Source organism: Simochromis diagramma, unplaced genomic scaffold (assembly GCF_900408965.1).
Source record: "Simochromis diagramma unplaced genomic scaffold, fSimDia1.1 OVJJ01000229.1, whole genome shotgun sequence".
NCBI lineage: Eukaryota > Metazoa > Chordata > Actinopteri > Cichliformes > Cichlidae > Simochromis > Simochromis diagramma.
The window spans coordinates 738,811-882,989 of NW_024386869.1; the positions used below are offsets into that span (position 1 = coordinate 738,811).

General features: G+C 39.0%; 1 protein-coding gene and 1 long non-coding RNA gene across 3 annotated transcripts; one reads left to right on the forward strand and one right to left on the reverse strand.

The window, feature by feature from the left end:
- Window positions 1–2,526: 2,526 nt before the first annotated feature.
- npy2rl (neuropeptide Y receptor Y2, like) lies at window positions 2,527–89,841 on the reverse strand. 2 transcript variants are annotated; one of them, XM_040031424.1, is made up of 6 exons: window positions 89,171–89,841; window positions 51,873–52,115; window positions 38,790–38,922; window positions 16,920–17,085; window positions 11,130–11,283; window positions 2,527–10,465 (listed from the first exon to the last, which is right to left on the reverse strand). In XM_040031424.1, exons 2-6 carry the CDS (start codon window positions 52,050–52,052, stop codon window positions 9,881–9,883), a joined length of 1,218 nt encoding a protein of 405 aa, XP_039887358.1. In that variant the 5' UTR covers window positions 52,053–52,115; window positions 89,171–89,841; the 3' UTR covers window positions 2,527–9,880. The 2 variants fall into 2 exon arrangements, with proteins under 2 accessions (XP_039887358.1, XP_039887359.1); XM_040031425.1 differs by lacking the exon at window positions 89,171–89,841 and adding an exon at window positions 69,643–70,589.
- Window positions 15,626–44,631, forward strand: LOC120733340. Its single transcript, XR_005695793.1, has 6 exons — window positions 15,626–15,637; window positions 22,101–22,107; window positions 27,276–27,283; window positions 30,852–30,862; window positions 32,113–32,116; window positions 44,060–44,631. It is a non-coding gene; the product is annotated as an uncharacterized LOC120733340 (long non-coding RNA).
- Window positions 89,842–144,179: the final 54,338 nt, after the last annotated feature.

Below are 144,179 nucleotides of genomic sequence, written 5' to 3' on the forward strand. Positions count from 1 at the left end.
CACTCAGATCTGAAAATTTAAGCTCAGTGTGCTGACAATGGGAGAAGTGGTTACGATGCACAGTTGGTCACAGTACAAAGCAACCTTACTGTGAGAATCGTGTTGGAGGACCCTTGTTACAATTTCCTGTAAGATCTCTAGCAGAAAAAAAAATGAGGCTGGCGGGTTTTAGAGTGCTACTACAAATGTTCAAGCCATTAATAATGTCTTCTGCTGCTATTAAATGGTGATGATGTGGTGATGGATGCTGAGCTTTTATTGTCTTTTTAAAAAAAAATGTTTGAAAGGTAGACTGCATACAGACCTGAAAAGTGGAAGTGCCTCAAAGCAGCATTATTTTCAGTATACAGCAGAGCACAGCCTATGTGGTTGCAAAAATAAGTCAAATCTTTTAGGTGTCTGTGGTAAAACAACCTCGCTGCTCACTTGATCTATGACCTCAGTAAACATTTTGCTGAAGAGTTAATTATTTTAACTGTTAGTTTTCAGTTTTTATGAATACAGAATGATGCTAATTTTGTAAATGATGGTCTCATTAATCAAAAAGTACGATAAAGGTGGCGAGAGAGTATGTTTTAGGCCAGGTTACTTGTAGATGTAGCTATACTGAATGATATCAGCATCAGAAGGAGGAACATGACAAGGTGGAGAAATACCAACTCTAGAAGATGTAGAGGGTGAAGGTAACAGTGGCCCCAGTGGTAATAGACAGCCCGCAAGAAGGGAAATTTTTTTAATATGTTTTTTTTCTTTTGAATTGCTAAAACATGTCGAATGTGACATGTGTTTTTTTTTATTCAGTCAAGGATATTTGTCTGTATTAAAATTTAAATTTCAGCTTTTTGTTGGTTTCAATAACCGCAGTTAAATATCAGTCATTTGTCAACATAATGTATATAAAAATCACTGATAACCCTGTATTTGTGCACCTAAAAGGAAATTAACAAAATATTGTTTCATATTTTATTACTGAAGCTGTAATAGTAATACACCATCAGAGAATATCTATAAAGTTGTTTTTTGGGATTTAAAAAAAAACTTCATTTGAACCACTATATTTGGATGGGATTTATTGCTTTTGATAATGCAGTTATTTTAATCCAGTTCAGAGCATTTATCATTATGGTTTCATTTAAAAATTAAAGACAAAATTTAGCTTTTGTATGTAAATGGAGGAAAACGTTTGTGCCAGTCTGATAGGCAAATGCCATTACTTGGAATTCATCATTTGGGAAGCTTGAGGGCCCAATTTCAATCTGCTGCTTCTACCCTTCCAATCTGTGATGAGTGTATTTCCATGAGGAATTACACTTGAGGTTGCTGAAGGGTCTAAAAGGCTAAAAAATAATAATAATAATAATAAAAAGAAAGAAAAAACAACCCTGAAAGCTTTGGGAAACCATCAGTGTTCTGTGACAGAAAATGGAAATTATAATCAGCATCCCTGGCATTGATACTATCAGATCTATTCATAGATGTATCAAGATCCCATCCATCATTTATTGGCAAATGGGTTTACTCCATTTCAGCTTCAGTCACCCAAAAATAGATACACACAATTTCGCCTTATTGTCAAGGAAGTCCTAAAATAGTAATGCAGAGCTTTTTGTAAGTGCTGGACTTTCCTCTATATTGGAGTTACAAAAATGGTGCTGAACCTTGAACAAGTATGATTAGTAGTAGTAACAATTTTGGATGGCTTTTATTGGGTACCCCTTGCTAGTACCAGGTTGTATTCCCTTTTCTTTGTGGCACAGATTACCGGTCATGGCAGATGGATGCTCTCCTGGTTCTCTGGAACAAAACTGAATTGAATTAAACAGATTTTTACAAAGGGCTGGAAACATTCCTCAATTTTTTTTCACAATAGCATCACACTGTACCTGCACATCAATGATGTGAATCTCCTGTTCCAACACATTCCTAAAGGTGCTACACTAAATTGAGATCTGGCGACTGTTGGGGCCATTTGAGTACCAGTAAATTCATTGTCATGCTCAAGCAACCCATTTGAGATGATCTGAGCGTTATGACATGTTGAGCTTATCCTGCTGGAAACAGCCATAAGGAAACGGGCACATTGTGGTCATAAAAGGATGGACAATACTCAGATAGACTGTGATAAATGCAAAATTACTAGTAAAGGCCCAAAGTGTGCTAAGAAAATATTCCACACACCATTACACCACCACCCACATTGATACAAATCTGGATGGATCCATGCTTTCACATTGTTAGTGCCAAATTTTGACGCTGCCATGACTGTTGCAGCTGAAATTGAAACTAATTAGTCCAGGCATGTTTCTTTTTCTTCCTCCATTGTCTTCTATTGTCTAACTTTGGTGAGCCTTTATGAAATGTAAAGAAGAAGGGGCTTGGATTATCTCAGAAAATAAATGCAGTTTATGAACAATTTTTGGTACTCGCTTGTTGGAGGTTGCAAGATAACCTTGGAGATATAAAAAATTCTACTTTTGACGTATGTAAGTTCCAGTTTTTAGTTATAAAAGGACACAGACACACAGAAGGAGTCCAGAGGCACGTTTGTGCTTGAGAATAGTACATCTGTTGTTGGACACTGTTAAAGGCCAACAGTTTGTGCTTGGTTACAGTCGTTCACACAGTCAATATTTACACAGAGTTATAGAATATACAACATTACAGCCATGTTACAAAGCAGTTTACATTCATATTTGATAAAGGTCGAGCAGCATCTGTGGCCTTCTGTCACAAACTGGCACAATATAACCTGTAAGGAGCTAAATATCTGTTCAACTCTTTTCTTATAAGACAAGCAAACAAACAAACAGAAAAGACAGCCCATTTAATCACCAGAAGCATTTAAAGCAGAGGTTTATGAAAGTATTTCATTTTTAATTTGTTTAAATTTGGCCTTTGAAACTCAGTGAAAGGGAAAAGTCATATAATTTTCTTTTTTAAAGCAGTACAAAAGAAAAATATTTTTGCCCAAGATAACAGTTAATGGAACAATAATGTTGGCAAAAAACCCAAAAACACATTGAAGAAGTAAACCATGACTCCCGTGGTGAATTTTGTTTGAAGACATTATGTTCTAACAGAAAACTCCCTATTGGCAGGTTAAATCTATTCATATCTTATTTTTGGATTAATTTCAAAGGAATTTTTAAGCTATGGTACCATGGTATTTGCCACATCTACAGTTTTTTCCACTGATGGTTTTATTGTATTTTTTCATAGAAACAGTTGTGGAGACTTTGGACCATTTGAAAAACTAATAGACAGTGTTTAGAATTCATATGAGTCAAAAGACATACATCTCATGAATTGAGAACTCTGGAGAAAATGGAAACAATTGGAAACAATTGGCCCCATCTCCTTTTGTATCTTTCTAGCAATGTTAATAACATCCAGGCTTACCTTTATTAAGATACTCTGTTTGGTCTTAGTTGGTCATTTGAGGAAGATAAATCAGGAGTCCAATGCTGTAGCAGAAGAGGCTTAGTGGACATGTAACTTTATTGGTCCAGACGCTGTTGTGGAATAACTAAGAGTTTTAAGAAATTTCATGAAGTTGTTGCAACAGTGATATCCTGCTAAATTACCACGCTCAAGTTCAGTGAACCCTTCAGAACAACTGACGAATGTTTTTAAAGGCAGACTGCATGGCCAGGTGCTTGCTTTGTATGTGAGCAATGGGACTGAATAAAAGAGCTGATTTCATTGGGTAATGAAGTAGGGGCAAGTTTTATTATTCTTCAGTTCATCTTTTAATGTTGTTTACTGGGAAATAAAGACAGATGGTATCAGAATAGGCCCAAGCTAGACCATGACACTGACCTGGAAATGTGTGTTTAGGTTCTCGATCATCCAAGTAATGCTAATCTTATGAGCTTAAATAAAGAATGCAACTTAAAGACGTCCAATTGCCTTCATTTTTCAAGATTCTAAGGTCTGAACTGAATAAGCAAAAGACAGATAGATGGCTAGATGGATGAGATATAGCTACATTTGTGGAATTTAAAAAAATGTCTAGCTATAATTGGAAGATTTATATTGGGAGGATGCATAAGTCCACGTAAAATCTTCAGGAAATGATGCTTATTTCATAATGGAATATAGTGGTTAGCCATTTGTTTAAAATTTTCAACATGCTGAGTAATATATTGAAATCAGTGGGAGTTCCTCAGACTCAGAAAGGGCAAAAGTTAGCTTTTCAATATATTTAACATTGTGAGGGTGTTGTTTAAACCCAACCTTTTAAAATGCCTCCAAAGGAGGGGTAAAGGTTGGTTGAAAATTTGAATAATGTGTTAACTTGAAAGTTACAATTACCAAACTTACAAAAATTATTACAATCAGTGAGTTGTAAAAAGTGATTTATGGCTGCTTTTCTTCTTTTTGCGTTTCCTCTGCCTTACATATCAGTGCAACCCTAAAAGTATTCTGATAATAATAAATGCTAATTCTCTGTTCATAACCCCGGCTTATCCAGTATAGTTTCCCAGTGGATTGCTCTGAGGATAATTTCTTTTGTTGGGAAAACTGTAATTGAGCATTACTTTGGATCTTATGACGAAATGTAGTTGCATTTAGCCAATTGTTAGCACTTTTTTAGGGCATGGCCAATGTTCTTACATATGTTGTTGAAAAACAAAACAAAACTAAGTGGACATAACTGAAACTTATTTCAGGCATCTAACCAAATACCTCCTTGAAAAACACCCAATGACTTTGAGATGAGGGAACAGTTCACCAAAACAAAGATGTTTCGGGGTAGCACTCTGTGGACAAGAGTGGATGTTGATGTTTACACATAGCTCATTTGGGGATCTGGGGAGTCTGAGCAAACCATGTATCTTCAACCTACCCTTCTGAACCGCTTTATATGTCCCCGTAAGTATAATAGCAATGAAAATTCATCCCAACGACTTAAAGTCAGAAGTCTGTCATTTAAATAAAGCACATTATGGTTAAAAATTGCTACTGTTTACAAATATAATTAAATAATTCAGGTCATTTTAAAAAAATTAAATCTGTCATTTCTAAACTGTTAGTTTTGACACATAAATTTGCAGGCATAATTTTTTTGTTTTTGTGTCTAAGCACTTAGACTTATCAAAAGAAAACTGACATTTTTCATATACTTTTTGTCCATTTCTAGCTGCTTAATGCATGCATTCATAGGAGGAAAAGAGACAGATGAGGAGCTGAAACGAGGACAGAGAGAAACCAGTTCAGTGGGAGGGAACAGAGGGATTGTGGGATTGCTGGTCGGGTGAAGCAGTGATGCAGCTCAGAGAGAAATGATCCTCTAATCGAAGGATTTAAAGAGGCATAGATGTCAGGAACACCAAGGCTCAGCCCCCCCCCCTCCAAAAAAAGGAGCTTATCTGCAGTTTTTGAAACAGAATGACATTGTGTCTACTTTTGATTCGTTTTCTTTCACATCTCTATCTCTGATATGTATTCATCTTGTGCAGGTCGTTTTTCAATCAGCCAGCTGCACCAAATTGGTATGTTGATGAAGCTCCTGCCAGGGGAAACCTGAGAGTTGGAATTACAATTAGGCAATTAAATTTTAGACTTAAAGAAACAACCTTTGGTAATAACAATTTGAACAAAGGAACTAATTAGTTCATAATTAACAGAAAATTAAGAGCAAAAATTATGTGTGGAAACACATACGAAATGTTGATATTACTTGTGGGAAATATTCCTACCTTCCAAAAATAGTAAGTTTAGCCTTTTATTTATGTTACTTAACCCAGACCAGAAACACATTGATTCTTTTCTACAACAAGCTGTCAAGGCACATAGTGGGATACCTAAGGGCAAGAGAAAAGGGATAGTGCAAGACTGGATCCGCATGAGGGATGTGCTCATTATGCTTATTTATGCTTATTCATTATTTAGACATGTCTTACTAACACTAAGCCCACCATATTAGGTCAGCAGAAGCAGACCACCTGATTTGAATGTTGTCAATATAACAGGTGGCCATTATAAGTTGTCATATATATTTCCAGTAGTTGATTTCCCATTGAGAATACAAAGCATGCATGGTTACGGGATGTTTTTTTAACTTAAACTTGGTAGTAATTGGTAGTTGGTTTGGATTGGGGTCACATCACGTTCACACCATAAACGAACCGCTAAGGAGTTCTTTTGAAACCGTACTAAGTTAAAGTTTTTAACTCCATAAGTTAATTGCGAAGATTGTTTATTACTAAACCTTACCAAGAAGTTTAAAGGTTTTAACTTGTTTCAAAAGGTGCAACCTTTATGGTAAAGGTGTGCGGTCTACATTCCCATAGAAACTGTGCTTCAAGTCCTGCTTTTCATAATTTCCTTACTACTTGGGAAGTGCTGAGTGTACACAGACAAGCTAGCATCTTCTGTGCAAACCACAGATAACCATCGTAATTTGCTAGGAACCAATGCCAAATGAATCTTTTTGATGGAACACCAAATAGATATTTGCAACCCGGTTCATGTAGCGATAGGCAGCATCCACTCACCAACCCATCAGGGAACACAATTTTTTTTCCTGGTGACCCCAAGGGAGGGGGGGGGGGGGGCTGATCCAAAGGACTGTCTGATTGAGGCCCAAAGATATTTTTAACTACCTGCTCTTCCCAACTGTTTCATCTTGCTGGAGGAACTTCCTTTCTATTCCTATGGGATAGGTCTTCGAAGGAAGGCACTGAAGCCGTTGACTGAATGAAGAGGAGATTTTTAACCGTTAAAGTATATTATTTTAATCATGTTTAATTATAAACACCCTGCTACTTTCTACCTGGATAGAAGACGAATATGTTAGAAATGGATGGATGGTTACCAGATTCTGTGGAACTTTTGAACAACAACAGTTGAGTTTTAGGGAACTTAGCTCTGTGACCTGAATGAATGAATACTTAAGGAGCAGAGAGAGGAAACAGGGCCGACTGCAGTAAACAATTTGATTGGCAGTTTGGTGGGTCAAAGGAAGTCGAGTGGGACAAAGCATTGCAAGCAGTTCACTGGCATTTGGATGAAAGGGCATTATCATTGCAGTACATTGATTTTCTGACTTTATTGTGTATGCTTCTGCCCTTGGTTTTAATCAGCTGCGATTCTTTTTAGCTCATTTTGACTCCACCAATGACAATTGTGTTATGATTTTCCATGTGTTTATTTGAACAGATGTTTAGAAGAAGCAATCTATTGCAGCTTTACTAGGTTCACTTAAGTAAAATTTTATTTATATTCCACCAGTGGAACCACAGTCTTCTCAAGATGCTCATTTTAAGCATGGAATATTAAAGACCACCTCCAGCAGACCAAGCAGTGGGTCGCCGTTTTCCCACAATTTCCAGGTGGCTGAGATCAGTGTTTACTTCCAGTCAGACTGAAAACCAATGCTTGAAATGTTCAATGTAAAAAGATGTGGATTAGCTGTTCCTAGGATTTGGGAATTCTTGGCTTTAACCTTATTTAGGAAGGCCTGAACAAAGGTTAATGTAGTTGGAGCCTTTAGAATTACAGTGAACTCAGTCTGCTGACAGCTCTGGATATTTTGGCTCTATGATGGATCGCAAGGACAGGTCAGGTGCTTGTTGATAGTGTAGAGGCATAATGTCTATCTAGGGAGTTGATGCAGGATTGCGTAGGCCAGCCTCTGCCTCTTGGAATGATGTAGCCCTATTCCCAGTGGTGTGGTAACACCAAACTCAAGGTGAATTGTGGCCTGACAAACAAAAGCTAGAGTGTAATGGAGTGCTAGAAAGAAGTTACTGTAACATCAGTAAGTAAGATATCAGGAGGGTCTATGACTTTGCTCACTTAAAGCCCATTTTATGTTTTGTCTTCATATAAAAGAGAAGAATCATTTAGCTCTGGCTTGTCCTTCATCAGGCTAATCCAGAGTCTATGAGGCAATCTCAGCTGTAAGGCTTTCAAATTTGTAATTTGAGTTTAATTTGAAAACTTTTTTAAATGTACAGATGTGGTACCTCTTGGTGAGGTTTCATGTGACTTTATGGTGAACACAGCATTACATTTAGCCTAAGCCACCATTTGGTTGAAGTTTGGTAGTTTTGCTTGGTTGGAATCCAAAGCTACAAAATCTAAGTAGATACAGGGTAAATTTGGTAAATGATTTCAATTTTCATTTCCAGAAGCTTCCATCTTTTTTAATGTCTGTGGACTGGAACTCATCCCAGATGGCATGAATTCATAGGCAAGGTATAGCTACAGTCTGCAAATGAGGACTTTGTGAGAACAGAAAGACAGGGAGGGTTCAGTTAGCTGATTTGTGCACAGAAATATGAATTAATAGACTACTAGTCATGACTAGTTCACAAACTGCCGTAAGACTGTGTTTGGAAGGGTTGACAAGATTTCTCACAAAACATTCAGTGGCGCTATGAACTCATGAATCAAGATCATATTTTAACAGTATAAGTGACAAGATGAGCTTCTTTTAAAAAAGAAATTCATGGTGGAGGGCAAACGTAGTGCCCTAAATCCATGTAAAAGTCTATGAATAAACTATTCACTTGTGGAAGTTATTTGGAATTCAAAGCATCCATTAAAGTTATTGAAAAATGGCATATCTACCTAATGAGTTTTGCTTTAATGTAGCCAATCATACTTTAATGATATTTCTTCCATCTGTAATTGAGTTTCAATAAAAAGACTTGGTAGACTGAGCACAGATGAATAAAATAAGATTAATATTAGAAGCATAAAAATAACGACCTGGTCTTTGTGTCTGTATAACTGGAAAAATTGCAATGTGATAAATTTATGGCTTCAGTAAGGTGCTAAAGTGATCAAAGAAAAGGAAGTAAATCACTCAAGTTTTCATTTTATTCAAACATTCGTGTGTTAGCTTGAAAGTAGGGATCCTTTCTCTGATGTTTCTTTCTAAATTGGATACAGTTCATTTGAAATACCTTGTTTTTTATGTTGCCTCATTATCCCACATTTAACTCTTGTCTTTTTCTCCTACTGATCCTTTTATCACAGTTACAGCTTCGGCCCTTGTCTCAGATTCCCTTGCTCTCTATTCTCCGCCAATTAAAAAAAAAAAAAAACTAACAACAAAGCATCTTCCTTCTAATATGAATAATTTGACCACATCTACTTCTTGCCCACCTCTGTTTTCTGTTTTGCATTCCTCCAATCTGGCTTATTTTCAGATAATCCACAGCAAATGCACATTTTCACAACAGTGTTTGAAATTTCTCAAGCTTGCATCATGCATCCAAATTGTATCCCCCCCCCAGCTTTTCTTTTAATCGATTTAACAGTGGCCTAAAAATTCATACGCTTTCTGTAAGAGAGCACATTTGTAAACCACTGTGAATTATATTTTTGAGTTACATGTTTCATCTGTGGAATGAAGATTGAGAAAAAGCCCTGTGCTGGCTAGATTTTAAACTCCATTTCTTTTGGTAATTTTTTTTTTGTCCATAAAAATGTGCCTACTTAATCTGTTCTCCATACAGGCCTGCCCGCTTTTTTTAAGTGTCACAGATCCTTCAAACACAATTTCACCCTCAAAGCATGTCTTTACAGTGTGGGAATTTTCCATCACAGCAAGGTCATGTCCTCAGAAAGATGCAGTTTTAGTTGTTTAAGAAGACTTTGAGTCATTCAGCAGCTCCTCATCGTTTCTCCTGTCATTCTTCCTCTTCTAATCCCCAATCATCCCCGCCTTCTCCTCTATATTTGGGCTCTTTAATCCCCCCCATTGGCTCCCTCTCACTCGTGCCGTTTCTATTTTCTCACACATCTTTAGGTCTTCTTTTCTTCTGTCTCCATGTGCAATCTTTTGTCCTCTGGGAGACAAAAGAATATTCTTTTCCTTCCTTTCTCTTCCATGTCTTCCTCTCCTCCATCCCTCTTCGGCATCTCACACATCAGTGGCGTTGAGGCGTGTAGACACCACATCCTGCGTTTCAAGGACTATCTTCTTTGCCCTTCTGCCTCCCCCTCCTGCCCCTCCCCCAGCGGGGTGAATGCTGTCCAGTCGGCCGCCCCTTTCCCTCTCGCCGCCACTGCGACATTTAAAGACAGCGAGAAAGGCAGCGCGGTAGTTGCGGTTCATCCAGCCGTAAAGTAGCGGGTTTGCAAAGGTGGAGCACATGGCAATCACGTGGAAGACGGTGTAGAGCAGGCGGAAGTCCCGCATGTCCAGCACCGCGCTGTCAATATCGGTGGCCAGCTGGAAGGCGTGGAAGGGAAGCCAGCTCACGGCAAACACCACCACCATGGTCACCAGCATCTTGGTGGTTTTGCGGCGTCGGCGGTGGCGTTCGGAGGCGACGCTGCTGTTGACACCACTCTCTGCTGGACTGACATGACCACGCAATTTGGACCAGATGCGGGCGTAGGCAAAGGAGATGATGGACAGGGGGAGGAAATACTGCAGGATAAGCATGGAGATGCTGTAGATGGTGCCATCTGTGTTTGTCCCGGGCCATTTCTCCATACACGCCTATGACAGAGGACAGAATGGGATGTTTGGTTGAGTTTAGTCTGTGTTACATGAAGGTACACTTTAAATACCATGGTTAGGTTAGCCTCTTAATATCCCACAGGTCACTGGATTTAATTTTAGCCACATGGTTAAAAAGGCAAATCTCCAGAAACTAGAAGATGTAACACTAAAAATGAAGTCACATTTTGCCATTACAGTTTTTCTGCGCAATGTTTTTTTTTTCTTTTCCCTTTGGGTATTCCCAATAGATGAGAAGTCCATACAAAATGGCAAGTCAATGTTTGCTCCAATCCAAAGGTAATCAAGATTATGTGATATATGATCAAAAGCTTTAGAAAAGTTACTAAAAAAAAGGATTTTTCCATTGGATTCTTTTGGCGACTAGATCAGAATTTTGACATAGTTTACATTTGATTGCAGTGACTTTGAGAGGCTGGGATTATGAACAACAGGAATAAGGTGGGAAACAAGAGTTTGGAGGGGAACGGATGTAAGGAAAGAAAAGAAGGAAAGAAGGATGAGATGAAAGAGGAGGCAACGTGAGGGATGTGAGCAGCACCAGGAAGATCAAAGGGAAAGAATGAGGAGGGAAGTGAGGGGACCGATCTGTACAAATATTTGATTCAGAAACATGGTGTTGTAGGTGTGTGACTGCATATACCTGTATGGTATGTCCAGGCTCCAGTGTGAAAGAGCCGTACTCTCTGAAGATGGCAAGAGGGCTAGCCAGGATGGCACTCAGCACCCATGTCAATGCTATCACTGTAAAACACACGTCCTTACGCATCCTGGTCTCCAGGTGGTACACGATACACCTGAAATGCAAATTGGTGCATACCAAATATTTATATAAACTTGAAATGTTCACATGAGGCGCACTTTATAGTTTCTTTCTCAACAGGTCAGGACACAGAAAACCACTGATATTATATCAGTTTCCTGATTTTTAGATTGCATTAGTTATTACCAGGAAGTTTTGTCACACTTTATTCAGAAAATCTTACTTTTCAGGGGGAACATTTGTAGCTATTTTTACAAGTTTTCAAAATCTGACAGTAACCTTCTGCATTCAAAAGTTGATCAATTCTCACAATATCCCCAACACAGCAGCCCCAAACGACAGTCTCCACTGTGTTTTACAGATGGCTGTAGACACTGACTGCTGCTCCTGACCTCCTCTGTTTTATAAAGATGATGATTTGAACCAAAAGCTTCAAATTCAGAATCATCACTCAATGAGACCTGTTGCCAGTAATTTTCAGTCATTTTTTAAATGTAATTTGGCATACCTCAGCTTTGTTCTTTCCCTTTTTCCCTTCCTTACAATAAACGAACAGTAGATGGATCCGCTGAAAGGCCAAATGGATCTCTCAGGCCTTTTGTCAGGATTTTCCCTATTTCTGAATTAATCAGTGCATTTACACAAAACGTTCATGGATTGAATGACCATGAAAAGAGGCCACAATAAATTGATTAGAAATATAAAAGATGGATTTAATCTCACCATAATGTCACCCATTAGTCAGTAAAGTCTCATTTTGAAGCTGGCCAAAGTGCAAGACCCAAGATAGAAAATTATGCAGCGACACTGCTCAGATAGAACGACGTCATCATATAGCAATAAACACTTTTTGCGTGGTTGACCCTACCTTAGAGTAGCGGTCCCCAACCCCCGGGACATGGACCGGTACAGGGTCCTTGAGTCGTTTGGTACCGGGCCACGAGAGTTGAGGCTCGGGTGTAAAATTTATAGTTTTCAGGGTTTTTATCGTTATGTTTTTGATCGTTTTTATCGTTAACTCGGTTTCCCTTGGTCTTTTCCCGTGTGTTAAAAAGATATATATATTCTTTGGTACCGGTTCTATTTTGTTGTATTTATCCGCGACACCTTAAAGACCGGTCCGTGAAAATATTGTCGGACATAAACCGGTCTGTGGCACAACAGAGGTTGGGGACCGCTGATATTAGAGGAAACTTAAAATGAAACCCCACAAAAGTGAGCATATATGTGAGTTTGGAAGTCATGCTGACTGTAATGTACAATCTGCGTAAACAAAGATGACAAAGAAAAATTCTCAGCAGGCTCATCTAGCAAGTAGCTAAAACATGCAACACCAACCCTAAACTGGGTGCACTGTTTGTGCAGTTTTTTTGTAGGCCAAGATCAAGTCCTTCTTTACAGTCCCCTCTGCAGAATCAATGCTGCAAATCTTTCTGTTTGTGGTCAAATCAGCAACACTCATGAACATAAAAAACACCCAACAAGCCAGCAGTGAAGGCCACTCACCAATTAATGTAAGCCGCATTGCAAAAAACTCATATTTCCAAATGTGTTTGTTTTGCTGGTTACAACTGAGGCTCTTTTCTAATCTACTGAATATGGAAGTCAATAAGAAACTCTTAACACTTAAGAAAAAACTTAAGGATAAAAGAATGAAACTCATTACTCTGACTCAAGTTTCTTGATCAAGCCTCCAGTGAGTACAGTGGTTTCACATACTCAGCACAAGTCTAGTGGGTCTCTGTGGTGATTTTGGCAGCCATCTGTTTATTGCTGCCCAGATTAAATTATAAAAAACTTCTGGTAAAACTTATTTTAGCTTTTACAATCCCTGCTGATAGAGAAAACAAAAACAGGGTGTAACATGAAATCATTACGGATGAATTATTCAGCTGAGGCATCCTGACACTGAGGTTTTGTTTGGGCTTTGTGCTTTGGCACATCCAGCATGAAACATAATGAAAGTTACATTAAAGTTACAGCTTTAATGTAGCGTGGGTAGAAGAAAGAACTCTGTGGGCACATCACATTTAATTAAGTTTAATTAAATACTGCTGAAGCACAGAGCATGAACTCAGAAATTTCTCTTTGAACAATACTACATTAATTTACATGGTGAGTTAGTTTTAACTAAAGAAGGACGCCAGACACATTTGTACTTTCAGCAAATTTAACACCCTTATTCATACAGCCTTTAAATAAAGTTGGTCTAGTTGGTCATCATTCACCATGTAGAGGAAACGTTTTCTTTAACCCTTTAAGACCTACCATAGAACCAAGTCCGCCAGAGTTATCTTTATATTTTTACATGCTGTAGTGACATTTTTGGGAGCATTTCAAGTTGCTCCCAAGTATACATGAATACAACCATTATAGCCCAAACTTTAATAATATGTATGCGTTAAGTCTATAATAACTACATTAATTGCAACAAACTGCAATAAACTACAAAAAATTAAAAATCGTTTTTGTTTTGTTTTTTTTTTACATATATTTGTAGGTAAAGAAATTAAAGAGGTTTGTCCCTCAAAACTGTAAATACAAAAAAGTTGCACAAAATAGTTTCTAACAACAGGAAATTTATTTTGAGTGTTTTCATAGTTTTGTTTTTGAGATACACCAATTTTTATATACTGCTGGAAAAACGAAAATAAATATTATAATGCAAATTTGAAAAAAAAAACAACAAAAACCCAGCATTTGCATCAAAATAAACTATTTCCAGCAGAGCAATTTGAGTTCTAAGCATCCTAGAAACTATTCAGACAAGCATGAAGTCAAGCAACACCAGTGCAGGCTTATAAGGTCCCGAAGGTAAAAAAACAAAAAAGCAACAACTACATTTTCCACAAAAATGACGTCACTTCCGGCTTTGGCCAGGTAATGGTGGACACGCTATAGTTCGCGCTGACGTCTATTCCAACGTAGGAAGTGTTACGAACAGCTGATCGGATCGGCAAAGCGTGTTTCTGGAATATTATGTTTTTGTTGCTGCAAATGCTTTTTATGCTGTTTTTGCAAAGCTATATGTGGAAGGAAACTGTGACTTAGGACAAGCTGATGGCATAAAATGTAAGTACAACTCCTCCGGTTTCATATGCAAAAGAATTATTGTGCTATCTTACCTGGTTCTGGATCTACAGGGATTTAAAAATAGTTACACAAAACTGAGCGTACCCGCTCCGACCGGTTTTAAAGGGTTAAGGTAGCTATTTCCTGGCATATGTATATATATTGTTACTGGGGTGGAGGCTCATAGTCAAAGTTTGAAATAATGAGGTCAGAGTATGTACAAGTACTCCCTTATATGGTCATCTTAAGCGCACAAGGGGGCAGCCAATCACAGGTAACCTGGCTTTAAGCAAACTAGTCTTGTTTCGTACAGAAGATGAACTGAGGAGCTGCTAAGAGCTGCCAGGCCAAGTGTTTGATAAATCATGGAAAGCTACTCTTGCAGCTTGAATCTTTGCTAACAGGACCATAGGGCTGTAGCAGTAGAGCAAAGTTTTAAAGCAATATCATATTCAAATCAGAAGAGTAGACACTAAAGTGCATCAACCAAGTCTGTAGACCGACTAAATGAGGTTGATTTGACTCTCTTGATGTTTTCTCAAAAAGACAAACAAAAGAAGAAAAAAAACAAAGAGCACAGATGCTTGGATCTTGAAAAGTGATCTTTTGTAAATTTGTTTGTCAGGAACCATCTGCCCAAAAAACAAATAAGCAAATGAAAATCTGCTTTACATGCAGAGGAGAGATTCGTTCGTCTGTTTGCAATCTTTGGACAGGTGGTGGAGAGAAAATAAGCATAATGGCCTGTTGCCTGTAGATACTGATGACAGCCACAGGAACATCCTAACATGTGTATACATATACACCACCACGTATAGCAAGATTGGTGCCACAGTTGCTCTTAATTAACAAGTGTTGGCCATTACCAAAAATAAATAAATCTATATTATAGTTTTTAGATGTCTGTAATGGTTTATCCACCAGTGCATGCAAGCAACATTTCAGTGCTTAACCATTTACAGCCAATGATTTCATGGTTCAGGTTTTAAAGAGTTAAAAGCCAGTCTGCAGGCTCATAGAGGTTAAAATGAATAATCTGTTGTTCATTCTAAAGTCACTGCATCACTGCACTTAACACCTACACTCCAACTGCCAAAACAGCAGGCAGCTAAAGTCTAATTGTGCCGTTAGCAGTGCAGTGGCGGCATGACAGAGTCAGAGAATCTTCACTGTAATCCTCTTTTCTCAGGGCCAGGTGTATTAAGGTGGAAATGGATTTTAGATTTGTCATTAATATGACGTCAGCTCACAGCGAGAAGGTGAAAATCTGCAGGGGAGCACAAACTGATTGCATTTTCACAAAAGATCTGAGAAACGTCATGTAGAAACCAGGATAGATGTGAAAATGTGAAGTTAATTGATTACGATGGCCATCAGAGCATGGTAATCTAGCTATATCCTTTCCCTGAGAATAAGGGACAGTCAGCGTGCAATAATAATCTCCAGCTACATACATCTGTATATATAGAGTATTGGTGGGGTTATCTCATTTCCACCTTATTCCCTTCTGAACGTTACCTCCAAATGAGGTGTATCTCGCTGTGGATGTTATATAACTTTTCATTCACTGGGATGATACTGCACTCTGTTTCAACCATTTGAAATGTAGTTCAGAGTGATTAAAAACAACAGCCCAAGATTTTCTAATTGGCAGTAAACCCAAAGTGCAAAGTGCAAAGAATGTTATTACTTAGTCATAAAGTACATTGATCTTCTTTGTTAAGTTTGACAGGTTTTATTTCTGTTTGCAGTATTTTATAAGGATTTAAATTATTTTTGTGCTTGAAAACATTTGTTTGCAAAAGTTTCCAAATTTCTCCTCTGCAAGTATTGAAAAGAACCTTTTGACAAACATAACTAAGCAACAGAAGAGCTGCTTTTGCTGAGCTGTGGATGAACTCCAACTCTTTGTTCTGTGCTGCAGCCTTGGTGAGTTCTGCGTAGGATTACATGAACCAGTTCTTATTGTTCAGGGTCTCGTTGGAGTGGCCCTCCAGTTCACAGAAGATGAACTCTGCAAGAGAACAAAGACCGCCTTCGCAGCTGCAGTCCAGGACGGTGGAGTTGGAGTTCATCTGAACATGCGAAGCAGCTGAAGAAAACTGGATCTCCAAGATAAGGAAGTAATCTGGACAATGGGGAAAACAGGAACACAGTGCCATTCTAACACATGAAAAAAAAAAAGAAATGGCTTAAATGAGCCATCAAACCTACTTGTGTGGAGGTGGATCTACTGACTAACCAGTACCAGTACTATGAATACCTATGGACTTTATGGATACCTACAGTACAGTAGGTATCCATAAAGTCAAACAAAGCATATAAGTATAGATTGAAAATCTGTTTACTGTCATGTCAGACCATACAAAGTAGAAAAAAAAATCCTCTCTTTGACTTCTTCTTTTTGTTTGATGGACTTGCCTGTTTCCAACATTATGCACTGTCATCAATTGTCCACAGATACCCAAACCACAGATAATAGTGATATAAACACAATTAGAATCCAATGTGCCCGTCTCTGGTTATGAAGCAGCTGAAACAGGTAGCTCACCAGGAAGATCGTGAATACAGATTACATTTTCTTTAAGTGTCACCCACCTGTGGCGGTCCAGTGCGATGACGTTGAGCGTCACAGTGGAGACATGCACGGTGAGCCCCTGGGCGTAGGGCAGCAGGAAGCAAAGGGTGCTACCGAATTTCCACTCACCCTGCAGGGTGTAGACGAGGGTGAAGGGGAGGCACAGAGTGTTGACCAACAGGTCGGCTGGAGATAGACAAGAAGAAACATGTTTGGCTGTAAAAGTTCTCATGAATACATAACAGAAAACTTCCACTAAACTAAGTTATACAAATGCAACTTATGTTGCTGTCTGTGTGCCAGGAGGCACTGTAGGCAAAAGTTAAGTGCGTGCATTTTGCCTGCCTTGGACTTACTCTTGATAAAGTTGGATAGTTTAGCTTTTTCCCCAACTTAAGGCACCAAATGCTATTTTCAGATCCAGCAGCATTCAGTGTCTTAAGTTGTGGAATTTCATTGGGCATTGTCTGTTGGGCATATGGAGTCTTTTTTTCATTATCGCTATCGCAGGACATTGCTATACAGGCAAAAATGTTTCTGTTCACCGATTACTCACCCTAAAAATTTAATGCAGTGTTACCATTTAACTCATAAAGGCACAAATATAGTATGATTACTTCCCTTACTATCTTTCCCATTTTATTTTTGTGTTTTTATGTATATGAAGAAGAACATTGCTTTCCTCGTTTGTCTGCTTCTCATCACAAACACATTAAACTCGTTCTATTTCTGAGGTTAATTTTCTCTGAAATTGCTGCAGAAATTCTACACCACCCACTAAACTCTCTCCCTTTGTATCTTCTCCACCATCATAGATAATTAACCGGGCATCCAGCCTTAACTGTCTCAGCTGTTTTTTTGAGTTTTTTTGTGTTGTTTAAAAAAGACACACTTCCCCTGCAACAAGAGGGCAAAGGATAGATGAAAAGAAAAGGGAAAAAATACATGAGCTAGAGCATGCACCCATGATGATATATAAAAGAAAATTCCCCTCTCGCCCCTGCGGATGGTCTATCCTTCAAGCTCGGGTCCTCTACCAGAGGCCTGGGAGCTTGAGGGTCCTGCGCAGTATCTTAGCTGTTCCTAGGACTGCACTCTTCTGGACAGAGATCTCCAATGTTGTTCCCGGGATCTGCTGGAGCCACTCACCTAGCTTGGGAGTCACCGCACCTAGTGCTCTGACTACCACTGGGACCACTGTTACCATCAACCTCTACATCTTCTCAAGCTCTTCTCTGAGCCCTCGGTATTTCTCCAGCTTCTCATGTTCCTTCTTCCTGATGTTGCTGTCATTTGGAACCGCTACATCGATCACTACAGGTGTTTTCTTCTATGAGTTGTTGTCCTGACTCGCCCTTGCCATAGCATGTGTGTTGTACCTTGTCAATCTCTAGCTGTGAGCAGTCCCTTCTTCTGAATGTTTGAACACTGAGCTAATAATTGTTTCGCCATCAATGTGGATGTTGGCTCTTGAAGATTCCATAGGTCCCTCATCCTATTCATGTAACACCTTCCGTTATTTGCGTAGTAGTATTCCAACAACGCCCTGTTTTCGTCTCTTGCCCACCGATGCCTTCTTGTTCCAGTAATCCATTTCTCATCGGGTTGACCTGGTTCCTCAACACCTGACCCGGACCTTGTTGATCAAGGCTTCATATTTATCTCTCTCGCTCATGTCTGCGGTAGGCTTGCTTAGCATGGGGGATCTAGCCTTTAGGACCCTTACTGGATACAGATGCCCCAGGCGGGAATCGAATCGAATTGCGACTCCCACTCCGAAAGTGTGCAGTCTTTGACCTACCACACTTCGAAAAAGGTTCAGGCCAAGGTTTTGCATTTCATGCCTGCTTTCTTCTCATTAGCAATTTACTAGAAAACCCTATGAATACCAATGAAAATACTTCAATTAATAAAATCTTCTTTTAAAGAATGTTTAATTGCGGGATAGAATTTAAGTTATTTTACTGCTATGGGAATATTAACTGAAGAGTCTAGACTGAATTGGCATGTCAAAGGGTCAAAGTCTGCCCATGGCTTTACAAAGTCTAAGAGGTGCAGTGAAGACATAAAATACTATTTTTTAATAAAATGGCCCTTTATTCCTTTTTGTGTTGATTCAAGTCTTATTACACACGAGTGACAATGTTTGGAAAGTTGAAACTGTCTCTAGATTTAGACAAACTGAAGTATTAAGACAAAAAATGCATATTAATTATTATTGTTTTCAAAAGATTTTTTAAATTTACTGTTTTACAAAACAACAACAACAACAACAACAACAACAACAACAACAACAACAACATCATCATAAACCCCACATGAACACCTGGGATATGTTGGCTTTCACGTTGGTTTATGGCTTCAGCTTTTTCCAAGTGTTTCATCTGTCCTGTTCTTGTCCAAGTTCTCAAAATGTAGTCATTATCCCAAATACAGAAAAAAAATTGAAGGGTTGTTGTTTAATGCAGTGGTTTTATTTGTGATCCTGACTTTACACAATACTTTTGTAACACTGAGATCAGCTTTCTTTTCTTTTTCTTTTTTCACTCAAACACAATCGGCTCATTCCATTAAAGATGCCACAATTTTTCAGTGTTACAGTTGATGTGAGCCCAACTGTTGCTTATGATGCTTTGTTTTAATTGTAAATGTATGACTCTCATAACATCCAGTTTGTTACACATAAAGCCCTCTTGATGTAACATTTAGCCAAAATATTGACTTCAGACTACAACCAACTCAGACAAATGGCTCCACAAGCTTAAAAATGACTAGCAGGTCATACATAACTGGGTCCAAAGTGTCAAGAAAGAAAGAAAGAAAGAAAAAGAAAAAAGTAAGGAACTTTGATTGTGTAGTTTACTTTACACCTCCATCACCTTGAGTTTTGACTGAAAAAAAAATCACATTGTGCTGTAGCTGTAGTCTCTTTTCAGCTCAGCAATTTTCTGACACCTGCTCCCTGCCTGTGACTCCATATCAGTGCTGGTGTGTGGATTCAAATGTCAAAATGAAAATCTTTGAAAAGAGTTTCTCCTGGTAAATTCACCTGCAAATATGGAAAATCGGTCCCTATATTTACTCTGCTTGTCCAAACCCCATGTGTAGAGGTCCTATGCTCCAAACATACCCTGACATCTCTCACGATTTTGTCAACAATAAAGTCTCCAAAAACTGGTTTGATTATTTCCTTTGGTTTCTAAACAGGTTTGTGAATATTTATTCTGCAGCTAATTAAACTGTAGAAGTATGATATATGTATGATGCCTGTGTGTTTTAATTTGATGCTAAAGGTTATTTTTAAAAACATTTTCATGTGTTTTACCTGATGTATCTTTGCCTCTTAATTCTCCCTCTGGGTCTCTCTTTACAGTTCGAATCTACCACATTTTTTCTGCACTGATGACACCAAAAGCAGGTCATATCTATTAAACAACGTTCAAGTTTTTTCAGACTAATTAAAGGAAAAATGGCAGCCGCAGTAAAAACTCTGCTGCTAATTCCTGTCCGATCTTGTGTTTTTCTTGCCTACTGTTGTTATATAACCACTTTGTAATATAATCGTCTTTTTCCTCCTTTATCCTCGATGTTCCTTTATAATTGAATTTTTACATGTCATCAATGAGAGCAGATAAGGCTGTGGGAGCACTGAGCTTCTCAGGATTCGTTGAGTCATGTGAGGATACACGCAGAGACAAAGCGACTTGTGAGCATCTGAGCCGCTGTCCCTGAAACATCAGACATGGAGAGACGCCATCTGCCCAGAGAGCTGCAGACGGACAGATTGTACACATGATCAGTACAATCAGATTCAGTTCTCTATGTGTGAGCATCAGCGGGGGCAGCAGCTGGTGCCGAGGGGCAGTCAACATCTGTAGATACATGTCTATCAGACACTGATGTTCCGCACATGCCTCAATTTTAATGGCAATACAAATGAAACCATGCAAAGAATTTGAAAAAAGCAAAAAACTGAAAGATTACTTTACTAATCCATGTGTAAAATAACCCCTTCTCACTTAATTTCCTTTCGCTGCTCAGCTCTCACACAGTGGCTCAGCTAGAGTGGAGCGTGCTTCTGTCCTCTTAGTGAGTGAGGTAGACAGTAGACAGCGGTGAGGAGGGCTGTGCAAAAGCAAAACATATAAATATGCCTGACACCTGTAAATGAAGCAGCATCTGGCTGCAGTTTAAAGACTTTTGTCTCGGTCTCGTCTCGACTTTGTCTTGGTCTCGATACCCTCTGGTCTTGGTATTGTCTTGGTCTTGGTTTAGGCGGTCTTGACTACACGTCTACATATTACTTACCACACTTTGACCAGATGGTGATGCTGGCAAATTACATCCAAAAACTATATGTGTGCAATGGAAAGACACATAGAGAAAACAACACAAATATGGTCCACAGGTCCAGTTTAGGTAAATTGTAAATGGATTGGTTCTTATATAGCGCTTTTCTACTCTGAGCACTCAAGGCACTTTTCACAACTTGCCTCATTCACCCATTAACACAAGCACTATTTTCTACACTCCTATGTAAGTACTCCATCTAACATCCACACACATTCATACTCCAATGGATACACTAGAGAGCAACTTGGAGATAGTATCTTGCCCAAGGATATTTGGCATGCAGACTCCAGCAGAACCACCAACCTTCCGATTTGTAGTTGACCTGCTCTACAACCTGAGCTACAGCCACCCAAAGGTGAAGCCTAATAGACAGCTAGCAGATACAGACACCTGCATCAGGATATTGCTCAATCAAATCAGATTTCCCCATAACTCCAGTATCCAGAAAAGATATAGAGAGTTTTTATGAAGGAGGAAATTAGCTACAGTAATTACTTTTTGTACCTAGCTGTAAATTTGCTTATTTCTGCAATAAAGCTGGACATTTAAAAATGGGAGCCTATGGGGATTAACTCATTTTTTCAGCCTGTCTCAAGTTAACATTTGAGAAAGTGCAGCTTTCAGCACATCCACATTGGCTTTTATGTTACAGCCATGGGTTGGTGCTTGTGTTTGACACTGCAGTACTGCTGCCGATGTGCATTACACTAGAGTAAATCAGACTCCAAAAGGTTTGCGATCCCCTCCAGAAATAAGGTTTCTTTGAATTCAATAAATCCTGTTGTAATCCAAACAATCAAATCCTGACTGAATGCTTCCATCTGACTAAAGGCTAAATTCTGCAAAAGTCTGTATGTTTTTTAATTCCTCACCTGAAGGACTAACAGATAATCGACTCTGCACTGTTATTCTTGTTCCGACTGGACCACCTGCTCTCCTGACTGATTCTCTACCGGTGTTAGAGATAGCATAAACAACAGCTGCAGCTGTTTCAATCGAACCCTGTATTCGACATCTAATTAGATGTGACTGTTTTTTCTGGTACATGAAGCCCCCACAGGGACTGTCCCCGGAAGGAGGCCAAGGCTATTCTGCAAATCTCTGAACCATGTCAGTTTTTGATGATTAAATTTGTGATAAGGGCATTGTGCCAGATTATGTTAGGACAAAAAAGCCATTTGGGGTTGAGCTGATTCTGATGTTTGCCCAATGCTTTCCTTCGGTTTTGTAAATTTTGGCCTGCTGCTTCCTGTGATGCTTCAGGGCAAATACAGAAAGGAATGAAGGGAGACGGAAAGAAAAAAGACAGCCAGACACACAGTGAAACATGAATCAGCTACATGAAATAAGTAAGACTTCAAATAATTTTAAGAGAATTTTGAATGAAAAGGAGCAGTCATACAAGGAAGACAGAATACCATCAATATTCATAATAACCTTGGAAAATAGAATGAAATTGTTTATTTGTGTACCTACAATCGGCACGTTACAAAGATGAAGGGTGATAAGACCTTAGTTTATGTCCTGTTTTGTGCTTTGTTTTATTTTTTATTGCAGTAACTGATTTGTTTAATTTGCATTCGCTTTTACTTTAACTTGTTCATTTGGTTTAGGCAGTAAGAACTACTCAATAAATAGTTATTTTTAGGCAATAAGAGCTACTTGGTTGGGTTCAGGTACTAAAGACAGCCCAGTTTTAGGTACTAAGAATTACTTGGTTAGTTTTCAGTATGAAGGAATACTCAGGTAGGTTTTACACGTATGGCCAATTAAATACAACCAGCATATATTTAGACTAGCATCCTTTTAGGGTGTCAAATGCCTGCCACCCAGTGACATCTTTTGATATGTGCCAAACCCTTGTGACCCTGAATTGCATAAGTGGATTAGAAAATGGACAAACTGATGGAGTTGGGATGTCAAAACTACTTTTTCAATGCCCTGGAATGAGAGCGGCCTGGTGATTAAGCATATTAAAGTATATGAATGAGGCAGCCACACTAGATCATCTCTTTGTGCCAGCCACAAAACTTGTCTGCTCCATCACAGCTAAAGAACTAAAGTAATAGTAGATGAAAACTCAAATGTCATTCATATTAGCTGCAAGGGTCAGTAAATGTTTTCCTCATTGTGTTAATGCTGGAGGCGTAGCTGCACCAAAATCAGACACAGCTTGTACTTTTCTGTTCTGATGTGTCGGGGTAACAATCACACTTCAGAAGCTAGTTAGTCCGCTCAAAGTCATCCGATGTCCAATAATGAGACAACAGCCCCTGCTCCCATCAAGACAACCAGACAAAACTCTCAGCAGAGAGCCTGAGAGAATTAATGAACGAGAGGCAGCAGATGAGCCTGTGGGCGAGGAAGTGCAGTGCTTGCTTTGTTTATCACACACTGCCTGAATGCTCCTGTTTTCATGCAGGGGAATTGAACCGACAACTTTCTAGCTGCTATCTTTCTACCTTCCTGCACATTTCACAGTACATCGGTCACATCGCTCGCTCTCTGTTTCCTTCTGCGTTTGATTTTTCTTTCACAGCAGCCCCGTCTTTTAATTCAAAGGGGGCTTTTTCAGATGTCGACAAACTGAAAGAGGCTCAAATATGAAAGGAATGTGCCCATTAAATGTTCCAGCGCACCCTACATTTGTATAAGCAAACTTCTCTGGTTCTTTTTTGAATAATATGCCTCTAGCAAAACCTTTAAATCTAATTAAATTGCAACAGGACGACATAACTATTAATTTCTCCATACATTCCTTGACAGACAGACAGCATCTTGTTACAGTCAAAGGACAAATTTAGGGGCTGCACCACTGCAGTGTATAAGTGAATAAGGACTATTTTGAACTGTGAATTGGGCAAAGGAAATGTAGAGTCCAAGTAGAAAAATATGAAGCTGAACATCATAGAATAGATCTCTAAGCGACTATAAATCATGACAAATCCTGATGTGAAAACATGCTTCTGAGTGCACTGTAACAGAGAAGCACTTAAAGACCACATCTTCCATCAGTGGTAATGTTCTGTTTTGCAGTTTAAAGAGTGGACTGAACCCTCATCCACATTTTAGTCAGTCTGTTCTTTGCAGAGGTTCCACCTCTCTGGCAAGCTAATAAAATTTGGTGGGCTAATTTTTGTGTAAATTTCTTGAAAGACAAATCTCCCACTTTGCGAAACCACTGGACTGTCTGTTGACTTCGTGTCTTGTGATGCAGCCAATATCTGGACCAAGATTTTAATAACCAGTGAATTTAAGGATATCTTCCCCCTTTTGCCTCTACATGGACCATCTATTTTCATGGAACCAAACTGGTCAAATGTGATTGATCATTTAACCTCAAGAAACAAACAGAAAACAGCAAGCGTTCAGTACCAACAAACTTGTCCCCTGCCTGCAGATTCATATGCATATATTTGTTTATTACATAACACCACCTGATCTTCAGCTTGGAGGAGGAATAACATTAATCCTCAACAGAACCAAATGTCAGGGGGTTCAGTAAGCATTAGTGAAGATTAGAAAACAATCTAACAAAAAAAGAACTGATAAAAAGTAGATTATAAGTTATCTGACTAAAACATTGACCAATACCAAAGAAGGTTTAAAATGATGCCACAAATTTAACCATTATTATAGGAAACCGGCAAGCATCATAGGTCAGAATTTAGGAACCCTTTCTGCCATTGCTCTAATACCATGGTTTTTACCCTACAATCCTCTTAAAGCCTCAGATCCTTTCAGTAAAGGTTCATGGATTCAAGAATTCAAGTCGGTGCATTGATCTAAAGTTGCTCTTAATCTAAAGCCATATTCTATAAGAGCACTGGCCATTATGGTTGTCCATGTTTTGATAAGAACTGCAGTTTCAAAATAAGTAAAATGCTAAAAAAAAAAAAAAAAAAAAAAAAAAAAAGTTTAATGGTTTATATAGTGGTGTCTCTAACAGTTGTAGTTTTACATCCAAGATTGGTTCTTTGTTCCAGTTCTAGCCCCCGTCAACAAGAGAGGACCATGAAAATGACAGGAATTTAGATTCCATTGGCTCATGGTCAAAGTAGCTCCCAGAGATAATAACCAACTATAGCCAACCAGTGAATTTGTAGATTTTACTGGGGAAGTACCATAGATTTAAGTAATGGTTGGTTATGCCACAGCAGAGATACATAATTTATCATTTAAATTACTATGATTTAATAATTTATATCATTTGCTTTTGTTCATGTTTGACAAGGTTTGTGGCCTTGCCCCATGTGTCACAAACCGTCTGTTTCTGGAGCTGAACTAAAACCACATGAGACTCCGCTTACTGTCATCAACTGAGTGAGCTGTAACGCATTTATACAGCCGTATTACGTCTATCACTATGATAGGTGGAAAAAGTACTTCCTATCCCATAATATATTTACTCTCCATTGTTATACACTATGGAAAAACATTTTTTAATGTATTTCGATGTCCTGTATAATAGTAACCTTACTTATTAAAATTCTATTTTATAATAAAGCAGTGCAACAGTTTATGTTTTATTTAAAGTCAGTACATTTTACCATCAGTCACTTTTAGTTCAGCTTCTCTTTTCTGTGCTTTGTTTCAACTTCCTTTTAAATGTTGGCCCTCTGGCAGCCTCATAATTTTTTCCTCTTCCGTTTTCTCTCTCGGTAAAATACTTCTTTCATGACTAAATGAAAGTAAATGGAACGATCTGATATCGTCGTGTTGGTGTTGTTCCCACATCATCATGAAAATGTTGTTCCAGGTTCAACATTGCAAGTGACCAATCAGAATGTGTGACGTCATACTTTTGCGACTTCGGGAAAAACCGCCGTAAAACAAAAACCTGTACTTAAGTTGCGAGAAACCACCTCTGTCCGCAGATCAACGGACCCTGACCCTAACCCTAACCCTTTAATAAACGGTAAGCAGAATTGATATTGTCCTTGCAACATTGGAATTTCATAAATGCACGAATGGCTTGGCGCGCAAAAGAATAACGTCACAAGAATGTGATTGGTCACTTGCAATGTTGAACCTGGAACAACATTTTCATGATGATGTGGGAACAACACCAACACGACGATATCAGATCATCCAAGTAAATGCTTGGTCTCAAATGCTTTTCATTTTCAGCCGCAGGTCTTTTCTAAGACACTGCAGCAGTGTTTGTAACCTTTAAACCTCTCCTCGTGAGCAGGCCCAATTCTAATTAACAGCTCAGGTTTTAAAATGTTACCCAGTGAAAAGGCTAAAATGGAAAGGCTGTTTAGGACTACTGTGACTGTTTCATTACTTTTTTTGCTTTCAAATCTCACCCTGACCTGCTGGAGACAGCAACATGCTATATTTTAACATGCTATACTATATTTTCAAAATTGTATCTACTGAGTCCAAGGTTGCTCAGTTTGGGTGCACAGTTTTAGAGCGTTTTTACAAAAAGCAGCCTCTGGCACCATGAAAGACTCTCAGCAGCACTTTCATTCAGATTATCATTTCTCATACTCACTTTCATTTGGTCACATTCTTATTCGTTATGATATAATGCGCTGAAAAAGAAAGAACCTGACATCTATCACTTCTCTTCTCCATCAGTGAAGGTGTGTTCAGCTGGAAAACACAAGCATCTAACTTCTTCAGATGTTATAAGCAAACGGTGAAGATGCCAGAAAAAGATTTCAAAGGCATGAAAGCTGTGCTTGTGTCCTGCCAGACGGATGGGGTACTGAGAGATAAACTGAGCATGACTGTTTATGCAGACTGTCATATCTGCTTGTGTCATGTCTCAGTTTTATGTAACGTCTTTATGCGCTCACTGTAGTACATGCATCCCTGAAACTCTGGACTATTTGCCTGGATCAGAGCAGAATATACTGCTCTCAGTCTCAGCATGCCACAAAAGAAAACAAAAGCTCACCATATGCATTTTACGCTATATGAGCAATTTATCTCTAAAGTTATTACATCAGCTCAAGGGAGACTGGTGAACCATCTGTAGCATGCAATACGGGTCTATTGTGGTGAGAGAGAGCTAAGAGTACAGGAAATGCTGTCATGTTACTAGTCTATCTGCAGTACCCCCTCACCTATGGCTAAGAGCTCAGATACATGTAGTAGAAATGAGCTGCCTCTGTAGTAACTACTAGGGATGGGTACCGGTATCTGGTGCCATGATGGCACCGGTTCTGACATAAACGGTAGTAACCAGACCAAAAAGCAGCGCACATTTCGGTGCTTTATTTCAGTGCTTTTTTTTTCCTGAGATGTCATACACTTTGGATTCCAGCCAATCATTTTACGTTTCCGAGGATAGTAGGCGGGCCCAGGTACGTACGTTCTTTTAGAGCAGAGCTACAGATTAAAAATGCCCAAGGCGAAGCCTGGCTGTACTTCACAGCAAAAGATGCAAACTCAGCAGCCTGCAACAAGTGCTTTAAGGTGATACTGTCAAAGGAGGTAACATCTCGAATCTGATGAAACACCTGGCGACGCATAGCGGTTCTTTTAAAAGCCGAGAAATGCGCCGTATTTGATAGCTTGCTGCGAGACCTCACACCAAGCACATCTACTGCGGGTGTGGTGCCTGTTATCGGACCCGGAGTTAGCAACATCCCCCAAAAATCCGAAGAGTAGAGTCCTGGCCCCTAGCCCTGCCAGTGTAGCAGAAATGATGACGGATGATGATGGCAGCAGCAGCCGTTCTTCTCTGAGTGAGTAGCTTAATGTTGTTCGTGTGTAATTTACGTTGAGTAGGCTAACCACGTTATTACATTAATGCATGTAAGGTGAACTTGCAAACACCGTCGTAGTTACATGCAGCTGTCTTCTTGTTTGATGGCAGATGCTCCCTTCACCCTGGCCAAAAAGGCTAAAATGACCAAAGAAAAAGAGGGAAACAGAGGTTTTTGGACAAAGTTTGTGTTTTTTCCATTGATTAAGCACTGCTTCCAGCCAAGAGTGATACCATATATGCCCCATAGCTGCAGAAAAGGCTAACATTGTTATCTTTTTACCAAAAACAAGCAGCTAAATATGAGAGGTTTTTGGACAAAGTTTGTGTTCTTGATTCTTTAAGCACCGGTTCGAGCACCGTTTAAGCACCGGCACCGTTTCAAAAGTACCGGTTTGGTACTGGTATCGGATAAAACCTAAATGATACCCATCCCTAGTGACTACAGTGACTAGCTCAGAGTAGAGCTGCTACTCCTCTACACTGAAAGGAGCAAGCGGAGGTAGTTTGGGCATTCGATTAGGATACAACCTCGGGACCCTTCCTTGGAGAGGTGTTTTATGCATCTCTTACCAGAAGGAGAGCCTGGCCAGACCCCAGGGTCTTGGAAAATGTCTCTTAGCTGGCTTGGGACAACCTCAGCTTTTATATGTGCAAACTAGAGCATGCACATATATAATATTGATAAAATATCCGCTACAACCCGCGTTTATCAAATCACTGCCAATATCCTACTCATATATCCATGTTACATCGAACCAGGTAAGCTTTGAGGTAGCCTTTCAGCTTTTACCCAGTGCTAATCATAAGGGATTATCTGACTACTGTGATGTTCAGTCTAGTACTGTATGGCATTTATCCTACAATATAAAACACCTTATTGTGAACTGGATCTAAATTAATAAAACTGAGCCAACATATATAATGCCACTGATATTATATGTAAGCCTAGCTAGATGTGCAGTGACCACAGTGCATTGTGAAGGAGTGAAGGAGAAGGAGAGCAAGGAAGTAGTAATGAAAAACATTACACTGAGATTTAACTGAGGATTTAATTTGCAAAACTTGCAAAAGGCAAAAATAAGTTAATAGTGTTTTTCCAGGACATGAACAGTAAGTATGTGTGAGCATTTATTAATGATGGCCAATGGTGGATTTTATTTTGCATCCAATTTTCTCTACTCCTCTCAGAACAAGCGAGTCTCGGGGCTATATAAAGATGCTTCTGCACACGAACACACGTAGAGTTAGGCACACACACACGAGTAAGCAAATGGCGTTTGATCTAATTATTTTTTTCTTTTTCTTCATTAGCTCATTTTGTACTTTGTGACAGATGGAGAGGGGATGCCAGGGACCTCACAAAGCTGATTGCAGCGCCTCAAAAAGCTTAAACCAGAAGGCATGTAGGTCATCGAGTCACGGTTAAAAAGATTTTAACAATACAACACGCGGTTGTTTCTGTCTTCATCTTGCTGCTTTATAAAATAGTCATATGCTTCATTTAAAAACAGTGAAGTGGTTGTGAATTTAAAGGATCTTAGCTTAAATGTACAGCAGTTCTACAATGAGCTGTGACTGCATGTAAAGTTGTTTATCATTTATTATAAATAATAAAACTGCAATCAACTATTTACCACCTTATTTTGTCAGCATTAGACGGGCGTAAGGAAATTCCACACTCATAACTGCACGATAGCGAGATGTTACTGAACTAGGCCAAGGGGTTCTCAGGTTTTTGAGACCAAGGAAAATCCAGTATAGTCCTAAAATAGATTAAACTGCTTTTGACTTAGCATCACTTGTCACAATCACATCCCTTTCTATTACATGCCTCGACACAACTGAACAGATTTGCAAATGATTGCTCCAAAGACAACATGTGAGAGAGTTATGGGCATTAAATTGTTGTGAATCATCCTGATATGAATGGATATTTTAAAGATGCATCGCAATATTAACCGTAAAATTAATCACATCACATTATCTTTTAGAAGTTAATAAGCTACTTTTCTTTCTGCTATATAATTTGTGTTTACTTCAAACATTAAAATCAAGTCAGGATGGAGTTCAGCCTCTCCATGTGTGATTGTTGGTATTGCGATGTTTGTCATTTCTAGTACTTTTTTTTTGGCTTATTTTGTTGGCTTGTGGGGCTTTTTTATTGGCTGTTATAGTGATGTTTGGGTTTCTATTCTTGATTGGTAAATTTTTTAAATACATCCTGTAGCGGTGGTAAGGTTTTTCTGTTTTGTTTGGTTTTGTTTTTGGTTTATGTTGGATGATAATTGCTATTTTTGTGGATTGTCAGTCCTTGGGACCTTTTGCTGTTGTTGATTGTGAATAGCTGCTGTTGTGGTTGGGTTTTTCGTTTTTGAATTCTGCTGGTTGTTTATTATGTGTTGTGCTCATTTTTGTTTTGGTAGATTCTGGTGTTAGTTTTGGTTGTTAATTTAAATATTATTCAATTATTGGTTTTTGTTAGGAGATAATGTGGGGGTTTTTTCTACGTTGTTGGTTGCTGGGCTCTCTGTTGTGTTTTTGGTTGGTAAAAGTTTCTGTTGTGGATTTTGTTCTTTTTTAGTTTTTGGATTGCAGCCTTTGTGTTTACTGTTGATTATTGTGGTGAGTTTCGAGGGGTTACTCTTTGTGTGCTGATTATTGATTTTGGTTGTTTTTGCAGAGAATTTCTCCATGGGTATTAATAAAGTACACATTATTATACCCTCGAAGTTAAATCTTAACATTTCCCAAACACAATGTACTACTAAAGGAGGATCGACTCACACAGCGTGGAATTTTTAGACAATAGTAGAAGTCTGTAAAACAGAGATCTATGATAGTTCAGCTTTTTAAGCAACAGCAAAAATAGGAGGAGGCATTTATGTGTCTTTATTAGATTTATTGACAACAACAAACAGTATCTTTGCAGAGATTCTTTGTCTGTGCACTCTCATCTTAACACGCCTTGTAGTACTGATACTTCTCTCTATATGAAGGAACATTTTACCTGTCCATCAATGTTTGTTGTCTTGTTTACTGCTACATCAATGCTCCCTGAAGTGTATGCTCTGAATAAAATATATTATTGTGCTTCTTCAGGCCTGACGAGCTCTGACAGCTAAGGCAATTTCCCTCCCACGTCACACTCCATTACCTCTCACAGTTTGTTAAAATTCATTAGCACGTGTGCTGATGTGGTGCTTATAAATTCACCTGTTTGGTTAGTCGTTTCATGTTAAGTCATGCATTTAGAAGACTAAATTCTCTAAGATTTATCAGGATGTTTTGTATGTTTTAATTACTTGCTATCATTTATGTCTTGTTCACACTAATTTATGGCAAAACTCTCTCAGTTGTGTTGGCATTTCTGAGAATAACCTAAAAAAACAGATTTTCAACCCATCTTTCAGTTTGAACATGAATAGTTGCGCTAAAACAAAGTACGGTGAATCATGCAGCCGAGTGAAGTTTCACAACTAAGCATCACAGCCGGGGGACATGTGAAACTGTTTGCACTTGTCTCATTAGACAGAAATAAAACTGAGGTGAAACTGCCTACCACGTATCAAAGCAGGTGATTAAGAATTGGTCTTGGCTTCTCTTGCTGTTCAGTCCTGTTTCATGCTTCATGTTGACACCAACATAGTCTCCAACTCATTAAAAAGATAAAACTGGCACAAAGGCAGTTTAGTCCTTTACAGCCAGAAAACAAAACTTCAGTCACGTGATACCAGTCTTCTGTTGCTACACTCATTACTGCTCAGTCTTTGTTTTGACTCTCACTCTATGAATACTGAAAGACTGCATTTGATTCATCGTGTGCAATCAGCACCATCAAATGTTCTAAGAAAATGCATCTTAATATTTCTAAAATTTAAATAAATATTCTAGATTTACATCTCATTAACAAATGCAGATGACTGACAACATTTCCTTTAGATGTTTGACTCTCTCACCCATTCCTTCATAGATGAAATATTCTTCCCTAATGTCTAAATTATTGTATACATTTTTCTGGGGAAGTAATTTAAATTATTTATTTTGTGCACATCAAATTATTTTACTGACAACAATGGGAAAAATCTTGAATTCTCACTTAAGAAGAACTGCGCTTAAGAAATCACTACCTGGAGGGTGGTCAATTAAAATATTTTAATTTCATTAATTTCATTGATCAAAAGCCAGAATTCCTCATGCTTTATCTGCAGAATCATTCCTGAATTAGTCATTTTTGACCTATTATTAGTGCTGAAACTGTGCAATAATTTTACTTCTGCTTTGCCTCTTTTTCAAATATTCAGGTACAGAGATGGCGTTAAAGACTTACTTAGGAATATTTATACATGTAATGTAGCATCGTAATTATGGACAGACCCTCGATATGCGCTTTCTCAGCTGAATTCTACTGACATAGTTTTACAGTTAAGTCATACAATTTGGGAAAGAAACCACATACATAAGTTACTGTCGTAATAACTAAGCCCATGTTAGTGATTTTGTTAACAGTAGTTTGGTGCTGAAGGACTATGGAGCATTTGGGTCTGTGCAAGTTAGATATTGGGGAATACATTCTTGAGCTTTTGCAGGTAATTTTAATATGGAAACATCTGCACATTTGAAATGGAACTCATAGCCGGTGACACTGAATGCCCCACTGTGTGAAGGATTCATTATTATTTCCATTAGAAAATGCATCTCCTGTTTTGTGCACAGTGTAATCTAAGATGCTTATTTTTGAAATAAATATCAATGTACTCCTTTCCTGTCTTTTTTAAAAATTAGGTGGGCCGAGAAATTTCCCCAAAGTTGGTCACCTGTCCATTTTTTATAGTTTTAAAAAAACGCAGGTGCCTTTGATGGTACCAAACTTTTTTCCGGTATTGTTGGGGAGAAAACTTACAAACATACAGTACAGCACTTCTGATTCACACTGCTAGTGAAGATTTATATAAATCTGACAAGCTGAACGCATTCTGTACTGTACAGGAGATGCGGCACGAGATTGATTGATAATGGTCTACAGCTGATCAGGAAGCAGAACACAATGTGCTGTACAAAAGAAGAAGAAGAAAGAAGAAGAGGCAAATTGCACAAAAAAAAATACGAAAGGTGAACCGTGTTATAGCGAGGGACCACTGTAATGCAAATATTTGAATATCTTTTTAATAAAAAATATCTCAGTGGTAAATGTTTATTCCCACTGTGCTTAGTGGGGTCAACTAATTATTCTTTATAATCTTTATAATCAGATTTGAGTGATCCTAGCCAAACTGCCTACATTCACCTCTGAATCACATAATACATCTAAATACAATTAACAATTAAGAAAACCAAAATGATAATGCATGATAATACAGTCATTATGACCAATAAAAAAGGGATCTTGTAATGAAACGTTGAAGTTTCGACTTTATTTTTTAGAAACGTCTGATTATTGTCATTCTAAAGCACATCACGTTTAACTTCCTTTTGAGCTTTGCCTTTTGTATACCCAAAGTCTCCTTCTCTAACATTAAAAATATATTGTGCTCATAAAAAATAGATCATTTTAAATTAGATTTTTCAAAACAAGCAGTTTAGCCTTATCTTTACACAAGAGAGCAGTGTGTGAGGGTTGACCAAAAAAAGTCATCCATGTTGGAAAATAGAATGGGTATCCCCCAAGGATCTGTCCTTGGCCCATTGCTGTTTAGGCTACGTTCACACTGCAGGTCTTAATGCTCAATTCCGATTTTTTGATCAAATCCGATTTTTTTGTCTGCTTGTTCACACTACAAATAAAATGCGACAGCAAACGCGCTCTAGTGTGAACGCTCAAAGCGGTCCCGCATGCGCAAAAGAAGACGTCACACACAACGCGCTCTGTTTAGCCCCAGAGCAAACAATATTGTTTGACTGATGGCCTTAATATAAAGACTTCGGACTTCATGTTTCCCAATTTTTGCTTTAAGTTATTTAGTTATTTACATAATAATGTAGATAACCTAATAATTATCCTCATTGCTGTTTTAGAGAGGAGCTGTGCTTCAAAGGATAGTTGCAGATTTCTGTCAGAATCTGCAGATTATACAGTACAAATAAAATGTTCACGTTTCTCCAACGTTGTCTTCCCAGCAGTTTCACTCGATGGCCAGGAAGCGTTCGCGATGTCTTCTCCGGTGCTGATAATTGGCGTCTGTCTTGTGTCAGTGACGTAAAAGACGGATTTAATGCGACATGACCATTCAAACAGCAGTCGCTTTCTAAAACATCGGATATGTATCGGATTCAGCACCACATACGAAAGTGACCCAGATCGGATTTGAAAATATCGGATTTGTGCCGTTCACACTGTCATACCACGATCGGATATGGGTCGCATAAGGTCAAAAAAATCTGATTTGATGCGCTTTCGCCTGCAGTGTGAACGTAGCCTTAGTTTGTTTATTAATAACCTGCCTGCCAGTTGTCCAAAAGCTAGCCATCAGCTTTATGCAGATGATGCAGTTATACATGTACCAGCTAAGTCACCTGGTGAGACAGCAGAAACTTTAACGTCACATTTGAATGTCCAACTACGGCTGGAACATGATCATCTTGTATTGAATTTATAAAGAAAACAATTTCTATGTGTTTTTTTTATTAGAAAATATAGTTCATCTGATGATTTTAAAATCAAGTTACTGTAATAATCATATCTAATATCTGATTACAGGTATTAGATCATTTACATTGAAGGTTAAAGGTTGGTTAAAGGGAAATCAGAGCTGTAGTCATTTTAAGTAATCTTTTTTTTCTTTTTACATTGTCTAAAATTGTAGCTGTATTCATGGTTTATTTTGGTTTCATGAAAATGTATGTTTTAACTCCGTGTATTGTGAATGTAAGCCCAACAAGGGACAATGGTTGGAAACTAGCAATACCTATAAACTTATGTGCAGTACATCAATTTTATGTTTTATACTTGGACGATGTTAATCTGTACTGTCCCTTTTAAATAAAGAATTATTATTATGAATTGGGTCATCATACATGAAATAAAAAGGAAAATGGCAAAATAGGATTTGTGCATCTCTTGAAATTCTTTTGAACTCTTTAGATGTCACTTTTCTGTCCTCTGTATAAAATCCTTATTTATGTGCTCACACAGACACTCTTCACATATTGGTAAAGAAAACTCTGATTCCTCCATTTAAAATGTCTGCGTGTCACAAAAACAACAAATGTCTGAGTTCATCTCTGCATCCGCTGGCCTCTCCCACTCGAACCAGCCAACAAATTTGAGACATCACTAAGATCTAGCACACAGCGGCAGATGTTTGAGTCATCCTTACTGACAGCTTACACATACACATATACAGACGGGTTAGAAATTAAAGGAATAAGCTGAACTTTTGACCCCTACGTTGAAGAAACGGTGACTGTGTTATGCTGCAGGCAGCATTTTGCTGCTGTTGTTTGGGTTCACTCGCCCCAGAAATCTGTTCAGGGAGAACACCTTAATCTTATGATGAAAGATTTCTATGGTAATGGGAGTGGTCTCTACCAGGATGACGTTACCACCAACAGGGCATGAGTGACTATGATGATGAGTATGATGATATGAATCACATCTAGGCCGGGGTACTTTTTATAAAAAGATATGTGCATAGAACAAGCCAGGAATTAGATTTTCGGTACCTTTCTGGTATTTGTTGTACAAGTTGTGTTGACTGTCGTGATTTTTTGGATTTTTTTTTTTTGATTTTTTTTTTTGGTTAACCCCTGTAATTGGTGATGTCTTATTATTTGGAGATTTAAAAAGTCTAGTCTCTCTGGAGCTTTCTGGGGGAAAATTATCTTATTTGTACTGATTTGCAACAGATGCTTTGGCTCTTTATGCCTTTAAAGCATGAAGCCTGAAACAATTACCAGAAAATTCAAACATTTGGAAAAGTTGGAGTGTATAGTGAACCTCACAATGAAATTAAAAAAACAAACAAACAAACAAACAAACAAGAGGGCGGTAGTCTTTACTGATCATGTAGAAGTCTCAAAAACTCACCATAACTCACATATCAAATATGATACACTTGGCTTTAAAAGGTTAAGTTGCATTTTCCATTTACATGCAAAGAAGTCTATCAAACTCATTGCAAGATTACAACTTCGACATTAGAAGACCACCTCTGTTTACCTGTTATGCTTGACATCAAGTTGACATACCATTCTCAGTGGTTGAATTTCATTTTGGGACTCATTTAACCAATTCCCATAAATCTAGCCCGCATAATGCAATTTCATTGATCTAATAATGATGAACTCAGTGTTGGCACTAGTGTAGAATGACTAGATAGTGCAACAGAAGTGAATAAACCTCTCCAGGGAAACATCTTGGGAACTTTTTACCTCTTTCTACCACACTCTCACTCTGCCATTTCTCTTGCTAGCAGGCTTCAAATATGTGAGCTTGTGGCATGTAAACATTGATCACTATCTAAAGATGAAAATCCACAAAACCACCAGGGATTAAAAGGAATATTACCAAGGGCAGTCTCCATTAAGTTAACTTTTATCATTCAGATCACCAGATGGATAACGCTAACATTATTAACATGATGAAACAATCCAAAGAGGGGTTTTCGGGCGAAGTGGCTCATAATGTCTGTGGCACAACCTTTTAACACTGGAACGATCATCTGGATGTGTAAAACTTACAATGGAGAAAGAACAGAGCAAGCAATGAAAATGGCAGAAAACATTCGGAAATAGTTTCAAAAATCAAAATCAAATAAATCCCTCCTGTGGGAAGCATTAAGATTGGAAAGCCTTGATACCACACATCTCCACTTCAGGATATGTATTGGCTTTCTATTTTTTCTACAAGGGGCCAAACCTGGTTCTATCATACTCTCTAAATTTACTTTTAAACCTCGAGCAGAACCAGGCTCAGGGAGGGGCAGCCATCTGCCTCAACTCCTTGGTACTGACTGGAAAGAGAAGAAAGCAGAGAGACACATGACAAAAGAGTCACTATGGGAGCAAGAACCAGAGTATAATAACTGCTAATGATTTAGCAAGGATAAACTTTGCCAGCTGCAACCTTCAAGAAAAAGAAAGTTTTAAACCTAGTGTCAAGAGTAGAGAGAGTGACAGTCTCTCAAATTCAAACTGGGAGGTTCTTTATTAGAGATGGCTGAATGCTTGATCTCCAGTTCTCCACTATTCAAAACCACAACATGCAGTCTGAGAGTAAAGTGCTCTGTTAGTATAATGGGCTGATATAAGGTCTTTAAGATATGGCAGAGCCTGATTATTCAATACCTTATATGCGAGGAGAAGGATTTTAAATTCAATTCTGAATTTAACACAAAGCCAATGGAGAGAAGCCAATTTTAGAGAAAAGTCTCCTTTTTCAATCTCATTTTGCTCTCTTGCTGAAATATTCTGGATCAACTGAAGGCTGTTCTGAGACTTTAGCAATATTAAGCAAATGAATGAACGCAGTCCTACATATTTGCTTAATGTGAACACTGAAGGACAAATCCTGTTAAAGATGACTCCAAGTTGATATTACCCAGTAAGTAACTATCTGCTTAGACACCATGTTTCTCAGACTTTTAGAACTGAGTGCCATAACCTCAGTTTTGTCTAAATTTAGAAGTAGGAACTTTGAGGTCATCCAGGTCTTGATGTCTTGAAGACATGCCTATATTTTAAGAACATAATTTGTATCATCTACATTCATCAATAAATCAAACTGGGTATTATCTGCATAGCAATGAAAATGAATTCAGTGCTTCCTAATAATATTGTAAATAAGCACCAAAACAGCACTAATGAAGGTTAGGAAAGGGTAATCATCTTCTTAGGGCTCTAAAAAATGGACTTATCTCTGTGCTTGTATAAATTGCAATTGCATAAATTGTATAAATGCACAATTCTTGAAGACTTGTCATCCTGAGGAATCCTTAACATGAAGCTGTCTATGTTGTATCACTAAAATATCATTCTCAGTCAGTTGTTCTTTATTATGTGTTTACAGCGCCCTCTGTGGCTGCTCCAAGTAATCCACTCAGTCAAGCAAAGCAAGTGAGCAAGAAGAAGGGAAACATAATGGCACACAGTTTATGGTGTCCTGTTGGAAGAAATACTGTGCACATCTTCTGTTTATGGTTGTATCGCCGGTATGTACTTAAAGTATAAGTTGCAACTTTGTTTTTTGTACAATATGTTGCCCGCTAATGCAGTATTTGGCTGTAAAGCTAGTCCTTTTGTTAAGCTAGTTACCTGTGATTTTGGAGGTCGTCTGGGATAGCATCAGTAGTAGTTTAAAAAGTTTACATAATTAGACATATGCTATGTAGTAGCATTGTGGTATATAAATGCATATTATGCTGCACATATGTATGTCATGACTGTATTTTTTGTCTTGTTTTTAGTTTTACCCTTTTGAATGTCAGTAAACCTGTTGACAACACTCATCGGTCTTCAGAGTGGTGATATAAGAAAGGTGTTAACGCCCCTGCATCAGACATGCACCCATAACGGCACACTGTCCTTGTTTTAACAATAGCACAAACCTAACTTTACCATAAACTCAACCAAATCCAAACTTTTAACCTTACTCTTATCTTTAAATCTTAAGTTTGAATGATTTCTGTCATGGGCTCATGTTCCCAAACAGATTAAGTTCCCTGCAATCTTAAGAAGACATGCACTCGGAGACAAAAACACACAAACACGACCACCTACACATGTCAGAAAGCGTTTTATTGCTCTGAGCACAGTGACAGTATTATATTAGAAGCAACAAAAAGCTGCTGCCGTGCGTCTGTATGTATAAACTTACCAACAGCCAAATTAGCAATGAAGAAGTTGGTGACAGTGCGGAGCGTCTTGAAGCGATAGATGACATAGATGACAAGAGAATTACCCAGAACTCCCAGCACAATAATGGTACTGTAGGCCAGAATCAACACCACCTGTAAAACAAAACAAACAAACAGCTGTAAACATCTCTCAGAGGTAAATTGTTGCAGCAGAAGAAACTAATTTAGAAAAAACAGAGGTTATGTGAAGTGGAACTTCTGTATCCCTCAACTGAAGAATGAATCGAGATTATGATACTCTTCTTTTAGATAGTTTTATGTTTTATTTCCTACTTTTACCAAATTTGTTTAATTATAATGTGTTTTGTTTACACAGAGAGCAAAACAGTGTGTTATAATATAAAAAACTAACTGAAACATAAGACACATTTGGGGCGTCTGAACCTACCGTCACTTGTCAACTGGCTGTATTGCAGACTGATGTAAGGGTAAATGGGAATAATGGGAAAAATTGCAATCACTTCAGGCTACGTCCACACGTACACGGGTATCTTTGAAAACTGAGATTTTCTGTTTTCGTTTTTTAAAAAGAATCCCGTCCACACGTAAAAGCCAAAAACAAAGGAAAACGCTGCAAAGAACATTCAGTTCAACCAGGAAGGAGCATAGCAGCAAATAGGACCATCGTTTGTACCGCGACAACCTGCCTCCACTCAAAAACTGTGCTGTCAAAGATTCCTGGAAAGACACGCGATACTTGAGGACCACTAGAAGCTCTAAAATGTCTCCTAAAAGGACAAGGAGGAAATGCAGTTGCTGCTAGGCCTTCTTTACCAGCACGTTGGTGTTGTGGGCCCAGGTGAGATTGACAGAGATCTTCCAACAGCCACTAGGCCCAGGATCCTTCTGCTCCACCAGGCCCAGGCTCTTCCAGCAGCCACCAGGCCCAGGATCCTCCTGCAGCCACTAGGCCCAGGCTCCTCCAACAACCACCAGGCCCAGGCTCCTCCAACAACCACTAGGCCCAGGCTCCTCCAGCAGCCACCAGGCCCAGGCTCCTCCAACAACCACTAGGCCCAGGCTCCTCCAGCAGCCACCAGGCCCAGGCTCCTCCAACAACCACCAGGCCCAGGCTCCTCCAGCAGCCACCAGGCCCAGGATCCTCCAGCAGCCACCAGGCCCAGGATCCTCCAGTAGCCACTAGGCCCAGGCTCCTCTAGCAAAGCACCAACAAGTAAATCAACAGTGACTTCAATGGGCCATCACAAGGTAATACCAATCTCACCATTTTCAAAATGCCGCCTAAAAAAGCAAACCCAGGGGCTGAAGAGGAGTTGGAGGAGATTAGGAAATCGCTTAATTTCATGTCTGATGAACTGAGCAAAGTGGCTAAACAACAAGGTATGCTACATACCTAATGGATGAGATAAAACAACTAAAAACATGATAAAGACAAGAAAATAGACGACTTGGAACTGCGAATCGAGGACCTTGAACAATACACAAGAATGGATGATTTAGTCATAAGTGGACTGGAGACGCAACACCGAACCTACGCCAGAGTAACAGCTGGCGGAGGTAAAGACGGTGAAGATGCCCCGGTAGTGGAGCTGCAAACACTTGAACAGCAAGTGATAAAATTCCTTCAAACGAAGAATGTAAGTATTCAGAGCCATCATATTGCAGCATGCCACACGCTCCCCAGAAAAGACAGTAAAACAAAGCCAGCAAATATTCTTCGGTTTGTGAGTCGCAAAACAAAGATTGAGTTACTGAAACAGGGAAAGAAGCTAAAAGGGACTGGTGTGTATTTAAATGAACATTTAACGAAAAAGACTGCTGAAATTGCAAGACAGGCACGCAGCCTGAAAAAACTAAATAAGATATAAGCGACATGGACGAGGAACTGCAAAGTAATGATAAGACTAAATGGCACTCCCGAAGAAGCGAAAGTTGTGATAATAGGAGAACTCAAAGACTTAGAGCAATATACATAATCAGGAATGGAAAGTGTTTCTGGCCTTACAGCTCAAAAAAACAATAGAAAAAACAACAACAAAAACAAAAACACATAAATGACAAGTTTGGACACAGATTATAGGTTTCCATTCAGAGATATTGAAGAGGAAGACTTTGATTATGAAAAGGACTGTCAAGGTGGTTATTTTGTGACACACGCTGAGAAAACAAACTTTTTGAAAACGTTTCAACTATGCAGAACACAACATTCATGACCCTGAAAGTAACCTTGACCCAGATAACCATTTCTACAATAACAACAATAGTACTTGTGAGTACTATACAGACGACCAATTCAATAGGAATATTAAAATGGCAAATGCATTGTTGGTCATACATTTCAATAGTAGAAGCCTGTATAAAATATTTTCTAAAATTACAGAATGTTTAAGTAAGTTAAAAAAAGTTTAATAAAATTGAAATATCAGAAAGATGGCTCGATAATGAGAAAGTTAGTGAAATGGGACTGGAAGGATACGAATTATTTACAATGAACAGGGTAAATAAAAAAGGAGGCGGTGTTGCTTTATATGTAGATAAAGTTTTAAAATGTAGTCTGATTGAATGCATGTCAAGCACCATAGATAACATATTGGAATGTGTCACTATTGAAATCCATGTTGAAAAAGCTAGCAATATAATTATAAGTTGCATCTATAGGACACCAGGTTCATGCCTTTGAGACATTCAATGAAAAACTTGCTGCTATGTTTAGCAACCTAAATGATAAAAAATTGCAAATAATTTGTGGTGATTTTAATATAGATTTGCTAAACCCAAATGGACATCAGAAAACAACAGATTTCATCAATACAATGTAGAGTAACTCCCTTTTTCCCTGTAATTATAAAACCAAGTAGAATAGCAATTGATACAGCTACATTGATAGATAATATATTCACAAATAAAATTGACAATGAAATAGTAGGTGGACTTCTTATAACTGATATAAGCGATCATCGTCCTGTTTTTGCAATTTTTCAAAATTATTTTGGGATTAAAACTAAACAAAACAATCAAACATTTGATATGATACGACATAGAACAACAAGAGCCATTGCTGCCCTCCAGGTGGACTTAAAGGAACACAATTGGAATGAGGTTTTTGCAAATGAAGATTAAATAGTGCATATGATGCATTCCTATCAACTGTAATTTCACTATATGAAAAACATTGTCCTTTAATGAAAATCACTAGAAAGCATCACAGATCAAATAAGCCATGGATCACAAAGGGGATAGAAGATGCATGTAAAAAGAAAAATAATCTATATAGGCGATTCATAAAACAGAGGACAAAAGATGCTGAAATAAAGTACAAGTTATACAAAAATAGATTAGTAAATATTATAAGAACAAGTAAGAAAGAATATTACCACAAATTATTGGAGCAAAGTAGAAGCAGCACACAAGAAACATGGAGGATATTAAATAGTATAATCAAGAAGGGCTCAAAAAATAAGAATTATCCAGACTATTTCAAAAAAGATAAAGATATTGTGCTTGATAAAACTAAAGACATTGCAAATGAATTTAATGATTTCTTTGTAAATGTTGGCTTTAATTTAGCAAAAGAAATTCCAGAGTCAAGAAATAATAACGACCTAAATAAACATATTACTCAGAATGTGTCCTCCATGTTTATTGGTGCTGCAACTCATAGAGTAATAATTAACATTGTGAAGGCATTTAAAAATAAAAAGTCCACTGACTGTTTTGGTATTGACATGATATTAGTTAAAAGTATTATAGAATATATAGTGCAACCTTTCGCATACATTTGTAATCTGTCCTTTCAAACTGGTGTGTTTCCCTCACAAATGAAAATAGCAAAAGTTATTCCAATCCATAAAAACGGAGAGAGATGTCAGTTTACCAATTATAGGCCAATATCACTACTCCCACAGTTCTCAAAAATTTTAGGAAAGTTATTTGTTAATAGACTTGATAAATATATTGAGAAGCATAATCTCCTAAGTGATAACCAATATGGCTTTAGAGCGAAAAGGTCCACTTCGATGGCAGTGATGGAACTTGTAGAAGGGATATCTAATGCAATAGATAATAAGGAATATACTGTTGGTGTTTTTATAGACTTAAAGAAGGCGTTTGATACAATTGATCATTCTATATTAATGAATAAACTAAGAAAAAAGAATGGTTAGGTTGTATGGAGGTGGTCAGCAGAGAGGTACAACAGTGAGTGTCTGCAGCCATCGGTAAAACATGTTGGAGGCCTGAGTAGATGGAATTATGAACACAGAAAAGTACTGTCAGAAAAAAAAAGAAAAAGAAAAATCTTTAATTTTGCACTATAGTGTGAACACAAATCCCCCAACTCGAGGATCACCACAACTTAACCTAATAGACCTACACTTTAGTTCACAGATTCACTTTGGCTAAGGTTTATTTCTGGGATTTCACACAACCCAGGGTTCAAATCATGACTATGTAATGGTGTTGGATTTACATCATTATGAATGAAATCTGCTCTATTTGGAAGCAGCATGTCCCCCTCCCCTTTCAGCGGGTTACTTGCACTGCTGTAACTGGAGCCTCGTCGTCTCGTCTCTCTATATACTGGACTGTATGTATCGGAGATGACAATAAAGTTTACTTTGACTTCAGCAGCGAGCAGGCGCACCGAGGGCTCTCGCACTCACTTTTAGCGTATAGAATTTCGAAAAAACATCGGTGCAAATTATAATCATGATGTGTGGTGTTTTCGTGTTTGTTGTTTTGTTTTTAGTTAGTTTTATTTTGCGAGTTGGTTATTAGATGCCGCCCCAGCCAGCCAGTGAATCCCCCGCCGCCCCGCCCTCTCCTCCCTGTACCACAAGCAGCAGGCGCACCTCGCAAACAGAGGGCGCCCTTACTCCCAGCAAATGGGCGACAGAAAACCGATCGGTGCCTATGCCATTCCCAATATTCGCTGGCATGATGTCGGGGCAGCATGAGTACGATTTTTTTTTTTTTTTTTTTTTTTGCCGATGCCCCTGATGCCGCCCCTCACCACGATGCCGCCCCAGGCAACCGCCCGTGTCACCCGTATCAAAAACCGCTACTGGTTGATGAAGTACTATAGTCATCTGGACGACCAACTGCTCCAAGCTGGTCAAGAAAGCTCACCAGTGCCTCTTCTTCCTGAGGACTCTGAGGAAGAACCACCTGTCCTCAGACATCCTGGTGAACTTCTATCGCTGCACCATCAAGAGCATACTGACAAACTAGTGTACTTGTGTCAAGCCAGCCTCCAATTCGAGACTTGCAGTCAAGCCAGCCTCCAGTTTGTTTTACGTTCCCTGTGTATTCTAAGTATTACGGGAATGGATGTGGAAACCGGATTTCAAAATAAAAGCCAACTTCGAGTGAATTAACAGATATGTTAAGAACATAATAACATATAATTTAGGCTTCTTTTTTTTTTTACAAACTCTAATGTTAGATCTATATGACACAGCCTTGTACCCTAATTGTGCCCTGTCACTATCAAGGCCATCTTATTTTTGATTTCAAAGTAAAAGCCCTGTGAATCTTTATTTTTGAACTACTCTTTCAATGACTTAATAATGCTCTTAAAAGCAAAAGTCGTATTTCCAAATACTATTTGAACTTTATATCAACACTTTCCAACCACAGTCTTTTTCACAGTGATACCATATCAATATCAAGTCAGTCTGATTTTGCCTTTCATAATAATGGCCCTTTGAAATTGCCGATATTTGACTTAATCTTCTAACGATTCAAAATGCTCTAAAATGAAAAATTCTTGTTTCCACAGGGTAAGTCCACTTTAGATCAACAGTATACAGACCCACAGTGATACCATATCAATATCAAGTCATTCTGATTATGCCTTCCAAAATAAAAGCCTTTTTAAATTGTCCATAATTGACCTAACTTTCAGTGATTTCAAAATGCTCTAAAATGGAAATTTCCTGTTTCCACAGGGTAATTCCACTCCAGATCAACAGTATACAGCCCCACAGTGATACCATATCAATATCAAGTCATTCTGATTATGCCTTCCAAAATAAAAGACTTTTCAAATTGCCAAGATACGACCTACTCTTTTAAAGATTTCAAAATGCTCTAAAAGTGAAAATTGCTGTTTCCACAGCATAATTTCACTTTAGGTCAACAGTATACAACCTCACGATGTTACCATATTAATATCAAGTCATTCTGATTATGCCTTCCAAAATAATGGCCTGTTGAAAATGCCCATAATTTACCTAACTTTCAGTGATTTCAGAATGCTCTAAAAAGGAAGATTTCAGTTTCCACAGGGTAATTCCACTTTAGATCAATAGTATCCAACCCCACAGTGATACCATATCAATATCAAATCAGTCTGATGTTGTCTTCCAAAATAAAAGACTTTTCAAATTGCCGATATACGACCTACTCTTTTAAAGAATTCAGAACGCTCTAAAAAATGAAAATTGGTCTTTCCACAGGATGAATCCATGTTAGATCAAAATTGTACAACCACACCATGGTACTATGTCAATTTCAAGTCATTCTGATTTTGGCTTCCAAAATAATGGCCTGTTGAAAATGCCCATAACTTACCTAACTTTCAGTGATTTCAGAATGCTCCAAAAATGAAATTTTCTGTTTCCACAGAATAATTTCACTTTAAATCAACAGTATACAACCTCACGATGTTACCATGTCAATTTCAAGTCATTCTGATTTTGCTTTCCAAAATAAAAGCCTTTTCAAATTGCCCATATACGACCTACTCTTTTAACGATTTCAAAATGCTCTTAAATGAAAAATTCATGTTTCAACAGGACAATTCCACTTTAGATCAACAGTATACAACCCCACAGAGATACGATGTTAAGATCAAGTCACTCTGATTTTGCCTTCCAAAATAAAAGTATTTTCAAATTGCCCGTAGACGACCTACTCTTTTAACGATTTCAAAATGCTCTTAAATTGAAAGATGCTGTTTCCACAGGATAATTCCCCTTTAGATCAACAGTATCCAACCCGACAGTAAAACCATGTAAATTTCATGTTGGTCTGATTTCGCCTTTCAAATTAATGGCCCGTCGAATTTGTCCATATGTGATATACTCTTTCAATTATTTCAGAATGTTTTAAAAATGGAAATTGCTGTTTCAACACATATTGGGTTTTCATTTTGAAAAGCAAAATCAGACTCAATTGATTATGACAGAATTGAATCATAAAGATGATGTAAAAGGAAGCTGAAATTGCCACTAAGTTGTAATTGATAGTACGTTCATATTTCAAGTCTGTGGAAAGATGTCTAAATAAAGAAATTACAAAACAGCTTTCCACAGACTTGAAATATGAACGTACTATCAATTACAACTTAGTGGCAATTTCAGCTTCCTTTTACATCATCTTTATGATTCAATTCTGTCATAATCAATTGAGTCTGATTTTGCTTTTCAAAATGAAAACCCAATATGTGTTGAAACAGCAATTTTCATTTTTAAAACATTCTGAAATAATTGAAAGAGTATATCACATATGGACAAATTCGACGGGCCATTAATTTGAAAGGCGAAATCAGACCAACATGAAATTTACATGGTTTTACTGTCGGGTTGGATACTGTTGATCTAAAGGGGAATTATCCTGTGGAAACAGCATCTTTCAATTTAAGAGCATTTTGAAATCGTTAAAAGAGTAGGTCGTCTACGGGCAATTTGAAAATACTTTTATTTTGGAAGGCAAAATCAGAGTGACTTGATCTTAACATCGTATCTCTGTGGGGTTGTATACTGTTGATCTAAAGTGGAATTGTCCTGTTGAAACATGAATTTTTCATTTAAGAGCATTTTGAAATCGTTAAAAGAGTAGGTCGTATATGGGCAATTTGAAAAGGCTTTTATTTTGGAAAGCAAAATCAGAATGACTTGAAATTGACATGGTAACATCGTGAGGTTGTATACTGTTGATTTAAAGTGAAATTATTCTGTGGAAACAGAAAATTTCATTTTTGGAGCATTCTGAAATCACTGAAAGTTAGGTAAGTTATGGGCATTTTCAACAGGCCATTATTTTGGAAGCCAAAATCAGAATGACTTGAAATTGACATAGTACCATGGTGTGGTTGTACAATTTTGATCTAACATGGATTCATCCTGTGGAAAGACCAATTTTCATTTTTTAGAGCGTTCTGAATTCTTTAAAAGAGTAGGTCGTATATCGGCAATTTGAAAAGTCTTTTATTTTGGAAGACAACATCAGACTGATTTGATATTGATATGGTATCACTGTGGGGTTGGATACTATTGATCTAAAGTGGAATTACCCTGTGGAAACTGAAATCTTCCTTTTTAGAGCATTCTGAAATCACTGAAAGTTAGGTAAATTATGGGCATTTTCAACAGGCCATTATTTTGGAAGGCATAATCAGAATTACTTGAAATTGATATGGTAACATCGTGAGGTTGTATACTGTTGACCTAAAGTGAAATTATCCTGTGGAAACAGCAATTTTCACTTTTAGAGCATTTTGAAATCTTTAAAAGAGTAGGTCGTATCTTGGCAATTTGAAAAGTCTTTTATTTTGGAAGGCATAATCAGAATGACTTGATATTGATATGGTATCACTGAGGGGCTGTATACTGTTGATCTGGAGTGGAATTACCCTGTGGAAACAGGAAATTTCCATTTTAGAGCATTTTGAAATCACTGAAAGGTAGGTCAATTGTGGACAATTTAAAAAGGCTTTTATTTTGGAAGGCATAATCAGAATGACTTGATATTGATATGGTATCACTGTGGGGCTGTATACTGTTGATCTAAGGTGGAATTACCCTGTGGAAACAGGAATTTTCCTTTTTAGAGCATTTTGAAATCACTGAAAGTTAGGTCAATTATGGACAATTTGAAAGGGCTTTTATTTTTGAGAGCAAAATCAGAATGACTTGATATTGATATGGTATCACTGTGGGGCTGTATACTGTTGATCTAAAGTGGAATTACCCTGTGGAAACAGGAATTTTCCATTTTAGAGCATTTTGAAATCACTGAAAGGTAGGTCAATTGTGGACAATTTGAAAAGGCTTTTACTTTGGAAGGCAAAATCAGAATGACTTGATATTAATATGGTATCACTGTGGGGCTGTATACTGTTGATCTGGAGTGGAATTACCCTGTGGAAACAGGAAATTTCCATTTTAGAGCATTTTGAAATCACTGAAAGTTAGGTCAATTATGGACAATTTAAAAAGGCTTTTATTTTGGAAGGCATAATCAGAATGACTTGATATTGATATGGTATCACTGTGGGGCTGTATACTGTTGATCTAAGGTGGAATTACCCTGTGGAAACAGGAATTTTCCATTTTAGAGCATTTTGAAATCACTGAAAGTTAGGTCAATTATGGACAATTTAAAAAGGCTTTTATTTTGGAAGGCATAATCAGAATGACTTGATATTGATATGGTATCACTGTGGGGCTGTATACTGTTGATCTGGAGTGGAATTACCCTGTGGAAACAGGAAATTTCCATTTTAGAGCATTTTGAAATCACTGAAAGTTAGGTCAATTATGGACAATTTAAAAAGGCTTTTATTTTGGAAGGCATAATCAGAATGACTTGATATTGATATGGTATCACTGTGGGGCTGTATACTGTTGATCTAAAGTGGAATTACCCTGTGGAAACAGGAATTTTCCATTTTAGAGCATTTTGAAATTGTTCCAGGAGCAAGTCAGATATGGGCAGTTTGAAAATGCTTTTATTTTTGAGAGCAAAATCAGAATGACTTGATATTGATATGGTAACATCGTGAGGTTGTATACTGTTGACCTAAAGTGAAATTATCCTGTGGAAACAGCAATTTTCATTTTTAGAGCATTTTGAAATCTTTAAAAGAATAGGTCGTATCTTGGCAATTTGAAAAGGCTTTTATTTTGGAAGGCAAAATCAGAATGACTTGATATTGATATGGTATCACTGTGGGGCTGTATACTGTTGATCTAAGGTGGAATTACCCTGTGGAAACAGGAATTTTCCATTTTAGAGCATTTTGAAATCACTGAAAGGTAGGTCAATTGTGGACAATTTGAAAAGGCTTTTACTTTGGAAGGCAAAATCAGAATGACTTGATATTAATATGGTATCACTGTGGGGCTGTATACTGTTGATCTGGAGTGGAATTACCCTGTGGAAACAGGAAATTTCCATTTTAGAGCATTTTGAAATCACTGAAAGTTAGGTCAATTATGGACAATTTAAAAAGGCTTTTATTTTGGAAGGCATAATCAGAATGACTTGATATTGATATGGTATCACTGTGGGGCTGTATACTGTTGATCTAAGGTGGAATTACCCTGTGGAAACAGGAATTTTCCTTTTTAGAGCATTTTGAAATCACTGAAAGTTAGGTCAATTATGGACAATTTGAAAAGGCTTTTATTTTTGAGAGCAAAATCAGAATGACTTCATATTGATATGGTATCACTGTGGGTCTGTATACTGTTGATCTAAAGTGGACTTACCCTGTGGAAACAAGAATTTTTCATTTTAGAGCATTTTGAATCGTTAGAAGATTAAGTCAAATATCGGCAATTTCAAAGGGCCATTATTATGAAAGGCAAAATCAGACTGACTTGATATTGATATGGTATCACTGTGAAAAAGACTGTGGTTGGAAAGTGTTGATATAAAGTTCAAATAGTATTTGGAAATACGACTTTTGCTTTTAAGAGCATTATTAAGTCATTGAAAGAGTAGTTCAAAAATAAAGATTCACAGGGCTTTTACTTTGAAATCAAAAATAAGATGGCCTTGATAGTGACAGGGCACAATTAGGGTACAAGGCTGTGTCATATAGATCTAACATTAGAGTTTGTAAAAAAAAAAAGAAGCCTAAATTATATGTTATTATGTTCTTAACATATCTGTTAATTCACTCGAAGTTGGCTTTTATTTTGAAATCCGGTTTCCACATCCATTCCCGTAATACTTAGAATACACAGGGAACGTAAAACAAACTGGAGGCTGGCTTGACTGCAAGTCTCGAATTGGAGGCTGGCTTGACACCAGTAACAGTGTTGGGGAGTAACGGAATACATGTACCGCCGTTACGTATTTAAAATACAAAATATGAGTAACTGTATTCCGTTACAGTTACCGTTTAAAAAGGTGGTATTCAGAATACAGTTACTTTGTTGAAATAAATGGATTACACTGCGGTACTTTCCTGTTTCATTTTGTCGCGGGTCAGGACTGTTTGGGTTTTGTTTGACAGCTACGTTCTGTTGTTCCAGGCGGCAGCGTTACGGTTGCCATGGTTACAGGGCGACGCTCTCTCTCTCTCTCTGCGACTGTGTGTTTCCTGGGTGAGAGAGCGCCTTTTCGTTGTTGTTGTTGTGCTAAGCTAACAGGCAGAATGCTACAAGCATAGCTCTAAAGAATGTAGCATCATGGGCAGTGTAGTCCGTGTTGCAGGGAGAATGGACTGCCATACACGTTATGGGTCTGTGAGCGCGAGGAGGGAGAAAAAGGGGAGTGGAAAGGTACAAGTTGTCATCGAGGAAAAACGGGAGCTGGAAGCATGTAAATATAATAATAACCACTGCAGCCAAGACGAGTGCCTGACAAGCCCAGTTGTAAGTAAGCTATTAAGACTCGACTGTACACAGTGTTCGTGTTTTCCTCCGAAAACAATAAGTTCCGTTGGAGCAGCCTTTCAACGCCTCTCTCTGTCTCTCACAAGAAAAGTTGACCCACACAACAAAGTAAAGCTATTTTTCGGCTACAAGCCGACAGGGACCCCGCCGTATTAGTCAGAGGTCCCTTTACTACAGTTCGGAGTCGCGGACCTTCAGTAATAGTAATAAATCACACAGCAATAGTACATTCACGTTGTTGTAAAAAGCATGATAATATATTAAGTAATCCAAAGTATTCAGAATACGTTACTGTCATTGAGTAACGTAACGGAATACGTTACAGAATACATTTTGGGGCATGTATTCTGTAATGGAATACATTTTAAAAGTAACCTTCCCAACACTGCTGACAAACATACTGTATAACAGTCTGGTACGGGAACTGCTCTGCCTCGGACCGGAAGGCGTTGCAGAGGGTTGTGAAAACTGCCTAACGCATCGCCGGAGCACCACTTCCTGCCATAAATGACATCTACAGGAAGCGGTGTCTGAAAAGGGCTGGGGAAATCATCAAAGACCCCAGTCACCCATCACATGGACTCTTCACCCTCCTGCCCTCTGGGAGGGGGTTCAGGAGCCTCCGGACTAAGACCACCAGGTACCGGAACAGCTTCTTCCCTACAGCTGTCCAACATTAAACTCATGGACTGAACATACACACATCCACAACTACCTACACACACATAATGGACAAGACCCTCATACACACAATAATAACATGGCTGAACCACCACTCACAACCACTAGCACTTTATATAGCCTCTGTAGAAATTATCCACATATTTCACTTAACTGCACTACTATATAATTCTGTAAAAACTAACATTCTGTACAATACGATAATTTTAATTCTACAACTGTTTATGACTTGCATAGTTCATATATATATATATATACTGTACATAGCTTTCACACCACTACAGCCTCTACATACTTATAGTTGTAGCATATTCATGATAAATCTTCATACCGTGTACATTGTAACATACCCATAATAGACCCATATTTTGTAACCTTATACCTATAACAGACCCATTTCTGTAATATATCTATATTATTGCTAATATATATTTTGTAATATCATGGCTTAAGCACTTTCTGGATGGATGCAAACTGCATCCATCTGCAAGTACAAACTGCCTGTACTTGTGACATGTGCAATGACAATAAAGTTGAATTCTATTCTATTCTATAGCTTTATGTATAGCAAGGTGGAAAAATAATTTAGGCAAATTCATAAAGTATATGAGAATACATGAATACATGCTATATTTTTTTATTGTGATAGCCCATCATTTCCAGTGAGTTATTACACTGTTGGCCTGCCAGGCAGATTTGAGGCACTAGAAGTGGATAAATTATTCATGTTTTTCCTCATAATGGAAAAATTAATGGAAGTGAGACCAATACCTGTACACTTGGTAGGCTGATGGGGTCCTCTAAGAAATTCACTCCTTCAAATGCCAGTGTAGGAAGAGCTGAGGGAGCGACACCAGTGTTAGGGTCGTATTCGAGGAAAGCATTGTTAAGGGGGTCATCGTCGGGTGGGAGCTCGTCCTGTGTGGAGTTGACTGCAATGATGGCCTCCATGTCAGATCATATGTGCTTAGCTGGCAGCGCCATTTTACAGTCACACAGTTATACTCACAGGACCTGTGGGAAAACAAAGAAATATACCAATGGACAAATGTTAAATTAACATGCTTAAAGAAAGAGTAGAGTATATGGAGTTTTTTTTTGGACTGAAGTACATCTTACATAAGTTACACCGACTGATTGATAAAGCTATGTCATATTATGGAGCAGCATGACCATTCTACTACCTGAATCGAATATTTAATCTTATTTTATATCTTCACTCAAATGCTCAGATAAAGATCTGACTATTTTATTCCTTTAACTAGCTAGTCACTAACTGTGACCTTTAATGATTCCCAAACAGATTTCATGGAGGAACAAAGCATAGAAGGCTAAATATGTGGCTAATTAAAAACAAGGTCAGCTAAAAACATAGTGAATATTTAACTAAAAGTCATGATTTAAAAGTTAACCCAAGTAACAGTACAAGTAGTTAACAAACAGAAATGAGAATTTAGCAAAAATTAATATTTGAATTTAATGTCTGTAAGATAAGATGGGGCCTGATTATTCAAGAATGAATGTTTAAAAAAAAGGCTATGCTATAGCTGCAGTTACATAACTGAAACCTCTGTGTCCTGAATCCAACCACCTCCAACTGTAACTTTTTTAACAATATAAGTGATGTTACAATAGTTTAAAAACGAATCAAAAGACTAAAATAAGTTCAACATTTTTCACACATGATGAAAGGATTTTTGAAGGGGGAGCTCTTCTGACAAGTGAAAGAACGTTTGATAGAGAAAATTTAGTTTATACTGTGTTTGACACTACAATGGCAAGTAATGAGATAATTAAATCTGCAAGCCATATCAATAAACTTTGTTTTAATTCACGTCATACTCAACAGATTACAGCAAGCAATCAGGTTAAAGCAGGAAAACCATGTTATTTGACGCTGATTACTCTAAAACCCCAGTTTAAGTCAACCGTTGGTGTTTGCCCGTAATAACTATCCAATCTGCTGTAAACACAGACAGATTACCTCAATGCCCCACTAAACACAGGATTAAATCAGGAACACTTCATCCTGCAACAGTATGAAATGTTATTGTAGGGTCTTTACCTTATATCATAAAGCACCTTGAGGGGAATGTTTCTTTATTTTATTAGGTGCCATATAAGTAAAATTACATTTAACTGAACCCTAAACATTGTTGTTCTGAAAATGTGAAGCTGTAGTTTGTGAAAAATACTTTTTTACTCAACAACTACAATGCCTTCATTTCTATGAAAATCACATTACCCATTTTCAAACACACCTAAAAGTAATCAGGTCACTGTCAAATCAACCTGTGTCACAATGTTATCCTTAATCCCTGTTCCTGGAAAGCATCATAGAATATAAATGAGATCAGATTACTCCCAAAAGTAGAGCCTCAGATAATCTGCAGAACAGTCAAACACACCAAATGCTTACATATATGACAATTCATGAATAATTCCACCAACAACAATGTTAATAATAACGATAAATAAACAAAATTGAAAAGTGTTAAACATTCCTGTGATACTCTGATAAAATATTTATTTTTAATTTGAGATAAATAAAACTAACAATACTGAATCAAACTAGTGAAACAGTAACTGACCTCATGCTGCTTGCATTACCAACAATAATATCCAGTTAAAACAGCAGCAGTTTTAAAAAGTGTACACTTTTAAATATCTGGTTTTGATTTTAAAAAAATATTGTTACTTTGTCTCATTTTGAGTATCAAAATTTTTGCATCAAAAATTTAATCAAAAGACTGAATCCTAAGTGTCGAGGTGCCCTGCAGCAGGCAGAAACGTCTGGCCTGGTTGGTAGAGCAGCAGATTGGTGCAATACTGGGCAGCTCTCAGTGAAGTTACACCTTCAGGCTGTTAATATTGCTGCTCATTTAGCCCATGTGGACAAAGTAAAAGTCTGAGAGCCTACAAAGTTTGGGCATTTAAAAACTAGTACTGGATTTTGTATTTCTTATCACCAGGATTTGATAAGACCAGGAAAAAAGGAACTTAGGTTAAGTAGTAGTTAAGTTTTAGATGCTGTATAAAATGCAATATCCATAATCTCTAGGAAGGTAACTGCAAAAACTTTAGCAGTTACTTTAAACACACAAATGCAAAGTAATGATTTTATTGACTGTGAGGATGCTGTTTTTGATAACTTATATTTAAGTTATCAAAAACAGTTACATCTGACATTCCACAATGTCAGATGTCTCACTTTTTATATCTTTATTATGTAGATATTCAAAAACTGGGCATGCAAGCCAAGCAGTGCTTGCCCAATGAAACCTAAACATAAAAATCAATTAAAACCTTGTAAAGTGAAAGTGATCTCATTTGTCACAAAGCTGCTGGCCTGTTTGCCATCTATAAATTACTGCCTCTTTATGGTTACAGTTGACTACTGATCCTTCGAGCCTATCTAATTCTGCATGACTCCGGAATTGATGGTAAATGGCCTGTATTTGTATAGCGCTTTACTAGTCCCTAAGGACCCCAGAGCGCTTTACATATCCAGTCATCCACCCATTCACACACTGGTGATGGCAAGCTACATTGTAGCCACAGCTGCCCTGGGGCGCACTGACAGAAGCGAGGCTGCCGGACACTGGCACTACCGGGCCCTCTGACCACCACCAGTAGGCAACGGATGAAGTGTCTTGCCCAAGGACACAACGACCAAGACTGTCCAAGCCGGGGCTCGAACCGGCAACCTTCTGATTACAAGGCGACCTCCCAACTCTTGAACCACGATCGCCCCTAGATGCTATTGATAGCATCAATAGTTTATATCAGCATGCTTATGTCCCATTAACAAAGGCTGGAGCTGAACAAGCTGAGTAGACACTATAGCCTCTTTTCCTATAGTACCTACTTGGATTGGCTCGACTCGACTCTATTCTACTCTACTCAGTTTTATTCATTTTCCATGCTCTAATCACCCCAAGCACATTGAGGTGGTATTCAATTATAATACCACCTCAATGTGCTTGGATTGATTTTTGTGAAGGAGTCGCTCTCATTAGCCATTTTGTGGGATGTAGTCTCCTTGATGTCACATTTTCAACCCCAACCGAGCAGATACTATCACGTAATGGAAAATCCTAAAATTTGACTTAAGTCAAGTCGAACGAAGTACGTAATAGTGGAAAAATTGGTACATCTTAATCTGATTGTACTGTCTAGTTTTGATGGGACCTAGTGTGTTAGACAGTGAAAGCAAAATCAGCAACAGTTTCTCTTAGTTCAGTTACAATCTTGACAATGTGTAAAAACCAGAATGGTAAATATTAAATGGCCTGTATTTGTATAGCGCTTTACAGAGCTTTGCAATTCTGCACTATACAAAATAGTCCTTTTTTTATTGTTATTTTGTTGTATTTTTAGTTCCAGATGTCCACCTACTGCAAGAACCTAAATTGAAATGGATAAGTGCCATCTTGGAAGAAAGTTTCTAGTTTGTGTATAATCGTGCACAAAGTCAGACTGTGTGGTTCACAGGTGGGAAGATGTCACACCAGCTGTGTCATAGTGTCTGAACACTACCATGCACATGCAACTGTGACCTCTCCATTTCACAGCTCTGATATGTAGGTCAGTTAAATAAGCCTCAAAGGACATTTCATCAAACAGACAGACAGACACACACACACAACAACAACAACACAAGAATGGTAACACAAACACACACCAATGTGAATCTAAATGCACTTGCACATGTACTCACACAAATCCATGTGGGAATAAGCACATACAAAGAAACACATTCACACACAAACACACGCACCCCAGCGAGCTAATTCACTGAGCAAGTTGCTAGAGGGAATTCAGCTCCCTCCTGCTCTTTCTCTCGGCTGACAAGATCAGTGACTGTGCCGAATCATACTCACCACAAGAAACACAACACTGCGAGACAGTGCTCAGCAAACTAAACTCACAAAAGGACTCAACAAAGCATCTTTTTCATGTTTATATGTATACAAAAAAGAGACAGGTGAGGGCTGTGTGTTTGTGTTAGTTTAGTCAGTCACATTCAACATTCATTGGTCATCAGAGGACTGAAAGAATTGCAAAGAACTGCCAGAGTTAGCTGAAAAGGTTAATATTCATCTGTTATGTATTAACTGGCCTCTGGGCACAGACATGTGAAAGGCCCCCTGCTCCTTGTACTAGGAGCAAAACATCCAGACTGCAGTCCAAGTCATTGTTATGCACTGAATCTGAGGGTATGCCTGTTTGATTCATAGCTTAAAAAATACTGAATGGTTACTTTTTTTGAAATAAAGGAAATAATTAATGAGTAGTTATAACCAAATCTATTTTTAAAAAGTAGATGTAGATGTCAGCCATAAACTTTGGCATTTCAAAGCCTCAAGGTTAGTGGTTTGGGGGTTTTTTTAGCCAGCAGGGACCATTCTTGGATGCGATGGAGGAGTTCAAAGTTATTATGCTAACAACAGCTAGCCAACAATCATGGCTTTCTCTTTACCTTACAATATGAAATGCATTGAGGCGACTGTTGGGATTGGCGCTATATAAATAAAACTGAAAAGAATTGAACTGAACTAAATTGACTACTGGTGGATTAACCATTACAGAAACATCAAAAATGATTCTGGTAATTGCCAATATTGTTACTTTGGGCTGCTGTGGTATAAACCTTACATTGGATGGTATATAAGGACTCTAGTATTTACAGCTTTCGCAAGTGGCGAGGATAAGATAACTAACAGATTGTGGAAGTATGTAAAGACAACACGAGAGATCCTAACATTATAATAATATAATATTTTACTCCAACTTTAATCTCCGCTTCACAGAACTGAGCATTCAAAGCTCCAAAAGCTAACCCATTCGCATCCAGTGTGACTGGAGCCTCCTGGTGGTCCCCCCTTCCTCGAACGCGCAGTAGTGTCTCCTTTTAGTCCAGGACCCTGGGCTTAAGCAAACGGGTGGAAAGGCTGAACTTGGGAGAGAGAAAACTGGTAGAGGAAGCTCTATCCTGAGAATTAGGTGGTGTGGGCAGAAAAAGTAAAGACTGAAGAAAACTGAAACTCCGTCGGTTGAGGGGTGCTCCTAGGGGGAAAACCAGAGTCAGTTAACCCCGTGGAAGACAGGCGGCCACGGTGGGGGGCCTGGGTTGAGGCTACTTGAACATCTGCAGGTTTAAGTCTATCAACACACACAGTTTCCCTACGACCTCGAAAGTCCAAAACAAAATGTTTCCGGCCCAATTCGAGGACTCTAAACGGGCTGTCATACAGCAGACGCAGTGGTGTACTATGAGCATCGCCTGACAAAATAAACTTATAAGTTTCTAAAGTCTTTGGGACAAAGGTATCAGGGCTAGGCCTGGCCAAAAAAACTTGGAGCTGACCAGTTTAACAGAGGCCTAGACCCCTGGATGTGATAGAGCATGCATGAGTCAAAAATGTGACGACACCATGAAACGGGAACCACCGGGCGTGGGCGACTGGTGGAAACATCACAGACCAGGGGAGGACCACCATCCTGCACCGGTCTGTCCTCCAGGATGAGGCCTGTCTGAGCAGACTTAAGGGCAAGGATGTCCAAGTTACCACTCTGGTCAGCAGTCATGGCGTAATAGTCTATGCCAACATAAATAGGAGAAACTAGTGCGTGGGACAAACAGTCAGCCACATGGTTGGACTTACCAACCACGTGCTGAATGTCCATCGTAAACTCAGAAATAGCCACCAAATGGCACTGCTGGCGTGCACTCCATGGGTCAGATACTTTGGACATCGCAAACGTCAAAGGTTTGTGGTCCACGTACGCGGTAAATTATGACCTTTGAGGAAAAACCCAAAATGACGCATTGCCAGGTGGAGAGCCAGCAACGTCTGGTCAAAAATGCTGTATTAATGCTCCTTGTCCCGTAGCGTATGGTTGAAAAAGGCAAGTGGTTGCTGGACACGTGCTGTTCCAGCAGACGGCAATAGGTGGGCCAGTACGGCAGCACAAGCTAATGCGGAGCTTAGCATCGGAAAATGCCCAGATGCTTTCCGGGAGCCAGTCAAAAGAGCCACCAGGATATCATCTAGATATAGTAGAAGAGTAATAATAGAATAGTAGAAAAAAATCAAGGTCCACCACTAGATAATAATATTAGACTGTTATACAAATTGTTGTTCTTGACTGAACCATTGCTTGGCTTGTAATTTTGGAATAGCTGGGATTCTTTGGCCAGCTTTTGTGTTGTGTCAAAATTTCAAGAAGAAGCACTGAAAGCCTTTAAGGAAACTATCCATGAACCCTGAACAACTGTTGGAAAGATATCCTAAAATGAAACTGAATTTAATAAACTCATATCTGACGTCAACCACCGATTAAATAATATCACGTCCACTAAGTAAAAGAAGAAGAGCAGAGGCCAAACCCGTTAGTTAGTCATTTAATAGCTTTGTTCTAATTTTGTCACATCACAGCTAATTTCGGTTGTAACACAGAACTTCAACAGCACAACATAAAGGTCAGCCTTTAAAATGTAAATTAAAGCTTTCTGGTGCCAAACCTCCTGTGTAAGGTTCAAAATTAAAAAGAGCTGATGTAGAAAAAAATGGATCAAAGCACAGGCTTAGAAGAACTAATAAGTGAAGTGTAGCTTCAAACTGATGCCAGACCTCTGGCTTCTCTCTGTAAATGTGATGCATTCACTTCCAAAAATATATTTAAAGTCTCATGCCTGGTGACCAAAGTTTAAATGACTTCTTCAATTAATCCCTCTCTCAAAGCCACATATAGTCCTAAAATACTTTGTTTGTTACTGAACACAGACAGAAGAGATGCCTTCTCTATGCACCGCATGCTTGCTGAGATTTGCCTCCAGAAGCAAGAAACTAAATTGTTTCAGTTAAGACTCTTAACCTCTGGAGCCACGTTACAGTATCTGTTTCTGTCTTTTCTCTGTGACTGCAGACATAAATCTTGCATCTGCACCAGGGGATGATTTCACAAATGATACGTTTGGATCTCAGTGTCAACTTTAAAGTTCTTTACTGTTGTGATAAACCAGCCATGTTTTCCCGATTCACAGAATCCTTAAATGTCTTTTAAGGTTGTTTGAAGGCTTTCCAAGAGTGGAATAGTAAAGTGTGGCATATTTTTGAATATTGGTGATTTTAAAGAGTATTTCTAAGAAGCAGAGGGACGTTTTGTTCTTAGAAATTACTCTTTGCATTCTTTGGGGATGCCAAAGAAAAGTAATAATGTTAGCTAGTTCTACAGGATCATGATCGACGAGCCTGATCTTGAGTCACAGGGAACTGAGGCTGACTTGAAACCTGAAGAGCAGAAATTAAGAAATAATGGCTTTCATTGTGCACTTTAAGTATATCACATCAAAAATAAAGAAACAATAAATGTCTTTGTGTGTTTTCAGATATCCGGGTTCTAATAATCACTTTTTTTGCCACATAATTTTCAATTCTTGAGGGACCCACTAATGTTGATTCACAATTAGCTTTTATATATAAAAGCTGCACTGAAAGCTTAAGAGTAAGAGAAATGTTATGAATATACCAGCTGATGTCGCACAGTGCAGACTTTCAATACAATCATCATAGGGCACGATTTCACAAAGGCTGTTTCTCAGACAGATCATAGAGTTCATAGGACCTACAGAAATACTTCTAACAGTTCTGCAGTGGTTATGGTTGGAGAACTAGTGATGGGCAAGACTACTTCTTGAGGCTTCTGTTATTGTTATTTGGCAGTCTACAAATAAAACTGAACTGAATAATAATAATAAATTATTTTTTAAAACTGCAATCTAAGCAACAACATGATAGAGATTTTTATCAGTCTGCTGCTGTCTGCTGTGGGAGCAGCATCGGAATAGGTGACACTGAGTGAACTGATCAGGTAGGTGCTTTGTGGTTGGCTACAAATGGGGTCATCCATTTCTGATGCACTGTCTCTAACAGTCTGAATCAGCTAAGCTACCCACATGCTCTGTAATACATCTGTCTGGCAGAGAAGCATCTGGCAGATATTATTACCATCATTGTTATTATTTTATAATCATTTCAGCTGCTATAACAGAATAATTTCCCAGATTTGGGAAGTATCTTTATTTTTCATTTTCTAATGGCATTGTTTGTATGCTTTGGGGACATCACAGACTTGATAGTGATGTTACAAATACTAACTTTCCTTGTACTATTTTTGTATATCACACACCTAAAAATCACATTACTTAGTTCTGAATAATCATTTTCAATCATCTAAGATCAATGATCAATGCTCTAAGGCTGGTCATTAAATAGGCTAGTAACTAACAGAGACCGTGCATGGATGAATGCATGACAGCAAAGGCGAACAATTTAGGCTGATGTTTTACTTATCCATTTCTCTTTTATCAGAATGGTGTTACAGAAATTAATGTGGAGTAGGCTGGACTCAAACTCTTTTAAACCACCCCTGCTGCACATATTAAAGTGAAGAACAAGCTCAAATTAGCGGCCTGGGATTTCCAGAACAGTTCCAGCATGCTGCAACAACAATGCTGATGTTACATTAGACAGCTAAAACATTGCAGAACCAATAATGTGCAAAGAATTTCAAACAAGACCACAGACAGATAAGCAGCTGGCATAATATGCAGAAGAAGTTGGCCCCTATTCTCGACTGATATATAAAAAAATCTTTTTGGTCATTCAAAGTTCACCACAAGCTATTTCAAAAGAGCTCCATGCTCCAGAGGCACTGCTTCATACAACCAGACCTCAACTTTCCTGTGAGGCTATAAGAATGTGAAGGGCCTCAGTGAATCAGTACAAGAGGAGGTGGTGTGGATACATTTACTCCTCATCCTCTACTCCTGTAAAAGCGGGATGTTTTAATGCTAATATGGTTTTAAATCATGAGAATTCCACACCTTTTGAAGAGTAATGGGTGCAGCAGTAAGGCACAACTTTTACCAGGCCAACTTTCTCCATTGTTGGTCTGACTCATAGTTAATGAGTTTCACTGACGTTCATCCACTATTTAAGTCAGTGCAAACTATGGGCAGTGGAGGCAATGTGCTCACAACTAAAGCAATTAAAAGCAGGGTTTTTTTTTTTTTTTTGGTGTAGCAGCCTCTTTACAACTGATTTCACTAAGTGAGCCAGCCACGTCCATATACACATTTCCCTTATGACCTGAAGCTGACTGGTCTCTAAGGCCTGTGTGAAATAGCCCTACGATAATGCTGCCATTACGATTTTCTCGTAAGCTTGATTAAAATAATTGTATTTCATAATGTATTAACTTTCATAAAAAGTATCCAACCTCTTGACACTGCCACATTTTCAAAACTAAAGTTTTTGTTCTAAATATATTTAGCAAATACATTTCCAATAAAAACAAAATGTCTAACTTTAGAAATATTAACACCCACTCTGGCTACAAATTGCAATTAAGCTTAACTCTGTTAGAACGTAGGCCAACTGGAAAAACTGGTTTGTAAAGCTAAATGAACTGTATTTCAAATCCCGAACAAAACAATGGTGTCTGAGCTTCTGTTGCCATTTGAGTTGAAAACACAGCATCTTGGAAAGAAATGTCTCAAAGAGTGTTTATGGCTTAAGAACAGGCTCCTTTTATTTTAAATGATGGGCTGAAAATGCACTCCTTCAAACACTTGATTGCCAGTGTCCATGTTTTCACTAAGCAGGTGCCTTTAATATAATCTAAATAGTGTGACGGCTGCACGCCTCTTCTCACTGTTATTTGTCCTTTGTTTTCTTGCCAGCTCTGACAGAAACAGAGCAAATCCTCTTCATGTGTTTCTCCTGCTAATCTTCTCATTACACCTTAAACAACTGTTTACATTGTAAATCTATCACTCCTGACTAAACTCTCAATTTAACACGCTGTCTGTCTCTATCATTACATATTGGCTGCACGGAGTCAAACACTTTGATTTTATTTCATTTTTGTCAAACTGCTTCATTGACATTCAACAGATGCCTCAGATCTTGGTGCATCTCTCTGCGGATGACTGCCCCTCATTTATTTGTACAAGCTGGGTCAAATCAAAGAAAAGGAAAACATCAAGAGGATGCATCTGTTCCAGAAGCCAACACAGTGCTGTAAACCAACCAGTTTAATCATACAGGGGTTCTTGGGGGAGTTTACATAAAACTCAGTGACCCAAAGAGAAACGAGGGTTAATAAAGCTCTGCTGACTTTTCTGTCTGTCTGAGCACCTACACACAGCCTGGCTTCCTAAGATCAGGCAGTACTGCTGGTTGAAGGTTTTACAGAGCAAAACAGCCGAGTGGACCTGAGCGTGAAGGTGATAAGAGTAAATCCTTTTGTACTCTGAGTAACGTTGGCATTATTTAAAAACTGCATGATTATCCATTCATCCCTGCAAGTACCTTCTAAAGTTCTTACATATCAGAGATGTCAAATTTAAAGTTCAGGAGCCAGACGCAGCTGGCCAAAGGATGCAACCTGGCCTAATACAGACCTCTGGATAGATGAAGGATATAACTATATTTTGGAGCTTGAGGCTTGGTGTTGTAAGTCTTTATCATGTCATGGGATTAGGATGCCTCTATTCTCCGGGCTTTTTTGTGCATTTTGCCCTCTCGTCTACTAGAGATGGCACGATACCACTTTTTTATGTCCGATACCGATATCATAAATTTGGATATCTGCCGATACCGATATGAATCCGATATAGTGTGTTTTTTAATCAATAAAACGTTTTTTTTAAATATCTTGCTGCATTTTGTATAAGTTCATACTCAAGTTTAAATAAATAACAACACTAAAGCTATTCTGTTATACCTGTATGTAAAAAAAAAAAAAAATACACTGCGCCCAAAACATTTCATAGTTCAGCAACACTGATCAATCTAATAAACTTAAACCTGCACCATCCTCCCTATTCTGGTATTTTAAAGAGTACTTAGCATTAATATTAAGCAACCTAACTAATAGGGTTGCAAACTCCCAGCAAAAAAAAAATATAGGGAACCACCCCCCCACCCTCCACCTCATGATGCTTAATCGATGTAATCAAATTTAATTTGATGCAGTGTGGGGAAATGCACAGAAATAAATTATTTTTCAAGAATAATTAAATAGATTCAACATCTTTCTTCAACAGAATTGCAGAATTCACAGATGGTACTTTCCCAAAGGAAAAAGTACTATAGCTTACTAGGGTATATTAGACTCAACAGTTACTATATACAGTAATGGACTTCTATATATTTTACATCAGATTAAAACTTTGGGTGTAAGAGTCAGATAATTTTTTATTAAAAGCTAGACATTTTAAATGAGAATAAGAAAGAAAAGTATGTCTTTGTGCCCCCTTCTCCCTGTTCATGCCCTATCGGCCCCCCTGGCTAAATTTTGCTAGATCCGCCCCTGCACAGTTACCAGCAGTCAGCTACGTAGAAAAAGATCCTGGTGTAGAAAGTAATATTAAATAAATTCTAACTACAGCTTATCAAGCTCAATAGTGCTGCTGTTGTTCAGCCACTGGTTTCCTCTTTCTGGTGAGAAGTGGGTGATAAACAAAGAAGATCATTAAGCAGTTTCGCGATTGAAGTAGCAGCAGGAGAGAGAGAGAGAGAGAGAGAGGCAGTCGCTCCATATATCGGTTGTTAAGCTTAACGTGGGAATGCTTTACAAACATTCAGAGATGAACTTACACACTTGCTTTACTTCTCTCTGGGAAAACTTCCTCAGAGATGAAATGCCGGATTGCTATCAAGGCTACAAATACACACAGCCGCTCTATCACGTGATGCACACTGCTGCAACATGCTACGGTTATGAGCCGAGTTATGCCGTGTAGCAAGTTTTGTGAGGTGCTTTTTTGATAGTTAATGGATCGGATTACATTTTTTATTTCTCGCCGATATCCGATCCAGTAATTTGGGTCAGTATCGGACCGATACCGATACGTAATATGGGATCAGTCCATCTCTATCGTCTACATGTAAATGGCATTTTAGGTCACAGAAAATTGAGCTTTTGAAAAAATGTGTTCCTGGATTTATATGTGGACAAGTAAGACCAAGATTTGGTCTCACAATCTCAAAGGTGTGTGGCGTTAGCTCTGTTTTTGGCATCAGACTGTGTGCTCTGTTATTATTTGCAGGCTTCAGATTGTCCGACAGTTATACATGGTTATAACTAGTATGGGAACTACCACTGCCACATATGAGGCCATGGTTGTCAGTCAGAAAAGGGTGGAATATTCGCTCCAAATTGGGGAGGGTTTTCTGCGATGTGAAATCTCCCAGAGGTAACAGTGAATATAAAATAACATTTATCTGTATTGTTACCTGTGAATAAGCTGTAAATTTGAGAACTGACGTTTTATTTTGTTTTATTTTTCTTTTTTAATGCAAAATACTTTTTTTTAACCTTGTCTTTGCTGCTGTTGTCTGAACTTCTGGCCTTTTGGTAATGGGGACAAATCAATAAGCCAAACTTTAGTAACTAACTTTCTGTCACTTTTACCTGATGCCTCTCTGTTTAACTAGCCCACAGTTCCCTCCAGGGAAATATATTTCACCATTAGTAAACCGCTGTGCCTAAATGGCAGGACAGTTCCAGATAAACTTGACAACTCTTTGGTGTAATGACAAATTAGTTGGGTGACTGAACTTCACATTCAGTCATTAATCAATCCCCTAAATGACTGGCTCATTAAGCCTACACACAGCCCTCGTGTCAGTGGTAAAAAATGAGGTATAAAGCCAAATGACTAAGCTTTAGGCCTCAACATATTCAGATCAAACAAGCACAGATCACATCAGTGATTTAAATGCTGATGACTAAATGTGGTAAAGCAAAAGAAAAAAAAAGTTTCTATTGATATCTAGAGCAAGATCGTTTTAATTTACTGCATTTGAGCTGGTTATGACTCAGTTGTTTAACCACTGTTCAACCAGGGGAGTTAATAATAAGCCAATTTATAACAGTGGGCAGGAGACTTGCCAGATACCTCATAAGGACTAATTATTAAGAAATAAAACATGCACCACTACACACCAGCAGAGCAACAAAAATATTAAAATCCTGTTCATATGAAATGGAAGCTCTTCTGATTCAGTGGCTTCATTAATTTCTCATTGCAGAGGAAAGAGATTTAACCAGATGTTTGAACTATATTTAATTTCCTTACTATTATGATAGCCTGTGTCATTTGACCATGACGCTAGGCTTGATTTGAAGAAAAATTTAAACTTTACACACTTCTGTGATAACTGATAACGTGAATAGCATATAAAATGTTTTAACACCTTTATCTATGTTTTCCATTTGGCAGGAAGTGCTGTGTTATCTATTTGTTGTGATGGGGTGCTGCGGTACTCTCAGCACCCCTACTTTCGTCTAACTTGATATTATATCCTCCTTTCCTTACCGTAAAAAACACCTTGAGGGTATTGCAAGTAGCCTCAACAGCAGACAGGGCAAAACATGTTGAAAATATGGCTAAATGTTGGACTCTCCTGAAACCAGTTCATAGCCTAGACCACTGTCTAATCAAGTCTACCTGCAAAAAAAGGACTGTAAATAAGTTAAAGGGTTAAGTGCTTATATGATGGTAAATGGCCTGTATTTGTATAGCATTTTATTTAGTCCCTAAGGACCCCAAAGTGCTTTACACTACATTCAGTCATCCACACACGCATTACTCACACTGGTGATGGCAAGCTACATTGTAGCCACAGCTGCCCTGGGGCGCACTGACAGAGATGAGGCTGCCAGACACTGGCGCCACCGGGCCCTCTGACCTTTCTGATGGAAAGTTTGTGCATCTTCCAAAATTTGAAAATTCATGGGGAGCATTACTTAGCAAACTTGTACATATTTGAAAACAATTTGTTGAAGTTGAAAAATGCTTGTGTGATTTGTCCTCAGGGGCTAGCATAGATACTCCTCCACCAAAAAAGGTTTTAAATGGAAAATAGTCCATACAGAGGCAGAAGTCGTCACCACCTTTCAAGAACTCCAACAAGTGCCAGGTTTTTTGGGACTAACATACTAAGTTGAAACACTTGTTAAAAGTCAAGAATGTTGCTTGTGGGTGTTTCTGCTTTTCATTTTTTTCTTCAACAGGATCCCTTTCTAACGTGACATAGCTTTCAAAATGCAATAAAAACTAAAGTTACAAGAGTCACAACAAGCTCACAACTCCCATCAAATGCAAAGAGAAAAGATTTAGACAAAGGAAACAACAGTCACCCGGCAGGCTGTGACACTTTAACACAGGAAGTCACACCATTTCTTTTTGCTGCCGAGCAGGAAATGACACTGTCTGAGTCACAGCTAAGGTCAGAGAAAAAGACAGCAAGGAGCGTCCTGGTTATGTGGTCAGAAAGCAGAAACAGAGCACAAGGGAGTGTTTCTAATTCCCTTTCCCCCCCCGACCCCAGTTTCAAATGAGAATCAATCACTGAGCCTTTAGAGTGCTGCTCATTAGGGAGGATTTGATGGGATCGCATCACTGTGAAATCACAATCGTGCCGCTGGACATAAGGCCAGATGTCCACTTCAATCCACATCAGTCCAGCAAAGCAGTCTGACGACAGAGATGAAAGAGATTAAAGATCTAAGACTAGAAACACAGACTCTTTTCTTTAATGTTGGACTAAAACATAAAAAAGTGTGAAGTACTTTTAAGTAAGAAATCCTATTTAAACAAAATGTTAACCACTCGGATACAAAAATCACCAAAGATATGTGGACAGGTTACCAGTACACCTTTTGTATCTCTTTTGTAATGATTTGAGGAATGCCTTCCATAAATGCGTCCACTAACATCAGTGTTTGAGTCTCACCAAAAGCAAACCCAAATTAGGACCCCAAAATAAACACTGCTTACTGCATTGGGGAATGAGGATTACATTTTGAGCGTCAAGACTTTGACCTCACGGCAGCACTATAGAGAGACTCTAAGAGTTATAGAGGTTATCAGAATTCATGGTAGCAATGAATTTCTGATCTAAACATTATTTTACCACCCATCTAGTAGATGGGTCAGAAAAAAAAAAAAAAAAACAAGAATATCGACCACTATAGGAAATAGTGGAGAACCAACGCCAATGAGGTTATTTGTCTAGGAATCATGACTGTATGGACTATGTTACAATACATCAAGTGATCAAGTCAATAGTCAAAGTCCTTACAGTTCATGCTTATTTTACAACATGTTTCAGAACAAAAGGCCAAAGATGTGACTCCTCGAAACGTAATTTTACAATACATGCCCTGGGACATGTAAGGGATCTCTGTACTTTACATTTGTATTGTTTCAGTTGAAAAGTCAGTTAAAAAGAACCACGGGAGACAAAGAGTACTGAAACAAAATTTAACTGTAAGGCTAAGCACAACATGCCAGCCTCAGAGTGGTGAAACATACAGAGTACCCATATCATTAGGATGCTTTCTCTGGACACCATGAACTTGTTCCAGTGGTTTTGAGTGACCAGTCAGAATTTTGATCTAGCTGTAGCAGTCAAAGAATTACAAAACTTGTGATACCTCTGGGTACAATGACTGTCTGATCCCATTCAGTAGTAGTTTTGTTTCAATAAAAACAAAAATGATGGCCACAACAGGAAACCTAATGGAGAATGGTCAATCTTCCTGAAACCATGAATATCTGGACTCACCTGTGAGCCAAACCATTAAGGAATGGAACCAAAGCACGAAATTCAGTAAAATTTATCATGACAACTATCATTACCAGCACTAAGGTTTTAATCCTCTGGAAACAAAATCAAAACCAAATTTCATCACAGGCAGTCCAACAGTTGTTTTACTGTCACTTCATACATGCAAACATATTGGAGCACCACAGTCATTAGTGTGCTTCTTCTGCAAAACCATGAATGCTGGGGCGATCGTGGCTCAAGAGTTGGCAGTTCGTCTTGTAATCAGAAGGTTGCCGGTTCGAGCCCCGGCTCAGACAGTCACTGTCGTTGTGTTCTTGGGCGAGACACTTCACCTACTGGTGTTGGCCAGAGGGGCCGATGGCGAGATATGGCAGCCTCGCTTCTGTCAGTCTGCCCCAGGGCAGCTGTGGCTACAACTGTAGCTTGCCTCCACCAGTGTGTGAATGTGAGAGTGAATGAATAGTGGCATTGTAAAGCGCTTTGGGTGCCTTGAAAAGCGCTATATAAATGCAATCCATTATTATGTGTGTATGTATGTGTCAGTCGACCAAGTCAACAGTTCAAAAATGTGGTCCTACTATTTGATCAAAGCAGGAATCTTTAAGAAACCGTGAACCCCTCTAAAAAACACGATCAATCCTCAGAGAACAATCAGTTATCAGGAACACATTTCAGCTAAACGCTGTTTTATCAACATATTAATGTAAATGAAATATTCCTATTACCAGAAAAACGTTCAGAAACCCCAATCTTTTAATAGTTGTGCTTGAGCAAAAAGCAAAAATCATCATTGTCGTACCTTTTGACGAATCTGTAAATTTAAATGTTTTAAAGACAAATATCTGGCTAAAATCTGTAGATTTCTATAGATGATAAAAATCTTTTACGGTGTGCACTGACAAATGGTAAATCCTGTGCAAATCAGCAGTGACATGTAGGAAAATGTGATCACATCACTGTCATCCTGAGGAAGAAGGTGATCTCTTTGACCCTCAAGAATGGCAAAAATCAAAAAGTAGAATATTAAACATGACGTCCGCTCTGTACTAAAAGTTGGTAAATTCTAATTCGCATTGATCTTTGCTGACCTACATAAGAAGTGCATCAGGGAAAGAGCTGAGCAGCACAAGGTCCTGTAAATTTAATCAGAAAGGAGACCCTGAAGACAGCATGCCAGGAGAACCATGAATTACATTTAAGCTGTAATAGCAGGAGCAGGAAGTGCTGATGACGGGGAATCAAAACAAAAACAAAAGAAAAAACCCAAACTGTGAACAAACATATGAACTAAACTGTGAGAAATTAATGTGATTTTTTTTATGTTACTGGTACACAACAACAAAACTGGAGAACATAACCTAAAAACATTCCACTGGGGAGCCTTTCCAAAGCTGCTCCCACACCTTCAGCATTTAAATTATTAAAACAAATCAGAGAATAAAGACAATGCACGAGATAAAATATTTAAAACACTGCTCAGACTTCATTCTCTGATGAGCTGATGAGCCACGATGAAGCCACCTAATCTAATCAACCAGCTGTCAGTCAAAATGCTAGGAATTATATGTCCTTATGATATAATATTCCAACTGGCACTGCTTAAAAAGTGACATAGGTGCACAGAAATAACAGAAACAATCACAAATGTTCTTTGCCTTAACACATAAAGAATAGACCTTAAAAAACAAGAGCAAAAAACAGAATGTGATAATCGACTGTTTACCCACATCAGATTTAACAATTGTCAACTTTCTTCATTAGATTTGACTGTTAAGTCTTTTGAAACCCGCATCAAATGCAAATGCATATTTTTCCTTTGGAATATGGCTTGGAAATCCTTGGGAATTTAGCAATTGGCAGCTTTTTCAAGCGTTCATCTTTACAATTACTGAGCTGTGAGGTAATGCTCCCATTTCAAAGAGCTGCTAAGTGTTCATCAGAAGGCTCCAGGAATGGCAGTGTTACATATTTGTTAGGAAACTGTGGTTGGAATCCAGTTGAAATCTCTGTGTTTTGCACTTTGATTTACTTGGGTTTTGCTCAGAAAATGTACTCAGAAATTCCTTTTCGTTTGTTAGGTTAAGGAAAATATGGTGGTCTCAATTAAATGTGATTCCAGGAGGTCAAATGTGAGGAAGGAGAGTCCTGACACAGACATTCACCTGATAAGCATCATCCAATCAATCAGCAATGTGGCACCTCATTTTTCACTCTTCACAACCCACCACAAGTGCGTTGAGTTGATTGGCTAACAACAACACAAATACTTTAGTTCCTCTGATGTCAGCTGAGAACAGAGATGTAGGTTGGAAAGTCCATAAAAGAGAAACACCCAAAAAAGTTAAAGATTAAAAGAAAAATATGCCAGGTCTGATAATCATGCACATCTTTGGAGGGTGTAGATTATTGGCCAGAATCAGCAACCAATATCTGGTCCCAACCTGATTGGTATCAATAATGCAGACTTGCCGCTTCTGCTGTAATGGTGTGGGGGATGGTTTTGTGGGCCACTTTGTAATTGCAATCAGTAATCACTTTGAATGCCACAATCTAGCTGGGTCTTGCTCCTGCTGCTCAGATGTACATCCATATATGGCCTCAGATTTCTTGGCTTTTTCCAGCAAGAAAATAGACTATGGCACAAAGCCAAACTGAACATGGCCATGCATTTAGTGTACTTCAGGGGCCTTCACCCAGTTAGCACCTGAATTCATCAGAGCATCTCTGTGGTGTGGCAGATTTGGAGACGGGCAGGATGAATGTGCTGCTAACTGCAGCAATGTTGTGACTGATCATGTAACATGGAGTAGAATTTTAGAGAAAGGCTTTCAATGGTTGATAGAAACTGAAGTTGAGCAAAGAAAGTCATGACTGTAATGTGATGTGTGTGCTAATCAAAAATTCCTGAAGTGAGTATAATTACTAAAAATGCTGAGTCATTTCTATGTTAAAAAGACCCTGAAACCTGAAAAAAATGATTTAAAATAGGGGGAAATGGGCAACACAAAAATAAAAAGCCAAGTAGGGGAATTAAACCAACAAGACAAAGAAATATATTCCCAAACTGGTGGGAAGTGAAACAGCAGCTGGCAGCTTTTGCACAAAATCCCAACACTTCATTAAACTTTGATGTCTAACATTAAGAAGTGGAGTAATAGCACTGTGTGGCTGGAAGTCTCTCAGTAACATAATGTTTGGATGTGGAAAAGACTACGCAGCTAATAACCAATTACTGTTTCTTCTAATTTTGATTTGTAACTGAAATGTTTTCCTCACAAACTGAAAAGCAGCTTAGCTTGAATATAATTAACATTTCAGTCACCCACTCAGTATCAGTGATTCCAAATGCCACCATTGTCTAAATGCCAGAATAAAGCTGCAGGTGAAATTAAAGAAATTATCTGTGACATTTACATGTCAATGAATAAATAGCCTTCTTTCACAGATTTTACAGGTTTCCCTTTTGGTATTTGTAATGTTCACTGAATGTCAGCTTTTATTTTTATTTTATTTTTTTTTAACAGTCATTTGTTTGGAATGAATTAAGGAAAGGAAACTGTGCAATAAAACATGGGAGGTATGAATTATATATCAAGGACTAAAGGAGTCGCCGTAGTTATAGTTGGATTTTTATTGATTTTTTTATTAAGTTATTCATAATTTACTTTTCTGTTTGTAGTATTAGAGATTATGATATGCTGTTTAAACTATTAGACCAGTTGTTTGGTGGGTTAACAGAAAACAGACTGTTAGTAAACCTGAATGGTTATGGTTAAAAATGGCTTCGTTGTGTCCAACGTTTTGCATTTATGAAAATGTATTAAATGTTAGATTACAGAAGAAAAACTATAAGCATGATATATTTTAGCAAATGTTGTAAAATTTATCCTGTTTTTAATTATAGAGTTTTTGGAATGCAGTCTTCCAGAACAAAAGGAATTAGGAAGTGAAAAATTATACATTTGTATTTGAAGAGGTCATGATTAATTTTAATAAGACCTTATATATTTATTTTAATTTATTTTTTAATTGTAAAGGTTTTAATTCAAGTGAGGGTATTCAGTGTATCATTGCATACATTTTTTTTTCTTTCTCTTTTTTTCCTAATTTTTGAAGATCTGATTTGGTCTCCACCATTCACGCTTCATCTGCTATCTTTCTTCACCCAACCTATAACTGCAACTTAAATCTGACAAAACCAAGTCATTTTAACCCAGCCCATGGCCTTTATTGATTTACTTTTTTTAAAGGCAAAAAAACATAAAAATTGTCTTGGCTTAGCAAGATGATGACATCTGAGCATTTGTGAATGGTTTTGGTCTCTACAGAGAGAAGAAATATTTGCAGATGTGAAATCCAATTTTAATCTTCTTGTTATATTTTTTTTTAGTATTTTCCCACAAAAGACTGAACTAAAAAAAATACAACCTGCTGATGGCATTAGATGAAGTCAATGTCACAGGCTGGTCTCTGACCCAGCGCTCTGAGTTCATTTTGTATTTGTCTCATTTTAGATTTGTGATTAGTTTGTGTCATTCCTATTTAGCTTTAGTTAAGGAAAGGCAGTTATTATTTATTGTTTCCTTGGTTTCTATGTTTGAGTTCTTGTATCGTTCATCACGTGTTAGGTCTGTTAAGCTTGTGTTGTCATGTCTAGTTTCAGTGTTTCCTGTTTTATTTTGAAGGAGTCGTGTGTTCTTTGTTCATTGTATTTAGTTTCACTTCCCCTGTCCTGTCATTAGGCTCATGTCAGTCAGCTGTTCCTCCATGTGTTCCAACTTCCCCTAATCACCTCCTGTGTATTTAAGTCCTCTGTTTTCAGTGTGTCATTGTCAGATCGTCTGCTTTGTTTGCAAGCCAAGAAGTTGTGTCAAGTTTCCTCATGTCAAGTCCATGTTCCTGTTGTAGGTTTTTAGTTAATTTAGCTCACCCAGTTTAGTTTATTGTTAGCCTTGCATTTTGCCTTTTGTTTACAGTTATTTTGCCAGCCTCAATAAATGGCTCGTTTTCTGTTATTCAAGTCATGTTTCACATTTTGTTTCCGTCTGCATTTGGGTCCACCCTTCACTCTACACACAGTCAGCCCGGCTGATTGTGACAGTCAAAGCATCAGTGTTCTGTTGCTGTTCCTTTACAGACAGCTGCACATTTACACAAAGGTAGTTTGCACAAGTGTCAAACATACAAATCCACTAGTAATTCTAGAGTAGCAAGGATGGTAAATCACAAGCTGCGAGGGGAAACAAACCAACAATTTATCAAGTCATGAAAATCAATAGTGAAACGTTTAGTTGTGTATTTTTCTTCCAGTTTTGTACCATAATTTGTTTGTTTGTTATTGGTGACAGCTTTATATGACAGAAACAAAACAATGAATTTATGTATAAATAAGAAATGTGACTGACAATCCAAAAATGAGAGCTGAGCTACAAAAACACAAAACAGAAATGAAATAAGCAATATGTTGCTTAATACCCTGAGAAGTCACCGCCTGAACAACATCTTCAGTTCAGCCGTTGTCCCATCCTATTCAGGTATAAATCACTGCCTGATTGGATGGGCCGAATGAGAGCCTGTGGCTCGTACTCTTCAGTTTTTGGGACTGAGATTCCCTACTCGACACACAGTCTGAGGATTAGTGTCACACTGTTGATTACAGATGGAGAGACAAGCTGCTCTCTGGCACACACAAGCCTCTTCTATCTTTCTCACCCAAGCACGAAAACCCATTTCAGCAAAAATCAACTGTTGAAAATGAGCCTGACTATTAAAAATATACCTTCCCTGTGTGGTTAGTGAGATTCAAGCAGCTGTTTATCATTAGCACCTCCTGCTTCTGTTGTTATGTGAAGTTGAAGCCAAAACCTTTTTCAAGCCTATTTCTCCTGATTAATGCTAGTAGGAAAATGGTATCAGACTCCCACAGTGTTTTTCCAAAATATATGTCCAAGAACAACCCAAAAACTACAAAATTATACCCATCACGTATAACACATCAAGTGTTTCAAATGTTTCCTCTGAAAGAACTTACAATGAAAATACAAAGACTGCATATTGCACAAATGGGGTCTTGGTTTGATTTGATTTTCTCCAGGATTCTGGAGGATTTGGAGAGGGTAATGCACCAAAACCCTCTTTGTGATTGCTCCAGAAGAAAATAACTTTTGCCTTCAGACTAAAAGTCATGCCCTGCTATTCCAACACATTTCAAATGGTGCAAAACACTAACATTTGTAGTTTGTATCACACTTTAAGTTTTGCTGAGCATTTGCTGACTAGTGACGTCTTCCATGAAAAATGTGGGTTACTGGGATCAAAGCAGTAACAGGGAGGTTTTAAGTGCAGCACTGCATAGCTGTTTGAAACCAAATGCATCTTTTTTTTTTTTTTTTTTTTTTTTTTTTTTTGATCGACCTTTGTTGTTGTTATTTATTTTATTTTCAGTTGTTACAGACGGGACAGACATGACTGAGCGATAGGAAAGGGAGAAAGAAAGATGAAGGAAAAGAAAAACGGAAGGGAAGAGAAAGAAGAAGAAGAAAAATCTCCTGGATCACCTGTTGAGAGAAAAAGAAGAGAAAACAAGCAAAAAAAAAAAAAAAAGACAGAGCAAGATACTAAACACAACACCAACACACCATCTGTGTGTTGTTGCATATATGTTGTTGTGTAGCAAACACGACCGACAGCGCACAATGTGCTTGGAAATAGCACCAATAAAGGTGTAGTTTATGCCAATGAACAGTGAACACCTGTGTGGATCAGCGCACTTGTATTCAAAAGGTTTCCCCATGTAACGGTCTGCTAGAGGATGTAGAAAGCCATAGCCCTGTCTCCCAGGGCATGAAGCAGGCATGGAGGAGATCCAGGCTCCAGACATCCAGAGGCCCCAGAGTGCGAGAGCCCAAGGAGGACCACCAGAGGCGCATCCGTGCCACCCTCGTGGGAAGAGCTGAGGAGAGCCCCAAAACGAGAGGTCACCCAGCAGCTACAGAGCAGAAGCCAGAGGGGGCTGCAGTCGCGTGCCCGCCGGCTCTGCCGGCGGCCAGCTGTGCCAGAGTGAACTGAGCCGCAGGCCCAGAGGCCGGAGGCCCGAGGGCCCCCTTTGCCCCGGAAGAGGCCTCACCGGGCACCAGGCCCCGCCAAGTAGTCATCGTGAGTGAGCTGGTACATACCTGAGCGCCCAGCCCCGGACACCAAGAACCACCAACGCACCGACCCCTGAGGGCATCAGTTACTGGCAGGGAGTGTGGTGAGGGGAGATAGGCCTGGGAGTTCCCAGAGAGGTGGAGTCTAAGACCCGACCTGACATATAGACACAGACAAACAGGCACACACAGACACAAACATGCATTCCCACCCTCATGCACACATATACAAACACTCAGCACTCACCCAACGTAGGGATAGACATACATGGACACTGTACACACAAAAACACTCCCCAAACAAACTCCCCTGCACCCTGGTGACACACCCGCACCCCAAGGTCCTACTTGTGTGGGTGGGTGTGTTGGAGCGGGAAGAGGGAGGCAGCCGGGGATGGGGAGGAAAAGAAGGGAAGAGCAAGATGCCCCTCCCTGGGGCCAGCTCCTCCGCTGACCCCAGTAGGCACCCCCGTCCTTCGGCACCCACCAAGGCAAGGGAGCCCAGGCCCATCCAGATCAGGGCCTACGGCAGCAGGACTGCCCAGCCATACAGGACCCGGGGCAGCCCACCCGACCCCACCCCAGAGGAAACTGTACCCACCCTAACATTCAATCATCTCCCAGACTGCACAAGACGGTAGAAGTTTATTCTCTACCTCTCCTATGACTCTCCCCCACCTGCAGAGTGGACTCCTGCAAATACATCTACCCACAGTTGGCAACATTCAACAACCACTCACCAACCAGTCTGGGAATATGCATGTATGTACCTAGTGATGGGTGGTCACAAAGTTGACTCCAGGCCACGCCAGTGCAGTGTTGGAGACAGATGGACTGTTAAAGTTCAGCATTGATTTCCTCTGAAATTGATTAAGTCTAATTCAAACTGTAGCTGAATATGATAATCATGTATAATTTGAGGGAAAACACTTAATTTCATCAGGAAACTAAAGACTTCCAGTGATCAATTGTGAATTAGGTGAAGCATCTGAACATATGTGAAGGCTTGTTACTGCCAAACACTCAGTACAGTGATGCACATTTATACTTTATGCTTTTTCTGCTCATGCTCTCTGGGACGAGGACAAAAATAGAGGTGCCGCATGTGACAGAGAATTAAAAAAAAATGAGAGATGAATAAATCAGCGGAATGGTGATGTGCAGCTAAATGGAGACAGAGAGAGAGAGAGAAAGCATCAGAGAGAGCGTCAGACTGAGAGGATGAGTATCTATGTACGAGTGGAGACCAGAAAATACAAAAGCATGTTTAACATTTGGGGGATTTTGTCAACACTGAGCAGAACTGACAGAACAACTCTTAGGTTTTTTGGGTTTTTTGGGGGGGGGTTGGCTAAATGTAAGCAGCACAAATACTCAACCTTTTAAAGTGCAGCCATCTCCTCAGTCTGAATCAGTTATCTGTTCGGTATTTACTGTATATTGTTATCCAAACAGAGTGAGAGACCGAACCCTCTGGGACAAAGTTGTAGTTATGTACAGTATAGTATAACTTTCACAGCCTTTCTCGGAGACTCTTTGACACTTCAGATAAACAGCAGACAAAAATAATTGGAGTCAAACTGAAGGTCTGAGGAACAAAAAATGCTGTCCCTATTATTTCAGGCCATACAGGCAATAGTTAGGCACACCAGCACTTCGGGACCCTGCCCTGTTTCCAGTCTGGCTGCCTCTGCTTCTTGTTCAACTCCTGTTCCTTATTTGCTATCCTGCTGCTCATGGGTGGGGAACAATAGATGAGGATGGGCTAATTGGTGAGGTTAAAGATTATCCTGACTCCAGCTACACGTCCCAAAACGCATATTTACCAATGAAAGACCAAAGGAAAGCAAGTTTAAAATGTGGGTATAATTCAACCATTTGGATCATATTGAGGCTTAAAGTTAGTGGTGTGGTCACGTTATTCTACAAATATGGTCACTTCTGGCTCCAAGAAAGCAGCATAGCAACATATGGGGTTATCTGATTGTTGGGATTTTAATTTAATGTGTCAGTCCCATATTTTTTTTCCTGATTTATGAATTTTGAGGAATTCAAGACAATACCAGTCTCAATTTAATTGTATTGATTTATTTATTTATTTATAAAGAATTTTATGTATTTTATTAATACTAGTTCTAACAGGTGCCTCTGTGTTGTTCTTCTGCTGTGAATGTCACCTACACAGGTGTATAGGACAAATGCATTCTACTTATTCTACTTCTACTTCTGGTTTTAATTTTAATTTATTTATCTGGAGAGGGTTCAGAACTGCGACATATCAGATGTAGCAGTCAGAAGGTCTGCATACACCCACACAAACCTCTTATCAGGTAAGAGGTTTTGAAACGAGATACATGTGGGAAGAGAAGCAGACGAAGTCAGGGAGAAAGAAATGAAGGAAAAGAATGAGACAAACATTAACAGAAGATGACAAGAAATGAGAGGAGGAATGATGGGAGGGAATCAAAGAACAAAGAGACAAACAAAGAAGGTAAAGACAAAACACAAGAGAGGAGTATGAGAAACAAAAAAAAGGACTGAAGTGTGAATAATACAAAGTGACTGGAGATGTGGAGATGACTGTATGAGCAGATTTGAAGCTACACTGCTGGATTTGTGCAGCTGCTCACATGCTCCTCACCTGCAGGCCACCTGTCTGACAGTCTAGGATTTATCAAAGCAATAAAGCCGAGATGGACTGAAGTGAAATTAAACGACGGAAGGAGGGAGGGGAGGGAAAAGTCTAGCTACAGGATGTAAATGTCAACTCTATCCACCGGGAAAAATCTTTCGAACTCAGCTGAGACGGGAGATAAAAAGGAAAAGACATCTATTTACTTTTACACTAAAAACCATTTTGGTGCTTTGTGTATTTTTCTGCTAAATTAAAGTGTTTAAGATTTATGATTTTATAACATCTGCACAGCTGCTGTTTACACAGAAAAGTCCATTTCTGCTGGGGAGTTGTTAATCCTCCTCTGTACCCAGTGGGACCTTATCTGTTGGTCTAATAAAAAGTGATTCACAACCCTCAAACAGTACTGTGGGGGTGATTTTTCCTATTGAAGGTATGAGGAATTATTACATTACGTAAAATGCATTTTAAAAACTTAGTTTAATTCAAGAAGTTTGAGGTATAAAAGTGGATATAAATACAGATCTTTCAATTTTAGAAACAATGACAACTTAGGAAGTGGACACAAACTCAAATAATGGTTCATCTATTAACATGATCCAGGTCACCATCAATCACCCTATGTTAGGGTTTTAGTTAGGTTAACATCCACCTCTTTCAATAGACTCTTCTCCTATTTAGTGAAAATGGAAATGCAAAACAAAGTTGATGCATAGACCAGAATGGTGACATCTCCGACCCATATTAGATTTATTCATGGTGTTCCTCAAGGCTCTACCTTTGGTCCCCTGTCTTTCTCTATATATTGCCTTCTATGATAATTCCTTCTGGATTCTCAGTTAAAACATGCACATTTTGCTGGCATTTGGTCAAAGTAAGTCCTCCAAAGTTCTAGATAGCTAAAATATCATTTTATATATCATTTCTCATCTAATTTTCTTTGTCTTGTTTTCCATCTTTCTGCTTGTTTGATATCTCTTTTTTTTTTTTTTTCTTGTCTTTATGGCCATCTGGGATTTCAAATTATGTTTAGGTGGTTTCATGTCTGATTTTGGTGATTTGTGCTTCCTTAACATCTAATTTTGTCTCATTTTCTTCTTATTTCATGGAAATTATGTCCTTCTGTACCTGTTATTCATAATTTGTTAAGTTTATGTCTGATTTTGTTGTCATTTTCCCATTTATATTAATTTTCTCTAATTCTCCAATTTTGCCATATTGTATGTGTTTTTACGCATTTTGCTAAGTTTACAGCAATATTTTGTGATATATATATATATATATATATATATATATATATATATATATATATATATATATATATAAAATTTTTTTTTTTTTTTGAGTTATTTTGCATAATATTCACAGTAACATTGTTTTATGTTATTTTGGCTATTTTGTATGCCTCAGTTTTGTAATTTGTAAAATGTGGGGGTTTGTATCTTACTTTTCTAATTTGTGTTATTTGACTAATATCATGCATTATTGCACACATTTTATGATTGATATTGGTTAGTATTTTCAGTCTTCTTTTCACCATTTTGGTCATTTTAGCGTTAACCTTTCAATTCATTTCAGTTTTATTTGTAAAGCACTAAATCACAGCAACAGCTGCCTGAAGGCCCTTTTTATATTGTAAGGTAGACCCTACTATAGCAGCCATTTGTGAAGGTTTTCTTTCTTATTTAAGGAAGTTGTGTTTTATTTTGCATGTTTTGTGTTTAATGCTGATTCTTTTGTTTGTCAGTGTGATTGTTTCATGGTCATTTTGCTCTTTTTAGGTCTCAGTTTGGTCATTTTGGATCTGGGAGGGCATTGTCTTGTTTTGGTAGTATGTGTCTTATTTCTGTGTGCCATTCTGGTCATTTTAGATCTTTTGTCATTTTGCATCCATTTGTGGGCATTGTGCATTCTTTTTGGTCATTTAAAATCTAATTCTGACAATTTTTATTCATTGTTTGCAGTCTTTATGGTTACTTTATGTCCATTTCTGGTCATTTTGCATTTTCGTTGTATTTTCTGTATGCCGAAATCATGGCCTGCCTCATGGCCTATTAAATAACACATTCAAATTTGGGGGTGTTTTCTCTCATTTCTATTATACTTTTATTTTGTATTTGTTTTCCTTCTGTGTATTCTTTAAAAACCACTTCGTAAGATAGTTTTGGAATGTGTTTTAAAAAAAAAAAAAAAAAAAAAAAAAAAAAGCTACAAAAGTTTGTTATTATGATTCGTATAATATAATTTGCATTTGACCTTTTGCTTGTATTGCTAAGGTAGGAGCTAAGCAGTAAACAAGAACTACACAGATACAATAAAATGCACAAAATCACATTTACATAAAAAGACAGTCAGGAAAAAGAAAACATACAAGGACAGACTGAAAGAAATGGGTCAGCTGAAGTCATAAACCTTATGGCATCAGTGAGTGATTTTAAAGGTAGTAAAAATGAGATGTAAAGTTCAAAGCCATGTTTACAACATGTTTTCAAGCCATAAAGATATAAGCACACAAAAACAAACACACATAAACTGAATCAATATATGTGGACTTCTTAAAAGAGTGAAGTCGGTGGTTGCACGACTAATGGAACACTAACAGCCCCTGCGAGTGTGGGTGGTAATCGTCTGTTGATAAGGAGATAAACACGTGGTTTTATGGTTGAATGCTGAAACAAAGTCAGCTGTAAGCTCAGTAATAATGTCAGGTTTAATTAACTCATCTGAGAAAGATGAAGATGGGCACACGGTAGAGGATTAACATCAATCAGAAACGGGACAAGATAAGGGTGGCCACTGCAGGCAGACAAGCTGGTGGTTCGGAGAAGTTGTTCAGCTACACAAACATTTTTACAACTCTGAACAATGAATGAAGCAATCTGGTGTGCTAAAAACAATAATTTAATCAACTCCAACTTCCAACATCGAGTTGGAAATTCTCCAATGTAAATGGCTTGCTGCTCTTTTTATTCTTTTTATATATCGTTCACATACTTTGAGTTATGTGTTGCATACAGAAGAATGGAAAAAAAAAAACAGACAGGAAGTGATGAGGAAGAAAGAATATTAGAGAAATGAACAAATGAAGCCATGTGCAACCATGCTCTTCGATTATCTGATTGCTGACATGTACAGCTTTAAATGAGACCTCTTAATTAACCCTGCCTAGCTCATTTTGTTTTCTCTGCTCATTCAGACTAACAAGATGCTCCGACGGGCACGAGCACATCATCAGTAAATAATGTCTGAGAGCACAAATCATATTGAACGTTCTGTAATAATGCAAATGAGATGCAAATGATCAGAGCTGCACATCAAGCATCGTATTTAAGACACGGAATGATGAAAAACTCATCCCACAACAGATTTACGTGCACAGATATGATAAGATTCATGGTTAACACTTTGCAAAAGGCAAAATTAGAAAAGAGGCTTAAATTCATGTCACAGCTATCTTTCAGATTAAAAAGATTTGATTCAACCCAAAAGTTCATGTTACAGCAGCAAATTCAACAATTACTAACCGTTTAAAAACAAATGGATCACTTATAGACACTCACCAGACACTTTATTAGGTACACCTGGTATATATGGTCACATTGCATGGCATTAACACTGTACATGCATCCATGTAGATGTGGTCAACATCATGCTGCATTTTAAAACTGAGAATCAGAATGGGGAGAAAGGTGATTTAACTGACTTTGAACACAGCATGGTTGTTGATGCCAGACAGGCTGATCTAAGTATTTACTGGGATCTTCCCACACAGCCATCTCTTGGGTTTACTGAGAATGTTCCAAATAAAGAGAAAACATCCAGTGAAAATGCCTTGTTGATCCCAGAGGACACAGGAGAACGGCCAGACTGATTCATGCTTATAGAAAGGCAACAGTAACTCGAATAACAACTCAACCAAGGAATACAGAAGAGCATCTCTGAAGGCATGACAAACCTTAAAGCAGATGGGCTAAAGTAAAACCAGCAGAAGATCACACCAAGTGCAAGGAAAAACAGAAAACCAAAACTACAATTCACACTGACTCACCAAAACTGCACAACAGACGCTTAGATAAAGGTTGGCCGGTCTGATGAGTCTCAATCTCTGCTGCTACATTTGGATGGTAGCGTCAGAACGTGGCATGAACGCACAGATTCATCCTGCTTGGATGGAGCACTTTAAAATTTTACAGCCCTCGGTGTACCTGAGTGTTGTTGCTGACTACGTGCATCCCTTTGTGACCAATCTGTATTCATCTTCTGATGGCTGCTTCCAGCAGAATAACACACCATGTCACAAAACTTGGATCATCACAAACTTGTTTGTTGAATATGAAAAAGAGTTCACTGTATCCCAATGGCCTCAGTAGTCAGCAGATCTCAATCCAGTAGAGCACCTCTGGGATGTGGTGGAACAGCAGATTCTCATCATGGATATGCAGCTGACAAATTTGCTGCAGATTTGTTTGTGTAGATAAGGACAAAAATCTCAAAGAAATGTTTCCAGCACGTTGTTGAATCGATGCCATGAAGAATTAAAGCAGTTCTGAAGGTCAATGGGTGTCTTGACCTGGTACTAGCAAGACATACCAAATAAAGTGGCTGTTGAATTTCCCACCATTATTTTCTTGTTTTTAAATCACAACATCATGACTTTTCCTCTTCAAAGTCCAAAGCTAGAGGCTGGAGGGGTTGGTGGTGGAGCGAATTATTACACCACTCACACTAGGAACCACAGCTTGAGACTTACTGGTCTCTGTTACAGTTTTCCATCAATCAACTTTTTGGATGTTTGACCTTGATTTGTAAGACAGAAGTCACTTCCATCTCTGGTAGACAAGAGAGAAAATATATTTCAGGAGATGATGGCGGGTTACAACCTTCAGGATAGGAGGCTGACCATCAGAATGATTGAAAGGTGATACAGCGAGATGGAGGGCGGGGCTAAAACAGAACGTTTGCTGCCTCAGGGGAAAAGCTGCAAAGCTGCGTGTTGAAGCTCAGCTGCCAGCAGCCATTAGATCACCCTCCCTGTGTGTGTGTGTGTGTGTGTGTGTGTGTGTGTTGATGATCTCTCACACGGCTTCCTGTAACTTTAATTGCCCAACATCTGTAGCCATGGTGTGCTCATTAGACAGGAGAGACAGTGAAACAATGGGGAAAACACACTGAGGGAATCACACCTCGACATCCTCAGTCCTGGTGTGTGTTATGTGTGTGCCCTGAAATCAGACAACACACACGAGCAGCGGGGTGATTGGCGGTGAGGCCTGAGCGCGCGAGTGTGGGGCTTTTTGTGATTATGTAACCATGTGAACAGACACACTGAGAGAAGCGCTGGTTGTACATGCCGGGATCATTCCCATTTTCTGTTGGTCACATTTGTGAGTGCACTGTGGTGGCACATTGTGGGTTCCTATTAGATGCCAGCGCCATGGTAACACTGATAAAGGAGAGTCAATTAGGACCAATATTTGGTTGAATGGTATGGATGCAGTCCCCTGCAGAAAAGATAGATGATGGTGCTGACACCATGGAAACTGTGTCGAAGGTGAATTAGCTACTGCTTTTTTTTAATTATTATTAAGTACAACAATGACAAAAAAAGTTGGGATGTTGTGCAAAATGCAAATAAAAATAGAATGCAGTAACTGAAAATATCATAAACACCTTTTTTATTCACAACAGCAAATAGAAAACATATCAGATATTAAATACATGAGAAAACTATTATTAGTTTGAGTTTGATGGAACGAATGCATCTCAAAAATGTTGTGAGGAAACAAAACAAAACAAAAAGCTAGAAAAATAACTGGTGCTAAAAAGAAACAGCTGGACTGGGTACAAAAAGGGGATCTTACAGAGGCAGTTTCTCAGAAGTAAAGACAAGCAGTGGTTCACAAAAAAAAAAGTGAGGCATATTCAAAATAATGTTCCTCAGGGTCAAATTCTAAAGACTTTTAATATCATCTCCTGCACATAATAAAATCAAGAAAGAGAAATATCTCTGCACAAGGGACAAGGACAAAAATCAGTACTGGATGCTCATCTGGTGGTCTTCAGGCACTCAGGTGGCTCTACATTAAAAACAGGAATGACTCTGATATGGAATTTACAGCGCTGGCTCAGGAATATGCCATCCACGAATGCAGGTCAAAGCTCTATCATGCAAAAAAGACACAACCTGAATGGCCATGATCCAGAAACACTGCTGTCGCCTCTAAACCAGAGCTCATTTAAAGTGGAATGAAGTAAAATGGAAACCACAGATTCTGTGTCCCCGGAGTAAAGAGGCGAGGGACCACCCAGGCTTTTTATCAGTGTTCAGTTCAAAGACCTGCATCACTGATGGTATGGAAGTGCTTCAATGTCTTATATGGAATCAGCAGCTTGCTCGTCAATGCTTAAACGTATATGCAGGTTTTAGAACAATATATGCTCCCATTCAGAAGACATCTCAACATTCATCTCCCTTGAAAACAAGAACACCGAAGCTAAATAACCTGAACAAGAGATCTGAAAGCCCAACAACTGTATTTCACAGAAAGCGATTTAGACCCTGCAAGCAAAAGCAGACAAAACTTCAACTCAGAGCTGCAGTTTGACAGATTTAAAGCGCTATATCATTCATGCGTGAATCAATTTCTATTCAGTATTCATGTTTTGATTTTTCTGATATGTCCATTAGCACTCTTTCAAAACATATATCAGTCTCAGTTTATAACGGTCAATCCAAGCAGACGCCGTTACTTCTTGACAAGACTCAATGAGATTAAATGAGCCTGAGAAAGCGCAAGCAGCTGGAGGAAACTAGCAGTATGAGTGATGCCACTGTCAGAACAAGCTCGGTGAGTGACAGTGACTGATCGATTGACCGGTCAGACTGACACATCAAAGTCTGATTCATTGTAATCAATCAAAAGTGGCATATCCAACAGAGGAGGAGATTAAAGAGCCTGGAACATCGAGTGACTGTAAACCAGCTCTGTCAGTCACAATCTGCTACTGCAGTCAAGATGGAGTGAGTGTATGTGAAGTAAGTCTTCCTCTCCTTGTTAATATACCTGCACAGTTTAAAAAAAAAAAAAAAAAAAAAGACATTCAAAACAAATTCTGAATACACCCGTTATGACTCCGTGTTGGACTCAGAAAAGCTCAAAGTTCACCGTAAAGCTGCCAAACATAAAGTTCAGTGCACATGAAAATATCCGTGAAAGTGTAGAACTGCAACTATAGACCATATATGTATGAAGAACATGGGTCTAAAAGTTGAAGCTGATACAGATGTTCTTTAAACCTGCATTCTCTCAAATGACCAGCAGGGGGCGACTCTGGTTGCAAAAGGAACACATTTTCTTGTCAGTTCATCAAACACTAAAACACTTGCATCATTTAATCTATTAATTTGTGATTCTGGACATTTTCTCAAAAGCTACTTGGTTAGGTTTAGCCACTGAAAACTAGTCTTTAAGACTGGATAGAAACTCCTTTCCACTGGACCTAAGGACTGTGAATACTGTTGATACCTTTAAAAACAAACTCAAGACCCACTTGTACAGATTTCCCTGTATTCGGTTTTATATCTTTATACTGTTTCAATTGATGCATCTTATTCTGTATTGCAAAGCTTTTTGTGAATTTTCTTCTTCAAAAGAACCTTAAGGTAGTGAAAGCTACTGATTTATGTCCATTGCTCAGTCGAGAGTAAAAACTAGACTAAACCTGTACTAATATAATTTTGATTTTAGGTTAGGGTTTTTTTTGCAAATTTGTGGAGACCAAATAGTCCCCCAGATGTTGAAGGTGTTGCACGTTCAACTTCACAAGGTCATTGCATAGGTCTTCTTGTGGGCCTCAGTTTGTCTCCAAACCCAACTCAGACTGGCTGCTATCACTGTTATGCTGTCTGACTTAGACGTCTAACTTAATTGCTGTATTATCACAAACAGATAATCATGTAGGAGTGGCATGGTAATGTGGTGGTTAGCGCCATCCTCTCACAGGAAGAAAGTCCTCAGTTTGAATCTACTGTTCGGCTAGCACCCTTCTAGGTGGACTTTGCTAATTTCCCCCCCATGTCTATGTGTGTTCTCTCAGGTACACCGGACTCCTCCCACATCCTAAAAGTATGTATGCTAGGTTAATTGGTGATTTTAAATTGACTAGGAATAGTTATAACTCATTCTGCAATAAATAGGCTACTCGTCCAGGGGTTTACCCTGCATCTCACCCTGCAGGAGCTGAGATAGACTCCAGCTCTGTAACCCTGAAAAGCAAGAGAAAAAAATGGATAAAGATTGAATGTAATTGGCAACTTGACCTCATTCAATTGCAAAATTATTATCCTATTGCTGTTTTATTGCCAACTTGATGCAGCAAAGTTGCTCTGAAACAGCAACTCATATAGATCAATTATAGACCAGATCCCCATCATCAAAGCCATTCTAAATGCATCTAGATTGCAAGTTCATTACATATATTCACCATAACCTTTGCTGTTCCAGCCACTGTTTTCCCTAACGTGACTGTAGCACTATGCACAAAAAGCTACTTGGTTAAGTTTGGGAAATGATACCTTCCTGTTTGGCACGAGACTGGGTTGAAAAATTACACTCATCTAAAGAACTCTATGAACAGAACAGAAGAGCTGCGTCTCTGCTGGCAATGCTTCCAAACAATGCGTTCAAAGCACTAATGCCTCAATTCAAACTGTCACACTGTTGCCTTCCTAGTATCAGAAAACAGGACAAAACTGACCAAACACAAAGTAAAATTGACTCAGCGGTCATTCCAAACATTAATACGCACCTGAATATACTTGACACCCAGGCGTTCTTACAGTAAACATTAACCAGATATATTGGAGTCAACAAGCACCTGTAGCATGAATACTCCTGGAGGAGCTAAACGGGAGCTCCTCCAGGAGCAGCAAGGTACTGGTGAACTCACCTGTGCAGCACAAACCCTCCCTGATCACTCAGCTTCCATTCCACTGAGAGCTTTCAGAGAGCTGTTGCTGCTCTACAGACTCACAAATGGCAAACAGGAAGGAGCTGCACATGATTCAGGATCCAATGTGCATCTCTAGACCAGGCGGCAGCGTAGGCGTGTTTGATTAAGGCCGCTGGACACACATGCCGAGCGGAGCACCAATTTGGTCATCGATAGCTAATAATTAATTTCCCACAGCTGATATTTGGATATTGTGAGCTGGTCTCAGGTTGTATGTCAATGGGACTAAATGTTGTCACATAGGACTTTAAAGGTCCATTAAGTAATTTGCTGACTTCTGAATCAGATGGTAAACAGAAATGAAAAGCTTGTTTTCCTCAAGCTGGATTTACTATCCGTTCATCTAATGAACAACATCTATGTTAGAATTTCAACATCCAGGAACGGTGTGTACCATTTAAAAGGTGGCCACATTAAAATGTGGTCAGACGGATGAATTATTGGAAGCAGGTCACCAGTAGGGATGGGTATCGTTTAGGTTTTATCCAATACCAGTACCAAACCGGTACTTTTGAAACGGTGCCGGTGCTTAAACGGTTCTCGAACCGGTGCTTAAAGAATGAAGAACAAAACCTCAAAACTCCAAAAACCTCTTATGTTTAGCTGTTTTTTGTAAAAAGATAACAATGTTAGCCTTTTCTGCAGCTATAGGGGATTTATGGTATCACTCTTAGCTGGAAGCAGTGCTTAATCAATGGGGGGGAAAAAACACCAACTTTGTCCATAAATCTCTCATGTTTAGCTGTTTTCCACTTTTTCTTTGGTCATTTTAGCCTTTTTGGCTAGAAGGGAATATCTGCCATCAAACAAGAAGACAGCCGCATGTAACTACCACGGTGTTTGCTAGTTCACCTTACGTGCATTAATGTAATAACGTGGTTAGCGTGTTCAGCGTAAATTACACACGAACAACATTAAGCTACTCATGCAGAGAAGAACGGCTGCTGCTGCCATCATTATCCATCATTATTTCTGCTACACTGGCAGGGCTAGGGGCCAGGACTCTCCTCTTCGGGTTTTTGGGGGATGTTGCTAACTCCGGGTCCGATAACAGGCACCACACCCGCAGTAGATGTGCTCGATGTGAGGTCTCGCAGCAAGCTATCAAATACGGTGCATTTCTCGGCTTTTAAAAAATGCTATACATTGCCAGGTGTTTCATCAGATTCGAGGTGTTACCTCCTTTGCACAGTATCAGCTTAAAGCACTTGTTGCAGGCTGCTGAGTTTACATCTTTTGCTGTGAAGGACAGCCAGACTTTTGCCCGCTTCGCCTTGGGCAATTTTAATCTGTAGCTCTGCTCTAAAAGAACGTACGTACCTGGGCCCGCCTACTATGCTTGCAAAGGTAAAATGATTGGCTAGAATCCAAAGTGTATGACATCTCAGGGGGAAAAAAAGCACCGAAATAAAACACCGAAATGTGCGCTGCTTTTCGGTCTGGTTACTACCATTTATGTCAGAACCGGTGCGGTACCCATCCCAAGTCACCAGCTGTCAGCTCAGAGAGGAAACCTCACTAAGCCTCTGATTCTTTTTAAGACCTCCGACAGAAACGACCAACATTAGGACTTTTCTTAAGCCTGCACCTTTCTGTCGTCTCAGAAGCCACACTGACACTCAGACGCACACATTAAAGTGAGTGTTTGTGGGCGAATCGTTGGAGGAGAAGTGTGCAGGACAGATTTCTGCTGGAAATGATGGTTTAATATTTAAACAGCTGCGCTCCTTATCGCAGGGAGGATAAGACAAGCAGTGAACATGTGCAATCACGGCGCTGTTGTTTCTCTCTCATTTAACAGCATATCAGTGCTGCGTGCGAAACCAACATTTGCTTTTAAAGGACACATTTTCAACGTGGAGACCATTGAGACCAAAATAACACTAAAACTAAAGCTTGAACTAGAACTTTTAGAGCCAAAACTTTCTGAACACAGTACCTACTTCTGGTGTGTACATTCACAGTCACAATATAAAGAAGACATACTCTTGGGTGTCTTCTTTATAATCACCAGAGTCTAAGTGAGACCAGTGAGGCACCCACAATACTGCATACATAACAACTCCAAAATAATTTTAAATGAAATTTATTTACACATATATATATATATATATATATATATATATATATATATATATATGAATATGATAGTGTGTGTGTGTGTAATGAAGTGAAAAAGTACATAAAATGTAAATTCATAAAATAAAATAAATTTATAAAAATCAAAAAAAGGAAAATATTAGAAAAAATAAAAATTTAATTCATGAAATGAAATAGGATGAACTAAAATATTAAAAATAAGTATTAAATTACTTGTAATTTTTTTTTATGTGAAAATCAAATAAATTAAATAACAATGTGAAATTGGATTAACGGAAATGAACCGTGAAAAGAAAATAAGGCCGTCCTATTAATAAAAAATAAAAGTGCGAAAAGTAAATTAGCCCCACATCTGAAGGCTCGCTCTTTTTTCTCGCGCGCATTTTGTATTCATTGTAAATCAGCGTGCGCGTGCGTCCATAAGTGCACGTGTGCTCGCTTACAGTACAAGCATGCTTCCTGTACTGACACAGCAGGTGCATGTGTGAGCGCGTGGTGCGCGTGCGTTCCTGACACACTGACCTGCTCCGAGTCTCTCCTCTCAGGCGCTCAGCGCTTAGCTCGGGTCCCGGCACCGCTCTCGTATCTCGGCTCTCTCCTCTCTCTTTCCCTGGCAGCCCGAGCGGAAAACCCCGGGAAGAGTCACGCGGCTCCCGGCTGCCATCAATATAAATAAATAAAACAAAAACTTGAAATCTAATTTAAAAGGGGAAAAAAATTAACAAAAAGAAAGGAAGAAAGGGGGCGGGTGTCTGACGTTGGTTGAGAGTTTAAATCCCCATCCTCTGGATCCTCGTGTGTAAGTCCCGCTTACAAGTCTCTCTCCTCTGCCCGCTTCTTTCTCTCTCCAATGTCTTTTTGAATTTACCCAACCTGGAGCGGGAAGCTAGGTCTCGGTTGTCCTTTGCCCTATTTTAGGAAACAATCGCTCGGCTGCTGTCTGAGGCAGCGCTGACATCCGCGCCTCTGTCACTTTGGATCAGCGGAACCCGCCGGTAAGTTCGGCCCCCAAACGAGCCTCCAAGGAGCCGAGGACACTTTTAAAGACGGAGTCACCTCCTGCACGGAGAGCAAAATGTAAACGTACACACTCTACATCGGTGTTTAAAACATGCACATATGTTCTTCTCCTGCTCTCTCTTCTGCTGGACTGTGCGCTCTGGACACGGACTGAAAAGCTTTACGCACGGCGCGTAAAAAGGAGTGGAGGGTCATGGGAGGAGGGCTTGTCGTTTTTAAGAGGGGGGGCGAGAGAAGAACGTGGGGAGGGAGGATAGACAAAGTGGTGAAGACTGGGGGAGGGGGGGAGAGACAACGGGGCGTGTGTGTGGGGGGGGGGGGGCTATGGAGGTGCTGGAAGCTATGTGAGGGAGGAGTTAATTTTCATTTTATTCATCCATCCATTGAATTTCTGCGGCTTAGATGCTTAGATCTCCCTTTCCTCACCCTCCACTTCCAGTTCTTCAAACGTGGGCACAGAAAAAGGTGATCCCAGATCATAGCTGCTCCACTGTGGCCTGGGCTCAAGGGTTTTCTCACTGCGGCATATGCAAAAAACGTATCCAGGTGGCATTCTGAACTGCCTTATCTTCTTTTACTAATGAGGAGCTGTGGTCACTCTGAGGCTCTTATGACTGAGAATAACTGAGCTCCTTACTGTAACTGCAAAGGCTGAGCCCCCTTCAGGGCAAGCACATGTCTGCCACTTGTATCATCACAACTGTGATGACAGGTGAGTGTAGGAATGTAGATCAACTTCACCTGCATTACTATAAAGAAAAGTAAGAGTAATGTGTAATACAATTAGCGTTTTCTCCACCACATAACTGTTGACCTCACACACCAGCTCACGCTCCCTCCCCACTAGAGAGATAACATTTCAGTTTCAGTTCCACAATCAGACCACAAAGGGTTCAGACTGCTGCCAGATTTAAGAAGAAATACTTTACAAATTCTATTTTGCCAATTTTTTATAGCAATTTTAAATCATTTAAACTAAATAATGGAATTCTGTATTTTTTTTTTTTAATTATTCGCATTTTAGTTAATCATTTAAAAGGGTTAGGTTAATAGACTTCTTCATTAAGTCATTTTCTTATCTTTATTTTTCATATTCTTTTATTTTACTTTATAATTTGTTGTAATGATCTTATTTTTTATTTTCGATTTAATTGTGTTTCTCTGATGAGGACAGAGGAGTGAGAGAGGCAGAAACAAAAGAAGACCAAAGAAACGGGATTAAGAATGATGAGAGGAGGGAATGAGATTTAAAGGGAATTTAAAGGATAAGGAAGACAAAGGCAAGAGGGGTAGACGGAGGAGATAGGGGGAAGAAAAAAGGAGGGACACCAGGGAAGGAAAATTAGAGAATGAGAAGAGGAAGAGGAGGAGAAATGTGTTTTGATAAAGGCTGCGGAGGAGGAAAAGTGGGTAGAAGACAAGGAGGAGGAGGGAGGAGAGTACAGAAACAGGAGCCAGAACCAATTTCAGATTTTAACCCATCAGCATTCAGGCTGCTCTTCACTCCTCATTTATTATATCGGTGAGTGACAAAAGTGTTGAAAGATGAAAACTATATGTGTGAGTGTGTGTTTGTGGCGTCACGGTGGGAAGGTTTCTATCTTTTTGAGGCCAGATTCCTGCTTTTACCCTTAAATGTATGGTTTGATTTTTTTAGCTTAGACTCGACCAGTCCCTGAGAACACGCAAAGTCCACACAAGAAGACCACAGGTGATGAAGAGACTCAACCAGGCACCTTTTTGTGAGTTGTGAGGTGATAGCTCTAACATTAACACAGCTGAGCTGCTCAAACTCATAGCTGCCACTAACAAATTGTGGGTTGTGTTTAATATAATACAAAACAATGAGGAACCTTGTTTCCTGCAATATATATATATATAAATCTCATTTCAATGACAGATGTTCACATTTAACATGCCAAAGTTTAAAATTATGAGGTCAGTATTTGTACAAGTAATCCCTACGAGTCAAAGGCTGCAAGGTTGTTGAATATGTTATTAGTCCACTTTTATCATTAAAATGCACTGAAATTCCTGCTGTCGGGATCCCAGCACTGCCGGTAAATTACAGTATGTGAAAAGAGAAAGTATTTCTACTTTTAGGTTGTCTGGATCATAAAGAAGTTAACAATATTATTTTTTCTTTAACCTTGCTTCCAAAATTATAGTAACTTAAGGATGAATTTAAAAATGTTATGACAGAAAGCTAGTTAAGATGAAAAGAGAGAGATCGCTTCCACTTTGGTAGATTTTAATGATGTCTGATTTTAGATTTTGCTTGGCAAACACTGCTTGCCTTACTTGCCCTGACAGGATGCCGCTGCTAAAAGGGTGAGGAGCTTGTTTCAGTTGATAACTGGGAATCATACAAAGCTATTCTAGCAGAGTCCAAGAATACGAATATGGAGCTGCATATTTGCGCACACAACATACACACAACACACACAAACCTTGATGTCCTCATTAATCCTTGTACCTGTGTGTACTTCAGCAGTAGAATCATATTACAGTGCAACCCGGTTAATTCAGCTCACTGAAACAAATGATTTTTCAGCCTGACTGGTTCCTCTGAGTGGTAAAATAACTGCTGACCATCCAGTGAGGTAATACATCTTAATTAATCCCACAGAAAACAATGGATGAAGCCATCTCGCTGACAAAGTCTTTTTACAAACAGAAAGACTGAATCGACCTCATGAACAAGCTGTCAGTCATGTTTAATAATCGTGCTGGAAATGTTTTTCTCCACATGTTATTCTAAAGGACTGCAGGCCACTTGTGCTGTTTGCAACCCAGACCTTATTTCAAATTGATCTTATATTCAGAATCTGTATCTGACAAACAACACGGAGTCCAAGTGGAGGTTAAACAATTTGTTTTATACAGAATGAGAGAGGCATCACGGCTGTCATCTCAGGGTTTCTACGAGATTTAATCCAGAAGCCTGGGCCCAGGTCCAGAGCATAATAACTTAAATAGGTAAAAATAATCAGTGTCCACCAAAAACTGATTATTGTTCAGGTTATATAACTCTGCAGCTGTTTTTATCTGCATTATATGTCTGCAGCTACAGTCCAAATCTATAAATACCCATAAATTAGCATCTGTCCAAGGCAGTAGTAAGTGTATGTTTATGTTACTTGTGTGTGTCTAATATCCATGTATAGTCTGCATATGTTTTGAAGTAGACCTTAATTAACATTTCAGCTACACTGATACACTTTATGACAAATAATTGTGGGCTCTATGATGTCACCCACTGGTTTCTGCTGCATTCATAAAGTATATACCTGCATAGCATAGTTACAGATTCCTATTAATTAGTGCTAAATAAAATAAAAACAAATTCCTAGAGTTTCACTCAGCAAAACTGAAGTGCAGACTTCTTGGATACTCTAATCAGACAATTAACCACACAGCAAGCCACATTTTCCTTAAATAGTTACATTAAAAAGCTCAAAAAGTCACCAGGAGCACACACACAGTCCAGCAGACAAGTCCAGTGGCTCTGATTCACTGAGATGAAGCCCAGCATACAGCCGGCACTTACCCCTGCCGGTTGATCTGATATCCTCGTGTTGGTGTTGTTCCCAGATCATCATACTAAATGTTGTTCCAGGATCAACATTGCAAGTGACCAATCAGAATGTTGTGACGTCATACTTTTGCGACTTCGGGAAAAAATGGCTAAAACAAAAAACTGTACTAAAGCTGCGTGAAACCGCCTCTGTCCACCGATCAACGGACCCTGACCCTAACCCTAACCCTTTAATAAACCGTAAGCAGAATTGATATTGTCCTTGCAACATTGGAATTTCATAAATGCACGAATGGCTTGGCGCGCAAAAGAATAACGTCACAACAATGTGATTGGTCACTTGCAATGTTGAACCTGGAACAACATTTTCATGATGGTCTGGGAACAACACCAACACGAGGATATCAGATCATCCTACCGCTGCCTGTCTTGCCATCTATCTGTCAGCCACCCTCCAATGGACATTAGAGCAACTGCAATGTTTTTGCACCTGCAACCAATGAACTAGACAGTCAAGGTCATTTTAATCAGCTTTTCTGCTCCATTCTGATACTTGGTTTGAACTTGACTGTGTTGACATTCTTAAATGCACTGAGTTGGTGCCATGTGATTGGCTGTTTAGATCAGTGCATTCAAAGCCAGTTGAACAGATGTACTTAATAAAGTGGCCGTTGACAGTATGTAACACCAGAAAAAACTAAAAAATGCTCAGATCTTCCAGATGTTTGAATGAATTGTAATGAAGTGAAAGGAACTCTGGAGTAAAGAAAAGATAATCAGTTTGGGAGAAGGAAAGTCTTCCATGGGAAAGAGGCTACTAAATGAAACTAGAGCTATAGAACTGTTATAGAGGAAAAGAAAAATTTCAAGCATTACACAAAGCAACATGCTATGAAACCTGCCACTGGGCAAAATTACTTATTTTTTATGGTATAAATGAGAAACCTTCACATATGTGGTGGAACCACTTATGGATTTTTCACTGACGTATGAGAACAAAAGTTTGGGACTGGGAGACAAAGAGTTTTTAATTTGACTGTTTTTCATCTGATATCAAAGACTCAGTCTTTACTCTAGTTATATTCTAGATCACTCACTGGGCCCACGTCCTCATTTGAGGTTTGGCAGCATTTTAGTTGATAAAGGTGAAAGGCTTGGACATGAATTGAGCTGCAGTTTGGAGAAGGCCTCATAGGAGACTGGCGGCAGCTCCCAGGCCTGGCAGATCCCCTTGTACTAAATAGAAGTGAAGAAGTTAAAGAATTGAAAAGAGGAGGGAGGGTGGGGCACGTAAACGAGAATGAAAGTACAGTTTTACTTACAGGAAAATGGATGAAATGTATTTCTTGACCGTCTTTCTTTTCCCCTGGACCTCCTGTGGAATGCAACATGCAGCAACACTCTTCAAATGCATAATACATGCCTAAATACATAATCCATAAAAGGAGGAAAAGCCTCTGTACAGGAACACTCATGTAAATTAATGAGTCAGATTGAGGTTCTCAGTGCAGCTCGCTCACTGTCACAACAGCCTGCTGATTAAAGTCAAAGCGACACAAATTTGGGGAATCTGGTGTCCACCAGCTGCTGAGGGCGACGGTTTACATCAACCAGCCATGTGTGAGTGTTGCAACAAAGCCCGCTTCATATCTGCTGCTGTCGTGTGTGTGTGTGTAGCAAAGTGTGTGTGTGTCAGAGCTTGTGCTGCAAATGTGTTGTGAGGAGGATATCACGTGTTGGCTTTTAGTGTGCTGTTCATTGATGCTGAAGAAGCTCGTGTGTGTGTGTGTGTGTGTGTTGTGAGGCTCTGATGTGTGTTGGCAGAGTGCAAATCTAAAGCAAAATGAAGTGTGAAGTTTGGTGCCAGCATGTCAGCGTGTGTGTGTGTGTGTGTGTGTGTGTGTGACACTATCAGTTTGAAGAAGCAAATCTGAAAATGGAGTCAGCTGAACGTGCAAAATTATCACAGACCAGCATTTATGGACTTCAGATCCCCATCATGCCACAGGAGGAGATGACAGACTGCACACAGAGCTCACTTGGCCTTCAGTTTGTGATTTATATATTTGAATTTTTAACTCACCTGCAAAAGCAGTTTTATGGGTGCGTTGGTGCACTATCTACACCCTCACTTATCTTAACTGCACTACTGTATAGCTCTGTGTAAATAATCATTCTGTACATTTGATAATCTTTAATCCTACAACTGTTTACAACTTGCATAGTTCCCATTTCTGTATAGCTGTATATCTCAGATTCTGTAAAGTTATTTATTTCATATTCTGTATAGTTTTTCATATTTATATCCTGTTCATAGCCTGTACATAGCTTGTACTCACTACAGCCTGTACATACTATTAGTTATAGAATATTCACAACATACTCCATACCGTGTACATTATAACATACCATAATAGACCCATTTCTGTAATATACTCGCATATCTATATTATTGCTAATATATATTGTAATATATCTATATCACTAAAGCACTTCTGGATGGATGCAAACTGCATTTCGTTGCCCTGTACCTGTGCATGTGCAATGACAATAAAGTTGAATTCTATTCTATTCTATTCTATCACTGTCATTTTGAAAATTCACTCTTAGCTCATCAGCTGGACAAGAACACCTTAATCTCCTCACTGCTAGTCCCACACACACAAAAAAAGAAACCCATAGTAGATCAGCAGCATTGTGTTCTGGATCAAAGCTTGTCTGTATGCGGGTGTTGATGTTGTTAACATGTATAACAGAAGTTATTTGCTTGTGTTTTTCTTTTTTATTCAATGAGATTTGATTCACCGCTAATTTGGTCACTAAATTGTTAAGAGATAGTCACTAGATCTTCTCCGTGTAGACAGATGAGTTTTATAAACAGAGCGTGATTGTTTAACAGCGCTTGTAAGTCATTTATGTTCATCTATATGTAAATTCTGAACCCATAAATCCTGTCATGTGACTGCTTAACTACCCAATAACTCAGCAGGATAAGAAGTTTGTCCTCACAACAGCAGGTCAGGAGTTTCACATTTGTTGCTTTAAGAGAATGTGTTGTGAAAATGTTTCTAATTGATAAACGTATAAGAGAATCAATTCTTGAGACTACATTTACTTGGTTAGAAAGTGAAACAACGATCTCTGAGTAATGTTAAAAAACTTTCATTTTTTAACAAAATGGAGAAAATATGATTGTGCTATAAAGAACAGCTTTATTACTTGACCAATGCACTTCATTGGCGCATTCACCTTGGAATTAGCTGAAGTTGTGATAGAAATATCTGTTTTAAGAAAATATGATCAGTCAGCTCTTTTTGGAAGGCAAAATGTATGCTGGGAGGTTAGTCAGCTATTAACTCATTCTAGTTGCTGTCCATTTTTTGGAAGTTTAGTTAGTCTGCTGATTTTTTTTTCTGTCATCCTCTTGTGTTTTCCCACCATTAAATTCCTTTGTGTTTCTGGGTTTCCTAATTTCAAATGTGGTTCTCATTAATTTCCTTTTTTATTTTGATAATTATCATGTTTTGTGCAGTTAGTTTTTCCTTTTTCCGTTCAGTTTCTCCGTCGCTGTCTAGATTTGTTTCAGCTATGTCCCATTATCGTCCTCTTTTGAGTTCCCTGATCACCTTGTGTATAAATAGTCCTGTCCTTCACCCCAGTCTTTTGTTTTAGCTTCTGTTTACCTTCATGTACTCCAATGTTACATTTTATGGACTATGTATTTCAGACTTTTTGTTTATCCAGCCACATGCTCTGTGAGCTGGAGGGCCACTCCAAGCAGAGCGTGCAGTGCCTGGCACTTCGTCTACTGCTATTTGTAGTCCAAGAATCTACATGACGAATAAGTCAGTGAAGACCAATTATGGCCTTCAGTTGTATATTTCATTTATGCATTTAAGAAAGCTTAGGTGCATGCTACTGTGACTAACACAAATTAAATCTATACTGTGGAAAACACTTTAGACTGTAAGCTAATAGCTACTGTGATGTTTCCATTGGTTAGTGTAGTCAGGTTCTGAAGCCTTAAGCTTGTAATTTTTTCTGTTGTTGTCTTGAAACACAAAATAAGAAGCAAGACCTTCAGTAATAGTAATAAATCACAGCAATAGTACATTCATGTAGTTGTGTAAAAAAAAAAAAAAAAAAAAGCATGATAATATATTATGTAATCCAAAGTATTCAGAATACGTTATTGTCATTGAGTAATGTAACGGAATACGTTACAAAATACATTTTGGGGCATGTATTCTGTAATCTGTAGTGGAATACATTTTAAAAGTAACCTTCCCAACACTGTCTAAAGGTTACAAGGATAATGTTCTCAGTCTGTCTTGCCATTTGCAACCAGACAAGTTGCCCCCTATTGGCCAGAACAAGGAATGAAGTCTAAGGCAGTTAAGCATTGGTTACTCTTCTCAAAATCAGTGGCCATGTGTATCTTGATAGATTAGAATACAGACTTTAATTCAACTTTTTTTTAAGGTCATGTGTTTTGTTCATAAAGTCAACACATCAAAATCAAAAACCAACAGTAGGTTAAAAATTCAAAACTTTCCTGACATTGTGAACCATTTTCTGACTGATTGATTCTCTTTTGCTTTATTTAAAGAAAATTCTGCCGCTGTTCTGAGCTGCTGCCCTAGTGCTGATCAAGGTTAAATCATTTGAGACCAATGGGAAATGGAAAGTGGAATCATTTGATTCTCACCAGTTTTAAGGCATTTGAAGTAAAGACGGCTACTTAAAACTCCAATATTGACTCTTACCACAGCTTACACATCTACAGTGAACAGCCAACTCATCAGCGGATCTCCACTGGGTTTATAATTGTACTCGCTCTGTCTCCATCCAACATGGTGGTACAGGCCCTTTGTTGTAGTCATTGCAGTGTAATTGATTATTTAAGAGCTTGTGGGTTAACCTCATTAAAAGGCTTATTAGGTACATTGGCCCCTCTGCTTTTAGTCAGACGAGCTGTATTTCATTAATTACAACAGTCTTGCACATACACGCACACATGAGTACGGTTCTTTTATTTGAAATTTCCATTTCATTTTCCATTTTCATTTTTTACGTGGGCACACAAAGCCTGCATTTTCTTTTTAAATTAAGTCAACTTATTATATATTTCTTTATCCAGTTCACCAAAGCCATACACTTGTACAACATAAAATCTAGACAAAACAATTATTGTTCTAGAAGCTCAAAACAAGCCTGTATGCAAAAGTTGACATCATTTAGAAATCTATGGGAAATGGCCCTCAACCCTGAGCTGTCTAAATAATTTCAGATGATTGCATGCTCTCAGTTACTCATTTCAGATCATATTCCATAAACCATGAAGTCCATTCTCTAAATAGTCATCCTGAGAGTCAGAAAAGAGGATTACTGTGGATATATTTATTGGCTTGTGACCAGTGAATCAGATAAACAGATAAAATACTCAGTCTAGGCTTTGTAATAGGACCTTTGTATGGCTTGATGGTGGCTACATCCATATACAGTCCATTTATACAGTCTATGGTACATTTCCAGTTACAGTGCCTTATTCTGTGTGTGTGTGTGTGTGTGTGTGTGTGTGTGCGTGTATGTTACTAGCTATTAGCTCTTCAAAATAGCAGCATGACTTTACAAACGTCCAGCATTTTTTATTTTTGTAATCCCATTTGAAATATTTCTATTTCTTTTTCTCATCAGAAGAATAACAGAAGCATTATATCACAAAATCTTTCTCTAATCTTCTCTAGCTCATATTTATTTTTATTATTTGCTTTGCTGAAGCACTAATTTGGTGATTTGCAACTGCAAATGGCAATTAAATGTCACTGACTATGTTCTGTAAAAGAAGAGCTATTAGATAAACAAGTAAAATAGATAGCTTATAGATTATGATGAGGAATAAATTCACCAGATGTTGACTTAAATGAATGAAGTAGCTAAAAGTTGTGAATAAACAAAGGGATTGGGGGAATAAAATCCTTACTCTACAGCAGGGGTGGGCATCTCCAGACGTGAAGGGCAGGTGTTCTGTAGGTTTTAGATTTCACACTGGGTCAACACATCTGAATCGAATGATTAGTGAAAATATTTGTTACAGTAATTGAAAATGTATAGCACAGAGCAAATGAGATGTTAGATGGTGGGACAACAGTCAAAAAAGCTTAGGGTAGTGCATCAATAGTTAAATGCAAAGTTATAACTAAATCACAAAATAAAGCTTCAAGTCCAGGATACATGCTAGAAAAGTCATCTAAAAGTAATGAATTCTTCATGAAATAGCTCCAGCAAGTGAATAAATGGTTTTCACAACTAAAGGTTTGAATTAATCAGACTAACTTAGAAATAATTGTTTGGCTTATAAATTAATCTTACAATGTTTAAGTTGCTAAAGAATATGTGAAGTAAGGTAAAAGTTGTGGATAAACGTGTAAATCACTGGCTAAAAATAAGATCTAAATTATTTTTCAAGAGGTCAAAGTAATGAATAAAAGTCTTAATCTGCTTAAAGGGAAAAAAAAACTATACCTAGCTATACCTAATTTAACATTTTAATAAAAAATAAAGGACAGATGTTAATTGTTGTAGTAGGATATACTGGTTAAAAAGTCGAAATGGAAAAGGCATAACTCCACTAGAAAGCAAAATAAAGATGTAGGAAACTGTACTCTTTATTGGTTATGTGGTTTTTCAGGACTCTGATGGGATGAGCAGAGACGATAGACTGAACCATTAATGAAGCCATGTCAAAGAAGCTTTTACTAGAATTAATGTTGATCCTACACGCAATGACTATTGCAATGAATTGATTCCTTGTAAGTTTGACACTTTGTGACATCCTCTATTTTTTTTTTCAGGTAATATCAAGGAAAAAAGCATAAGGCCAAGGCCCCATTAACACAATGTTACAAGTCAAACTATTATTTACATCCTCAAATGTTAGCTCTAGTAATGTAATAGCTGCTTTAGTAAAATACATTGTATTTACATTGTTTTGTAAAGTTGCAGAAAAGACTAGTTTGGTTATTTTGCTATCATCATGAGCATCATCACTACACATGAAACATCAGATGTTAAGTGTCTTAAGATAAAAGGTGATTTACACAGTAAGCAATAGTTTTTTCTTTAGCTCTAACAAGTCCTAGATGGCACAGATTTAAAATACTGCGAAGTTTCATTAGAAGATCAACATCAAGTTAAACAAAATTGCACAAATATGAAACTGAACTAAAGTAAACTTTAATATTTGGTCTGCCGTTCCTTGTTTTTCTCAGAAATTTGCAGGACTTTCCAGTGGCCTGAATACGTTGTGGTGCTTCGTGTCCCGTCAGAAGACAGATTACTCTTGTCAGGACCACCAGCCAAGTGTGAATATCAGACTTAAGGTTTCATCTACCCAGCACACTCACTCATACACAGTTATATAATACAGGTCGCACACAGTCTTACTTTCCATCAGACAGTTTTTTGGACGCTCTAATATTCACCAGTCAGTCCAAGGGAATTTCATTTCCCACGGTTGTCACAAATGCTGAGAATAACTCTCTGACACATTTTTAATGGGAACACATAGAAAACCTCTCCTAGTACCTCTGTTGAAAACTTTGTAATGCGTCTGGCTGCAGAGAGCTATATTTGTCACCACTCCAGCACAGTCGATTCTTTTCCTCGTCAGCGTTTGAAGCCTCGCTGTAATGAGCGTGCCAGTCACAGTGTCTGGGATTAAAACACAGAAAAGCTCCACAGATGACGATGATGACAGCTGGAGACGGTGAAAAGGGAAGAGCGAGAGAGACCAAGAGAAAAGAGAAGACACTTTCTTTTCAAGTGCCACAATATGCAACTTTCCGCCTGCAGGAAAGGAGGTGTTTTGTAAGCAGAGTTCTTCCCCCTGTTCTGCTGTATAGACTGGATGCATTTTGTCAGACACAATCCAGAGATCCAAAATAAAATATCTCTTTTGACAGTTTTGCCACGATACTTTAATATGTTCATTTTCTTCTGAGATTCAGCTTTCTGGGCTCAGCTTTACTCCGTCATGCCTTAATCAAATAACTGCATGTTAAGTAGAACTAGTGTTTGTTTCTTTAACAAGAACAAGACCTAAAAGCCTTCAGTGACAACCCACTGTTAAAAGATGAAAGCAAAAAGAAAGCAAAATCAGAGCTGTCGTGAAATGTTTGCCATCGCAAAGACTGAGATGGAAAAACTGACAAAAGAACCAAGTCTTTCAAAATGCACACATATTCCAGTTCCTATTAAACGTTTACACTGCAGTCTAAAGTGCAGCTTGATTAAAAGTAGATTGAAAAATGCTACAGATGAAAACTATTCTAAAGTGTGATTAATCTAGATTGTAGGGGGAAGTTAAGAATTCTGACAATGAAATTGAACAACATGTACTGCAGATCACATGCAGGTCAGAGGTAGATAAAAACTAAAAACCAGAAGCACAAATAAACTGAACCTAAACTGAGAAAACATGGAAAAAAATGAAGATCTCAAGGAACACATGCTTGAACTACACATGGAAAAACTGGAGGATTAATGTAAAATCCCTCTTGTGATCATTATGATTGCTTGTGGATTGCCAAAATTGATCATACTTTGGAAGAAACACTATGTGCACTATGAAAGATGTGACACACCAGGAACAGAGACCTTTTAGCTTCAAATGTATGGCTTCTTGTGGCAACCAACACATTTTGTGTCTCACTTTTCACACAGTTTCACATAACTCAGTGAGCATTAGCAGCACCGTTCGTGCAAACTACAATCAGCTGCAGCAATTTGCTAGCAACCAGAGCAATTGCACAGAGGTTTTTGGTACAACACTGTATATGACTTGTGACTAATTTCACCTTGCAACTTCCAGGAACCACTCACTCTGGAGATAGGCAATATCTGTTTTTTCATCTATTTATCCATTTTCCCTCCCGCTGGAGGTTTCCAGGGTCTGCATGATGGGGGATAAAGGCAGAGTTTATCAGTAACACTAGAACTAAATTAAATTGGTGGAACCAATGATGGTGGAGCAGAAATGAGGCAACAAAAAGAAAGGCAGGAAGTAAAAACAGGACACTTGAGCAAACTAAGCTTCAGTATAAATCAGTAAGGGAAGAAAGATTCTCATGCAGGCCAATTCCAAGTTAGAATCAGGGGAGCCGAGACGTAAGACAAAATGAACTAAGACAGAGCTGTTATGGCATTATGGTGAAGTTACTCTATAAGAGTTTTATGCATAATAATGGTAAACAGGTTATTTTAATGACTCGCATCCAGGTGTTCCTCATAGCTGGTCCCATTTTCGTTCCTGTCATTTATTCATGCATGCAGATATAAGTGTTGCCCCAGTGTTTATATTCAGCATCCAGCTAGAAAATTGGGAGCTGCCATCACTTGTTTGGAGAAGTGATGGCACCACGTTACCAATGGTAACGTGGTGCCATAAGTTAAAAAAAAACACTTAGAAACAAACATCCTTTCAGAGAGAAACTAAAAGCACCAGATTTAAACCAATTGTAGCGATACTGCTGGGATGTCAATGCCTGTTAAAAAATATAAATATAATAATAATAATAATATTTTATTTGTAGAACACTTGTTATACAAATGTAAACAGATACTAACATACAATCATCCATTTATTACACCATACAAACTTCCATACACACATTAGAAAAACAAGAGCAAAAGTAACAATAACGGGTAATTCATATTCTCATTTAGGTCAATTTCAGCAGATAATGGCAAATAGCTTGAGCACAAATTGACGGTGTCGTGTGGGAAAGGTGTCAGATCGGACTGGCAGTGGCTCCCAGGCCGGGCAGATCCCAGTGTGAATGAATTGTGAGAAGTGAATGAATTAAAAAAAGTGGGAGGGTGGGGCATGGAAACAAGAACAAAGAACAGGAAGGGGCATGTATAGAGGTGTGGTCCCACTCCTGAAATTTTGTCTCTAGTGGGTAAGGAAAAACAGATAAATAGATAAAATAATTAATGAATAAATTATTTCCAAAAGAAGGCAGGTTAAATGTTGCTGGAGTGGTGACATTTGTGTTCAAACTGAATCCTGTAAATGCCCTGAACCGATGATGTTAGAGGTACAGATATGAATGCAGGTGTAGCGAGAAATTATGGATAATTATTATGTTCATAATTATGGACAGCTTGAAAGGCACCAATTTAAATCGATTCAGAGTGTGGATGACAGCACTCTGAACCAACCAGCAATTTACAGGGAATGTGCTGAAACATGCACATGGGCATTCCCATTACTTTCTGTGGTACAGATGTGTGCTATTGCTTGCTTTCACTGTTTATTGCTGTTGTCATATAACACTGTTCCCATGGTGTTCATTGTTGTGAATCTATTTCCCCATGAGGTGTCTCATCAGAAATTGTATTTTTTTTATACAGAAAATAATAAGTTGCAGTCAGTTCAATTGCAGCACCTACTTGCTATTTGAGACAGATGGATGTTATTTCGCAAATGAAACATGTGCATTGCGGTCTGACTTTTATTCATCCAACCAATGAATGAACATGTGCGGTTTCCCTTTTTTCAGTGAGAATCAGCATGTGAGAGAGCTGAGCGATATCCAACAATCTGCTTGTGTTTGTCAGCAGCAGACAAACAATTTTAATGTGTTTAGCTTAGAGTTTAATATGACAAAACTGAACATAAGTTAAGAGGTTTATATTTGTGAGATGCATAAGAAGATTTGTAGTATACAGATTACCCTGGTTGCTTACATCAGCGAGGCTTCCTAACAGGGTTTTTTTTTCATGTGAAAGCGGGTAGATATCATAAAAGGTTGTTCTTCACAGAATGAAAGTTGTGTCGTCTACTCGGTGAACTTGGATGTCCTTGTTAGACTTTCCAATACAAAAAAAATCTCTGTTGAAGAATTTTAACCACTTTTGCTCAATTTGGGTGACAGGGAGAAAGAACCACGAGTACAACACAAATAATGGTTAATTTTTCATTTCAATTGCATTAAAGAAAGTCATAATTCTACTAAGTTACTGTGAATATTTAATCTCCACTACAAGAGGTTATTATAGTTTCTGTTTCCCCCCAAAGACAACAACATTTGAGATTGTGATATTCTTTTAAAAGAATATCACAATTACCTAAACACTTTGTAGTTCTTTATGGAATTATAGGAACTTTTTAAGTATGTTTGGCTATAATTTGTTGAGTGCTCTAGCATTTCACAAACAATCTACAGTTGTAAACATATATGTTTTGGTCTTGTTACTTTTTATAGAAATGAGAAATTTGCCTTTACTTTCCAGAACTTTAGACCATGGTGCAGAAGCAGCGAAGGAACCATTCAGCTCCTTGGAAACTTCCTTGACTTTTCATATAACATATCTTTATAGGAGAAATATTTCAAACACTAGCACTGACAGTGTTGGTTAGCCAATCTGATACTGCAGTTCGGACTGAAATATTGGAACTATTAGTTTTTGTAGATTTCAGAAGACTTTGACAGTTTTGTTATCCCCACTAGATTACACAAAACAGTTTTTAATAAAAACTATTTAATGTTCTGTCGCAAGTAAAAGATTAAAAATGGTTCATAATAATTTAGTGATAAAATGTCCTATTTCATCTGTGGTAATTTATGTTAAAAATGAGTGATTTAGTTAAAAATATTTTCTATACAGTCAGCATTAGTTTTTTTGTATCTTGTATTGAAGGAGTAATCTGTGTTCGCAATGGATTGTGGGAAGCAGAAGCCGCAGTCAGTTGGGAAAAAACATTGTACAGAAAACCTGCCTATCCGTGTTTAAACTTCCCCTCCTGTGTCCTGAATCTTTATATACACCATTGAAAGCAGTGGCTGTAAGTTTATTACATGTTCTGGTTTTCTTTATATGTTTATATGACCTGATTTAGAGATCGTTTGGTGAATGGGTTTGTACCAAGAATTAGCCTTATCCCAGAAGCGGATTTTGCTTAGAGCATGGTCCATTAACATAGCAATGATGCTAGCAATCTAATTTGCATATCAGAGGATTGCTAAAATGACTGTTTATCATTACTAGCAGCTAAGACTAACTTTGATACATGATTTCTATTACTAGCTATTTCATTTTGTGCATTTATTTCACATGTCAAAGACCTAAAGGATATTTTATTTTCTGGTTTATTTTTTGTTTCACTCGACCCTTTCATCGAGCTATTCAAGCCACAATTGTTAAGAATTGTAAGCTGTCAAGAAGACCGTAATAAAGGAGAAAGACGCTCAGTTTTCTGGCTCATGAAAATTGAGCTTGGCTTGCTGTTGACCTGCATTAACATACACAATGTATCCAACACGTAGTGATAACAGTACATTTAATGAGAAATAAATGTGACTGAATTTGTGATTTGACCCAAGAAACATAAGTGACGTAATAAATGAGTCAAGCATCTAATGCATGAGCTATTTTAAAGGACACCAGCTTGTTTTTTTGTTTTTTTCATTTGAAGAACTTCTGTAATAAAGCAGTGCTGTCAAAAACTCATCAGAGAACTTTCATTTCAAAGTAGGACTTTAAATAATATTATAACTGTGTGGTGGTCCTTGTAAACTAACAAACGCCCCCCTGCTATCATTTACCTTAAACGCTCTACCGTAGCCCTGAGCCTTCGAGGAGAATCTTTCCTTTTGGGAAATAAGATTTAACTCTTTTATGAGACGTGATTGAACATCATTTCAAGACAGGCAGCTCTTCTGCTTGCTTGCATTGATTCCAGAGGCAGACATGTCTTCACATGCATTTCTCTTCTATTACATTAAAATAAGGATTTTTGTTCATATTGCTTTACATTGTGTAGGTGCAGTTAGCTGTGCATCAGTCAAACCTACCCATCTACAATCAATATGCTCTGAAACTGATATCTGCAAGCTAAATTCATAGTGAAGTGTTTCCATCGCAGCTAGAATGGTGCTCTTCATCTGTTGACACCAAACGCCAAAGATTAGCTTGATGTTGGTGAAGCCTTCTCCCATGACAAAGCTCTTTGTGGTGTGTTTCACACTGCGTGTCATGTGTACTGACAGTAAATCATTGTCCTGATGACAGTCACTGCAAACAGAGTTGCCTTCCTAGCAGCTTTGTCAATCAAGACTTCCCAAACTGATTTAGCACATTTTACTAAATATGACAAGCCTAATAAAATTTCAAGTCCGAAAGAATTTTACAAGCAGGCCTCTGATCACATGGTGCATTCTGAGGACAAAGTCCTCACAAGGTTTGTCTAACTTTGAGTTTTAAGCATGAAGGTGCCATTTAATTATTCCTTTTGACATAGATTAACTGTATGTCAGTTTTTATGTGTGTTAAACAGTAGTTAGAGTGAATTCAGATTAGCTTAGCATGAAGGATAGAAATATGGGTCCAAGTGGTGACTCCCACCATTCAAAAACGAACTTAACACAGCAGTGCCAGAAACTGCAGCTCCTCTAATGGTCACTCAGTCCCCATAAACAGATATTTATTTTAATGTACTTACCTAATAAACAATATGTCTTGTTGTGTGGTTAATTGCAGTCACTAGCAGTCCAGTCTTTCCTGTAGTAACACTGTGTTACTGCGTTACTAAAACCGTGATTTTTTTTGCGAGAATGTCTCATGACCGTGACGTAAGCGAGTACAACATTCATGACAACAGCTGTGTGCAGATCAACAATGGATCATATATCGAGTGTAGGAGAGAGTATGAGCGTGCAGCGTTTAAAGCGTGGAAGTACTGACCTTACTTTGAGTTTAATTCCATAAAAAGTGACAAAAACATTAGTGTCCGTTGTGCGTAGGAAGAAAACTTCTTTTTACAGTGAAAAAAACCCCCAAACTTCCAAGCAAGCACAGAGTGCGCAACGACGTAATGGGAAACTCACAGAGAAACTCGCGGATTCTTCAACTGACCGCGGCACACCTGCACCAGGACAAACCTCCGCCTACCCCACTCCTGCTTTACAGGTGAAAATAGAGCAACAGAACCGCTGGTCTTTGATTTTATTTGTTTTCTACTGTGTTTTACTTGCATCTATTTGAAAGACTGAGTGTAAACACAAAAAAAATATTTTATGTGCTGGAATGTGCAGAAAATAGGTTTAAATGTTAAACAAATTTCTTCCAGTCAGAGAATGTTGCATATAATTAAATTTTTGCTTGATGCATAAAGTTAAAAGATTAAAACTGATAAAACAAGTTTTAAAAAGAGACTTTTTCATTTGATTACATTTTGTATGATGGATTATGTAGAAAAAGTAGAATACTTGGGTTGCAGTCACGTGGTTCTGATGACGTGCGGAGGCAGCGCGATTTTTGAGTGGAGGGCGGAAGTAAACATGGAGGACACTGTGGAGAGTCAGGAGAGCAGCTATTGTGCAACTTTAGACCCCGTTTCTCGGGAGAGATATAAACAGATAGTTAAAAAATATATCGGACGTGATCCGTATTCTTTGAAAATGTCCGAATACACCACAGAAGTAAAGGATTTGCCTACTATCGACGCTGTGGATATCACCAACTACTTGGTCCTCCAGACTTCTTACTACACTAGGCAGCAAATGAAAGCTTTCAAGAGTCTGGAGGCGTACAATTTTTTTGTCAGCGGGTGGGTCCACAACCTTGGAACAAAACGTCTCCGTGATGGATACAGTTTGGTGTTTGCAAGGGTGAGTGTTTGTTCTTATATTGCTTTATCTTAAACACGCTAACAGTTAGCGTTAGCGGCTTTAACGTCAACAAACATGCCAAATCCTTAGGACTTCGTTAGAGTGACAGTTGTTTGTTTCAAGGTAAACCATTCTCAGAGGTCTAACGAAACACCTCTGAAGACTTGGGTAATTGCAAAGGAGGATGGAGAAGTGATTGCAAAGCACTTGGGCAGCCTATAGTCCCAATCAAGTCAATATTAGACTACTAACTTAAAAGCACTAAGTAAACGAGAATTTAACGACAACATAATGCTAATAAGTTCGTTTGCAAACATAACATTACCTCTGACGAAGTGGTCGCTGCAGACACGGGCATTGGCAGACTCTGCTCCTCCCGACTGTAAACGTAAATTTAAAATCCATTTTTTCCTACGTTTTTCGGTTAGAATTTTCCATTTTTCTCCTCTTCGTTGGGCTATTTTTGGTACCCTAAAATACCGTTTATCAGTTTCTCGGGTCGACCTACTGGAGCATCCGTAAACACAACAGGACAAAGGCATTTTGCGTACTGTCTGTCTGTGATTTTGCGCTGATCTTTTTCACTTCCGCCCTCCAGTCAAATTTCGCGCTTTACGTCGACGTCACGTCTACGTCAAATGAAACCCAGCTATAGGGCTGAAAGATCTATCGCTTTATCACCTCTTCAGGTTGTAAATCGTTTTTTAAAAAAGTAACTAAGTAATTAATTACTTTTGAAAATAAGTAATCAGTAAAGTAATGTGATTTCTTTTTGGAGGAAGTAATCAGTAATTAGTTAGTGATTACTTTTTTCAAGTAACTTGACCAACACTGGGCCTCAGTGACACAAACCTGATCGTAACCTCTTGGTCATAATTTGATACAGTTTTATCATATCCCATGTGCAGAACCATTGGGTTATAATGAGCCATCTGGAAGATTAATTCCCAACAGCTTTTTGGCATCAACAACTGGTTGTTTTAGTGTGATTGTCACAGCTTTATACAATCTGTGCCTATTCATCACAAAATGGGGGTATCACTGTGCAGTGTCTGGGCACACCATTTGACCATCTTCCTTTTTTTTTTTTTTTTTTTTTGCTTGGAAAAGCATTGTGTCTCCTCAAAAGGCCCCACAGGCCTGGTTCAACAGGACAAGGGTACGTGTGCAACCGGAGTCCACCATAGTCTGGTACATACCTTCTTTTTGGTACTACCAAAATACTGTATGTCCTTCCCAAACCAGAGGAAGGTGTGGCAAGGCCAGCTACATGGATTACCTGCCTCACTTGAGTGAGTGGGCAGTCCTTTGTGGTCCCCAGACCAAACCCCCAAACCACACCCCGCACCCACAGACCTACCTTTTAAAATAAGTGAATCTTGTGGCTTTGTAAATGTCGCTTCTGTGATTAAAAGTTAGTTAAATCAAGATAAATACCTTAATAGAGCTGCTTTGGCTGTGTAATTTATTTCAGCAAACCTTTTGGGACCAATATATGTTTTTTATATATGCAAGTGCAACAGCCAGCTGCCAGTAACATTACTGCCTTCCTCCAGCAGTACCGCTAAGTGAGGGTTAATGTTTCCTTAGCCAGGAGGGATCAGCTCAGTGTCCTTGGCCTCAGGCCTCCACATGAATAGTGATCATATTTTTACATTTATTGATTGCTTTACAGCAGAAGATTCCAAATTTTGGGCCCTTTGGCCTTTTGAAATTCTGAATCTTATTCACAAAGTGATTGGATTCAAGAACAGCATGACCCATTTCTAACCACATTTGAAAAGCAGATAAACTTCAAGGCAGTATTCTGTTTAAGGTAAGTTGCTTTAGTTTTATCCTTCTTGCTCATGAAGATAATGTTAACCCATTCTATGCCTATATAGCCTGCAACAGACTGGTGACCTGCTCAGGCCATAACCCCCCTCTTGCCCTGAGACAGCTAGGATAGCTTGTTTAAATGATGCATCCTTCAGCTGTTATGGTAATTGCATTGAGGATGGTTAAACATGTAAAGAAAGGGAAATAATAGCAACCATGACTCTGTGTGACTTGATGTCCTTGCCAGGTTTATTAGACACATGTTGCACTTCTAATAGAATGACGGGATTACCAAAATCTCAGAGCATGTAAACACATTAACGCCATGCTCAATATGATCCATGACCACATTCATAAGAAGGAATTTCAATTACAATTTTCACACGGATCCATCCATCATGTGTTTTCCAATTTTCAGAACTGACAACAGACTGATACTGGTTATGATGCAAAAGGAAAGAGAAGCTAATGTAAATACAGAGAACCAATATAAATGCAGAGTACCGACACTGTTTGCTACAGCAGAAAATACTTTTTGGTGTTTTTCTCATTACACAATATATTCAAAGAGAAACTATGCTCCTGACTGACGTGACTAATATGTTTTCACATTTTGAATCCGACAGAAGAGCAGTCAGGATAAATCCACAGAGAGAAGGTGGAGGAATGCAATGAATGAGTGTGCGTCATGTCTGACGCATCCAGACAAGTGAATGCTGAAGGTTGTGCATGACCAGAGCTGATAATAACAACAGAAGACGACAGTGAGGAGATGTGACTTGGTTTGTAATGGAGCTGTGAAGGAATATGGTGTGATACGTGTAAAGGTAAATTACACTGGATGACTAAAAGAAAACAGTCTGGAGATCAACTAATAAATTGAAAGGCTCTTTAAAGGTGAATCAACAAGTAACTCGTCAGACAGTTTTAAAAGTATATCCTCAGAGTATTTAGAGTCAGCCTAAAAGAGACTAACAGAATTAACATAGAGGTTACAGTACAGGGGGATGTATGAAAAACAGCATCTATGTACTGTATTATGTGGCTATAATACTGTCAGTTTATTTCAATTTCTAATGTTTTTTTTTCCAGTACATACTAACCCATCACAGGACATCAGAGTGTTAGCTTTAAGAGATATGTCTTGATGCATGTTAATTCATCCAGGAGAGGAAATCCTAGAAAGCTGATTCCAAGTGACTTTTCAGTCTCAGCTGATTGGAGGTTTCCCCAAGATTGAGGAAACCTGCAGTCAGCTGAGACTGAAGAAGTCACTTGGATGAGTGACGAAACATTTCTCCCACAAAACGCTACGTCCAGATGAACAGAAACAACTTTTTGGAGATTTACTTTCCTAGATGATTGAGAATGCATCAAGATATCATTACGACTGATCAATGGCCATGAATACCATTCACAGAGAGTTGGGGAATGGCTGCAATCACAGCATTGAATGATGGTGAAAGATGTACCCTTAGGCTCCCTCCTCGATTCAGAGATGGTCTTTCCCTTTTCACGTAGATGGCCTCCTTGACTCCCACTCAAACCAGTGTTCCTCCCTGTTGTCTTATGGTTTCCCAGAATGGCTCTGAGATTCACCCGAAGTCTTGGTCAATGTCTCACTGAATTCCTCCCACACCTGAGTTTTTGGCTCAGTAAATGCCACAACTGCACTCCGCTTGGCGTGTAGGTTCCTGTCAGTTCCCTTCACTTGCTAATCAGGCCTGATATGTCTCTTTAGCTTAACTGCTCCCTTCACCTTCAGTGTCCACCATCCTGTTCACCGAATAAAGGCATGACAGGTAACAACCACCTTGTGGCCACACCTTCATGGAAGTGAGGAATATGGTCCATTCAGACTCATTGTCCACACCCACCATCAGAAGGCTGTTGAAGTTCTCCTGTAGGTGGGAATTGAAGATTTCACAGACTGAGGCATTTACCAGACACTCCCAGTGCACCCTCACTTTACATATTGGTGCACCAGGCCTGTCCAGCATCCTTCCCTACCACCTGATCCAACTCCTGCCAGGTGACAATCAGTTGAGACTTCAACTCCTTTCTTCACCCGAATGTCCAAGAAACATATTTTCTTGGACAAATCTAAACATAAGATGATAATGCAGTTACAAATACTCTGTATGACTGAACATGGTGTTCGTAATAGACAAACTGTGGTTGGCACAGAAGTGCAATAACAGAATGACACTCGGGTTCATATCAGACAGGATGATCCTCCCTGTCACATCTCACTGTTGTTGCCCATGTGAGCGTCTAATAGTCCCAGTAGGTGGTATCCTCTCCAGGAGACTGATTTCAGAAACGTTAAGTAATAATCCTGCTCCAGTATGTTTGAGGCATTTATAGCTACTTGGTTATGTTGTAGGAAGAAAAACTGACCAGTTAGGTTTAGGTAATAATAAGTACATAGGTTCAGATATTAAAATGAGTTTAATGGGTTACATTTCTATAGAAAAGGGGTGGGTGTTGACCAAGCCCAAACTCCAAGCTAATCCTGGATAGCTCTCCAGTGACCAAGAGAATGTTACAGGGCTACAAAACATGATGAAGTCCATATTGAAAGGATTGTAGAAACTTCTAATTAGTGTACATTTTCTGTTTGTGTGTTTTTGAACGTACTTTCACTCACTGGTTAAGTCCAGTCCATAAAACGGTTTGCTTAAAAGAAGAATTTTGACCATTCAGTTAAAATTCAACCTTCTCAACTTTTCACATAGTCTTACAAGAGGCAGAACAAACGTTTTTGTGTAGATTAGGAAATAAAACAAAATGAGAAAATAAAGGAGACCTGCCTATAAATGTGACATATGGCTGTTTTTCTGGTGTGTTTCAACCAACAAAGCTTTGTGGGAAGCTATTCTTTTGTTCTCACTGTTTTTTTTTTTCCTTTCTCTGTAATACCTTCGCCTTTTGGTAACTGAAAACTGTGAAGTTGTGAAACAAGCCTTCTTGGACACGAGTATTATTTTAGAAGTGTCACTGATGAGTTTTCATCAGATCCCAGGAGGTCTGTGGAAAACGAATACCAAAACAAATGGCCTGTATTTGTATAGCGCTTTACTACGATTGCCAAACAAACCTAACCTTGGTTGGCAGAAGCAGCAGGGAGTCAAGTTCATCTGTAAAATGTCAGCTCTGCCAACCTGCTGAGAAACAAAAATGAGTAGGAGTGTATCAGCAGAGCCAACAGTTCTTCAAAATGGAAACCATATTGTGGTTGACATTTACGGTTTGCGTTTGTGTTGTAAGGAGTAGTTCTGTATCTAACAGCCTTGTACCTCACATTAGGAGACGTAGGAGAGAAAAATTGAAAGCACAACACAACAAAGGGTAAGAGGTTATACAATAAACTTCTGTCTTTTAAACGTCCGGCATATTTGGGGGGAGATTACAGTCCTCATTTAAAAGAGCGTTATAGTCTACATCAGGTTGCTGGAGGGCTAGAGGTGGTCACCCTGGTTGATGTGCCTTTTGAAAACCTTTGTGTTTTGCACTCACTGGTCAGGTTCAGATTAAGTCTTCTTTTTTTAGAATGTTTTTTTTAGTAGTTTACATACCACAGGACTCTAGCTTTACCTCGTTATTGCACCACAGAAACTGGCCTTTCGAGCACACCTGAATTTCATCAGCTATCTTATATTATATGGTCCAATAACATCAATATAGGGTTCACCTGGACCAAATACATCAGCCTTACACTGATCAGCTACCTGTTCTGACCTCATCAGGAATTAAAAGAAGAAAAAGAAAAAAAAAAAAGAATTCAGTTCAATGCAATTTTATTTATACAGCACCAAATCACAACAACAGTCGCCTCAAGGCGTTTTATATTGTAAGGTAGACCATACAATGATACATACAGAGAAAAATCCAACAATCATATGACCCCCTATGAGCAAACACTTTGGCAACAGTGTGAAGGAAAAACTCCCTTTTAACAGGAAGAAACCTCCAGCAGAACCAGGCTCAGGGAGGGGCGGGGCCATCTGCTGCGACCGGTTGGGGTGAGAGAAGAAAGGATGAAAGACATGCTGTGGAAGAGAGACTGAGATTAATAGCAAGTGTGATTCAAAGCAGAGAGGCCTATTAACACATAGTGAAGAAGAAGAACAAACAAATACAAAACTATATAAAAATAAATACAAATTTAAAAAACTAAAATGAATAATTTAATAAAAATAACAATGAAAAAAGCAATTAATTAAATCTAAAAGAGGCAAATGGGTAAAAAAAATAAAAAGTATAATATATTTTAAAAAAGAAAATAAAAATGAGTGGAAAAAAAATCATTCAAAAAATATAAATGAACAACATATAGAGATGAACAATTTGTGTTTCTATCCTGGTGTTATGCTAATCAACTGTCATCAAAAGCAGGAAAACATTTCAAAAGAGGCACAAACAGCAGAAAGCAAAACTGATACAAAGTATTTTTTCAGGATTTCTCTGAGTTCCTTTATAAATGTTCTTTCAGCAGCTTCAAGAAAAGCCCTTAGGAGGAATAAAAGAAGAAACGTATTGCTGCCTTTACGAGGACTCCTGCTGTAAACGTCAAACAAGATCAATAGCCCAACTATTTGCAGTCATTTTGCATCATAATACTTAGTAGACCAAATACACACTTCAAGGACAGTTAAGCTAAATTCACAAATCTGTCCAGACTGCAGCAGAGTACTAATGACCCAGCAGTTAGAGCATGCCACAGTTTGTTTGTGTGGGAAAAAAAAAATAAGACATTAGAGCTCAGTGTTTCTGTCCCGTCCTTGTGGTTGTTGGTTTTTTTTTTTTTCCCGTTACATTTCCGGGTGTCAAATTTTATTTGCAATGTTATTCATCACAGCAGCGATATTAAACAGCTGGGTAATGGCCGCATTAGGAAACAGTAAATGAAGATGACAAACTCCAACTGTTCGGCTGCAGAACAAAACTTCCACAGAAACTTCATTTGCATACAAATACACCAAACTTTTAATGAGTGCACGCTGAAATCACCAATTAATTTGCAAAGTGGTTCAATAGTGCTGTCAAGTGCCTTAAAAATCGAGATTTCTTTCTAATTATTGACCCACCCACTCACCCCCACTAAAACAATAACACTACGAACACTTTTTGTTACCACTGCGGCTATTAATTATCCAACAAGTGTTTATATTTAATCAGTGTCTGAATCTGACAGTGATAATGGAGCATACTCATGTTGAGCCGCTTGGTGACTGGAAGAAAAACACATCACGTCCACAAAAGCGCCACGCAAATTAAACATTCGTATGGTTGACTGTGGTTTAAATAGATTTACATGCATTACGAAAATCTCCACTGACTTTCCTAAGAGGTTTGTTATGTTCTAAGACAGCAGGAGGGTCGAGAAAACAAAATCTGACTTGTTTACAAGTCAGATTGTCACGGCATCTGTTTGTGACAAGAACTCATTGCCCCGACGTAACTGCCATCATTTCAATAAAATGAGTAAAAGCACCACAACAAAATTGAAAAATTTGTACACGTTAAAAAGTTGGAAGTCAGTTTACTTTTAAAATTGGTACAAGTCCACAAACTACATCAAAGCTGAATGATGCTCTCCGCTTAACTTGTCTTCCTGTTCACAAAGAGCAGAGACTAACACACCATCACCATGTAGGGACTTTAAAAATAATAATAATAATAATAATAAAACAATCTCAGTAGAAGCACTGACACTTGCATGAATTAAATTTTTATTGACAATGTTGAATAAAACAGTAACTAACCATTACATGTGACTGTGTTCAAGGTTTGTCTGATTTTAGGCACAAGGTCAACTTGTTTACCTATATGGAAAAGATATATATAAATCTTATAAAGTTTGTATCTGTCTTGTGTGAAACTTATATGAAAAGTATACAAGAGTGAAAACAGATATAAGATCTCTTGAAAAATTATATAAATGAAACTTGTATGGTTTGGATACTTCCTAAAACAATATATGAAAGTAATGAGAAAGTGGCCACTTTCATGAGTAACTCATATAAGCCTTATATGATTCACTATATGAAGCAAGCTAAAGCTGATGAAGTCTTTTATAAGTTTTTCCTATTTCTTTTCCATGTGGGTAGGTTTTGAGAAAGGTCAATGTTTGAGTAAAACCAAGTACTTGTGATGTTTTGTTGACCCATCAATCGACCCAACTCTCCTCCCTGGGTGCTCTGGTATAATGTAGCCTGACCTCTACAAAAAGATCAGAGGCAGTTATGTGACATTAGTCAAGGTTCAGTTCATTTTTGACACAAAACTATTTTTTTGTTTTGAGAAAGGTCAAGATGTGAGTATAACACTTTTAAAGGTTTTTTAATGTGATTGCAATAAAAAGAAAATAACTAACAGCTGCTGATCTCAGGCAACTGGGCGAACCTGACGACCCATTACACTAACCAGACAGACCAGACTATCCCTAACCATTCTGTTAACAACACAACTGTTTCTGCACATTTGTTTTGTTGTGATTTTTCTATTTTCAAGCGTTGATTCTGTCAACCCATATGTTTTGGGGGATTTTTGTGTTTTTGTTTTAACCTTCCACTTTGTTTGTACTTGCTCTCTGGGATCAACCAGCGTCCTTTGCCATACCCTGTGTTGGATTGGCTTTTTGAAGGAGTTGTTTAATCCTTCTCTTTGTTTCTCTATCCGAAAGCTGTCTTGTTTGTTTCCTTTCAAGCAGGCCCCAAAACTCTCCCCTTAACTGCAGACTATTTGGCATTTTTGTTTTAGATCAGAGCACAAGGTGATTCCTATATATATATATATATATATATATATATATATATATATATATATATGCTATAAATGAAAATAATTTATTTTAAGATAAGGTCAATGAAGCCAGAGTTCAGCTATTAAACATACCAGCTGAATGAACATCCTCCAAATGTGGTGATTCCATCATTTTTCCCAGGCTGTTTATGTCGTCAGAGATGATTCTGTGCACCATTCATATGAAACAGACAAGTAATGATGCCTGAAAAACTAATTGAACTCAAACAGCTTTTCTTCAGCATTTTAATAGTAACACAATTGGAAGACAACAAAACAAGCAGAGTACTTTAATTTGTACTCTAAATGTTTTAAAGTGGCATTCTGGGAAATTAAGTAAATTGCTCAATTAAACAGAAGTGGATTAGGCATGTCTAAGGAACATGGGGGAAACAAACAAATTCCCTTAATTAGGGTTTTTCATCCTTCTCTGAACCAGTGAACGGCTAACTCATAATAAAGACATCCGGGCTGAATGTGTGAAATTTAACTTGTACGTCAGGTAGCTGATTTCCCAGTGGGAGCATTAAAGTTTCATCTCCTCCTATCCATGGTAGCTTGTCTTTGAAGTGTCTCCAGTATGTCACCTGAAAATTGTTACGCCATCCTCCTCCTGGTTTGACTTCTAGTGAGGTCTTGCACCTTTTCTTCCCTCTGAGCCTCACCACACTTCCTCCTTATTGACATTTTTTTTCCTGTACTTTCCTATCATTGCTCATTTTCTCACTTCTATCATTTGTCCTTCAGCTCTGTCATTTTTTATCATTTTTTTCCCCATCTATCCACCCATTAAAGCCCTTTTGGAGGAATATATCTGTCATCCAGGTATATTTTTCCCTCAGGATTTATACTATGCCTTATATCATTATTTTGATGCACCCTGTCCGACCATCCATTTTTCCATCTATTGCTCCCCTAAGGTCTGTTTGTCACTGACATAAAAGCAGAAACAACCCCAGTTACCGTGTCATCACGACAGGTGCATGTGTCTAGTAAGACTATATAGGGAGTGCAGAATTATTAGGCAAGTTGTATTTTTGAGGAATAATTTTATTATTGAACAACAACCATGTTCTCAATGAACCCAAAAAACTCATTAATATCAAAGCTGAAGGTTTTTGGAAGTAGTTTTTAGTTTGTTTTTAGTTTTAGCTATTTTAGGGGGATATCTGTGTGTGCAGGTGACTATTACTGTGCATATTTATTAGGCAACTTAACAAAAAACAAATATATACCCATTTCAATTATTTTTTTTACCAGTGAAACCAATATAACATCTCCACATTCACAAATATACATTTCTGACATTCAAAAACAAAACAAAAACAAATCAGCGACCAATATAGCCACCTTTCTTTGCAAGGACACTCAAAAGCCTGCCATCCATGGATTCTGTCAGTGTTTTGATCTGTTCACCATCAACATTGCATGCAGCAGCAACCACAGCCTCCCAGACACTGTTCAGAGAGGTGTACTGTTTTCCCTCCTTGTAAATCTCACATTTGATGATGGACCACAGGTTCTCAATGGGGTTCAGATCAGGTGAACAAGGTGGCCATGTCATTAGTTTTTCTTCTTTTATACCCTTTCTTGCCAGCCACGCTGTGGAGTACTTGGACGCGTGTGATGGAGCATTGTCCTGCATGAAAATCATGTTTTTCTTGAAGGATGCAGACTTCTTCCTGTACCACTGCTTGAAGAAGGTGTCTTCCAGAAACTGGCAGTAGGACTGGGAGTTGAGCTTGACTCCATCCTCAACCCGAAAAGGCCCCACAAGCTCATCTTTGATGATACCAGCCCAAACCAGTACTCCACCTCCACCTTGCTGGCGTCTGAGTCGGACTGGAGCTCTCTGCCCTTTACCAATCCAGCCCCGGGCCCATCCATCTGGCCCATCAAGACTCACTCTCATTTCATCAGTCCATAAAACCTTAGAAAAACCAGTCTTGAGATATGTCTTGGCCCAGTCTTGATGTTTCAGCTTGTGTGTCTTGTTCAGTGGTGGTCGTCTTTCAGCCTTTCTTACCTTGGCCATGTCTCTGAGTATTGCACACCTTGTGCTTTTGGGCACTCCAGTGATGTTGCAGCTCTGAAATATGGCCAAACTGGTGGCAAGTGGCATCTTGGCAGCTGCACGCTTGACTTTTCTCAGTTCATGGGCAGTTATTTTGCGTCTTGGTTTTTCCACACGCTTCTTGCGACCCTGTTGACTATTTTGAATGAAACGCTTGATTGTTCGATGATCACGCTTCAGAAGCTTTGAAATTTTGAGACTGCTGCATCCCTCTGCAAGATATCTCACTATTTTTGACTTTTCTGAGCCTGTCAAGTCCTTCTTTTGACCCATTTTGCCAAAGGAAAGGACATTGCCTAATAATTATGCACACCTGATATAGGGTGTTGATGTCATTAGACCACACCCCTTCTCATTACAGAGATGCACATCACCTAATATGCTTAATTGGTAGTAGGCTTTCGAGCCTATACAGCTTGGAGTAAGACAACATGCATGAAGAGGATGATGTGGACAAAAAACTCATTTGCCTAATAATTCTGCACTCCCTGTATGTACATACAGTAAAAAAGTATGTGATGTTTGTGAAATTAGCCGTATCCTGGGCAATGAATCCTTGTAGGGGAAAAGCAAAGCCCTGATCTATTTCCCCAGAGATATTTAAGAGGCAACTTAATTTTTCAGTAACACTGAATCAATTTCAAAAACAAAGTTAAAAAAAAAAACAAAAAAAACAGAAGGACAGCGGAAAGGTGTGATTTTGGTTTGTGGTTACTGTCTTTTTACGGAAAATAAATAAACCCAGGTTTAAACATAAACAGCCACCTTACAAAGACAGACTTAAATGGCTCATTTTTGGGGGCCAGAACTATAGTATTAGATTAGATTCAGTAATTCCATCGCTGATTCAATAAGCCTCCTTATAGGTGTAGTTTTACTTTCCTGTCTAAACCCTCTGCCATTTGTTGTCCTTTCTTCTATTCATACCTTGTCCGATAGCCAGGTTTCTGTGAGGCAGATCACGCAGCAGTCCCGCATCTCTCGCTGGAATGAGATCCGTGCCCGAAGCTCGCACAGCTTGTTCTCCAGAGACTGCACATTTGCCAGTAATAAACTGGGTAACGGTGGTCTGTAAGTGCGCCGTCTCAGTCGAACCAGAACGCCAGATCTTCTCCCTCTGCGTCGGCGTTTGCGGCCTCCAGGGCCAGAGAACAGGCCAGAGCGCAGTAACGTGTTATAAGTAATGTGTCACTGTTTTTCGATTACTTTTTACAAGTACTTCAGCACAGCCTCTTCAGCACTTACAATGCCACTTGCTGCACATAGTGCACAGCTGTTCCCAAACCAGGATGTGATGTTCTATGTGAGGATGCTCTCCACAGCACCTGCATAGAAAGTCCTGAGGATCACTGGAGAGACCCTGAACTTCCTCAGTTGTCGTAGGTGGTACAGGCGAACATGTCTCACAGCAATTATTTGTGCACACACTGACCACATCATTTAAACATGTTAAATAGGAGCTTAAACCAATGTAACTGTGTGTGTGTGTGTGTGTGTGTGTATATACATATATATATATATATATATATATATATATATATATATATTAGGGGTGCAACGATACACAAAATTCACGGTTCGGTTCGATACTTTGGTGTCACGGTTCGATATTTTTTCGATACAAAAAAAATGTTCATGCCTTTTTAATTTGTCATTTATTAAAATTATAAATATATATTTTAACTCAAAAGTACAGTTTTTAAATTTAACCCTAACCCTTGTGCGTGTTTTTTATTTTGACAGCGAATGCGCACCTGCGGACCACTTATGTGCAGCCCTGGTTATTTAGCTCGTCATATTGCAGCCACAGAAATTATTTTGTCCATGAAACCATAAAGCTGCACTTTCTTTTTGCCTTATAGTCTGATTTGTCATAACTTCTCCATTTTGTGGTAAGCTTTTCTTTGGCTGTCACTTCTTCACCCTGACCTGTCTTATTTGGCTCAGCAGAACTAAAGTATATATGCTGCTGGTTTTACACACGCACTCACATAAGCTCAGCGATTCTCTGCGCGATCAACCTCTCACATGTTTAAGCTTGCTGCGTGAGATTTCACTTGTCATGTTTGCATAGTAAGCTAACAATTAATAAGACGATGTCAGAGGAATTGGTGCGCAAATTATCATCACTCACAGATCAGTGCTGTCGCTCTCTATACACAGTTCGCGCGATTGCAAAGTGAAAGCAAAAAACAAGTGCAAATTCAAACGCGATTGCAATATGTCACATATTGACAGTGGCTCACCGATGCCAATGACATAATTACCCAGCTACATTTCTGAAAGAATGCAAAAGCATTGACATATATTTTTCCTACAATAGCCCGACGGGCAGGGCAGAGATAGATTTTGGTAGCCCGACTGAAAAAATCGCTAGCCCCGGGACGTCGGGCTAGCGATATTGCGAGCCCTGTATCTGATTGAGGAGTCACTCATCTTTGGAAAAGAGAGTTTATTACAGAGAAATGTCTCTTTCCAAAATGAAAAGCTATACTATCCGCTTCTTCTGGGCTATATTCTCAGCAGCATATTAAACATATAAGGAGAATCATGTGCTAACAGCTGTCTAAATGACTCGGCTAAAGTTAGTAGCATGCTTGCTAGTTTTTTGTCTGCTTCCACTTGTCTTTGCACTAGGATGATGTCGGCGTAAATGTGCAGTCATATTCGTTGTGTTCCCACTAGTGCTTTCAGGTTAATCTCGTTGAAATGACCTTAACGCCACAACACGGCAAATCTCCGTTAACGAGCTACCACCGATCGCCCCGTGCATGGGGCTAGACGGCCAACACGTTAACGAGCTAACTGCGCTAACACACTAGTTCCCACCCATGTAATTGAGCATTGCGTGGCACATCCAACATACTGTTTTACTTTAGTCCATGACTCGCTTACCTTCAGGGTCATACGTCACATGAAAACCAAAATAATTCCAAACGCCAGATCTGAATGAGGGTGGGGGAGGTCCATGTTGCAAGGAGAGCTTAACTTCTGTCTCGCTAGCTTGCCCTGCGCTCTTCCTTCTGACGATGCTGTCTGTGTTGAGCGCTCAGTGAATCTGCGTTCGACTACTCCGCCTAGGCTGCACTGTCGAGCCTAGGCGGAGTAGTCGAACGCAGATTCACTGAGCGCTCAACACAGACAGCATCGTCAGAAGGAAAGTTGATAAAATAAATTACAAATTTTGTATTGTTCGATACATATGCGTACCGAACCGAAAGCACTGTATCGAACGGTTCAATATCGATACGAATATCGTTGCACCCCTAAAATATATATATATATATATATATATATATATATATATATATATTGAGAGAGAGAGAGATGTAGCTGCCAGCAAAACAAAAAGTAAAACAATGTTTGTCATATAATTAATGCTACTGAAGGTAGAGCTGCTTTGCCAAGGCTATAGAAGATGTAGATAAATTATGAATTCATGTGCACTGTATATGCAGCCAGCTCAGATTTTGTTTTTCCTCCTGCACATAAACAACCAGATGAGTGTACAGGCTGTCACCTGAGCTGACTCGGAACTGCATGCTGCTGCTTGTCAGGTTATGCTTCAGCGAGTTGGCTGCTTAGTAAGATCATCTGCAGATTGATGATTGTACGAATGGATGAGTGTGTAGCTTAGAGCCTCGTCATCTTAAGATTTACTAGCTGCGTACTGCTCAGGGCTTTGTGGTCATCAATCTGAAGATGACATGATGGAAATAAGTGATTTCAGTGCTGTGTCTCATACCTGGCATCTTTCTGGCCATGCAGGTTGGTTCATTTCTCTTTTGTACAGCAGCTGTGACATCTCAGCGAGGTCACACTTCTCTCTGGTGTTACCGATTATGTTAAATCTATCAAATGTGATTAAAGCTGTCACAGATATGGAGTAATGGTAATGCTCTTGACAGAGGAGTTTAAGCTTATTTTTCTTATGAGGGAGTGGATCGGCAGAAAATGTAGATTAGATTAGTGAATGTATGGTTGAATGGATTGATGGCTTTATGTCCAGATGAGAGTAAGTAACGCCGCTTTGTTAAACATACAGTGATGGATGAAAGCTTGCTCGGATTAGAAATTTCTTTGGAGTGTGTCAGAGAAGATTTAAGATGGTTTCTCCATGAGTACAAAAAGGAACGAGGGAATGAGAGATGATGAGGACAGGAATATTTGTGATCTTAGAGATTTATATGTCGAGTTAATAATTAACATTTTGTAGCTGAAGAAAGGCAAAAAAGCAAGTAGGAAAAATAACCACAATAACAATTTTAAGGTTGTTAATTAGCACAACACTCAAACTACTACTGAGGCTAGTTGGAATATATATATATATATATATATATATATATATATATATATATATATATATATGAGAGAGAGAGAGAGAGACAGACATTGCAATAATAGTGCACCGGACCTGAACACTGCTGAATTAGTGTCGAATCATCCTGTTGTAGAACAGAACAAAAACGACCTTTAAAAATCTTTTAAGAAGCCTGTAGAACTATTCCTGAAGACTGCTTAAAGAAATGACAAGAATGCTTGACTCAGGGTGTGCTGAAGAATAACATTGACTAAAAGGGCATCTTTTGAGGATGAAGAATGGCAAATCATAGTGGTTTGGGCTTTGGTGAGTAGGGATTACATCTCAGCAGTGATCAGCTTCTTCTCCTTTGTGCCCATGCTGCTGCTTGGACAGCTGAGATTTTTAATGCAACAAAAAAATCCACATATCAGTTTGTCCACATATGAGTTCAATGTAATCAAAGTGAATAAAAATCAGTAATGCTGAAGCATCAAATGTGGATTTGAGTCTTCAGTAAGGCAGATTTTTATCATAGTCATACTGTTAACAGCATATGTAGTGAGGTTTTTAAAAAGGAGGCTGTTTGAACTTAAGCAAAATATAGAAAGTTGGTAGGAAACCAGTTAGAGTAAAGCAACATCCCAGTTGTGTTATTCTTTTAGAAAAACTTGTTCAAAGACTCAGATTCAAATGCCCCCTGTTGGCTTTTTTTTTTTTTTTATTGCCAACCAAAAGATCACAGGGAACACTTTTGCATTTCTTTTTGATTCAGTTTCAAAAACAGTCTGCTGAGGTTACAGGAGTGTAGTAATATTTCTACTTATCTGAGCATTATTAACATCATAACATTTTTCAGTTTTCCACATAAATGGTGTTGATATACTCCTGATGCATCTGTTTCTCCCAGCTATATGTAAAACAGATACATCAACTTGAAAGCTATTCATTCAATCAAACTTTTTTAACTAGAAATAAGTGTTTCAATACTGGGGACTATTTCACTTTAACTATCTTTGAATACTATTAAAAGTTTATCAGTTTGTACTACATATATGAATTTCTATACAAGTTGGAGAACTACTGTTAATGAAACCTTCAGTCATCAGTCACACCCTGTTATATCGTCTACATACTGTACACCTAAGTATCATTATAATGACACTAAAGTTGAATGTTAAATGATAATGTCTAGGTTGGAACTAGCTATTATGATTCCTGTTACTAGAGAAAGCAAATATTTTCCATTACACATCTTGCCTGGTGTCATTACAAAGTTTATTAATGGCTAAACTAGCCACTGTTTGAGGTTATATAAAAGTTAGTACCTTGACTAAAGTTGGCTTGTGAAATAATTTGTCCAGCAAGCCAAATAGCATTTCCAACATTTTGATATATGATCAATCATCCTGGTAAAGAAATCCGAGAAAGCTGTTGTATTCCATCTGGATGTTGTGTTTTCAGCAGGAGAAATGTTTCCCTACTCATCCTAGTGACTTCATCAGAATGAAAAAAATCACTTCAGTTAGATTTGATCCCAAAAACCAAACAGTCTCTGTGACTTAAATCCTTTGTGACTGCCAAATTCCAACATGATAAGATGTTAGCTAACATTGTTAAATACTCTCTCAAATTTTATCCCTTCTAGTGTAGTCTCTTCATGTGGAGTTTACAACTTAGTCTGTGTTGCTCAGTATCAAGAAAGTACTACCATCTGTCCATCCACTTATCGGGTCATGGGGGACTGCAGCCTATTCTAGCTGCCATCGGGCAATTGGCGGGGCACACCCTAGACAGGTCGCCAGTCTGTTGCAGTGGCTTAATATATATTAGTATTCTTCCCATCACATAAAAGTTCTTCAATAATCCCCATCTTATCTTAATGACCTTGTAGTACCATATCACCCTATTAGAGCACTTCGCTCTCGCTCTGCAGGCCTACTTGTTGTTCCTAGAGTAATTAAAAGTAGAACAGGAGGGAGAGCCTTCAGTTTTCAGGCCCCTCTTCTGTGGAACCAGTTTGGATTCAGGAGACAGACACTATCTATACTTTTAAGATTAGTCTTAAAATTTACCCTTTTGCTAAAGCATATAGTTAGTGTGTTTTATTATGTGTTTTTATTTCATTTATTAATTAATGAAAGAAAGAAAGAAAGAAAGAATCAGCACCTCCAATCTTGTTCGCGAGTGATGGGAGAAGGGAGCCGGAGATCGACAGACGGATTGGTGATGCGGACGCTGCACCGGTCCATCGTGATGAAGAGAGAGCTGAGTGTAAAAGCGAAGCTCTCAATTTACCGGTTGATCTACGTCCCTACCCTCACCTATGGCCACGAGCTGTGGGTAGTGACCAAAAGAACGAGATCACGGATACAAGCGGCGGAGATGAGCTTCCTCCGAAGGGTGGTATTAATCTCAACACTTTACAGAGTTCTTTTGATTCTTCAGAGGCATCCCATGGAAGACAAAACACTGCTCAGTAGACCATTTAACACTTTATTACTTCTAGAAGGGAGATGCGCCCTGCTCAACATGCTGCCACGGATCTCAAAATGGTGGTGTGCCCCTGACAGTTTTATTCCAGAAGCTAAACAACAGCATTCCAGTAATTTTCACAGAAAATGGTTCCCTCTTATCTAGTGCTCTACATGCCAACGTGGGCGAGAGTCTACGACTGAAGGACGTCTATTCTAATGCCTTTATTATTCAGGGCTGTGTCCACTTAACACTACTCCTACATGATTATATGGCAGTTTTGATTAATATGAGATTAATATAAGGCACAGTAATAATGCACTTCAGGTAAGATCATTCCAACAGTGGCTGGCCTCTCCCTTAGAGATAGGGTGAGAAGTTCGGCCATCTGGGAGGTGCTCAGAGTAGAGCCGCTGCTCCTCCACATCGAAAGGAGCCAGCTGAGGTGGTTCGGACATCTGACAAGGATGCCTCCTGGGCGCCTGGCATGTCCCACCGGGAGGAGGCCCCGGGGCAGACCCCGGACACGCTGGAGAGATTATATCTCTCGGCTGACCTGGGAACGCCTTGGTGTTCCCCTGGATAAGCTAGAGGAGGTGGCTGGGGAGAGGGAGGTCTGGGCTTCTCTGCTTAGGCTGCTGTCCCCACGACACGGCCTCGGATAAAGCGGATCAAGATGGTCTAACCTCTTGTGCAAATGGCCAGTTTTTCAGAACTTCAAATATATTCTAAATTGTGATCTGATGACTGTTCACCAAACCACACTGAAATTTGATCAGTTAATACAAATCAGTCGACACACAGAAACCAGGAAGCTTCAGATGCCAAAACTTGCTTTCCTTTCCTGGAAATCTGCAAATTCATATGCAGTTTTTCTTTAAAAGATCTCTTGGGCACCAGTGTTTATCAAAGGCTTAAATCCATTAGTTGTAGTTCCACAGCTGGGATTACTCTCTGACCATAAAAAAAGCTACTAATGGATCTCACAGGGCAAGAGTTGTATCAGCAATGACAAATAGGCCCAGCATATGGTTAATCTGATTTGCAAATGTTGAACTTTAAAATTGTGAGCACTAATACGTTTATACTTAGTTTAGCAGCTGGGTGCAGTGTTGCCAACTTAGCAACTTTGTCGCTATATTTAGCGAGTTTTCAGACCCCTTAGCGACTTTTTTTCTAAAGAAAGTCGCTAAAAAAAGACGTGAAAGCGCGTATCGCTTTTACTCTCAACAAGCAGCGGGTGCTGTAACGCAGTCAGTTCTTCTTTTACTCTTTTACTCTTATGCTGTTTTGTGGATCACAAGGTTTAAAACTACTTATAAACACACACACACACACAAAGTAACTCCACCAGAGTGCCTATTTTGGGTCACTTGCCGGTCCAAGCCCGGGTAAAGGAGCAGGGTTGGAATTGTGACATTAAAAAAAACAATAATTGTTATAGATGTTATTTCTCTCTCCAACAGCATAGGTTACAATTAGATTAGCATGACCAATTATGCAAATTAGGCGATGACGTCATTTAGCGACTTCTAGAGACTTTTAGGACAACCAATAGCGATTTTCCTTACTGAGGAGTTGGCAACACTGGGTGGGGGAATGACTAACATATCTCTGACACAATGAAAAAGTAAAAATTAAACACATCCGTGTGCTACAAAGTTGTTTGTGTAAAAAACGTTGGTTTGGCACTAATCTCTAGGAGCCTAAGTGACTGCTGGGCTAATCAATGTGGAATGAAAATGGAAAATTGATTGCACTTCAAAAAACTAGAAAAACGGTTTCAATTTGACTGACAATTTTTCCCCTCTCTTCCATCTTCTTTTGTATAGCTGTAGGTCATTAATTCAATCAGGGTTCAACATGCTGATGTTATGATAAACGTAATGAGTTTAAAGACTAAAGAAGAGCTTTTTCACGCTACACCTTTCCTCTCACAAGTAGGCAAAATGTTAAATAGCCTGTATTTGTATAGCGCTTTACTTAGTCCCTATGCACCCCAAAGCGCTTTACACTACATTCAGTCATCCATCCATTCACACACACTGGTGATGGCAAGCTATTATTCCATTTCAAAATTATTTTATTTGTAAGGCCGGTTTAGAGGCGGCAAGCAGGGTGATAAAGAGGAAAGAAGGTAGAGGGGAAAAGAAGATTGTACCTTGGTGGGCGAAGGAGTGTGATAAAGTGATTAAACATCGAAATGGTAAATGGCCTGTATTTGTATAGCGCTTTACTTAGTCCGTATGGACCCCAAAGCGCTTTACACTACATTCAGTCATTCACACACTGGTGATGGCAAGCTACATTGTAGTCACAGCCACCCTGGGGCGCAGTGACAGAGGCGAGGCTGCCGGACACTGGCGCCACCGGGCCCTCTGACCACCACCAGTGGGCAACGGGTGAAGTGTCTTGCCCATGGACAACAACGACCGAGACTGACAGAGCTGGGGCTCGAACCTTCCGATTATAAGACGAACTGCCAACTCTTGAGCCACGATCACCCCAAGTTAAGAAAGAGAACAATGAGGTAAGGGGCATAGATGAAGAGAGGAGTGAATTTATTATTTGCTAAATGAGGATGAAGACAAATGTAAAGAAAGGATGCAAAGAAAAAGGAAGGATCACTGCTCTGCCTTCCATCACTGAGAAACAAGTGCATTTTTACTATCTTGCAAAGAAGCACAAGATCGGGAACACATTTATATAATGCAGTACTGCACATTCATATTATTTCATCTCTCTGGATGCTTTGCATCAAACACTTGTGGGCAAGTTTCCGTGATGTTAATAAGCAAGCTGGTAAAAGACCAGCAGCTTCTTTTTTTATGCTGCCTGTGCTGTTTGTTTTCTATGCTGCAGGTGTGTGCGTGCGGGTTTTGATTTCCATTTGAAAGTGTTGTGTGTCCTAGTTGTACATATTGGCACACTTTGGCTCGCTTACATAACGGCCTTGCAGTCCACCCTTGAGCTTTGGTAAAAAACAAAGTAGCTCTATCTGTAGATGGATCTTTTTTACAAGGCAAATGTATCCAAATGTATCTACAAAATGTAGCCTGACTGATAAGACCGATGCAAAATTTTAGTTTTTGAAGTTTTTGAAGAATAAACGAATGATAAATCAGCACCATTGAGAAGAACAGAGGTACCCAAAGGGCCTACAAGACAGTGGAGTACAGAGAAATCTAAAATAAATAAAAAATTAAATCAATCCCAAACATACCTATGGTATGAATCAAACCTCATGAGCCAACTGTTGTTGTGATTTGGTGCTAGTAAATAAAACTGAATTGACTAGTAGATAAAACTAAATTGTAATTAGTGTTTGTCATTTAAATGTAAAAATGTACTATGCTATGTACACATGCAAAATATTCTAATATGTATATACAGAATACTTAGTGGCTCTAGATAGTAATTATTCTTTACTGTAAATCTACTCTACTGTAAAGTTCTTTGCAGTGAAAATAAAATATTGCTGGAAAAGCTAACAACTTTCCTAAAGCTGCCAATACGTTACTGAATTAAAATACTATAAATATACTATAGTAATTATGTAAATCAGCGGTCCCCAACCTCTTTTGCACCACGGACCGGTTTATGCCCGACAATATTTTCACGGACCGGTCTTTAAGGTGTCGCGGATAAATACAACAAAATAAAACTAGTACCGGTACCGAAAAAAAGAAGATTTATTCATAACACACGTGAAAAGACCCAGGAAAACCGAGTTAACGATAAAAACGATAACAAAATAATGCTGAAAACTGATAAAAACCCTGAAAACCATACATTTCACACCTGAGCCTCAACTCTCGCGGCCCGGTACCAAACGACTCACGGACCGGTACCGGTCCGAGGCCCAGGGGTTGGGGACCGCTGATGTAAATGACAAAATGTAATACAGTGGTCGCTCGTTTATCACGGGAGTTACGTTCTAAAAATAACCCGTGATAGGTGAAATCCGCGAAGTAGCCAACTTTATTTTTTTTTACATTTATTATAGATGTTTTAAGGCTGTAAAACCCCTACACACTACACACTTTATACACTTTTCTCCGACAGGCATGAACATTTTTACACTTTTCTCTCTTCTTTAAACACTCTCACAGTTCAAACCTTCGTAGAAAAATAAGTCCAGTATTATAGAATGAAACCAAAGATCAAACCCTGTTTTCAGGTCCAGAACATACGAATAGAGCAGCTGCCAGAGAATTCAACATTAATGAATCAATGGTACAGAAGTGGAAAAGGCAAGAAGAATGAACTGAGTAAAGTTTGACTTACCTGACTGTTTTGTTTTGCTTAATGCGCCTTATAAACCGGTGCGCCTTATAATCCAATATGGTAACGTCTATCTTCTTTTAGCATGACCAGAGTCCAACTTTTTGTGCAATGTTTAGCATCTTCCTCTGCCTTTTGGGTGCTACCGCGGTTACCTTTGATGGTGCAAAAAGTTTCGTTGACATTGTTGTGTTTGTTGGGGAGAAAACTTACAAACATACAGTGCAGCACTTCAGAGTCACACTGCTAGCAATTGATGATTTATGTACATTTGACAAGCTGAACGCATTCTGTACTGTACAGGAGACATGGCACAGAGGAGATTGTTTGACAATGGTCTACAGCCAATCAGGACGCAGTTACACTGTGTGGTAGTGATGTGTCGGTCGCAAACGAAATGGCTCTTAGAGCCGGATCTTTGACGTGAACGACGCGAGCCGGCTCCTTATCGCGAGCCATGGGTTTTTTTTTTTCCTTCTCTCACCCTCTCTCGCACTTTTTTTCTGCTTCACTCCGCATGCGAGCCTTGTGCTTTGCGCTGGGCAGAGGGGGGAGGGGGCCAGGGACAACAATGTCACATTAGAAAGGTATAGTAATCATCCACAACTATTTTCAGTTGTGGATAATAAAGGATTCAGAAAGTTTATTCATGCAGGTCCATATGACAGACAATGTGCATGTTCTTGTTGTTTTCATATTTTAATTTATATTTAATTATGTTGTGGTTTGCAGTGTTTTGTGTTGCTTCACTTTAAATTTGTTTAAAAGGAAAAAGCTGAAAATGTAAATAGTTAAAAGTTGAACTGTGACTAGTTGATTTTTCTATTATATGATTTATTTATTACATTTTATTTGGAGTGAATAAATAAAAGTATATTTACAGTGGCCCCTACAGACAAAGCACGTACAAACTCCAAAACATGTAAAAACTCAGAAGCACGTAAAAACTTCAAAACACGTACAAAACACAACAGACGTGCTCCAGAATGCTAGACCCAGTGTTGAGCTTTTGTTTCCTAGAGGCTACACAAGCCAGGAAGTACCAACAACCGTGTGGTAGTAACAGGTAAATAAACATTTTTTTTAAATTATTTGAATATATATGAGTGCTTGTGTATTAATACACAAACAATACACATATGCTTTCGATCATGTGATTTAAGTGATCTAGGTAGCTCTGTTTTGAAGTTCAGTTAAGGCTAGAAATGTGTTTTGGAGTTTGTATGCGTTTTGTCTCTAGGGGCCACTGTAAATATTTATATGTAAACATATATAAATAAAACCACTTTTTTTACATTAGTAATTCCTTTTGTGCATAATTTTATATTATTGTTAATAATAAATTAAAGCAACAAAACAACCTAAAGAGCCGGTTCGGAGCCGAAAGAGCCGGCTCTTTTTAGTCAGCTGAGCCGAAAGAGCCGGATCTCTAAAAACAGCCGGAAATCCCATCACTACTGTATGGGTGTGTGGGCTGCAATGTGCCCACCAGTCATTCGCTGCCAGCCTAGTCCATGTACAAGGAAGTTCATGGGATTGGGGGGAGAGTGTAGCCAAAGTAACATCTGACCCCACTCCCACAAATCCCTTTATTGTGGCGGGAATGAACCCTGTATAAGTTCCGGGTCAATCAGCAGCATGTCCCCTGCTCCCATTGCTGCTGTTGTCCCTGTGGTTGATGTGCTTCAGTTTCAGTTTCAGTTTTATGTGTCATATGCAAGTTAGCACAGGGTCAACATTGCAATGAAATGTGTTTGACGAGCAGCAGTCACTCAGCAGCATGATACAGTAGAAGAAAATATAATAAAATAAAATAAAATAATAAAGAAAATAGAAAAATAGTAAGGAGCAAATATTAGAGAGACATGGTAAAAGAGAAAAGATGACTAAATATATATATATGTATCTATAAATATAAATATATGTACACTAGTGATTAAATAAGAAAATCTTGAAAAGAAATATGACGGGAGGTCAGATGGGATATTGCACAGGAATGAGCAGCAGAAAATTACAGTATTGCACTTTTAAATATAAATATCAATGACAATAAAGTGGAGTGACCAGTGCAGATTAAACAGAGTACTTGTGAAGCTGCAGGGTAGCTTCTGAGTGCTGTGTTGTGTGTGTTTAAGTGTTGTGGTTGAGGTGTCGTATGGCTTGGTGGTAAAAACTGTTTTTGAGTCTTGTAGTCCGAGCAGACAGGCTCCTGTAACGTCTGCCAGACAGTAACAAGGAGAAGAGCTGATGTGCTGGGTGGCTGTGGTCCTTGATGATGCTGTGTGCTTTACGGAGGCATCGCTGGAGATAAATGTCCTGAATGGCAGGAAGCCTCGTGCCAGTGATGTGCTCTGCTGCCTTCACCACCCTCTGTAGTGATTTACGGCTGCTGGCAGAGCAGCTTCCGTACCAAACTGTGATGCAGCTCGTCAGCAAGCTCTCGATTGTCCTCTCGATCGACCTGTAAAAATTTGAGGTGATGTTGGAGTTCATGCCAAACTTCCTCAGCCTCCTCAGGAAGTAAAGCCGCTGGCGAGCTTTTCTGATAGCAGTGTCTGTGTGAAGGGTCCAGGAGAGGTCCTCAGTGATGTTGACTCCAAGGAACTTGAAGCTGCTGACCCTTTCGACCTTGACACCGTTGATGTGGATGGGCTGGTGTTCTCTGACTGGTTGTTTCCGGTAGTCCACTATCATCTCTCTAGTTCTGCTGATGTTGAGAGTCAGGTTATTTTCCAGGCACCACTCGTACAGCGCCATCACCTCCTCTCTATAGGCCGTCTCATCGTTGTCTGTGATGAGGCCTATGATGGTTGTGTCATCCGCAAACTTGATGATGATGTTGGACTCTTGTTTAGCAACACAGTCATGTGTGAACAGGGAATATAGGAGGGGGTATAGGAGGTGCTTGTCAGATATTGACAAATTACGGACTACATATCAATTGACAGCGTGCAATAACCCGGCTGATTCATTCAGCTTTATACCTTTTTCGATCCACTCAACGGTGAGTTATTTGCTTGGTTTGTTTTGTCATAATTAATGTGGAGCCGCAGTCGCGCATGCTAAACGCTGGTAAGCTAACGCTAGGCTAGTGACAGTTAAGTGCAATTACTGGTTTTATTTATTGAATATTGTTGTTTTTGGTTTTTCAACTATGGCCGAATGTTAAATTAATGTTTCAAGAGTTGAGTGAGTGATTTGATCTTTGTAGTTTTGTCCGTTTTGGATGTTTTTTGTTACTTTTCTGATTAAATGCCAAAACGGCCTATGGGACTTTTGAGTTAAATTCCTTTTAGGTTATTGAACTTGTTGCGTAACACCTTTAATTAAATCTGTTTTGTAAATATTCGATTAACCTTGGATAATGTTTATTAGCCTTATTGCCAATTTACTTTACTTTGATGGGACGCATGTGAATGTTTTTCAGTAGTATTTTCAATGAAATTTATTATAAGAGATTTACTGTTTGGTGAAAAAAAGCTCAGATTCATAAGAAGGGTTGGCAATGAGTAATAGGCACAAAGCACATTTTAAACAACGCATGGCATGTGTTTCACTGTGGATGAAGCATCTGCCCACCACAGAGGAAGGTGGGTTTCTGTTTGTTTATGGATGCTGCCAGAAGCAGCTCGTCTTCAGCGGGATGCTTAAATCCAATGCGCCCCTGGAACATTTGTGTGACCCACATTTACTTACCTGCAGAAAAAAGATAATCTCTAAAAAGACTCTGACTCTCGCTCACTGTGTGTTCATGAAGTGTGACAAGTCTGGTGTTTTGTGTAGGAGGCAGCCAAACAATCTACAAGCAAAGCTAGCAATGTCCAAATCACCTGCAGGCTGAAGTTTTGGTATAATTGGAAGATGATCAGGCGATAAAAGCATGCAAGCTACACATATGTTAGTTAATCAAGAGAAAAATACTAGTAATTCTACCAGGAATTTATGTGCTTACTGTAAAGCCTGGATATGAAGCAGATTTATTGTCGCTGTTGTTCATGTTTTTCTGAAATAGAAAACACCAACATGAACAGTAAAACAGCCTTTGTTTGCTTCTCTAATTAGCTGGGAGAGACCAAAAAGAGAGTAAATACTGGCCTTTCACCAGACAGACACAACTACAACTTCTAAGGGTTTGAAACTAATTTTGGGGGAGAGGAATCGATTTAAGATCCTTTTATTATTCTTTGTTTTCCCACATGAGGACCCATTGATGGATTTGTTAGATGCATTTGAATATTATGGGTATCACAACCCTCTTTAGAGTTTAAAGGGAGGCACTAAAAGTGATTGAGGGGGGTTCGAACTAACAGCTATCACCACTGCGCTTCTCTGATGCCCTATATTAAGATAATTATTTTCTGTAAAATATTTTATTTTTCACTTTTATGTTGAGGTGTGCAAATGAGGTCAAATTTATCTAAATGTGAGTGCACAGAGTTCTCCAGAACAGAAATCAGAACTTTAAAACCCAAGTTCAGTTTTCTTATTTCATCTTGTTGGCACTGTGACTGCAAATTTTGGATATCACTTTTTATCAATCCAAAAGTAAAAGAAGAAAGAAAAGCGATGCTCACCATGTTTAGCAGGAATGAAATGTTCAATAAATCTAAATGATAGATGAACAAACCCTTCTGCAAGAACCTTCAAAATATGGAAAGAAATCAGACTGTGATGTAAGTGTCCTGATGTCAGGATTTCTGGCTAACTAAGAAAATGCCCTTTAAAGTTTAGGTTTGTTCAGTTTATGTTTAGTGGAAACTAGTATTTATAGGCAAAAACAAACTGAAACTATCACCATCAACATGAATTCCTTGACTTAAGATCACTTTTGGAAAAACACATTGTTTTTTAATTTTTTTTTTTTTTATTCACACATAGGTATCATATCGCTGAATATGCAATCATTTGGGCTACGTCTACACGTACACGTGTAATTTTGAAAACGCATATTTTGGGGCTCAGGCTGCCAGAAATGATTATTTTGATAGTCGATTAGTCACCGATTATTTTTACGATTAGTCGACTAATCCGATCATGCATCCATTGGATGTAAAACATACAGCTTATTGCACCAGCATGCATCTGCTCTTATTTAACTATCATTAGCTTACAGCTTGAAGTGTTTAAGGGATGTGCTAACTAGAAATAAAGAGCAGATGATAGTTCAGCTTTAAATGAAATTTGCAGACTCAGCCGTCTGCTCCCTGCTATCCAAAATATAACCGGATATTGGAGTAAATTCTCAACCATCTCACATTTCGGTTTAATCAGTTTTCTGTTTAATGTTTATTCAGCTGTGTGAAAATTATAACTTTAATCTGAGCCAAACCGATTCACTCACAAACAAATAAAACACCGAAAAAAGCCAAACAATAACATTTTTAAGTTATCTAAGTGGCTTTTATATCATGGTTAATCTGAATAGCGAAAGACCGCAGGGTCTGAAAACGATGTGCCGGGAGTTTGCCGTTCTCGCCAGCTCTAGTGACCCTTGAACTTCCGGCTAGCTATCAAGCTGGTCGGTAACAGACATCTCCAAAGATGTCGAAGAGCTTTTGAAAATATGTGGTGTCTTGATAAATTGAGCGGATATTTAAAGTTTACACAGCTACATTCTCACCTGGAAATATGTTAAAAGTCTATTTTGTGACCCAGAAAGATTAATAAGAGTAATATTAATACTAAGCAGCTGCTGCCATTGTTGGAAAACTGGAATTGGCTGGGCCGCGCTATGAATTCTGGGATATGTTGAGCCACGAAGGATACAGCCGACCCATCCTTCAAATCTGGAGAAAAGGACTAATTTGTCTGCCGCATTTGGAAGAGTTTTCGAGTTTGGACAGTCTTCGATACCAGAGACTGCTTCTTCTTCTTTTGCTTTTAACCGCAGCTGGCATCCATGTATATGGATTGCTGCCATCTTCTGTTTTAGTCCATTATTACACTATTAAATCCTCCTACTTATTCCTGCGTGTTGTAAAGCTTCAAACGATGGCTCGACTATTAAATTAGTCGTCAACGACTTAGCCGCCTAATCATGGCAACCCTAGTTTGGGGCTTTCATCCACATATAAACGGTGTTTTGGATCACTAAAAACGTAGATTTTGCGTTTACATGTGGATGAGGAAAACAGAGATTTAGTCACGCAACGTCAATGGTGTGCACCTTTCTTGACATCACGCTGTGCACTACGTTATTGTTTACATGAGTTGGATTTCTACAATGGTGTATATAGACAAAATACTAGCTGTTTCCCAAAATGTCGGCTGCATCCTCCGGAGGCCGCATTTGAAGGCCGACTACGTCACACCCAGGCGACGAAGGCTGTCCCAATTCGTCGACTCCTTCAAATGCAGCCGACAAATGCGTCCTTCATTTCCCCGAATTTGAAGGATGGGTCGGGTGTGTCCTTCATGGCCCACCATATCCCAGAATTTCAGCTGCCAACAATGGCGGCCGCTACTAAGTTTTAAAATGACTCTTAATCTTTCTGGGCCACAAAATAAACTTTTAACATATTTTAAGGCGAGAAAGTAGCTGTGTAAACTGCAAATATCTGCTTGGTTTATCAAGACATCACATATTTGCAAAAGTGTGCCGACGTTTTCGGAGACGTCTGTTACCCACCAGCTCGATAGCAAGCCAGGGGGTTCAATGCTCACTCCAGCCGGCGAGAGCAGCGGACTCCCGGCTTCATCGTTTTCAGACCCCTGCTCTTTCGCTACTCAGGTTGAACATGATATAAGTCACTCGGGTAACTTAAAAATGTAATTGTTTGCCTTTTTCGGTGTTTTATTTGTTCCGGAGTAAATCGGTTTGGCTGAGATCAAAGTTATTAGATTAAATAAAACTTTATTAATCCATCGAGTGGGTTCCTCCGGGATTTTCACACAGCTGAATAAACGTTAAACAGAAAACCGATTAAACAGAAGTGTGAGATGGTCGAGAATTTACGCCAGTGTCCTGTTATATTTTAGATAGCAAGGAGCAGACGGCCGAGTTTATTAAACTCCACCGACACAGCGGTGACGCAAATCTGAAGGCTAGACGGTCCCATTTTACAGCCTCGCACTTCCGGCCTTCTCGGTCTTTGAAGGAACCAGCCTACGTAGACCGCGGAGGCCGGGTCCTCCGAAGGATGCAGCTGACGTTTTGGGACACAGCTACTGTTGCTGTTAATCTGACTATCTTCCGTTTTTCCACGCTAACATATACACACACATTTACTGTCCCTCCATTTAGAAAGACAAAGGCATTACAGTGAACTTCGGCCGTGGCTTCTACATTCAACACAGATGCTCTCATTTGTTTTAAATCACATTTATGTATGCTGTATGTATTTTTGGCATTCCTAAGTTGTGAGTCTACACCAGTCATATTTCACAGTGCTATGATTATGAATCTGTCATGATGTGCTGTGTGGCAGGATGTAGGACACAAATGCAGGACTTAGAGACTGAATGATAAACTAACAGCGGCAGCTTTGTTGCTGGAGGAAAAACCTTAACATGAAATACAGGAAAGCTAAACTAGAAAAGCAAACACGAAACTCAACGTAAAAGCGTCAGTGAGGCAAAATCCAAAATACTGTCTTTAGTTATTAACATCCAATCATCAGATTGGAAGGCTGGTGGACCGGTCTCCTCCTTCTTGGGCAAGAAACTAAACCCAAAGTTGATCCATCCATCAGTTTGTGTGTGCATGTGCAAATGTTATAACAGTGCTTAGATATAGATGGAAGCCCTGTATGAATTTGTGTCTGAATGAGACTTGTAGTAAAAAGTCCTTTAAGTGCTCAAATTGAGTAGAAAGGTGCTATGTAAGGACCAGTGTTACTGCCTGGAAGGAGTGTTTGAGTCCCACACCAATGTTTAGGTACAGTAGCACGAACATGAAAACAAGGGTCCAAAGTTTTCCCAGCAGGATATGGTAATTTGTATAGCGCTTTTACTTGGTCCTAAGGACCCCAAAGCGCTTTACACTATACACAATCATCCACTCAGTCACACACACATTCACACACTGGTGATGGCAAGCTACATTGTAGCCACAGCCACCCTGGGGCGCACTGACAGAGGCGAGGCTGCCGGACACTGGCGCCACCGCCACCAGAGCCAATTATGACCATAATGACCATAATCTCTATGAACAATTTCAATCTGGTTTCCGCCCCAATCATAGCACAGAAACTGCTCTGTTAAGGATTACCAATGACCTTCTGATGGCAGCTGATTCTGGTCTCCTATCCATTCTCATCCTTCTTGATCTTAGTGCGGCGTTTGATACCATTTCTCACAATATTCTCCTGAACCGGTTAGCTTCCATTGGTATTAGTCATACCCCACTTACCTGGTTTACCTCCTATCTCTCAGACCGCACTCAGTTTATCCAACTTAAATCCCATTCTTCAGCTCTCTATCCTGTTTCTGCTGGTGTGCCCCAGGGTTCAGTATTGGGGCCTCTTTTATTCATTATTTATATGCTTCCTCTTGGTTATATATTCCGAAAATATAATATAAATTTTCACTGTTATGCCGATGACACCCAGCTCTACCTTTCTTCTAAACCCAATTCATCCCTCCCACCTACCTCCCTCTCAGACTGTCTTATTGAGATTAGATCCTGGTTCTCCTCCAATTTCCTCAAACTTAACAGTAATAAAACTGAAGTTTTACTTGTTGGTACACCATCTATCTTAACCAAATCCCACAGCTTTTCCATTAACGTTGAAAATTCTCCCACCCTTCCCTCCCCTCAGGTTAAGAGTTTGGGTGTCATACTTGATAATACTCTTTCATTCCAGTCTCACATTAATTACATAACACGGTCTGCTTACTTCCATTTACGTAATATTCACCGACTCCGTCCCTTCCTTACTCCCCATGCTGCTGCCATCCTTGTCCATAGTCTTATTACATCCCGTATTGATTACTGTAATTCCCTCCTATTTGGTCTCCCTAAAAGGTCCCTTCATAAACTCCAACTTCTTCAAAATTCTGCAGCTCGGGTCATAACTTGCACTCCGTTAAGTGCTCATATTACCCCAGTTCTTCAGCAGCTTCACTGGTTGCCCATAGAAGCCAGGATAAATTTTAAAATCTTACTTCTTGCATACAAGTGTATCCATAAATCTGCTCCTTCATATTTGTGTGACCTGCTCCATATCACCACTGTTTCCCGCACTCTCAGATCATCATCTGCTATTCATCTTACTGTTCCGTCCTCACACCTTATCACTATGGGGAACAGAGCTTTCAGTCGCTCTGCTCCTCGGCTCTGGAACTCTCTTCCTCCTGCACTAAGAAATATTGACTCCCTCTCTGTATTTAAGACACAGCTCAAAACACATCTGTTTAAACTGGCTTATTCGCTTTAGTGCTGATTTTATCTGTTGTCACGCTCTGTTTTGTAATTTTAACTTATTTTATGTCTTTTATGACTATTGTTCCTTTTATTAATTGTGTTTTTGTAAGGTGACCTTGGGTTTCTGAAAGGCGCCCTCAAATAAAATGTATTATTATTATTATTATTATTATTAATTACCTTTTTTTTTTATATATTCTTTTTTTTTCACAGACTACTGTCCAGCAGGAGCTGATGAGTATGAGCCACACATGACCTCAGGTGTCCAATTGTTGACAATTTCAGGCTTCTCAGACATTACTAAACCAACAGACTCACCCATACGTCTCCCAACGTTTATTTTATTACAGTTTCAGTGTAATCTCCTTACACTCTAAGAAACGACAAAATTTTATGGATGTATTACAACTTTTTTGGTTACATTGTTGCCACTTCCATTCTTTTTTTCGTTTGCTGTGTCAAGACGTGCAATGGGGTGAAGAGGGGGGCACCCTTGAATGGGAACCAGTAAAGGGGTTCTCCATTATCTCCTGTTTGCCCTGCTTTATCCAGACTTCTCACTCTTCTTTCTTTCATCCTTCCCCCATCAGCCCTCCATCTGCCTGTTATCAGGGCTTTATGTTGCTAGCTGTTGAAAAGGACAGATAAGGGAAGCAAGTATACAGCCGCAGGCTTAATAGCTCATTCACAAATCAACGCACACACATACACTAAAATGTACAATCAGTCGTTTAACGGTGATTGGCAGAGACAGCAAATGACTCAGCTCCCTGATTACTCTGTATAAGATGAGTTTAGGCTGGAAAAATGAGCACATGGTGCTGATATTTTTCAGATGCACAGAATAAGGGAATATATTTCTTGTGAGCCTGAGTGACTCATTTCTCAAACCTTAATTCTTAAATTCATTGATGGGAAAATAAGATAAAAGTCTGACAAATGTCCTCTCATTCCAAAAGTGTCATTGCTTTCTGAAAATGTCTTCAATTACATTTAAGGGGGTAAACTGTCCTAAGCTAAGAGAAAATGTCCTAATTTTCTACATTGTCCTGTGTCCTACTTTACCAGAAATCTCCACCTGTTCTTGTCTGAGGGCATCAAGTATGGCTGTTTTGTTAAGAGTTTCCTCCACTGCACAAGCACAAATACTTTGTCTTTGCTATCCTGATGCACAACCAGTACTGCTGAGAGACAGTTTATGTTGCCAGTTCTTCTCATGTGATGAATAATATGCTAAAACAAGAAGATTGTAAAAGATTTTTAACATGTTTATCAAGCATGTGTTCAAAATTAAAATTTGTACTGTTATGCTGTGTTTGGTTTACACCAAACATGTATTGCCACATATTTCTACAGGGTGGGCCATTTATATGGATACACCGTAATAACATGGGAATGGTTGGTGATATTAAAGTTCTGTTTGTGGCACATTAGTATATGTGAGGGGGCAAACTCCTCAAGATGGGTGGTGACCATGGTGGCCATTTAGAAGTCGGCCATCTTGGATACAACTTATGTTTTTTCAATAGGAAGAGGGCCATGTGACACATCAAACTTATTGGTAATGTCACAAGAAAAACAATGGGGTGCTTGGTTTCAGCGTAACTTTATTCTTTCATGAGTTATTTACAATTTTCTGACCACTTATAAAATGTGTTCAATGTGCTGCCCATTGTGTTGGATTGTCAATGCAAGCCTCTTCTCCCACTCTTCACACACTGATAGCAACACCGCAGGAGAAATGCCAGCACAGGCATCCAGTATCCGTAGTTTCAGGTGCTGCACATCTGGTATCTTCACACCATAGACAATTGCCTTCAGAGGACTCCAAAGATAAAAGTCTAAGGGCGTCAGATCGGGAGACCTTGGGGTCCATTCAACTGGCCCACAACGACCAATCCACTTTCCAGGAAACTGTTCATCTAGGAATGCTCGGACCTGGCACCCATAATGTGGTGGTGCACCATCTTACTGGAAAAAATCTTCCAAGCTATATAGTTTATGTCTTCCATATTTCCAACTATATCCATAATTACATACTGTGTATGCTACCATTGTATATAGTGCATTATCTTACTTTTTTCATTGATTGTACTTATTTGTATTTTTGTATTTCCTTCATATATCTGTACCTGAGCTGAGGTGACGCAAAAATTTTCCCCGTTGTGGGATCAATAAAGTCTTATCTTATCTTAACTCGGGGAACGTGCCAGCTTCAGTACACAAAGAGGGAAACACATCATCATGTAGCAATTTCAAATATCCAGTGGCCTTGAGGTTTCCATTGATGAAGAATGGACCCACTATCGTTGTACCCCATATACCACACCAAACCATCACTTTTGTTGGTCCAACAGTCTTGGAGGGATCCATCCAATGTGGGTTAGTGTCAGACCAATAGCGGTGGCTTTGTTGGTTAACTTCACCATTCACATAAAAGTTTGCCTCATCACTGAACAAAATCTTCTGCGTGAACTTGAGGGTCCTGTTCCAATTTTTGTTTTGCAAATTCTGTGCCAATCTGGGTCATCCTCGTTGAGATGCTGCAGTAGCTGGAGTTTGTAAGGGTGCCATTTGTGAGTAGCTAATATCTGCCGAAGGGATGTTCGACTAATGCCACTTTCCAGTGACATGCGGCAAGTGCTACGCTGTGGGCTCTTGCTGAATGAAGCTAGGACAGCCACTGATGTTTCTTCATTAGTGACAGTTTTCTTGCGTCCACATTTTGACAAAATCAACACTGAACCAGTTTCACGAAACTTAGCAAGCAGTTTGCTGACTGTAGCATGGGAGATGGTTGGTCTCGTAGGGTGTCTTGCATTGAAATCTGCTGCAATGACCCGGTTACTGCGTTCACCAGATATCAACACAATTTCGATCCGCTCCTCACGTGTTAACCTCTTCGACATGTCAATGGCTGTGAACAAAGAGAAACTTGTAAATAACTCATGAAAGAATAAAGTTACGTTGAAACCAAGCACCCCATTGTTTTTCTTGTGACATTACCAATAAGTTTGATGTGTCGCATGGCCCTCTTCCTATTGAAAAAAACAAAAGTTGTATCCAAGATGGCCACCATGGTCACCACCCATCTTGAGGAGTTTGCCCCCTCACATATACTAATGTGCCACAAACACGACTTTAATATCACCAACCATTCCCATGTTATTACTGTGTATCCATATAAATGGCCCACCCTGTACTTTGGTCTCATCTGTCCAAAAGACATTGTTCCAGAAGTCTTGTGGTTCTGACAATGTTATCGTCTTCATTTAGGGTTGTTTGCTAAGCTTTTTGTTAATTTTTTTATTTATTTATTTTTTTTACTGTCACTAATATGTTAACTGAAGCCTTGAGGGTTGAAAATGTAGCTTTGGGATCTTTTGCAGATTCTCACCATGTAGTGAATTTGCTGGGACGTCCATTTCTGGCGTTACGCTTTAATACTACAGAAGTAGCAAAATACCAAGATATCTGTGTCATGGTCCTGCGTGGAACTGTTTGGACTCATGCTACCACGGTGCCATCGGTTAGGTCCATACCTGTGTATTTATTGTTTTTCCAGGAGTCAGCCCCTGATGATCTAAGCCTTGTCTTTGTGAATCGAGTGGCAATTCTTGTTTTCCGTATGGTTGGACCAGCTCCTCTGAGCCGCACACTACCATCGATTAAGTTTATGTTGACCTCTCCTGGGACTATAAAGACTGGGCTAGTAACCTCTGAGCCACTTTGGACTGATGCAGACTTTGGGAACCTAATGATTGCTGGCTCAGAACTGGTGGTCCCTACCACTGTTCGCTTCATGGTTTTTTGTGCCAAGATATCAAGCCCTATAGACTGTGTTTTACCTGCTCTCTCTCTCTCTGGGTTTGTGCCTCAGCAGCCTGTGTTTCCTCAGCTCCTAGTCCAGCCAGGGGCCTTCATAACTGTTTGTCCTGCGTCTGCTGTTGGACTTCCAGGTGTGCCTATCCGGCACCCTGCGGCGACACCACCGCTTCATGTCACGTCAGCTGGAGGATCCGAGGGTCCCGTCCGACAGCTGTTTTTCGTCTCCGCTGGCGGCTCTGCTCAGCCCAGCCAGCACCTCCTCGTCTCCGCTGGAGGGTCCGAGGGGCCCGTTCAGCCGCCCGTCTCCGCTGGAGGGTCCGAGGGACCTGTTCAGCAACCTTCCTCGTCAACTGGGGGGCCCGAGGAGCCCGTCCAGCCACCAGCTGCTCCATCAGCTGCAGCCTCGGAGTCTCCGTCCCCGGCTTCCACGCCGCCGCCAGCTGCAGCCTTCGTGTCTCCACCCACGCCGTCGCCTGGTCCAGCTCCGGCTTCAGCTTCGCCTGGTCCGGCCCCCGCATCGCCTCCGCCTGGTCCGGCTCCGTCGCCTGTGGCCGCCACGCGGCTGGCCTCCTGACCGGCTCTGTCATCTGTGTCACCCGCCTGGTCGGCCCCCCGACCGTGTGGCCCTTGAACTCTTGTGCCAGCGGGCTCCGGGTCGGCCTCCTGAACTGCACCACTGCTGCCTTCTGCGCAACCGGCCTCCGGATCCGTTCTGTCGCCGTGGCCACCTTTTCCGTGGCCGGCCTCCGGAACGGTTGGACTGGACTTTTGTGCCTTCGCCTCTCGGGTTGGCCTTCGGGCCTCTTTGGACATTTGCCTCCCTGTTCTGGACTTTTTTTGTGTATTTGTGGACTCGGTTTTGTTCTCCTGCTCCTTGTTTTTTGTTCGTTTCGTTCCCTCCGTCCTGGTCCCCCGCCTCCCGCCCTGGGTGGGGTGTTTTCTGTTTTTCTTGTGTTTTGGTTCCTGGGCTTGGGCTGTCGGGAGCCAGCCCTTGTGGGGGGGGTACTGTCATGGTCCTGGGCCATGTTGGCCCAGTATTCTTAGTTTCTTGTATTTTTGTATTTCGTTCCTTATTTAGGCCATGTTTCCTGAGTTGTCCTGTTGTGTTGTTCCCTAAGTGTTTTCCCTTCGTGACTCTTACCCCCTGTGTGCCCCTCTGTGTATTTATGAGCCCTCGTCTCTCTTTGTGTTTATTCCATGTTTCCCCTGCCCGTTATGGCTATGTTCTTCCTGTGCTCTCTCTCTCCCCTCCTGTCTGAACCCCCGTGTACTTCCTATTTTACTTTGTGACTCCCGCACCTGTATACGTCATGTTATGTTCACCCCGCCCTGTCTTGTTATGATTATC

Excerpts from the sequence above, each read along its gene's own strand:
- npy2rl (XM_040031424.1), bottom strand. The coding sequence starts at position 52,052 with ATGGAGGCCATCATTGCAGTCAACTCCACACAGGACGAGCTCCCACCC. Across the intron at positions 38,923-51,872 it reads TCAGCCTACCAAGTGTACAG|GTGGTGTTGATTCTGGCCTA; the intron begins GTATTGGTCTCA and ends TTTGTTTTACAG. Across the intron at positions 17,086-38,789 it reads CATTGCTAATTTGGCTGTTG|CCGACCTGTTGGTCAACACT; the intron begins GTAAGTTTATAC and ends GTCTATCTCCAG.